Source organism: Lepisma saccharinum, chromosome 24 (genome assembly GCF_977018435.1).
Source record: "Lepisma saccharinum chromosome 24, izLepSacc3.1, whole genome shotgun sequence".
In the NCBI taxonomy this organism is placed as follows: Eukaryota; Metazoa; Arthropoda; class Insecta; order Zygentoma; family Lepismatidae; genus Lepisma; species Lepisma saccharinum.
Genome location: NC_139252.1, coordinates 57,157,801 through 57,301,979, shown reverse-complemented (window position 1 = coordinate 57,301,979; position 144,179 = coordinate 57,157,801). Strand labels below are relative to the sequence as shown.

At 37.8% G+C, this 144,179-nt stretch overlaps 3 protein-coding genes across 5 annotated transcripts; 2 read left to right on the top strand and 1 right to left on the bottom strand.

Annotated features, from left to right (window-relative positions):
- Positions 1–19,623: 19,623 nt before the first annotated feature.
- Positions 19,624–44,610, top strand: Amun (protein amun). Its single transcript, XM_083110333.1, has 6 exons — positions 19,624–20,007; positions 30,165–30,261; positions 31,068–31,227; positions 33,660–33,815; positions 37,969–38,135; positions 41,914–44,610. The coding sequence occupies exons 1-6, from the start codon at positions 19,859–19,861 to the stop codon at positions 42,190–42,192; spliced, it is 1,008 nt and encodes a 335-aa protein (XP_082966459.1). The 5' UTR covers positions 19,624–19,858; the 3' UTR covers positions 42,193–44,610.
- An 18,016-nt stretch (positions 44,611–62,626) lies between these two features.
- On the top strand, positions 62,627–79,613 carry Cluap1 (clusterin associated protein 1). Of its 3 annotated transcripts, none has more exons than XM_083110992.1 (9): positions 62,627–62,661; positions 63,157–63,217; positions 64,985–65,181; positions 68,837–69,019; positions 71,266–71,361; positions 73,002–73,219; positions 74,107–74,257; positions 75,868–76,039; positions 78,765–79,613. In XM_083110992.1, exons 2-9 carry the CDS (start codon positions 63,196–63,198, stop codon positions 78,974–78,976), a joined length of 1,251 nt encoding a protein of 416 aa, XP_082967118.1. In that variant the 5' UTR covers positions 62,627–62,661; positions 63,157–63,195; the 3' UTR covers positions 78,977–79,613. The 3 variants fall into 3 exon arrangements, with proteins under 3 accessions (XP_082967118.1, XP_082967120.1, XP_082967119.1); XM_083110994.1 differs by lacking the exon at positions 62,627–62,661 and adding an exon at positions 62,842–62,884; XM_083110993.1 differs by lacking the exon at positions 62,627–62,661 and adding an exon at positions 62,917–62,935.
- A 1,582-nt stretch (positions 79,614–81,195) lies between these two features.
- Positions 81,196–125,333, bottom strand: LOC145977984 (uncharacterized). Its single transcript, XM_083110338.1, has 4 exons — positions 124,682–125,333; positions 99,262–99,510; positions 87,627–87,818; positions 81,196–81,570 (listed from the first exon to the last, which is right to left on the bottom strand). Exons 1-4 carry the CDS (start codon positions 125,126–125,128, stop codon positions 81,343–81,345), a joined length of 1,116 nt encoding a protein of 371 aa, XP_082966464.1. The 5' UTR covers positions 125,129–125,333; the 3' UTR covers positions 81,196–81,342.
- Positions 125,334–144,179: the final 18,846 nt, after the last annotated feature.

Here is a 144,179-nt window from a genome sequence, read left to right as displayed (position 1 = left end):
GTAGAATGTAGACTATTGTTATTTACGCGTAGACGCACATCACTGGTGAACAGGTAGAGCGGAACATCGCGCAGCTCTTGTCTGCGCATGCGCTAACGATGGGCTGCTTAGCGTCGTCTAATAATCGTGTAATGTTCGAAAATCGTGCTAAACAAATTAATTTGCAACTTATTTCTACTTGAAAATTGTTCAGAGCAGATGGGTTGCCTTTCCAAGAATAGGCTATCAAAATACTACAGAGTTTAAGCTTTTGAAGTGCATGCAACAACATTTTATGGCTCACTGTTATTACCCAATGCAATTTTTCAAAATTTCCAAAATTGCCGAAAGTCTTCAAAATTTGTGTATGTTTCCCAACTCCTACTTGTGGTGATTTTTCTCAGAAGGCACAGGGGGTTCCAAGGAATATTTTAACGCAAGAATTAGCTTTCCATGCAAAACTTCGTCTCGTTAAGGCGTAACTTTCCTATATCTACTTAAAGGACTGTTGCGTCACGGACAGGCACGTATCCAGAGGGGGGGGCTTAGGGGGCTCGACCCCCCCCCGAAAGTTTTAGGTTTACACTAGATAAAATGAGGTTTTTGGTTTCTTGTGGTGTGAAATAAAATAATGTTACAATCATTTAAGGAGAGCAATAATTATCGAGGCAAGACGGAGAATGTTCCGTAACCCTGTTATTGATAATAGCACGTATCCAAGATGGGGCACAGGGGGCTCGACCCTCTCCCAAGGAAATTTTTCAGTTTACGTTAGATAAAATTAGGTTTTTGGCTTCTTAAATAATGTGAAAATAATGTAAGGAGAGAAATAATTATCGAGGCAAGACGGAGCATGTTTTATACCCTTGTTATTGTTAATACCACGTATCCAAGGTGGGGATGAGGTGCCTCGACCCCCCCCCCCTCAGGAAATGTTTCACTTTACACTAGATAAAATTAGATTTTTGGCGTCTTGAATAATGTCAAGATAATAAATTTATAAATCTGAGAGAAATAATTATCGAGACAAGACGGAGAGTGTTCTATAACACTGTTATTGTCAATAGCATGTATCCAAGGTGGGAATCAGGAGGCTCGAGCCCCCCTTCAGGAATTTTTTCTGTTTACACTAGATAAAATTAGGATTTTGGCTTCTTGAATAACGTGATGATAATTTGGGAGAAATAATTATCGAGACAAGACGGAGAATGTTCTATAACCCTGTTATTGTTAATAGCACGTATCCAAGGTGGGGTTGAGGTGGCTCGAGCCCCCCACCCCAGGATTTTTTTTATTTTACACTAGATAAAATTAGGTTTTTGGCTTTTGAATAATGTGACGCTGATTTAAGGAGATAGACAATTATCGAGGCAAGACGAAGAATGTTCTATAACCCTGTTGTTGATAATATTGCACATAAACTTTTCTTGCGCTTTCGGTGTTGTCGCAGCGCACTTGAGCACTATGTACAGACTTGTCAGCAGGGACGGCGCCAGGGGTGGGCACGGGTGGGCAAGCGCCCACCCAAAAATTCCTGTGCCCACCCGATTGCCCACCCAAACAAATTCAATAAGTACATATACTTGGATATATATTAATAATTCGATAAATAAGTGTATTCTGGTGTTCATAACTGCCACGTCCCTCGCGTGAGCATCTGCCAGCTTAGCACAGGGGAGAGACAATGAGATACCTCTGGGCACAGACCAAGGTTACTAACGCTAAGAATATATGAAAGGAAACAACAGATTTAACCCACTACGGAGGGTACAATTCGTACTATATTCTTGAATAATTATATACAAGTATTAATATCTTTGTAAATCCTTTTATACAATATCATTCTTCTATTGTAGCTAATCTTCTTTAGGCTTCTTCTTCTTCTTGTAATCAATATGGCCTCTTCTTCTTATGGCATCTTCTTCTTATAGCCTCTTAATTAATATGGCATCTTCTTCTTATAGCCTCTTAATTAATATGGCATCTTCTTCTTATAATCAATATAGCATCTTCTTCTTATAGTGATTAAGGTGCCTTCTTCATGCAATTAATAAGGCTTCTTCTCCTTATAATCGCTAAGGCTTCTCCTTCTTGTAATCAATAATATTTTTTCTTCCTTTTCTTTGTCGATCCAAATTTACGGAAATATTAATAAAATCAATCCCCCAGACAAACAAAGAAAAAGGGGTTAGTTAAAGATCGCCGCCTGGCCGGCGCTACCTTAACTTGGAGCTACAGTGTATGCGCTTCCAAATGTGCTTGGGTGCTGCCGAGAAATGGCGCTACACCAGGGGAAAACAACCCAAAAACCACACGAAACTCTCAGTTCGTGGGAACTGTAATAGACACAGAATAGTAATTACCATTCGACTTCTTTACTTTTGTATATTAATCACTTATGCCATTACTGAATGATAATTCCCCATTTCTCCTTATTTATATCCTGTTATTATGTTAAATTTATTTATTTATTTCCTCATAATTAGTATTAATATATACAATCACTATTTCATCATATCTGCTCTTTCCGTTGTCTCTATTTACAATCCTATAAGTTCTCCTGGGTGGTGCCCTCTCTTAACCACTTTCTAAACTGCTTTATGCATCACCTCATATAACCGTTGTTCCTTTTGCATGCTGCCATCTATGGTCCTTTATTTCAAAGAATAGCAATGCAGTTTGTGTACGTGACATAACATATATATTTTACTTGTGAATATTATCTATGCTAGAAATATTCACATATTATCAACCCATAAAAAGCCAATTTTGTCATTAGAAAGTGAAAGTAAATACTAGAGCTATTGAAACAAAAACTGTGATCAAATGAATACTTCCATGATTAAAAGCAGTTAGTAGGCTTAGGAGGCTCAAAATTATGCAGGGTATGATCAAGATTATATCAGAATTTAGGTCGAACTTGAGAACTGCAGCTCCGGGCCTCCACATACGTATATAAATCCCGGCCTGGGTATGGTTAAAATAATCTCTAAATAAACAAATAAAAATCATCAGCGTTACTTCCACCGGCAACACAATACGTTATATTGACTTTTTAATTATTATTATTAGAATAATTTAATCAAGAAGACTTAGATGGGCAGGCCATGTGACACGAATGGCAGAGGGAAAAAATAGTTTACAGGATTCTTGTTGAGAAACCTGATGGTAAGAGACCAGTAGGAAGGCCAAGACGAGGATGGAGGGATAACGTTGAGATGGACATAAAAGAAATCGGCAAGGATCGAAAAGATTGGATTGCTCTTGCCCCGAATAGGGACAGATGGAAGGCTTCTGTTGCTGAAGCCATAAACCTAGAGGGTATAATATAGTTTTAATTAGCTCTGCATTAAAATTCCAGAAGTGTCCCTTTTTTATTTCATTACAATTTTTATATACTTCTTATCTTCAAATATCAATATGGTATGCGAAATATCAACTTTATATTCATTTTACTAATAAGAAGGAATCACAATAATCAGTGAATAAATTTTAATAAACCAGTTATGTATGGAAAAAGCTACAGAATTATTCAATTGCTAATGAGTGGCTTATTCTATTTAGAAATCCTCGTTCAATACATAAATTTTGCCACATGAATCAGCCGAAAATGTCAACAGAATCTGTAGATGCAGCTGAAGTAAAGAAAAAAAGTTATGTCACGAAGTATCCAGAAGACGATTTTATTAGTTTGTTTTTAAATCCACTTTTATGCTCAGATAGGCTGATCGGGACTAAACCTACAGTTTAACGTGGAACCAGTGTGCATTGTGCTTCCACCAGAGGAGGGGGGAGTCGAACACAGGACGTCTTCATTATAATGCGACAGCGTTAACCTTTGGGGAAAAATATACAGAAAGAACTCGCACCAAACGTGGCATTTTATCACCACAGAAGGTGCGTCCATTTTAGGAGGGTGATTGCCTGAGGCAAATATTTGAGACTTTGGGAAAACAACATCATTGTTCACGGAATTAGCTGCCTTGAATTGATCCACTAATGAAACACTGTGCAATTAAAACTACCATCTCAACTTTCTAAGAGGTATGAACTAATGCAACTCCATTTTTGGAACAGTAAGTTGTGGTTGATTTGTTATATTTAACCTTTAAACAGCCGAGCCGGTTTTCGAAAGTAACCCCTCTCTCGCCGCGGCCTTTGCACGCGATTTTTAAATTTTTACACTTATTTCAGAAAAACGTTATATCTCGGATACTATTTGAGCAAACTACTTCGGATAACTTTTGTTTGAAAGCAAAAAACATCAGAGCACGCAACCGTGTACAATTCAGAAAGCCCAAGTGAGAAAAACTGGGTTGGGAGGGGCCAAGTCCAAAATTTCAATGAAAAAAAATCTGGCGTTCGCACCCTCTTCTCCCGTTATTTTGGAAAAAGGGTGCAAACATTTGCATTGGTTTCAAAGAGTAGACCTTTTTCAACAAAGCGAAACTTGTTTCAAGTTCTAGTTCTCATACAAGCTGAAATATGAAGCAATATGTACAATTTGCATTTTGGCTAAAAATAGCTAATTTGCATATTAGAGAAAGGGGGAGGGGGTGGGTTTTCTTCCTCATGACATTTCAATGTCTTGTCTCAACATCTGTCAGCGTTTACAACCTCACATACAAGTATGAAGGTCCTAAAAGCACGTGAATGTTGTAATCCGCACCATGGGTCATATATGACCCATTGGCTATTTAAAGGTTAAGTCATTTTTCTGCTAATTTTGATAATGACGATGATAAGGTTCAATGGTGATTAGATTAAAGTTACGAAGGGGCGAAAACAAACACAAGCTGACACTCAAAATACAAACCCTCATAAATTATTACTTTGACAGTGGTTCCAAGCACCAGGGACTCGTTACCTGAAAAATCAAGTTTCCAGGGTGTGCTGCACAGGATAGAGGTTGACATTCTAGTGTGTTCGAAATGGTCACGCCATGCAACCCAAGTCATTATGAAAAATAGATGAATTATTACTGGCACGGTGATCAACTTCGATTAATTCCTTGTGTCCTAAATCATTTTGTTACCTCAAAAAATATGTTAATGTAACCAACCATACGTGTATTGCTTCTCCCGCATTAGTAACATGACAGTTCAGAAAATGAATAACAACTTAGCTAATAATCTCTTCAATTCTGAACAGATTTTTCGATCTTACTTGTTTGTGAGTGATATTCTGTCAAAATAGCCTATCATTAGCCTAGGAATACTTCATGGACAATGAACAAAGAATTTGATTTCCGTGAGTGTTCTAAATCATTCCTAATAAGACGTTCATTTTAATCCAAACATTCAGTGGCGGCGATTAGGAGAACCGGGAAGTGAGGGATGCGGTTCCCTCGCCAAATTTTGCCACTTTTTGCCCCTGCACTATGGCCTTTTTATGCTAAGCCTTTTCTACCAAGAAAGAGTATATTGTCCTTGCCCCTCAAATGTTGGCACCCAATCGCCGCTACTACAAACATTCAGATAGATTTCTCAGTTGTACAAACCTTGTAAGCTAAGAAAAGTGACCCCCAAGGAGTAAGAAAAGTCTTTCAGTTAAAAACTCATACGATGAAAATACTATGCTCAGGAACATGCATTTAAATTACGAGAAACTGCACGATTGTCTACCATCGCACTTTCTATTATTGTCGTCGAATACATAAAATCAAGTATGTGCCTTGTATTTGCAACACAAGCTTAAATCCAATACAAATTTATTTCACTGTATTAACATGCATACATTAGAATGTATGGCTGGGGTATGGCTGCGCATGTGTAAACACTTCCTTATGTCCATCAGAGACAAAACGAAAGGAAATGGAACAAGATGCGAGAATAGATTAAAAAAGAATAAAGAGGAACACAAGGAAAGGAAAAAGAAGTAAGAGGAAAATCGGAAGTGTAAGAGAGAGGGGGATACATACGTACACATACATGGTCTTACATTTATACTGTCCACCCTAATCTATCAATAAGGAGCTTCTGCCCACCCGGTCGAAAATTTCTGGCGCCGTCCCTGCTTGTCAGCATTTGGAAGCTACACAAGAAAGATAGCACCACACGTAGGGCGATTCAATTTCTAATCTCTGGAAGGCGGGAGAGGGTACGTTCTTGAATGAGAGAAGGAGTCAACTACTGGCAATATTAACGAATCGTTTTATCTGCGGAACGTTCTAGAATAAAATGAGGATATCAATACCCGGATTCAATTTTTCGGTTGATCTGTACAAAGAATCGGTTAATGAGATTTCAGAGGTAAGTGTGACAATTCATACAGTCGATTGGTGATCAGATCAGTCAGCGTCCTATCTGGTTGCTTTATAAGATATAGTGATTCGAAAATGAAGAATCAGCAGAAGACAGCAGAACTTCCGGGGCCTCAGTGTAATGCTAGTTCGGTTCGAGGGCCGAAGAGATCAAGGCCTCTCTCTCTCTCTCTCTCTCTCTCTCTCTCTCTAAAGTGATTATTTCAGCAATACCGGATATTGGAGTGGTTTATTAAAACAGAAATAAACTGCATAGATCAACTGAAAATCAAAGTTTTGAGTGATGATTTAGTTTTGCCAGAACAAAATTTCGTATATGCAGTCCGAGAATTTCATGGTATAAAAAAATACTTTTGTTTAAGCCTACTGGGTTCGAAACACATTCAAACACTTAACTACCATAAAGAGACTGCCGACAATTTTATGAATGACGAGAAGAGAAAGCAAGAAGATGTTGCATATGTAGACATTTTTGGAGGAAATTGCAGGCTCTACCAGGATCCAAATCAGGGCTCTACCAACTGACCCATCCTTGATTTCAACAGATTTTTCGATAAAATGTCTACATAGTACATGCCATGTGTATATCAAATCGTAAGGTGTTGCCTGTATAGTGAACAAGCACACAAAATATAGGAGAGAGAAGAAAACTGCGGAGCATTATCACCGGTTGAGGATATTTTTTTCTGTGGTCAACAAGAGCTACTACTTCGAGGTGACCATGACAGTGGCCTAATAAGGGAGATTTCACACCGTGTCGCCTGAAGATTAGGTTTGTGCGGCCTTTTGTGTAGCTATGGTGTGAAATGTTGCTGTTGATTGGCCCATTCAAATCGACATGTATCACGTGTCCCTTCGGTTTGAAACCTTAAATCTTGAAAATCCAAGTCACAAGGATGGAAAATTAGGGCCTTGTTAAGGTTAGGTGCGAAGGCAGGGAGACGACAGCATTCTAAAGGATCATATCCAAACCTGCAGGAAAAACGCATCTTACTTCAATCTCCAATACGATGATAAAAACTTCTGGTGAGTTGATTTTAAAAAATGTGTCGATAAAGAGAGGCGTGCCCAGAATTTTCGGAAGGAAGAGGGGTTACGCATACTATTTTTGGTGGTCAGTCCTGATTTTGCCATTTTTTTCCTGACTTTGACGTTCCTCTTTTTTTTCTTTTTTTTAAAAAAGGAATACTGGGTCAGATGGGGTTATTACCTCACCAACCCTCCCTTGGACACGTCACTGGAGATAAATGAGGAAGCATTTGATCATACTGGGAGACGAAAGATGTGTTGGGAAGGGTTTTCACTGTGCATTAATTGTTTCGTGATCCACCTGTATTCGAGAAGACTTCCTTTGTTTCGTGCAGATATATGACAAGACAGCGGAAGCTGTGACAGGCATTATTGAACACATGTGAGTGCTAAGGTCTGAATCTGCACAATTTGGTGGGTTTCGGCTTTTATAAGAGCTGAAAACATGGGAGGACAAGACACGTTAATGGTGTTCAGGCTCGAATCACAGAGAAATATTCGAGAGCTGCCTGCGTCCAGTTCGCAGCCCACAATTTGAATCTCGCGTTGTCGAGTGGATTGTCCATCACATGCATGTGTAACAGCTTCGTAAAAACACTCAAAGACACCATAGATGCTTTTATGCCTGATGAGAAGAAATGGACAAACACACATACTGAGATGGTTCCGGCACACAATGTTAATGCATGGAAACAGAGGAGTCGAGTGGTAAAAAATGTTCCGATTTCACGTTCTGATTAAAATGATAGCCTTACAGTGGCAACGATTTAAGGGATAGTTGCTCCCCATTTTTTATTTTTTTTGCCTCACTCAACATTATGGCCTCTTAATGTTAAGCCTTGGCTACCAAGAGAAAGTAAACTTTCCTTGCAACGCCTTCCGCACCCCCCCCCCCCCCCATCGTTTTGGAACACAATTGCCACCACTGGTCTTGAACATACAATTGTGAGGTTCTTACTATATCCCTTAAAAAAATGGTGTTGAGCCCCCCCCCCCCCCGAAAGGAATTCCTGGATACGTGCCTGGTCACGGAGTATTTTTTTGTGTGCGTTTTTAGTTTTGTCATCTCCATGTCTTGTCCCATTTGTACCGAAGTATTCGATGATAATATGAAAATAATTACCCTACTTTCCTCACATTTTTAAAAAAATTCATTTAGTTTTAATATATGGGAAATCGGAAAACTATTAGAACATGCTTTTAAACCCGAATTTAAGTAAACACACGCCACTGATCGTTCTCCCATCGCAGCCTTCTGATGCAGTGTTGCCACAATATGAGGGCACAATTTCCCTTTCCAAGGGGCAAACTTTCCCTTCACCTAAGCAAATTATATAATATTAATAATTAGTAGTAGTAGTAGTAGTAGCAGCATTATTAGAGGTGGTAATGGAATTATTCGTCAGAATAAAAAATATTTTAAAAAATTTTCACATTTCAGTTTCATCACTTCCTGATCAGATGTCCCAGGTTTGAACCCTGGTCGGGAATTTATTTAATCGTTACTCCTCACCGTTGCTATTTATCCAGAGATGCATAAAAACAACGTACAATAAACTTAAAGGAGCAGAAATAAGTAGGAACAGAAAAATAAATAACATAAAAAATGTGGATATGAAATTCGAAATTAACATAAACTGCAGTAATGTAGTCAGATGACTTTAAAATTTCCCTGCAATTGTGATAATTTTCATCGAAATTCCCTTTTCCCTTTTGGCTAAAATTTCGGTCCGAATTTCCCGGCAAAAGGGAAATTTCACTTCATGTGGCAACACTGTTCTGATGACCGGGTTTCCTCCTGTAAGCGGGAAAGTCGCCGGAACAAGAAAAGTGGGCGAGTGGCTATTTAAAAACAGGCGGCCGTCGTGGTCAGTTCCACCGTCGGCGGAAGAAATTTGCTTGTTCCTGTGTCTATGCCGCGCTTGGCAGAGGCAGTGTTGCTATATGAAGTGAAATATCTCTTTGTGAAGGGAGGGAAACTTTATGAAAAATTTGAAGTTTCGCATTCTCGTTTTTGTTTAACTTGCGTGCCTGCACTGGTGTTTTATTTCTATTTTATCTAATTCTCTCTCTCTCTCTCTCTCTCTCTCTCTCTCTCTCTATTTCTTTCTCTCTCTCTCTCTCTCTCTATTTCTTTCTCTCTCTCTCTCTCTCTCTCCCTCTCTCTCACACACACACCAGGGGCCCGTAGCTAGAGGGGGCAACTGCCCCCCCTGAGAGCCTGCTCTGCCTCCTCTGTGAAAAATACAGAACACATTCCTACCTTGAATTCTCACTAATCTTTACAATTATATCATGTGTTACTCTAGCAATATTACAAAGACACTTATTGATTTTGTGATTTGTTAGGGTGTATGGGATTCCGTATAATGTCGTATCAGGATTGGGGGGGGGGGGGATTCCCTTCCAGATTGGACTTCGGGAAATGATTTCGCAATTTTCAGTATCTAGAACAGTTGTGACATTTTGAGTAGTATTGTATTAAAGGTGCCTAATGTATTTGGATGTTTTTCTTGGATGTGTTGCTATGAACTTTGTATTGCTTAATTTTTTGTTTCCCAAGTCTATCTTTTGGTAATAGTATGGTAGAGAGAGGGAGTGGATATTTGATTTTTGTTACTTTGCGTTGCTTTCCTGCCACTTCTAGCTAATCGCAACAATGAAGGATGACGTGAAATTGATGAAGAGACACTCATAAACAGTGCCGCAACTACAGGGGGCATTGTCCCCTCCCCCTGATCTTGGACAGAACTCCTTTCTAGGGGAAGCAAACATTTAAGTAAAAAACAAGACTAGGAGAATATAAGAATAGGAGGACAAATGGATACCCATGATGGAATTAGTTTTTACGTGTTCCTTGCATTTGTCTACCAGACGGCCAAGGGCACTTGCAAGGGGCACAGAGGGGCAATTCCCATCCCCCCAATTTCAAATTTTGGACAAATAAAAAACCTTTTCGTAAAATTTTCTTGCTCGCTTCGTTCGCAATATCTGCTGTTCTTATTAAAGAGAATGCCATGGTGCCCCGTGAAATTATTGCACCCTATTAAAACAATTTCTTTCTATGAAAATTAATATGAAATATTAATGATGACACTGTAATCCAAGAAGTCATTGATCGAACAAGGGATTCCTATTTGTTTGTCAGGTGTCAAAAAATGTATTTTAACTATAACATAATACAATTCACACGATATTTTGCAAAATGGTTAACGTAGCCAATAGGCAAACGTTATCTGTAGTGATGCAAGAGTCTCCCCTTTGAGGGAAATAGAGTCCGTGGTGGACTAAGGGACCCATGTTTTAGTGTTTTAGCAAGTACAATTTTTTTTTTACACAATTCATCAAAGTGTAGGTAATATGTAACCATTATTATTTAATTAATTCTATTTTTCTTGCATAGCACAACACAATGGTGTTGTTGGATTCTCGTTAGATTCCTTTGTGCGTAAAAATCTTGCATACTGGAAACCAGAGGGAATCATTATGAAGCATGATTTATAAAGGGCTCCCTTAATCAGTTCTGCAGAGAGTCCCAAAGTTGTTGGTGCATATTAATCATCTATTAACATTGTCGACCTGTAAATATCAAGTAGATACAGTTCCTATTAACCTATTTATGTTAAACTTTATATTCTTTGGCAATCTGGAAAGGTCATTATCGAAATGTTGCTATTTCATGTTGCTCGAAGTTCTTTTGTTCGTTGCAGTTTCAAGATATCATCCCTTTTCTGTTACTTATCTCTTTTGAAGGAGGGGGCAGGTGCCTCTGAGTACCCTGTTATATCTGCCAATGCGACACAATATATTAAAAATTTGCCCCCTCTAGGATTGACTTCGTCCCCCCTACAAAAAATTCCTGGCTACGGGCCTGACACACACACACACACACACACACATACACACATATGCATACATACATGTAACGGAGCAGCGGTGGTCTCGTCGGTACGGTGTCTAACTGTCACGCGGGAGACCTGGGTTCGATTCCAGGGGTGGGTGATCTGAGGTCGGAATGTTTCCGGCCTTGCGCTCGCATAAAGCGTCTCTGGGACTCACCCAACCTCAAATATATTGTAACCTGGGGGAGGAGGGTAAAGGCGGCTGGAGCGTGGTTCTGATCACATTACTCAAAATGGCCGAGATCGAGAATGTGTGGAGCCACATCCCCTAAATGTGCCTTCATGGCACGGGGGTACTTTACCTTAATAATTCGTTTAAATGAGATGTAGGCTATAATAAATACATACAATAAATAAGAATTGTTGCGGTAAACCAGGTAAAAACTTCAGGATACAAATTTTCTCTCTCCTCCATCGTCACCCCGTCCCCCCTCTCGCAGAACAACCCCTAGCTTGGACGTTGGAAAGGGGGGCACGCACCCCCCTGGAAAATGAAGATCCACTTAAAAATTATATATTTCACACATAATTTCACTTCAGTCACAGTAATTTATGTTAATTATTATAAGGGTATTGAAGGAACATGAAAATATGCCTCCTTTGCCCCCTCTGGAAAAAATTACCTTGCTTGCCCCTCCCTGGAAGAAATTGTGTGGACGTCCATGACCCATAGAATTTTTCACAAATGCCCAAATTCATCCACTTAAATACGAACTTACACTCCATATGGAAAATTCTGCATAAGCCCTCTGCTCTCTCTGTCTCGTGTATGAACGTCCGCAGGATTTTTTTCCCAAGAAGGGTCAAACCAGGTCTGTTTGCCCCCGATAATAATGTTGCTCTACTTTGGAGTTAATTGATGCCCCTTTCGGACACACATGGTGTGTGCATGCACTCGCGCGTGTGTGTTTGTATGTAGGATATATGTTATTCTAATGAATTGTGATGTAAATTAAATAACTGTGCAAATTTATTTTTTCTGCAATTAAATTCCTTCCGTGGTCGAACTTTTGGAATGCACGACCTCACTTAAATACGTCCTTGTCAGTGCCCCCTGAATCTCTTCCCAGATTTTTGTCATTTTGACTTTAAATTTAGCTTTACGCCCTCATACGAAAAGTTCAGGATACCCCATAGGCATCGGGGTCGTCGAGAAGGGAAGGGGGTCGAACCTGTCCCTCGGCCCCTCTCCTGGAAATTGACATTGCTCATTTCAAGATTAATAAATAATCAGAACACTTTCTTTTTATTTTTAATAACAGAAATAAAGTTCTAATACATATTAATCGAATAACAAAAGAGAAAATACGTAAAGTCGAAACATTATAATTCCCTTTGTAGATAAGATTTAGCATAGTGCGAGTGCAAAAGTGGCGAAAAGTGGGGGGGAGGGCAACTGCCCCCCTTCGCCGCCACTGATGACAGGTCACACAATATAAACACTATAACTAACAATAATATCCCTCGCTTTTAAAGCTTTTTCTTGAACGAGATGTGTAAAAGTTAATAACAAAATAAAATAACAATGCATTTCACTACGCTGTGTGCGATTTAAAAAAACAGCTGTGCTGGATGTTCACTGATCTGGTGGATCGATTTGAAAAGCCTCCCCAAGGATATATTAATTATTTGATGATAAATTTGGAATTAAATTGGTTTATTTTGTTTTAATTATTTTATAATAATGAAAATACTAATTATTCAATTTTTATGAATGGCCTGACCCCTACAAAAGTTTCTGGCGACGCCCATTCTTTGTGCACTGCACAATTTTATTTCATCATCATTGATCCTCATCGTCGCGATCAGTAAAAAGTAGAACCGCGACACAAAATTAAAAGGAAACACATACACAAAACACGATTTTTTAATGTCACCCTGTATGTGCTTGATCATTTTCCCCAAGTGAAAAAAAGGAAGTCTTCGTGCGTGGCATTTATTCCCGTGAACAGGAAATAGGCTTTTGAAGCATAACACGTACAGTTTTTATACCTGCCTCGTATTCTATCGCAGAACTCAACGATTTTATTCCCGGCCCCGTCTCGTGAAACTAGCGCTAGTTTAGGTTTTCGTCATTGTCCCGTTTGCTATCTCCTGCTTCGCTCAATAGACAACAGACTGGGGCCAGCTTATTGGATCCTTCTGAAAAGGGAAACAGAACAAAAAAGCAAACGTTCCCTTTCGTTTCTTTTGAAGCACGGACCCCCTCCTCGGCCTATTCTAACGTTTCCCGAGCGAGGCGACCACCTGTTTGACCGTCATCTGTCATCGTCATTCGCAGCTTGCACCGCCAGTTGGAGCGAGCGTCGGGAGCTGGGTGAAGTGTTGCCATAACCTGATACCAAAAAATCCCTTCAATTGGTACAAAAAATTCCCTTCTCGCATGATTTTGTAAGGACAGATTACCAAAGAATACAAATGTGCAATGCATATGTAACGTATTGCTGTAAGTTGTAAGCGATCGTCCTCTCCTTCACGCAGGGATGTACCTGAGCTTGGGGTGAGGGGGCAAATTTGGAGTGATTGATTTGGTTTATTTACTTCGCTTTTCTGGCTAATCGCGACTATGAGGATGAGTGATGATATGATGAAGGGGTACAAAGAACGCCCAAGCCTGGATTCGAACCCGAGACTTGTTGCGTTGTAGCACGCTGTAATAAGCACTACGCTACGGCAGCAAAATGTTGATTATATATATATATATATATATATATATATATATATACACACACACAGTGTTGTTTTTTCTGGGTAGGAAGGTTCTGGTACTCTTCAGACCAGTGGCGTGCCCAAGGGGATGGGTTGGTGGGGGTCATAACCCCCCTTTTGGTCCAGTATTTCCAAAAAGGAACGTTAACGGCAGGAAAATATGGCAAAATGAGGGCTGATTACCTAAAAAAGTACCTATATATTTAGGAAACACGTCACACTTGCCAAAAAAAAAATGCTAAGTCATAAAAATCTTTGCCCTAATACCTTTGCGTAAATAAATGAACTTCATATTATACAATAAACAAGTATTTGATTATTTAATTTTGGCCATAGTATTTGGCGGGGATCTGGCTTCCCTGGAACTCCCCTTCCCTTGATGTGGCGGTTTGACCCCCACACATTGTCGATCTAGGCCATTTTTGGAGGTGACGTGATCAGCACCACGCTTCGGTCGGCTGTATGGTGGCACGCGACACACGCCTCTAACAGTGGGTACTTCAGTAATATGACAATCATCTGAGCATGATGTTGCATGTTGGTACATTTTTATGGAAATTTCAGAATTTGCACATGCATGTAGAGTTTATCTTAAAGTAACTGTAGCTGTAACTGATTTATTTTTAAGAACGAATAACTATAATTTTCCGAACACTGCAATGAATCTTCAACAAACCTAGCGGGATATACCAAAAGAAGTAGCCATCAAAGACGAAGGACTGTGATATATTACGGTATTATACTGATTTGTAATTTGAACACGTAATGTGAATAACTTTAGCTTGTGCCAGAATATGTCCGTACAATATTGAAATTTTCCCTAACTCTTTTCCGGTCACTAAAACAAATCCCATCTTAATTTCCCTGAAGTGAGGGAAATGTTTTTGTAGTTTGCAACACTGATACAGCTAATGGTACATTTCGCATACAACTGGTTTCCCCTGCTGCTTTGCCAGACTCGAACGCTCGTGCGAAATGCATGCTTCTTGCTTGGTTGGGAATCCCGGCGGGACTGTGCCCCTCTCGTCACCTAAAATAAATCGAGTGGAGAGGTCCCTGCCATCGTTACTGCATGTATGGAAAACTTTTCGGGCAAGCGCAGCATTGAGTAGTCAGGAATGATCTTACCGGGGGCACTGGCTTCTCCCGAAAATTTGCCAAATTATATTACTCTGTACTCTGCAATGCAATCTTTACAGAAAGAAACGCAGCTATTTTTCATAGATCTTGTGGGCGCTGAGCATCACAATTGTAAATCCCATATTTCATTCAATACTTAAAAATGACTCAATATATATTTATATATCTAACAGACTTATTAGTACTTGTATATCCGTTCTCTGATCATAATATATAGTTAATTTATATTTGTCTTATCATTGCATATTGTAATAAGCAGGAAATGATTAAGTTGCCACGGAATCTCTTAAAACTATAACTTTTGAACTAGCTAAAACTATGAGAACCTCCGAATTATTATTTTTCATTTTCCGTATATCAATGGTGGCGCTCGTTATACTGTACTTAATTTTTTAAGAACTCAAACATTTTATCATTTTGCCAACGAAAATGGATTTTAAATCACATTCGGTAAATAATTTTAACAGAATTGTCATGCGTCAGCATTTCGTTTAACGTGGAATAGACACTGAAGTAAATTTACAGTTTTTCACATAAACTTACATTTTCGCGTCCATCCTATAAATAAATGAATAGTTCACAAGAAACAAATGTAATTATAATGGAGTTTGTAAAATATTTACAGTGTGGTTATTTGTTGTTTTACTTTACATCTATATTTCCATCTGTTTTAGGACAGTTTCGTATTCTAGTGCGTTGTGTGGTCTATTCAAGATCTCGATATTGTAGGTTTCAAGTTCGAGTCCTGCCCTTGGGCGATAGCGATTTTGTGATTCCCTTACAGAACTAAATAATGTTCGCTGTATATATCGAATTTCTAATGTTTCAATTTCATCATTTAAGAAGTTACTAGGTAATATGTTGAAAACGCTTATGCGCCAATACTTTGACCAATTTAAGGGGCCCCTTAAACTCAGACCCCCTCCCTGCACCAGGGTGTCTGTGCCGTTCAATTCGCCCACACTGTTTGGATTTTTAATCTTGCGACTCGTCCTGACCCCGAGTTAACTTGAGTTGTATTGTGGCGGCTGAAAAACATCTCCCTAGCGGGAAACAGAGGTGTTCTTTCAGAATCAAATCAGCAAGATAAACTTTTATTTTTCTAGCCGCCTCATTGCTTCCAGTTCTGACCTTACGATTTTCTCCGGTCAGCCTTTAACTCTATATCTGCCATGGAGTTTGGTCTTGTCGAGCTTGTAAGTCAACCAGCTTCAGCTTCCTTCAAGTCGAAGTTCAGAAAGATTTATTTCGTGCTTCCCGTCCAGGATAAATCGAAGGAGGGGATTTATAAAATTTTGGCCCCTAGGCTATTCTTTGTTTTGGACCTTGACGACATTATTATTATTAATAGTTTTGTTATTATGGTATTTCAATTCAGTGGCGTGCCCAAGGGGGGGTTGGTGAGGGTTATAGCCCCCTTTCAGTCCAGCATTTCTAAAAAAAAAAAAAAACGTCATTATAAACTTTAGAATATAGACATACCTGATTAAAAATCATACATTAAACTTCGATACACTTAGATTTAACAAGAAAACACACGCCCACAACTGTTTCCTTCTGGCTTTCATGGCAGCAAACTGATGAATGTGAGATTAAAGTCAATCTCTTGCAGGACGTCATCATTCGCTGTGAAGGATGCCAAATGCTATCGTTGAATTTCCGAGAACAGTTTTAAGTCTTTTTAGAACACTCAACGACTGCTCTCCACTGGTATTTGATGGTAAAATATTGACAAAAATTCTCAGAGCAGTTAAGAAGTTATTTAGACGCTAGAAACATCTTCTTTCTATCTTCTTTCATGAATTAAGCAAGAAAATGGGCTTGACATGTTTTATTTTGTTATAATAACAATATTAAAGAATTTTAATAGTCTACGGTCTTTGTGACTTCTGCCCCCTCAGTGTCTCATGTTTGTACGGTTGCCCATAACTTATAGCTTAGGATAGTCTAGTGGCAACCCCCCGTTGCAGTGAACAGTTTCTGGGAAACGAGAAACCACAGATTATATCACTTGCTGTTACTCAAGGCCACGCGTAGACGCCGACGTTCAGTTATTTTGACGACAGCACAAATAATGGAAATTGAAGCATTCCACAGAATAACGCAGTATGGCATATTTCAGTCAATGCGAGAACAACGGATAAAACCTGTTGTATGTTACTGGACTACAGTAGAAACAACATAAAATCTTATGCAAACACAGTAGCAATCTTTGGGCAATATCCGACCTTATGACTGGCCCGTAGTTATAGAACTGATCTCCAGGGGAGGGGGGATTTGTAAACCAAGTCCATTTTTAAAAAAATTGAACAGCATTAAATGAAGGTAAATTGTCTGTGTGTGGGGTGGGGGGGGGATCATTAAGTTATATAAAATTCATAAATTTTAAAACTTCTCTTGAAGTGTTAATTTACTGATACTGAAATCATTCCTTACACACTCTATACTACTTTAGATGATACAGATATTTATATCACACACAAATAATGCGCAATATTCAATCACAGTGCCTACAATACATTCCACCCCCGGCCGAAGCAATGAAACTCCTCTTCGTTCCCAAAACTTGGGGAGCTGTTGACCTTTGATGCATGAGAAGGGAATTTGCATGATGACATCAAAGTCAGATTTCTGTCTAAACGGGAGGTCGCAACAGGGACAGTGAAGGTACAGATAAAGAAGCTCCCCTCTGAAAGAACTTACAAAGTCTAGAGATAGAGAATCTTCTAAATACTTGCAGCTAGACTTCAGCTCATAAACAAGATGAGCGAATGTAATAGCTGCTGTTCATGTTCTGTGGATTTATCCTTAGAATTGTGAGCTGTCTACATTTTCACTCTTCACTGCAAACAAATTATACAAAATAGTTTTACCTAATGTCAAGGGAGGCTGATGGCAGTTCCAGGATGGGCTGAGCCCCTCCCTGGCTAAGGGCCTGTCTTATAACTGTAGAAGCAGGGCCGCAGCATGATTTCACTGGTAACTCCAGCACATTCCCAAAAGTGCCATACAGCGTTATTCGCTGGAATGCTTCAATTAACAAGTCACATGGATTCCCGCTATGGGACGCGCGCAGATTCGAGTCTCCTGGGTGAAGCGTAACAACTTTTCCCCGAGATTTCGGCCTGTGTATGGGACCGGTGACCACCCACCGTCGTGAGTAAATTGGAGAACTTCGAATGAGTAGCGTAACCAGGTCATGGAAACCTATAACAACGACTGGGGGTTCGTCGTGCTGACCACACGTCACCCCGTAGCTGATGAACACCCCCTCTGGTGGTAGAAGTTGCCATTATATATGTGCCATTAAAGTCCACTTTCCGCCTTACAGTTAGGCAACACACATAACAGCTTGCTTGGAAGCGAACATTTCAGGACCTATGTGTCCCATTTTTATTGCGGGTGACTGTACATGAGCTATCTCCAAAATCTCCCTAACAGCTGCATATTGGAGAAAATCTAATATTTCTCTGAAGACATAGAGAGAAAGGGAGAGAACTATATGTAGAGAGAAATGGAGTAACAAACGGAGACAAACAAAGGTTAAGTTGAAAAGAAGAGAAATTTAGCGAGGGAGAGAAAGAGAAAGAGAGAGAGAGAGAGAGAGAGAGAGAGAGTTGGAGAAAGAACGATGTGTAAAGAGTGAGAAAAATAAATAGTAGCGAGGGAGCGAGAAAGAAAGGAAATTGAAGCGACAGAGACAAATAGAAAGGTAAAAGAAAGAAGGAAATTAAACGAAAGACAGAGAAAGAAGCACAAGTGAGAAGAGGACAGAAATGAAAGTAAGAAATATAGGTATAAATAAAGCGAAAAGAGAGAGAGAGAGAAAGGGACGATTTGTGGAAGAAATGGAGTGAGGAAGAAGCAGAAGCAGAAGTGAGTTAGAAATAATGAAAGAAACCGAGAGAGAGAGAGAGAGAGAGAGAGAGAGAGAGAGAGATATTAACGATTGTATAAAGAGAAATAGTGTCAAAAAAGATAGGGAGTTCCATTGGCAGCTGTTACGTGAAATTTCTTTCTTTCCTTTCATTTCCGTTTCTGTTTCTCACCTTGTTTCCTTCTTGTATCTTTACACATCGATTCTCTCATTTCTTTCTCTCTCTCACTTCTATTTCTTTTCCCTCACATTGTTTCTTACATACTCTCTCTCTCTCTCTTCCCCCCTTTATTTCTGTCTCCGTTTCTCACTTAGGCTTGTCACTTGTGGCTAATAGCGAAAATTAGGATGAAAGGACATTCACAAAGGACGCCCAAGCCATACCATGTTATTATCTTTAACCTCCGGATAAAAACGATTTACATAAGCAAATTACAAAATCTTTACATGTACGTTACGTTCGCAGTGAAAGAAAATACAGTCCTATACGCGGCATTGAAAGTAAGCCGAAAAAAATCGATTGATTCAATGAAACCTGCTTACCGGAGTAGCACATTTTATTATTATTATTTATTTAGAAAGCATTGGTGTGATGTATGTTGTTGTAAAGGAAAATAGTAGCCAACAAGTTGACGCTCCTCCTGCTTTGTAATATTCGAATTCTCACCCTCCGGCATTTAGGCGATAAGCGTTGTGCTTGCGCCTCGTGCTGAAAGCTGTATTTGTCAGCCTACGCAAGAGAACCACAAACGCTGGTTGATGTTTCAGAGCATAATTTCCTCTATATTTCAGCACCCAGTCATATGTTGTAATTGTTAAATTTCGTTTTGGTGGATTTTGTGCAAGGACCCTACAAAACACTGCTGGGGTTTATGCCGGGTTTATACACGCATGGAAAACTACTACAGCGAAGTGCTGCGCTCTTGCGTTCTTCTTGTGCATTAGAATAAAGGTATCACAATGGCTTCCGTAAAGGACACGGCTACGTTCTTCGCTAAAGGTACATCAAGTCAGTTTGAACATGTTTTAAATTTATATCCTGAAGCTCTCAAAGTCAAAGCTGAAAGGAAGACTAAGAAACCAGAGGAACTTATAAAATTGGATAATTGGTGAGTACTAAACTGTAGGAGAAGTAGGTAAGATAGGAAACAATGTCATTGAACCTTGCTTTGTATTTCGAGTGCCGTAGCAGACAACTGCCCAGTTAGATAAGTCGCCTGACCGTTTTGAACCTTAGCGCAGTCATTAATTGTTTCCAATGTCACGTGGTGATCGGTGTCAAGCCGTGGGAATCTGTATTTGGAATCGTAAGAATTCCACTTTGAGTACGGTGCCTTTTTAGAGTGCGGATTGATAGCGTCATGTCGGCTGCTGATGTGACATTCGCATGCACTCGCTAGGCGTAATTTACTTCCCTGGATCGCGTAGTTATGCAGATTGTACACAACCCTGAAGTCGCACACATGTGATACTTTGATTAACTTCGCTGTGTATGTAAAACCATTGTCGAGAGCCCGGTTTCCTATAATTTTGAGCAGGGATCTTAACAGAACCCGGAGCGAAACAAGATGGTGACGACGAACAAAGAGTTCGTGCAGGAAAAAGGAAATGCATAATTTTAATAAAAACTTTTCTTATATATCAAATAAATGATTGTGATCAAAGTAGTGAACAGTAATATATATTATTAAACATCAATTGATGTTTCGTTTTTACGGAGCTTTCGGCGTATTTAAATAATTCCAAATTAGAACGTGAAACCTGCTGATCCATGACTGCAAGGTTTTTGTAGTTTGGTTTTATGAAAATAAATGCGAATGAATTAAATGCTACTATGACTAAATTACTATATATGATAGTTAATGTTGCCTTTTATAGTCCGTATTTCCTAGAATTGTTCCAAGTGTGGAACATTTTCAGCGATAACTATGAATTTTTAATTGGTTTCTCGGGAATTTTTTATTAGTCTCGAGAAACCAAGAGGACGTTTTTTGTAGAAGCGTTTCACATACACTTTTGCGTTCATGGTTTTATATAGCAAATCTTGATGTAATTATTGTTTTTTGTGATATTGGTAATTATTAAATCTAGCATTGTTTTAGTATTTCGGATTTGAAGTAATCTCTGCATTAGGAACCGGATGAAGCATTGTCTGTATTTTGTATATAATCTTGTTTTTCGAAGAATATGAAAAATGCATATTAGTGATAGTCCAGGGTTAAACAAATATTCAGCAATTACCGTAACTTGAAATGGTTCCAGATGTTCCATCTAGGATAGTTTTTTTGTTCAATAACTTTGTTCTCTGAATCCCCTGCTTTACAATCTAAGGAACGACTTTAGATGACCGGACCCCTCTCCGATTTTCTTCATATTTGGCATACTCACTAATTGAGGCTTCCTAATCACGAATCTGAAGTTAAAATTTGTCTGAAACATCTAGAAATTGCAAAATAAGCGAAAATAAGGCGTTAGTTTTCGGAATGGAAACCGTCGATTTTCGCGAATTTTTTTGTTTCACCAGCAAATATATATATTCCTGATATTACCACGACACCAAATTTTAACTGTTTGCCTAACGTGCCAATGGTTCGTGGGGCTAGCGTCAATGGTTCGTGGGGCTAGCGTCAATGGTTCGCAATTATTTGCAATTTCTAGATCCTGATACTACCACGACACGAAATTTTAACTATGTTTGCCGAAACTAACCTAACCACGTGCCAATGGTTCGTGGGGCTAGCGCCAATGGTTCGCAATTTCTAGACGTTTCCGACAAATTTTAACTTCAGATTCGTGATTAGGAGGCCTCAATTAGTGACTGTCAAATATGAAGAAAATCGGAGAGGGGTCCGGTCATCTCAAGTCATACCCAATCTAAATAGTGAATAAGAATGTGAAACCCCAAGGCAAGAAATTCCGCTCAGGCACTGAACAGTGACATCATCAGTGTGGCCCCAGAACTTTGTTCATTCATTGCTTCTGTTTTTCGTCTAGCAGAAACTTTTATTTTCTTTTTGAGCAATGACTGGATCCAGGCAAATTTCAATATTGAATTTGGGAGTGCAGTCAATAGACTTGTAACTTGCATGATTTCTCTTTGGTTAACTGAAACCTGTATTTTCCTAATTAATATATTATGTGATGCTCAAGATGACGTTTATGATATTTTTCAAATTTCTCCTAGACACCGGGCATAAGGCTAAAATGTAGGACATGTCCGGGAGACATCTGGTAACCCTACTATTTCACTAACCATGTTATAGTGTGTGATATCGTGTAAAGAAAGAAACTATTAACAACTGGGAAAATAAAACCCTGTATTATAGAATTATTCTTTAACAAACCAACTTAATGGTAATACACTGCAAGTTTTTAGTGGTTTTTGTTCTGATAATGTTATTTGTTGTTGACCATTTTTTATAAAAACAATAGCTTTAATGGACTGATTTGTCCTGTCATGTTTTGTTACATTTCCTCAGGTTAAAATCAAATTAAAGTGTAAATTGAGGCTGCGTCCCGAAATTCTACACCCTTGATTTCTACCACATTTCAAATCTTTTCATCCAAAATGAAGTTTCTTCTAAGAAAGGGTGTTCTTAACTAGCTGGGAAGGAAATTTTTAGAGATCAACGTGCTACGAAATTTACATTTTTGTAATATGAAAATTTCTTACCTATGTAACGTGATTACGGTTTTTCAGGGCTTCCATCATGGATTCCTGTCACAGGCGCACATCTACACATTTTCTTTTTCTTCTTATGAATGAATTGTGGATTGTGAATGTTTAATTTTTTGGTACCTTCCTAATGTTTGAGTGAATTGTCAAAAAATAGTGTTGGGCAGGTTCTAATATGCCTTTAAAGGGACTCTCTAGAAAAGGCAGGTAGCCGAGGCAGAGCCGCGGTAGCGACAGGGGGGTGGTAGGTCAAACACCCCAGGGGCGGAGCCCGGAATTGGGGGGCTATTTGGTTCAATATTATGAATTTTTTTGTTTACCCCTGAAAAAGCAACTGTTATCCATCGGTATGGGTGTGGGTGGCTGCTACGAAACTGACATAGCCGGAAGTAGACCTCCACCTCGCAACTTTAAACGGCTGTACACTCGTAAATATTTGTTTCTGCGCTCCAGAATTTTGTTTTTCACAATTTGCAACACTCATTCTACCTAAGAAAAAATTTTCACTACCGAAATCGAGCGTGTAGTATTTCAGGATGGACCCTAAATTGATTAAATAGCACATCCTACTTCAAACTCCCTATGCATTTAAATGAGAGAACTGTTGCTTGTCTGAAGGGCAAGGACAAAACTATCTTGTCTATCATCTGCAATTATTTTTTCCTGGTCAACTCAATCAGAAACTGATAATTTTTTAGAGAGGTCGAATCCTAATTTCCTAACACAGTCACATGTGTTCTCCTTCTCCAGTATTTTTTACAGAAGTCATCAAATGTAACTGCCTAACACATTAAAGAGCACAAAAATATTATGTAAAGTCCATAGACATCCGAAATTAAGAAAACTAGGGCTGATTTGAAGCTTATGTATTGGTATAAGAAACAATCAGTTGGATTTCATTTACTAATACTGGCCAATACTTTTCCAGCGTTAATTTGATGCTTATAGTTTAACTGGAATACTCGCCCACTAACATTAATCAATATGATGAACAATTTGAAATTGGTACAATTTTCAAACATCAGTATCAGCTCAGACCTAGAGAAAAACCCTTTTTTGTAGCAAAATTGATGAAAGTAGACTGCACACTGTGCTGTTGCCGTCGATGATTAATTATTAGTGTACTGTTATCTTTCACAATTCGTGAAGGGGAAGAAAAACTATTGTAGGCTGATTACATATCTAAATTACCTGAATATTAGCATAAATGGAGGAACGACTTGAGATGACCGGACCCCTCTCAGATTTCCTTCATATTTAGCATACTCACTAATTGAGGCCTCCTAATCACGAATCTGAAGTTAAAATTTGTCGGAAACGTCTAGAAATTGCAAAATAAGCTAAAATAAGGCATTAGTTTTCGGAATGGAAACTGTCGATTTTCGCGATTTTTTTTTGTTTCATAACCAAATATATACAGGGAGGTTATTTCAGGCGTTCACCGTCACAGCGTCGGCCGCCGAGCGGTACCTTCATGCAACAGGTCCCGGCAAATTGACTTACAGGAAGTCCGTAACAGACACCGCTTGTTTTGTAATATTTCCACTGTTCACAATTACAGTTACAATTACAATTGAAATAAGCACGTAGCTTGTCGCAAGGATGCTGGAAAAGGTGTCCTCCCAAATACAAATATTTCTGGCACCTTATTTCTGACATCTAATCTTAGATTAGACATCGCTACTTTATCACAGAAAGGGAAGACAGCATCACGGCGCATAAAGCAAACCGAAAGCGTAAAATGATATTTAAAAGTAATAATAAGGATGATCACTAACCTCCTGTGTTATAAGAGATGTTGAAAATGACCTCCTTCAACAGCAATACAACACGTTTCTTAGGTTCAAGAGATCCTGTCTCTCGTAATTGCCTGACCAATTTTCTGCAAGAATTCGTTTTCACGTAATTATCGTACATAAAAACTCTTTGTTCAAAAGTATATTTGTTTAGCGGCATAACTAATGAATGAATAACAACACACAATAAAGCACTAGAACTGAATAGCACACCAAATCAATAACAGTATAAAAAACACGCGTACTGATAAACGCAAACAGAAGTGAGCATGAGGAGGGTACGGTACACTCACTACGTCTGGTAGCCGACAGTGTTGCTAACCATTTTTCGGCAATGTCCCTACGCCAAGTAAAGCGACTAAAGAATACAACACCTCATGAGCATGCAAAACAGAAGATAAAATATACACATTTACTTACCAAATCTTTCTGCTCGGTGCTTCCACAATTAACGAAGGAGCGAGTTTACAATACAGGGCCCCTCCCAGTTTTTTTGTAATATTTCGCATACTCACTAATTGAGGCCTCCTAATCACGAATTTGAAGTTAAAATTTATGGGTCACGTGTAGAAATTGCAAAATAAGTTAAATTGAGTGGTCCGCGATCGGCACGATTGCTCATTATTTACCAGAAGATTTTGTGTTTCAAATACTTAAAAAACAAAATATACATTCGTGATATTACTACGACCCCAAATTTTAACTACGTTTGCCTATCCTAACCTAACCTAACCTTACCTGAATGGTTTGTGGGGCTACCCGTGCATGGTTTTTCTACCCCAAATTTTAACTATGTTTGCCTTGCCAAACCTAACTTAACCTAACCTTAGCGAGAATGGTCAGTGGGGCTATCCGTGAATGGTTTTGAGCTAATTGTGATTACGAACCGATAAAAAATCTTATTTTCGTAGCACTTTAACGGCAAACGTTCATCATCGAAGACGCCATTTTTCGTATCCTGCAATTTTACGATCGATGCACTGTTGCCAAACTTACCTGTAATCAAATCAGTCCACACTCCACATGTTCTTCTACATCGTGATTGTCGCTGTCACATGTAAGCACCTTCTTTGGGCAATATACCGAAATCCATAAGTTTATTAATTAGCCCACGGCAATCCTCCTGCACACTCCACCTAAAAATCTGTGCAACATTAACAAGGTTTTTACTGTTCTTTTCCGCCATTCTTGCACGATCCATGCTCTCCAAGTATGAAATCAACAGTGTGGCAACGCTGTAGACAGCGTAACTAATTGCGAACGTCGTCAATTGTTCATATCAACAAATATAGCTACCATAATTGTATACTGAGAATCATTGCGAGGATTGAAAAGCTTATTTTACAACTTCTACACGTTGATGAACAATTTTTTCACGTCACCCCAACATGTTAACTTGAGATAAATCATCACGACTAATTATTTCGTGAGTATAAGACGTAGCATAGAAATTACAGAAGGGTCCGGTATTGTAAATTCTTGCGTTAATGAATAATAGGGGTGTGCGGGACAGAATTTTTTGGGTCGGGACGGGAATTTTTATTAAATCCCGACATTCGGGACGAAAAAATTTGCAACGGGAAATGTTCGAAATTTCCCGAAGCTCTGGAAATCTCGAATTCTACACGTCATTTTCACTTTAAGTGATTGTTTTTGCATTTCTAGAATGAAAACTTACAATTTCCGATAAGTTCCAGAAACTTGCAATGCAGAAAACGTCGAGAATTAACGACTTTTTAAAGTGACCATTCGGTATTTCCCGACTGCTTGGGATCCCGAAAAGTCGGTAAGTCATTTCCCGAAGTCGGGATCGGGACGGGAATTTTTTTTCCCGATCCCGGTCCCGACTTTTCGGGATCCCGCACATCCCTAATGAGTAACGTTGAGTCGTTTACTGTTGATTATGTTATTTGAAGTCATACATGTTGCTGTTGTGAAGTAATAAAGGTTGGTTGGTGATGCTGTATTTCCTGCAGTCTTGAACAATTCTGGTCCCATTTTATTTCTCTTTTTTGTTTTTGTATCACTTAACGTTGAAAATATTCTTTCAGTTTCCGCGTTAGAATGTGGCAATGTTAGCACTATTTTCGCGAGAGGGGAAATGTTTTCAAAAAAGAACTTGCCTTCAAAGTTCTTGGTAACCGATAACATGTTCCAAAATTCTGATGGAGATTTGTTGGTTAGTTCTTTTTTCTCCTCCTCGCTAAAGTATGCAGATAAACTAATCCATTCATTCCAAACCGAGCACGAAGAAAGTGCAACTGACTGGCGAGTAAGCTTTGCACAATAAAATGTTATTTTCCAAGATTGAAAAAAGTCCCTACGTTTTCCCTTATTTGGTAAAATCTGAAACTACGCGGGCGAAATATAGTGAAAAGTCCCTATGCGTAGGGACATGTCCCTACGGTTGGCAGTGTCGCATTCGTTCAGTATGAAGCGCCCTCTCGCGGCTGACAACTCCCACCAACCCCGATAAGCTGCCGGCGCTCTCGTGACAACTGAGGATAAAATAACGATGTCTAATCTAAGATTAAATGTCAGAAACAAGGTGCCAGAAATATTTGTATTTGGGAGGACACATTTTCCAGCATCCTTGCGACAAGGTACGAGCTTATTTCAATTGTAATTGTAACTGTAATTGTGAAAAGTGGAAATATTACAAAACAAGCTGTTTTTGTTACGGACTTCCTGTAAGTCAATTTGCCGGGACCTGTTGCATGAAGGTACCGCTCGGCGGCCGACGCTGTGACGGTGAACGCCTGAAATAACCTCCCTGTATATTCCTGATACTACCATGACACCAAATTTTAACTATGTTTGTCTAACCTAACCGAACTAACCTAACCACGCACCAATGGTTCAGTGGTTCGCAATTTCTAGATGTGACCGACAAATTTTAACTTCAGATTCGTGGTTAGGAGGCCTCAATTAGTGAGCATGTCAAATATAAAGAAAATCGGAGAGGGGTCCGGTCATCTCAAGTCATACCTAAATGAAAACTCAGCAAATCAATTTTTGGTAGAAACTTTTATCACAAAACTTCACAACTAAAAGTTTCAGCTTGGTGACTGATGTTTTGCTGTAATATTGCTGTTTTATAAGTTTGCATGTACGGAATTTTGAAGATTCTAAATTCAAATTGCAGTACAGCATAAGTTAGCAAGTGATTTTTTTGTCAACGTTGTGAACATTCCATACAGTCAGTAACAATTTCTTACTCTTTGTTCTCAAGCCCCCCATTTTCCACTTTCTCACATGATTTAGCGATGTTTTGAATACAGTGATGCTCAGCTTCTTATAGATTGATTGACTTACTTTATTTTACTTTTGTGCCACTTTTGGCTAATTTGCGAAGATGGTGATAAATTATGATATGATTAACTTGATGAAAAGCACACTCGCAAACATCCATACCCAGGCTGGGATTCAAACCCGGGACACCTGGCATTGTAGCTTGATGTGCTTACCACTCCTCAATGGGGGCCAGCTCAGCTTCTTGTATAAACCACAAGGGAAAAAACCTTTGGTGAAAATTCTGGATCGGGAAAAAAAAATTCCCGTCCCGATTCAGACTTCCTGACTTTTCGGGATCCCGAGTAGTCAGGAAATACCGAATGGTCATTTTAAAAAGTTGTTCATTCTCGACGTTTTCTACATTGTAAATGTCTGGAACTTATCGGAAATTGTTAATTTTTGTACCAGAAACAAAAAAATAATCAGTTAAGGTGAAAATGACGTGTAGAATTAGAGATTTCCAGAGATTCGGGAAATTTCAAACATTTCCCGTTCCGAAAATTTCCCGACTTTGTCGGGAATTGGCAAATTTTTCCCATCCAGACCCAAAAAATTCTGTCCCGCACACCTCTAGCGAAAAGTCTCCATGCAACTTCCCTTCCTTCCTTTCAATTCGGGCCATAAGGAAGCATGGTCCACTCTGCTTCTCCCCTCCACGTGGGAGTGCGGTGCACAGGAGTTGCGGGTCTGCGCAGGCTTTTTTGCTTGTGGTTCCACTATAGTATGCACAATTGCTAGTGGCAGGTGGCAGTGGCAGGTGGTTTCCTGGCACCTGATTTTCAGAGCTGGCGCCTAGCTCTGAAGAAGATTTTTCGAGCACTGGTACCAGGTATAAATTCCTTAAAAAATAATGTTAAAGCAGGGGCAATTCTTCCATGTAGGAAGTGAGGAACTTCCTACAGTTCATTTATACTTGCTTCCAGTTCTCTACTTTTTAGAAGTTTAATAATAAGGCACATTATAAAATTATGAGCTCAATGTACGTACAATTGACTAGGTTAGCTACTGTCAAGAGTTGACTGGTGGCGCTCCTTCCAGCCGCAGCCAAGAGATGATGGACACACGCTTTGCTGCCCTGCCTGAGGAACCTCGCTGGTATCACTACAAACAGATGGGTGAGGAGTGGAAAAGGGGCAGGGGGAAGGTTGCGGTTTTAGAGCATCCAGCGAGGAATCATGAGGGGTGCCAACCCCATCAAAATGGTACTAAACGTAGCACAGTTTGATCTTCGTTGGCCCCTAGCATCCTGCTTTTGGCATAATGGTCAAATCTAGTATAATCCGCAAACGCGAGTCCCTGGGAGAGGGAAATCGAATTCAAAGGAATAGGTTTGCAGGAAATTTAAATAAAATTACGTTCAAATCTTATTTATACTTCATCAGCGGACTTGTTTCAAATAAAAGGGAGTATGCACACACAGCGACACGCTTTTTGTTACAACCATGCGACGATCCATCATCCTCTATCTTTATCCTGTCGACTTTGTTCCGGGGGAGATTTTACGGCAGTAAATCGATAGAAGGTTGGCGGTAAAGAAACCATTTTCTCAAACCGTTTCAAGTTCTAATCGAAATTCTTGCAAAATCTGAAATATCGTCATGTATTTTCGTTGGTTTTTATAGGTTCACATTAAAAAATTTCATAGTTCAAAGGGGCAAGGGCCCCTTGCCCTACCTTGTGCATGGGCCTGCAGGTAACATTCTAAATGCAATGGATAGTACGAGCGATTTGTGCGACTGTAATTGAACGCATTTTTCAAACTTTCCTCAGTTGACTTGTTCCTACACTTCAAAAAAGCAAAAAGTCGCCACTGTGTTAATGGCAGGAAAAGATTGCAGGGATTTTTAAAAAAATAATGTGCATACCTCCCTTCCCCCCCCCCCCCTCTTTTTGAAAATCGTAGTCACACCACTAAGCATTGCAGTGACAATATTTGCAAATTAACTTACTTTCTTAGCCAACTTACTTAGTCAAAAGTGGCAGAAATGCAAAGAAAAATAAACACGTTAATAATTAATTAAGCAGAATTGATTAGTCTAATATGCATATCATCTTATTGATGAAAGTGCTTGTTGTTTTACTGATCCAATGTTCTTGGCAATATCCTTTGTCTTTCTGAAGAATTCTGCCATTTTGTTATTCTATGAAAAGATCGTCTACACTAAAATTTGTTTTTGTGAAGCAAATTTGCAGTTTGTTTTTCTGTGGCAAAACCAATTACCTTAATTAAAGAGGTGAATGAACCATTCAGGTTCTTTATTGAATCTATACAGTAGTGTTCGTTAGCATTAGTAAATTTTGTCAAAATATTTATTGGCAAAAAAAAAAATTATATTGGTCCATATCCAAGTAACATTTCTTTATGTTACAAAATTGTTTTATGTATTTAAAAAAAATATATTTCACTTTTCACTGTGTTAACACTGCAATTGTGTTATACATTTAGTGTAGTGCCTTTTTTGTATATTTACAAGTATTGATAAATGATCGTCTCTTTCAGGTACCAGAATGAACTTCCGTTAAAAATAAAATCCCGAGGGAAAGATGCACATCTTATCCACGAGGAACTAGTGCAAACTATGAAATGGAAATTAGCTGTAAGTAATGATAATGATATCTCCAGCGTAACACTCAGTCAAATTATAAGATTAACGCTATGCAGATTGTTTATTGATACATTCTCTCAACCATTGTTTATATGGCCATGACAAAATTTGTAATTAATTATGAAATTAGTATTTGAAAAAAATGGCACTCCTAATATTCTTTTATTTTATAATGCTAGTCATGTGTGGTGTGAGTGGTAAATTAATATGTACCCTGGTGAATCAGTTCAGAGAAACCCTTCAATTACCTTGTCCACTTCTTGTCTAGCAACTTTTTCTAGCGGGTTCATTTAAAAAATTTTATCTACATGTGTTTAATTTTTTTTCTTTTGTAGTTTATGGCTGTTACAAGGATACAAACATTTTTTGTTGTAATGTTTCGGGAGAAATTAATGTCTGAAGAGAGTGGCTGTTCTCCCAAAATGTTACGACAAACATTGTTTCTATGCTTGTAACAGCCATAAACTGCAAGAGAAGTAATTCTACAATGCAAGCAATACATACATACAAGAAAAAATGTTGAATTTTGTAGTTGTAAATGGTTCAATCATTACACATACATCACATGACATGTACAAGTTCCAAATGATCATATGAATTGGGAAGAATCTGTTAGCATAAATTAACCCAGAATTGAATAAGCTAACTTTTGGTTTTCTGTAGGTCTTTTGGTTAATTTTTAATTGCAATCTAAACTCGAGTATCTATAATTTTTAATCTGATAGGAGTAATTTCATTAAATGTGAAAGTTCTATGCTATTCATGTGTAATTGGATATGTGTGTTATCCTTTTTCAGCGAGGGAAGTTCTACCCTCAGCTATCTTACCTGGTGAAAGTGAACACACCGAAGGCCGTAGTTACAGAAACCAAGCGAGCTTTTCGCAAATTACCAAATTTGGAGCAAGCGATCACTGCACTAAGTAACTTAAAAGGTGTCGGAACAACAATGGCTTCAGGTAAGTTCAGTTCTTTAGTTCATTAAATGTAAAGGTAAAAGATAAAGTTCCCCATGCACATTGCACTGTGCCATGTAGGCACATAGAGGGGATGTGGAGGTGATGGAATCAGCACCACACTCTGGCCACCTTATTCTCCCTCCAGGTACTTAGTTATTTCAGTCTGGGCAAAACCAAAAGCTGTTTCCTGCAGCAGGGTCTCTTCCAGTCATGAAAGTCAATAAATTATACTTGTGGTGGTCAAGAATATTTGCTACCACAAAGACTGATTGATTGAATTAGTTTATTTTACTTCACTTTTCTGTCGCTTTTGGCTAATTGTGAAGATGAGGATGAATAGCGTTAAGATAGATGGATGAAGGGACAATCACAAATACGAGGGGAAGTCAAAAATTATCTACACTTTGGCCACAACTTTTCTCAGGTTGGCCACACTGCCTTCAGGGCTTGTGTGCAATAAGGTTGTACTTTTGTGGTCATGTGGCCGAGGTTTGATCTTAATCGCTCCATTTTTCTTTCTTTTGTTACAGATTAAACATGGCCACTCCCCGACTGCTCAGGATCCCGAAAAGTTGGGAATTTTTTTTTACCGATCCCGACTTTTCAGGATCCTGCACACCCCCAGTTAAAATTCAGTGACATATGAAATCAGCATTTCTCTGTTTGGGAAAACTATTTTAATTCCCGATCAGTTATGTTTAACTGCAACACTTAGATGCAAGTAACATCTTGTGAACAAGCCCACAATCTAGTATTAGAAGGTGGTCATGATTTGAAGTGCATCAGAAACTAAACTTTATCTTAATGATGACTGAGTGAAATATGATAAAGAAATCAAAATTAGCAGAGATAGTTAATATCATAAATTTTGAGATTTTGATTGGAAATTGAGACTGTACTGGAGTACTGCTCACTATTGCATCTGAACAGGTGCCCAATACATTTCAAGATATTGAACAGAAAACTGATTTTCCCTGTGTTTAAAATACTGCTGCTACAGTAGAACTCCAATTTTGCATTCCCTGATTTGCATTATGCATGTCATAACATAGGAAAATGCAATAAAATTTCTCAGATTTTGCATTTTCCCACATTTCAATTTTTTTCTCTGCATGGTCCCTTGAAAAACATAAAATCGGGGTTTTACTATGGATATTTTCCGTTGTTAATTTTGGCATTGGAACTGTAGAAAATGTGCCAACCCCTTGAAATTTGGAGCAAATAGGAAAATTAAATAATGTTTGAGCAAATATTTTTTTCTGAAATCTTTAGTAGTGCAAACGAGGAAATTTTAATAATTATGTGTTGGTTTGAAAAACAAAATTGTATTGTAATTTTTGTAATCCTCCTTTCTTTTTCAGTTTTTAAACATTCTTAATTCCTTTCTCCCATTATTATCCCTCCCTGGTCTTTACTAATGACAATGGAATTATCAGAAAAGTATTCTTTGACAAACAACCAATGTAACATTTTACTGTGTATTTACAAGGTGGCTACTCTCGGGAATTACGCATGAATTATTGGCTCTGGGAATTATGTGTGCATTCTGCATGAATTTTTCTCCGTAGACGTGAAAAACTGCTACTTTTTTTAATTAATACAAATCGCATTAAATTTATATACACATTTATAAATTCCTACGAGAAGTTTTTCACAGTTTAGCATTTATTTAAAAAAACTAAATATGCTGAGCAAGGCAGTAATTTATTTTATTAAAACATAAACGTAACGTTTCAACCTTCTAGCAAGGTCTTCTTCAGACTCTGTATCAACAAAAGTATGTTTTTAATAAAATAAATTACTGCCTTGGTCAGCATATTTAGTTTTTCATAATCATGGAAATGAGGCTTAATGGTGTTATAGCATTTATTTGTATCGTGGAAGGAACAGAAGATTATTGCAAGATAATCTTGAAGTTGGTTAGTTAGATTTGAGTTTGAAATCCTTATATATTAACAATTTTTCGTAGATTAGCATGTTCCGTAACAATTATGACTTGTGTTTGTTGAGGTATTTTGAGCGTGAATATGTGAAATGGCAAATGTAACTTACTTAAACACTCCTTACCTTAAATTAAATATATATATACATATATTTATACCGTTTAATTGAATTATTAGAATTTTTTGATAGAATTGGAATCGCACAGATTCTTTATATTAGAGGCGAGGCTGGAATAGAGAAGATATCTGCTTCAAGCCTTGAATATTTGGAAAATTTGCCTTGAAAACCGGGAATTATACTTGAATTCTATCATGGTCCTAGAGTAGCCACCCAATTTTTTTTTTTTTATGGTATGCATGTTCTTTCTTATATTGCAGTGTTGTGTATTGCCTTAGCTGTTATCAGCACTACAGTGTTATGTTGTGTCCAAGTATTGACATTTACTTGTCTAATTCTCATTATTGATGTGACTGTGATCTCTTGTACAGCTCTGCTTGCGGCTGCTGCCCCTGAAAAAGCACCGTTCATGGCGGATGAGTGCCTTATGGCCATTCCTGAAATTGAAGGTATTGACTACACGACAAAGGAATACCTCAACTTTGTTAATCACATCCAGTCTGTTGTTGATAGGCTCAATAAGGAAGGTAAGTAAATGCCATTCTCTGCTGATGACATGCATTTGCCTTTTTTTTTATACTAAGGCAGGTAGAAAGTTTATAGTACGTACAATCAAACATAGTATGTGGTCTAGTTAAATCAAAGATGATAAACTTTACACTAAATATTGCATCTAAGCACACTGTATTCTTAAAATGTTTACAGATCATATAATCACATGGTTTTCGGTTTTGTTTAACATATCTTCTCTGAACATCTCTTTTTGCAGTCAGATCGACAATTTACTGACTCTTAACCTTTTGCCCCCCAAGGCCTTTTTCACATGTAAGCCTCTCTGTCCCGAGCCGATTTTGAGCAAAATGCAGAGTTTCAATTAAGTGAGTGTAGATCGGAGGCTAATTGCCCTAGAGAGATGAGTGATATACCGTTGTACGCAGAATGAACCAGAGATTCAGACTATATGAAATTTCTGCAAATTCGGCGTATATGTGGCGGGGGAGAGGGGGCTAACTCTCAAAATTCCAAAATTTCGGGGAAAAAAAACTTGTTCCCGCACCCTCCCCTCAATCAAAAAGTACATGACAGTGTCGACATGCACATGGAAATGATCGTTAACATGTAAGGAACACAAAAATATTTGCATTATTATCATATGACCAATGTAACTTGAGTTATACCCCCAAAAGAAATTGTCGGCACGCCACTGATTCAAGCTTCAAAATGCAGTGGTACCTTGAAATGACTTTAGCTCAGAGACTAAATGCCCTAGAGATATGAAAGATATACCGTTGTACGCAGAATGAATCACAGTTTCAGACTATATATAATTTATGCACATTCGGCATACATATGGGGGGAAAGGGGGAAATCCCCTAAAAAATACTTTTCTTTAAAAAAATGGTTTCCCCCCACCCCAAAAAAAATGTCAAAATGCAAAATTTTTTCTCCCCCTGTCCCCCCCAAAAAGATATGAAAAGTTCAAAATGCACATAGAAATTATCGCTGACATGTAAGGAACACAAAAATATTTGCATTATTATCATATGATCAATGTAACTTGAGTTATACCCCCAAAAGGAATTGTCGGCACGCCACTGATTCAAGCTTCAAAATGCAGAGTTACATTGAAATGACTATAGCTCAGAAACTAAATGCCCTAGAGATATGAAAGATATACCGTTGTACGCAGAATGAATCACAGTTTCAGACGATATATAATTTATGCACATTCGGCGTACATATGGGGGGGAAAGGGGGAAATCCCCTAAAAAATACTTTTCTTTAAAAAAATGGTGTTTCCCCCCACCCCTCCACCCCGAAAAAAATGTCAAAAGCAAAATTTATGCAATTTTGGCATATATATATGGAAGGGGAAGGGAGAAAACCCCCAAAAATTATTTTAAAAAATTGTCACCACTCAAAAAATGTCCTTGCACTTGGGCACAAAACGACACCTACGCACAACATTCACGGACGAAAAGCTAGAACGTAGTGAAAAATGAGCGCCAATTCTTGCAGCTGCTTGAAATTCTATTTTTAGACAATGCTGGGTAACCCCTGTTGGCACTTGTGGACACTTGTGCTAAAAAAAACAAAGGTTTCCTTCAGTGCGCTTCGAAATTCCATTCTCACAACGCAGATTCAACAACCAGTCTTCCCCCTCCCCCATCCCCTGCTTGCACCCTCGCGGAAAACTTTTATTTTGACATCGGATACTGATAAACAAGCTTCCTTCGAATGCATTTAGCAGGAGGGAGTGAAAAGCATTGCTTTAGAACAACAAAGCCGGTCTTCCTTTGTCGGCAAAAAGTTAACGTTGAAAAGAGACTCAAAAGAGAAGTACCTTTTCCCGCCTTTTCCCTTCCATTTTCATGAAGACAAAAAAAAATGCAAAAAAACATTTCTGTTAAATACATGTGTTAGGAACAATATAAAAAAATAAAATCGAAATTCTAGCCAAAAATAGAAAAGTTATAACGTAAAAACTACGACCTTGACACAGCGTCTCAATCGAGATGCTTGGGACAGTGAGGGTTACATTTGGGTATCTCGTTCCAGACGCTTGGGCGGCAAAAGGTTAAGTGTCAGACATATTCCTAAGAATACATTATTTATTCAATAAATTTGACTGATTGATTTGGTGTTTTAAGTCCACTTTATGCACAGTAAGACTAAATGGAACTGGACCTACAGTTTAAAGTGGGATCCGAACCATTATATGCCTCCACCGGGTATCGAACCTGGGAACCCTTGATTACAAGGCAACGATGCTACCACTGCGCCATCGAGGATGCCTCCTGTAAATTTGAAAAATTGGAATCATGTTCATATGGTTCTCACACTGTGACATTATTTTTTGAATTATGAGTGCATTGAGCATATTCACTTGATGGTGATGCATACCACTGCATTTGTGTTTGGTTACAAGTATCTGTAAACTCTTATGTATGTCTTTGGAATTGTGCAAAAGGATTGCTAATGGTATATGTAGTGTTTGTGAATTTATCTAACACACTTTTTTTTTTACGCAACATCCATGTAGATAAAAAGTAATCAACCATACACACACCGAAGTACACTATTTGTGTTACTGTTTCTAATTCCACATTATCAGCAGTTGCATCAATAGCATTTTAGCGCCTATGTCACATTTCACATGAGGATTTTTATTATTCAGAAGTCATTTAACGTTGACCATTGTGGAGTTTTGCCAAGAAAAGTAGTATATTCTAAAAGTTGCTTAATTTTGGTGTTGTTGCATATTTAGCTGAGCAAGACGTACGACTTGTTATAAATGTTTTTTAAGATAATATCGTAAATACGGAGAAACTAGTACTCACTTTTATCCGCGAAGCTGTTTTTTTCTTTTTTGATTAATTGGCAACTTCCACCATCCTCGGAACTTGCTGTACAGCAAGTGGTGGTAGTGGCCACTGAAACTAATCGAAAAAGAAAATACAGCTTCTCGGATAAAAGTGAGTACTAGTTTCTCCATATTTATATACTACCACGTCTTTCTTTTCCAAATTATGAATAATACCGTATTTATTCAAATCCAAGATGCCATCAAATGTAAGGTGCACCTTAAATATTGCTTCAGCTTTTGAGGGGGAAAAAACCTTCCAATGGGAGGTGGACAGATATACATACTGGTAATACTGGTGATTTTTAGCAGTACCATGGTAAAACATGTAAGAAGGAACTTTATTATTAAAATTGGCAAATACTCCATTCTACAGAGCGTTTGAAAAGTCCCTGCACTCAAAGTTTGAGAATTTTGTGCTCATAATTTATTGAACTTGTCAATGTAATGAATACATACATTTGTTAACTATATCTTGGAATACACAAAAAAAAAAAAAAAAAAAAAAAAAAAAAAATTGGAACACTATGTGAATAATACTGCAATCTCGGAGGTAAATTACACACTAACAAGATGGCAAACCACTTTCCACATGTTTTTGTAGAGTTCCAGTTCACAGGAGGTGCTGAAAATGGTTGCCATTTTCTTGTAAACACAAGTCCAAACGCTTACACATGTTCTGTATCACTTTCCTCAATGTTTTCGTGAAGATCTAACCATTCGCTGCTGAACGTTATGAAGGAATTCCTGTGTGACTACCTTGGGTCCATATCATGAAAAGGGCACACAAGTCATACACTGCGGTTTTACCTGGTGCCGGATCATCGGGAAATAGACTTCTCCGTTTCTCCACACATCTTTCATGTGATGTAAACTCAAAATATGCTTCCAACAAAACGATTCCCTGTGCACACGTAAAAGGCATTGCTGACAAACTGTGATGGTACATATCACACTGAGGACTGTAATATTGGCACTTCTGTAAGCATAACATAAACTCGTTCTTCAAGGTCATACCAATCCCTACTGACAGGCTTGCCAACTCATCCAAATGAATGCCTTAGTAGCTGTTTTTAAAAGTACGAGTTCAGGGACTTTTGGAATGCTCTGTATATTACACTAGTGCCGTGGTATATTCATGCATATATACTTGAATTCAAGAAGCCATCAAATCCAAAATGCATCTAAAATTTCAACATCCAAAACCTGGATCAAGAAATGTTGCACCGTAGATTCGAAGAAGTATGGTATATATCAAGATATGCTCCTTTTTTGATTTCATCAATAGTTAATGTTTGTATTCCTGTTCCCATTAGTAAGCAATGGCAAGTGGAATCCTCACAGCGTGGAGTTGGCTTTGTGGACTCACTACGTGGCTGCTGAACTGAAACCCTCGATGCTCGATTCTATCCCCAGCCCAACAGAAAACGGAGACTCTCACCCGGAGGAAACCAAGAATGGAAGCACAGCAGACAAGGCAGAGGTAATTTTCACTTTCCCAGCATTGCTTGATTTAGCAAAACTACTGCTGGTGGAAAATATCTGTAATTTAATCGAAAACTATATGATATTGTTATGCATGTAGAAATTCGCAAGGCTTGCTCTCCAAGACTAATCTCTCTTGTGGTATTTGAGTATCTGCAGATTTCAGTAAGGGTATGGTGGCATGTTTTGGGAGTGTTTGCCCTCCCCTCCCTTCTCTGTAAAAAAAAATTCAAGTAGTAGTAGTATAAAGTATGAAAAATTAGCTTTCATTACCCATTACTTTTCTATTGCAATATTAAATTGAATATTGAAGTCCCCTTAATTTTTGCCTACAGATTGATTACAATTTGTATGTAAAATAATTGATAGCATTGTGTTAAATGCAAAGTGAGTACCGAGTTTGGATATATATACACAAGTTTTGGTTGATAAAAATACATTCAACGTGTATTGCATTTTAACATGGTGTGATGATATGTTTTGGGGAATGAAGTTACTAATTTTTTCCATGAAATTTATTTATAAGGGTTTAATTTCGGTGGCCCATGCCACCATTCACTTGGGCTACCAAAATTAATAGAATCTTTACAAGTAAGTTGCATGGGAAACAGTAATTTTCTTCTTTGTATTTACAATGCTTTCTGAAGTCTGAATTGTGAGTTTGGTAAAATCCAGGAAAATTGATTCCGTTGTAAAAAATTGAGAAGTAAAAATGAACTCTTTTACACAGGAATAGACTTAATACTCTGTATGTGAGAGAAGAGATTATTTTTATTTTTCCTAACCTATAGGCTGGAGAGTTTATCCTGAAACAAGACAGTTCCTGTCCCTCGGTACTCTTGTCATCTGCAGACTACTATTGTTGCCAAACATGTTTTGTGCATCAATAGCAATTGACTGTGCTGTTGTACGAGTTATTCAGAAAGGCAAGAAAATAATGTCACAAAGTTATTCAAACCCTTAGGGAACAAAATTTTACCAGTTTGCCATCAGAAATACCTGCTTCCTATGTGTCGGTTGCTTTCCCCTTCCCTCTGATGTGAATGTGGAAGTGTACAAATTCTCCTTGTAAAGGAAACAGCTCTGGTATGCAGAGAACAAAGCACATGATAGCTGGCAAGTTCTTCCCCTTGGAACACTGTATGTCAGGAACTGTTTCAGTAGAATAATGAAAATTGTGTCCTATCTTCATAAAAAATATTAGTTTTGTGTTCAGTATAAAAATGTATCGGAACTTGCTGTGGGGATGCCAGACAATAATTTTTAGAACTACACATTATAAATTCAATTTTCATGGTCCCAATAGAGCAAAATGTTATACAATTTTCCCAGATTTTACATTTTCATGTATTTTAACCCATCCGCTTACCTAGTCGTCGAATCGATGGCCTGACTGGACGTTCGCTTCCCATACCTAGTCGTCAAATTGACGGGTTCCCGATTTTCATCACGTAGTTCCTTTTTCATTCAATAGATGGCAGAGGTTGTATGACCTTTTAAATCTATGACGTGTATGTTTGTGCTGCTAAGTTTTTCATACCATTTCAAGCGTGTTTTGTTCAGTAATTTCTCATGTAAACAAACCTTCATTTGTTACGTCTTGCAAACATGTTGCATAGGAATGTTGTAGATGATTCTGCGATTGAAAAGTTGCTTTTCGATAGCGATGAATAGGAAAATGTGGATTTTGGAAGGGGAGATGAACACGGGGGTTCATTTTATGTTAGTGAAATTGAAGAATGTAGTGAAAGTGAGGAAGAGGTGGCTGTGGCAGGAAAGATATAAAAGGTTGAGGAATGGAAATGGAATGCAAAGATGTGTGTGATCAAATTTATTAGGTGAGTTTCTAATTATCTTTCAAGTAAACTGCATATGTGCATACTTATTACTATCCTTCCACTTCAATATATAAAATTTTCACGTAAATTGCTTGGATAGTTTAAACAATATTTGACATCTTGTCTTGCTGTGCAACCTTCACGGGAGATAGCCAAATTTAAATGGTATTTAATGGCAAAAAAATTGGCATTTAAATGGTAAGCGGATGGGTTAAGTTTTTTCGCCTTGCTTCCCTGAAAAAAGTATAATCGAGGTTCTGCTGTATTTGCCATCCCAGGTTCAGATCTCAGCCTGGGCTGAGTGTCCCTTCAACATATCGTCACTCATCCTCATCATTGCGATTAGCCAAAAGTGGCAGAAAAGCAATGCTAAATAACTTAAATCAATCATAAAATCTTAATGAAGTTAGTGAATTTGTAGTTTTCACCCTTGACTGGTTTCCACCCCCTGCTGAACTAGTACACACAATTAGCAAATAAATTCCAGTAGGGATGTGACGAAGCTGAAAATTTACCAATGCCGATGTGCTTACCAATAATTTTTGGAACCAATTCCGATACATATGATTATTTAACATAAATGGAATGTTATTTTCAGCATGACAAAAATAAATTTGCTATGTACCTTTCTATTGCATATCATGTGAATATACATATATATTGCATCTAAAAAAAATGGTTATGTGAACCTTTAAGGAGAACATATTTTCTGAAGAGATTTAACATTAGTACACAAGCAGTTCTTTGAAATGCAAAATGAATTCCTGTTCTTAATGTTGTAAATTTAATGCTGGCAGATTCAACTTCAGAAACACGAGTTTTTGAAGCACTTCTGGAAGTAACCTACTTCTTCTCTTATTGCAAATCTGTCCAGCAACACTGAATACTGATGCAGCAGGTATGCACAAGTATTTTCTTATCACTTGCTTCAGGTTTGGATACTCACTTTTGAATTTCCAATACAACAGCAGATCCTGGTCACATGAAATAGTTGGCTCAGCAGTGTACTGTTTTATTTCTGATTTTGAGGTAGTTGATCCTCAATAATTTTATTACAAATGTTGACTAATCATAACCTGATTTTCAATAAATCTTACAAAATTAAAATATAAAACTTATTATAGATTGTTTTTCTTGTATGTACGCATTACTTGCATTGTAGAATTATTTTCCTGTAGTTTACGGTTATTGCAGAAGAACACTGGAATAAATTAAATAATGAAAATGGTAACATAGATCCAGTATGGAGTTTTCTTTTTCACAAATGGAGTAAGCCACCATCTTTAAAATTTAATGTAACAGAAAACATCAAGAGACTTTGTGAAAACAATGATGAATTTGAATTACCTGATAATTTAAAAAAAAAAATCAAATAAAAATAAAACAGACTGCTTCTTTTCACAGTTAAGTTGCTATATTACAACAATCTAACATTGACAGCATCCATTATATAATGGATCCTTTTTGTTTAAAAAAAATACTAACCATTGTTATAACTGTATCTTTAGTCAAAATGAAAATAAATGTCTGATGAAAGGAGCGTGTGTTCTCCTGAACGTCACAAAGAAAAACTGTTTTCTTATGCTTGTAATAACCGTAAACTACAGGAAAATAATTATTATAGATCGACCACAAGGAAAAAAACCTTGGGACGAAAAGTCCCCGCTCAGCTTTCCCTTCTTCCCTCCACCTCGGGCCATAAGGAAGCATGGTCCACTATCCCCCTCTCCTACTTGCGGGAGTACGGTGCACAGGAGTCGCGGGTCTACGCAGGCAGGTTGTTTTGCTCGTGGTTCCACTATAGAAGGTAAACTCTACTATAATCTGTACCGGTTTAAATATCGGATTTTTGCCGATTTTCATTCATCTGCAATCGGCTTCGGCACATCCCTGAATTCCAGTGAATGAACTTTAACATATTCCATGTTTTCATTTTAGAATGACAATTCTGACGAGAGTTTGGATAGGAGCGAAAAACACACAACGGATAACGCTGACTCGGCCACTGAAGATGGTGACTCACTACATAAGTTCCCGGCTGAAAATGTCCCTCCCAGTGAAGATACCAATGACTCAGTTGCCACTTCAGAATCCACCAATGATTCCACAACCAACCAGTCCGAGACTAAGAACGACCGCACCAGTCCATTCACCAAAAGTTCAGAGGAGACAAATAACGAGGAACCAGCAACAAAGAAGATACGAGTAGATGAATAGTGGCTCTGGGCTTCATCTTTGCAAATCAAGTTTTCATATACAGAGACGTCAACAGTTTCTATTCATTATGTGTAACATTGTTGAAAGAGGAAAAAAAACTGCATTGTTAGGTTTTTTTATTAACATTCCATGGTAGACGAGTGAAGTGAGACTGTCTGCTGAACTATTACGTGTGAAGTTGATTGGTATGCATTTTGTGTACTCTGGTAATTTTTGTAATTTTATCTGAGTGAAGTAGTGGAAAAGAAGAAATGCCTTAAATAATAAATTATTACTGCCAAAGCGAAATAAAACATTGAAGGCTTGTGTTTGTGATGACAGTGATGGTGGACAAAAAAAGTGCAGGACAGGAGGTTTACACGTATATCCTTCAAGCAAGGGTAGTAGGTTGTACATTTCAAGTGCAGTTTTCTGGTAGTACTGTGACCTGCCAGTTTGGCAGTTCTGTGAACATTTCTCAGGTTTTTTAGAAATACATTTCAGCAGTGTTACACAACAAACACACACATTACGACACATCAGAGTTAAAAAATGGAAAAAAAAAAAGTTTTCACATCACTCATTGCAGCATGTGAAAGAAATATATACCTCTTCCAAGATTAATGAAAGATGAATTTTAAAAAGGTGAAAACTGCTAAGGGGAATAGCAAGACAAGAAAATTAATATTTTGTAATTAAAGAATGAAATCTCGGCATTTTTCCCCCTCGTTTGCATAGCCTTGTCATGAAAGATGCATGTTTCGACTCCAAGACATCTCAAGATCGATTGTTGGTGATATTTTTATTTATATACTTGACGCGTAATATGTATGTGTATATATATATACATAGAGAAAGCATGAATTTGAGAACAGGGTTATGCAAAAGTTGTGTTTGTTGTTTTATGATGACATAATGAGAGAGAAAAAAATCTTGCAGTGACGTTAGAGATTGAATCAAATCACTATGCCTTCACGTCATACCTCTTATTAAAAGGAAAAGGTGTTTTAAAGAGAGGGAATTGAGGGGGTCGTTACGATTGCACATGTTTGACTGAAGCATTACTTGATGTATCAGGTGATGTATGACCAGTGTATTTTTTTCTTTTTAATATTTTGTGGTAATATTCTTTCTCATTCAGTAAATTGTCATTGTATCGGTAATAGGAGATGGAAGAAAGTATAAGAAATGTCACATAAAAGGCCTTATACAAAGTGGTATGGTGATTTTGGTCAACTTTGTGTTCAGTCTTTTGTGATAGTGAAATATAGTCCGAATCAATATCAAGAAATTTGTCTGATCTCTGCGTTCAAAACAATTCCCAAAGATTTCCTCTGAGTGTGTGTACTTTTTGCTATCACCTGCATAATTTCATAACCACAAGGGTCCATGACAAATCTTCCTGTTCATGCTTTTCATTAAGAACACTCAAATGTATGTTATTTATTGTACTGCTGAAATTGTCCCTTTTATTTTATAGTATTTGTGTGCTCAGGTACAGTACGGTTTCTTTTGCAAAATCCTGTTCACTACCGGCATGTCAAAACAAGCTTGATTCAGTATTAATGTTACACTAGGAAAAATACTATGGTTTTCATTTACTGCAGACACTTTTTTTTCTTTCCTTTTTCTCGTAGAATGAACTTTTCATGTGAATTACAGAATATATGTGACTAGAAGGGCATACACAGACTGGTATGTGGATCTAGCAAAGGTGGAGGTGACAGATATAGCATGTAGATATTTCTGGGAGTATGATAATGTGAATGCTGTATTAGCTTTTACACACTACACACACACACACAAATTGTGTTGCATAAACAAGCATAATTATATTTCAATGAAATACTTTGTTTTGGAGTAAGATGGAATGGGTGGTCTTAATTTAGCTAGAAAATTTTTTGCAAGCACGAAAACTTTCTAGCACAGTATTTTTTAGCAAAGAAAAATGGACTGATGAAAAACTTTCTAACAGGCTTTGTAAATAGTGGTATACGTATGTACTTCTCTCCACAATTTTTTGAAACGTTTTGTCCATGCTCTTAAAAGAAAATAGGAGGATAAGCGTATCGGAAAAAGTAATTTATACTGCTAGGAATATGTGATTGGCATCAAATAACTTGTGGAAACATTTTTTCCATGTAATTGATGATTCAATATATTCTTTTTATACTTATTCACATTTATTGTAGACTTGAAATATTACATGTTTTTTTTTATGATGTTTTGTTCTGTTAGGGTGTCTGATTCTTAGTGAACTTATTAAATTGGAGTGAAAGATTTCGTAAGAAAGAGATTATATTTCTTTTGAGCATTTTCTTCTTCCTTTAAACATTCGATTTAAATTATGTACCATGTTACCATACATGCTCGTGTAATTTCAATCTGTAAGACCAGCTACAAACTTTAATAAAAATATCATATGCATTTTTCCAATAACTTAAATATTTGCAATAGTATGAAAGGCTGATGTGCATGCTTTTGTTTGATGTACTTTTTATCCTTTTGACCTGACTGGGCTACAGAAACACCCAAAGTTAGGTATGATGTGTTACACAAGTAAAGTTTCATGTTTCCACTTGCAAATTGAATTGTTTGGTACTATTATCGTATGAGGGAAACACCTACGAATCATATATTTCGGACTTCTTTACATTGCTAACGTAATATTTTGGAATGCGGAACATTTCTTAAGGTGAAATAATGCATTTCTAACTAAGATAATGTCTATTTCTTCTATTTACGAGTACTTACTGTTACTTGTTGTTTCGAATCTGTAACAGATTATGGCCGTGAAAGCGTACTGGTTTAGGGGGCGTTCTGAGAGTGTTTTGTTGATTTATGCAGTGTTGCAACCTCGTTCACTGGAAAATATCTAGTTCCGTGCCTGGATTTGAAATTATGCTAATACGTCGCAAACCATTGACGTTAGCCCCAAAAACCATTCACGTTAGCCCCAAAAACCATTTTCTGTAAGGTTAAGTTAGGTTAGGCAAGCATAGATAAAAGAAAAATACTAGAAGTCATATTCTAGTGAAAACATGGCGAGGCTGAAACACTGGCTACGGGGTTGCATCATCTTAACACATGGAACATTGCACTCTCCTGCAGAAAGCAAATGGTGGGAGCAGAAACAGCGTGTCGGACAGAGATTTTCGCAGAAAACAACACGCATTCACATTAAAATGGATCAAATTTACATTCAGGAACTTCGACAATGCTAAAGAAAATGATTTCCTTAAGTACTTTCTCCTGTCAATTTGAAGGAATCCGTTTCCCTCATACGATAATGTTACCGATTGTTTTAATTTCGAAAGACCACTGTCTTCATTAGCTAAGATTACGGCATCTGGCACGGAGGATGTCATAACTTCAGTTAATGAGGGCAGTGAAAAAAAAAATCATTTTCCAAGGTGGAAACAATACTTGTGCAATATTAAAACCAGTTTTACTGCATGCATCATGAATAGGTATGACGTTTCTGAAAGAGTGAAATATTCTCATGTAGAGCTCATTTGATCAGTAAGGGAAAAAAACCAAACAAGGGTTATTCACTTTACATAATTATACTAAGAGGATAATAGAGATGAGGGATAAAACAAATGAGTGGATGGCTTGCTGCCAACGTACTTGAGCATGGGCTTCAAAGTGTTTTCCAAAGTTTAGGAAAGCTTGGAACATGTTTAATCTCTTTAATTGAGAATCCACTGCTGCATTATCATGTGATAATCGATGTATGACTTGTATTTAGGTGCCTTTAGGAAGTAGAATAACAATGAAGAGTGCGTTTGGCATAAATAAAAAAACTCTGTTTTAAGCTTTGGTAATGCTTCATTCCGATAACAAGTATTACCAGTACAACATCGACAACTTTCACAATGTGTAGATTACATCAAGGCCAACAACTTTCCTTAACTGCTTGTTGAGGCTTCGTTTTGATGCTGCGTTCTGCCAAAAAGGTAATTTTCTATCCTGTACATATGCAACCCCATGGAAGAGCTTGTGGATTCCACTGGCATTTGTTTTTCTGTCAGGAAACTATGGAAACACTGAAATGAAAAAAAGACGTAAAGAAAACTCGTTCACCTTTACATCATCTACATGCTCTGGAAGTTTGTTGGTGTATGGCAACATCTTGTAATCACCCTCCAGAAAACAAAAATCCTGGATGTGCCTGTTAAGGGAAATTTCTTTTACGTTGGCATAATCTTGATCAAGTTACCACCACTTCAAAAAAACACACACAACTGTTTGTTCCTTTTATGTAGCCTGGAAATTAAACAAATACCTTTTTTTCCCACTACTCCATATGCACCCTAAAACAGACCCCCTCCCCCTAAGTCACAAATTACTGCAATCTGCAAGATCATCGATAATGATAACTGCTGACTAAAGCCATGGATATTAAGCCCCCAGGTGGTGGAATTCTCCCCTCATCCCTCCTTATAAATACCACCCTGACCATTCATCATTTTACAATGTTAATTGTGAGTAATACTATTAAGGATCCTCTGTATGCTGTAACAAATTGCACTTATCCTACACAGTCATGGTGGTATTTGAAGGATACAGGGAATTGACTCTGAAAATTCTCCTCCTCTGGTCAATGGATATTTTTCAAATACCACACTATACACAGTGCCCCATAAAGTACAACCACAGAGGAAGGAAATAGTAATTTCAAACTTTTTCTGTCAAAAAATTTTCTCAATGAATTTTGCTACAGTTCAGAGAGAAAACAAGTTTTATTGTAAATGCTGGCACAGACAAAACTGCTAAGGATTCGGTTTGGATTCCATACATGGGTGAAAGAGCTGTTCCTTGCGTTTGAATAATGAAAGTGTGAATAACGGCATTTGTTCCAAGCAGCATATGAAGGAGAAGGGGGGGAGGTGTCGAATTTGTTTCAGGGAGGACCAAATTCTCTCCCCAGGATAGAAATATCTGGTTATACTGGGTATGTAAAACTAATTCAGTAGAGTCGATTGCCACAACTTTGTAAAAGTTAGAGATACAAAGATACTCTGGGGTCCATCGTCAGGCACATCCAGCTCCTAACACTGTGAAAATCTGTTGCAACAAAGTAGGCAATATTAGAATTGTAATTGTAAAAATAATGTATGTTAGTTGGTTAAGTTTGCTGTCAGTATGTTTTAGCAACCAATTACCACAATGTGTTAGTAGCTGGATGTGCCTACCAACAGATCCCTGTAGGAGAGCTGTCAGACTGAAGTGGAAAGCGATAAGCAACATTTCAGGGGTTCAGAGCTGCACATGTGGCAAGTGACACATGCAGTTTGTTGTGTCCCCAATATGAAAGGTTGCATTTATTTCTGTAAATTTGTTTCCAATTACAAGCTGCACACACAGTATAAAAGAAGCATTCACAGTGTATGCATGACCAAGAGACTAACAAGATATGATGCAAATTACTGGTTGTTAGCAAAGATGCAACTGTTCAGATTTGAGTGTTAAAATCTACGAGCACCAGAATTTCATTCTAAAAATTTACATCTCATATGTTTTTAAAAGCACATTATTGTTTTCAAGCAGGTCCAGGTTTAGTCTGGTCCCAGCATGCCCCACAGGTCTCCGGTAGGGATCCCAAAGTCAGGATCGGAAAGGGACTATTTTTTCTCCCAAACCAGGTACCGACTTGTCATGGTCCTGCAAAGCCCTACAAATTTTACTCTGTCCTAGGGGCTGTGACACTTTCGATTTGACCCTGGCTACATCAAAGTGAAAATAGTTTTCAATCAACTAATCAAGTACTTTTCTAGGCATGAGTTTACAATACCGGACCACTCTCCAATTTCTATGAAATTTCGCATACTCACTAATTGAGACGACCTAATCACGAATCTGCATCTAATAATTGGCGGTCAAGCATGGAAATTGTAAAATAGCATGTAGAAGTTGACACGCACAACAGTTTTCCTACCTTGTGTTCGGGGAATGCCTACGAGGTTAGGTTAGGTTCCATTAGCATAAATACAATGAAAAATTATTATTTAGGAATGTGGACTCGTTTGATTAGATACATTTGGCAACTGTGTAATGCATGCTGATTTTTTCATGTTGGGAAAATTGCATCTTCCGTGGACCTGCTGTTCTTACGGTAGGGTTACGTTACATTAGGAAAACATAGTTTATTTCGTTTTCCTCTACATTTCCATACTTCACCACCAATTATATTACATGGAGATTCGTGATTAGGAGTTCTCATTTAGTGAGTAGGCGAAATTTCATAGCAATTGGAGAGTGGTCCGGTATTGTAAACTCGTTCCCTTTTCTATTGCGGTGTTCATTTTAGAAAGTAAATATACATGTATGCAGTATGGTATTTTAAAAAGAAATTAAAAATGCAGTTCCGACTAGAGGGAGTTTAAATTGAGTACCACCATGCACATACACATTCTATTCTCTTTTAGTACAGCGCCTTGAATAACATAGTGTGGAAAACGACCCAAGAAACTGGTTCCCCAGACGGATGAGAAACATAGATGGCAGTGCGATGAATGTCGGCGCTAATTTTCTTATGAAAGTAATGCGGCTTTGTTAGTTTTTGGAATATATTATGTAGATTTGTTTGTCTTGAAAGGCGGTACGTGAATTGATGGAAACAGTTATATTTGTGGAGTGATTTGCAGTCATGAAATGGCATTAATTTGGAAAGAAAAGTAAAATAAAATTAATAAATAGCATGCGTAACACAAGAAGAAACATCGCAATGTGATTCCGGACGTCAGGTCTTGGACTGTGTATTAGAGTTTATTTTTCTATGTTATTAGAATATAAATAGTATCCTGAGAGATATTTCATACCGAGGCGACAAACCACAAATGTAGCTTGAAAGCTAGAAGTCGGAAATCAATGCAGCCTTTCGAACCGTAGGGACAAAAGCTCTGACTGCACCGTTTCCTCAAGGATATTTTAGACCAAAGCGACATGCGACAAATGATATGAGGATTTCACACCAAAGCGACACGGGTCATTCAGTCCAACGCAACTTTCATACCGAAGCGACACATGTTGCTTGGAAAGGAGCCAATCAAGAGCAACATTTTACATCGTAGCGGCATGACGGGAAGCACAGGCCAGCGTTCGGTTGGTGAAATCCTCAAGCTATAAGTGTCGCGTGCCGCTTGTCGCTTTGGTGCGCAATCTCACTAAAGCAAGACACTCATTGCATCGCGTATACGCGAACAACAAACCACGGCAACATGTTGCAAGCTATTGAGGAAATGGCCCAGTTTGAGCGACAAAGCGACACGTGTGGCTTATCGTGTCGCCTAGATCTGTTGTTGTAATGTGCGGTTTATCGTGTCACCTATCTGTTGTTCGCAAGCAACACTTGCTAATAGACTGAAGGCACCATGTCGCTTGTCACTTAGTTGGAAACTCCCCTTCGGTCTCAGCACCCTTCCTTTAAGGAGCTTTCCGACCGAAGTAACAAGTAGCACGCAAATACGCCATATGAACGTGTCGTTTGCTGTTTGGACCCTCATGGGCAATGAATGCTGTTTTACAGTCTGGAAGTGTGTGTCACTAGTGTAACAGTGTGAACATCCCGTGTCGCTTGTCCCATTGGTTTGAAAGTTGCCTTACACTCATGTCGATGGCACTAAGAAAGTTTTGTGGGGTTCCCCTTGTTGTTTCATGCAATCATCATTATCATCATCGCCGCGATTAGTTTAAAGCGGAAGAAAAGAGACAGTAAATATCAAAAATACAAATGCTTCAGTGTGTATATCTTTAAAAGAAATGATGATGATAATAATAATAATGAACCTAATTCATACACAAAAATTTAGTTGCCAAGAGCATTCCACGCGCATTTTTTCTCCCGTTATGTTAACGAAAGTATGACGATAACAGGACGATGTCGACTGTCTAGAATGTTCGTTAATATCTTCGCGACCACTGTACCAAATATCATAGCAATTATCACATTCATAGAAATGCTTCAAGTAAAAGAATCAGACGTTGCAGCGAAAACTCCATTTACTTCCATTATAAGCAGTCGAACACCAAGCACCGGGGTCAACACCAGCGCCTCTAGCGGATCATTTTCGAGTGGAACCAGCCGGAGAGCGCAGAACGTGCGCGTTTTCCGCACTACGTTATTCAAGGCGCTGTATCTTTTAGCTTCGGCGGCGCACATCGTATGCGCAGTTGTCCGTGGATACATGACGTCATCATCGAGAAGCTCGGCGCGGAAAAGGCTGGTTCCTTATGCAAATATTGAGATATTTGACAACGAATATCTTCTAAAATATAGTAACAGGGGAAAAGTTACAACTTTTACTGTTAAGATTCATCCTTTCTAATCAATTTATCATAAAGTTGATTCAAATGTGTAAAATGGTTTTCAAGAAATCGTGTTACGAAGGAACCCCTGTTTTGTTCTCTCCAGGCTTCCAATATAAGGGAGTTTTAACTTAAGCGCGTTGGATTTCTTTTTGCTCTATGTTTTAAAATAAGATTATTTTGTTCTTGTCAACTGAATTCATGCCTAAATGCTATGGGAAGCTGTGAAAACTATTATCAGAAAACTAACGGAAGAAATCTAAAATATCACAGCCTTTCCAGTCGGTAATTGTGTAAGTAAACGAAAAGACAAGATTGTTATAAAAAATGCGGGATTGCCCATTTTTGTGAAAAAGGCATTGTGCGAGATCTAAAAGCAGAACATTTTAATATTGTATGTAAATGTAAGGGTGTAATAAACGTGACTACTTCCCGTAAAATATCACTGCACTCTCCACGTTTCTCTTCTGTATTTTCTTTGGCGCCGTCAATAGCTTCAACACGTTGTTTTTTTTATATATATTTGTCACATATTTGTTTTAATTAGTATTCTGCTCGTTCCGCCACCTGAACGCAGCAGCTAGGGCTCAAAGGGCAGTGCAGTTACACCGGAAGAAGACTCGGAAATGGCAGGCTTCAGAAGTTAACTCATCCAAATTAAATTAAATAGGTATGTGCTCTCTCTAAATTTAAACATAGTTCACAAATAATTTGATTAAAAGTTTTAAAAGTATCTGTTTTATTTAATAACGTATTAATTGGTGCAATCTTCTCCAGCATAGCTATAGACAGTGACCACACTACAAGGGGGGGGGGGGCAGGAGAATTTCTCTCTCTCTCTCTCTCTCTCTCTCTCTCTCTCTCTTATCTGCCCCCAGTATAACGACAAAAATAAATAAATGAATGAATGCTCTTTTAGCCAAAATATGCATTTTTGTGTCGTATGTAACGGAATAATAAACATGATTGCCCGGGAAAATATGATTTACCCCTCCATCTTTTCTATTGCGCAGTCACTAGCTACAACATATTTTGATTTCTATTGTTCCCACATATTTATTTTAATTTTAGTATTGTGAATCATATTCCACTGTGTTATCTCACGTAGCCACCCCCCCCCCCACACACACACACACACACACACGCGTATGTACGATTTCAGTTGTAAGTTTTTGTCAAATGTCCACTTATATCTTTGTATTCTTGAGCCATTTAAAAAGAATCATTTCGCCCCTTCTTCTGGACGATGTTTTCCCACTGGAAGCCCCTTTGCAGTTCGAGATCCGGGGCTATAGCCTTCCCAAGCCACAGTCTCCTCCAAATACTGTCCTGGCCTCATGAAAGAAAAATATATGTATTGATACGAAATATTAATTTGACTTGGCAGTTTCTTTTTTCGAACAGGAATAAGTTTTAAATTTTAATAGCTTATAAATTTACACTAGCAATTTTGAGTAAAGGTTTTCCGTAACCCTAAAAGTACATTTAGAGACTGCAAGGTCAACTCTCGATATTTCAGATATATTAATAATTTTCATCACAACGTCTAGTAATAATTATTTGTTACTTCAATAACCTCCTCGCAAATGTTTCTCGCATATTAAAACGTAGATGCCATATGATCGTCATTTTCTGTTTATTTCCTTGTAATGCTGACCTCCGTGGCGAAGTGGTTAGCACAACACTTTACGATGCCAAGGGCCCCCAGGTTCGAATCCCCGCTAGGGCATGGGTCTACTTTCCTTTCTTCAATTTCATCATATCATCACGCATCCTCATCTTTGCGATTAGCCATATGTGACAGATAAGCGAAGTAAAATAAACTAAGTCAATTAATCAATTATTTTTTAAAACTCTTTCATTCTTCTTTAGCATGTCACGTTTTTGTTAAAATTATATTACGATTTGTAAAATGAAAATTCTAAAGGAGAACACGCAACTTTCTTTGTAGCGCATCGGTCAGAAAGTTTCAGGAATATGGATTTTCAAAATACACTTTTTCACATGTAATTTGTCCCCTTTTAAAAGTAGCGCGTTTTCAATTATGTTACTAATCATTAAAAGGATGCCTCAATACCATCTTGGAGGATGACAATTAATAATTTTCCCCTCCTAAAAGTAATAATATACTTTCGGTCTCTGAATCTCCCATATAAATGCTAGGGGCCGTCTGCTTGAGCCGAGCTCACTCCCTCTCTGATGACGTCACGCGTTCGTGCAAGATCGGCAATCTTCGGATGGCTTTACCTAATCTCTATCTACCTTGAATCTTTCCCACTTACATTTACTACATCTGTGGAGCACATAGTGGTAGAGAAGGGGAAATCGAGTGGGCATGGCGAAGCATTACAAGCTGCTGCGAAGGCTGGTAACAGCAGTCGCTTTCCCCCCTTCCAGGCAATCCCGCCCCCCCCCCTCTCGTGTTCATTGGTGGAGCCATCTTGCGCCACTACTTGTGTAGAGACTTGTTTTCGTTTCCTTGCGCCAGAGATACCCGAGACAAAGTATAGTTTACTTGAAACGACGAGTTGATAATATATATAAGAAAGAACCAGTTGTGTGACAAGGTTACATATACTTTCTTTAGTAGCTGGCCTCATTTTGCCAACTTTTTTTTTTTAAAACTGGGCCAAAGGGGGGAGGTCATGACCCTCACCAAACCCCTCTTGGACACGCCACTTGAACTACCAAAGAAATATTTTCAGTGGGGCAAAGCCGAGCATAACGGTAGAGATATGGAAAGCGAGTGAACATAACATAGTAGTGCGCGCTGCTGCAAACGGTTGGTAGCTGTGGCCGCATTTTCCTCTCTCACGCGTTCATTGGTCGAGATCTTTCGTGTCCCATTTGCGAAGAGGACTTGTTGTCGTTCGCTTGCTCCAGAGATTCCCGTTACAGTTCTTCTTCTTCTTTTTCTGACCCTATCAACTGGCAGTCGATTTTAGTCATCTTCCTGAGTTTTTTTTTATTTTTTTTTTATATTTTTTTATTTAGTTCGCTATTCACTTATATTTCACAAGAATGAAAAAAAAAAACATCTATTGATATTTATTTATACTGTTTGTTAGATCGTCAAATTACATCTTCTTGCATATCCATAAAGAAGCCATATGGTAGGAGGAGTAGGGTCCGTGAGCAGGGCAGTAAGAGATGTAGGGAATGGAATTCTATTTCGACGTAAACCACTATATAATTTATCTCGTTCTCTGTCATAATTGGGACATTGTAAAAAGAGATGTGTAGCATCTTGATTATCTTCTCCACATGCGCAGGCTTGTTTTGTTGTAATATGTAGTCGTGATAAATGATCATTAGTGCGAACATGACCTGTACGTAGACGTATTATAAAAGTAATAACTGATCTTGGAAAATTATAAGGGTAGTACCAAGGTTTGTTTTGTGAATGTTCTGCAAACCATTTATATGTGTTGCCCGTGGATTGAAATTGTTCTATACACCACTGTTTCCATTTATCTTGAAGTTTAAATTTAACTCTTGGAAGAAGGTCCGTGTATGGAAGTCTCGCAAGTGAGGTAGTTTCCGATGATCGAGCGGCTTTGGCATATGTGTCCACACGTTCATTTCCCGTGTTTACTTGGTGAGCCTTTACGTAACTAAACTGGACGTTGATATTTCTTCCATTAGCATACTGAGTTTGTTGGATTATAAGTATGATGAATAAAGGATGTTTACAAATCTGAGGATATGAGGAACTCAGCGCCATTAATACGCTTAAAGCATCTGTTATGATGAGAATTTTTGTGTAATTATTATGGATAGCGTAAGTGAGAGCTTTATATATTGCATAACTTTCTGCAGTGAAAATAGAAGTGTCAGGTGGTAAACGGAATTGTTTGTTTATATTTTGATCTGGAATGAAATAAGCACAACCCACACCTAGGCGGTCTTTGGATCCATCAGTATAAATGATTAGGTGTGTTGGCCATTTCTCTTTATACATGATATGTCTTCCTAAATCCCTGAAATGGATATTGCATTGGGTATATAAGGGTATGTCTAATTCATAAATTAAAGGATGTTGGAAGGTAAAAGACTTTGCACGTGATTCCAGGTCTATGTATTGGCAATATACAAAATAAAAGAATGTGTGTTTAGGATCTATGGCTTTATTTTCTGTCCATTGTTTTTGTATTTCAAATAATTTATTGAATGGGTGCGTATGATTTTCCCAGGTTTTGAGCAGAAATTTTATTGTTAATTGGATCCGTCTATGTGTCAAACTAGTTTCTCTGCTTTCCATATATACACTGACATTAGGACAGGACTGCATGAGACCTAAGCAGGTCCTCAAAGCTTTTCTCTGTAGTATGTCTATTTTGTCTAAAAGACTTAATTTTGCACCCCCATAACTAAAGGCTGCATACTCAAAGTTTGATCGAAAACAATTCCTATAAAATAGCAGTAAGATTTTGGGGTGGCCACCCCATTTAATTGTTGTGATACTACGGAGTATATTTATTATTTTACGGCCTTTATTGATTAAATGCGTGATGTGTGTATTCCATGTGAATCGCCTGTCAAAATGTATACCTAAATATTTATGTGTTTCTATTACTGGGATATTAGAAATGTGTGGTATATTGTTAGGATGAGTATCCAATCGTTTATTATTAAAACAAATAATTTTTGATTTTGTTTCGCTGATGGATAATCCTTCTTTGAAAAACCACGCTCTTATGATGGCGATTAAATTCTGCATTGCTATTATACCTTGAGTAGCATCATCTGTAATGTTATAGAAACAGAAATCATCTGCATACTGAAGGGGATGAAATGGTAGAATTGGTAATGCATGTATCTCATTCGTATAGATATTAAATAAGAGAGGGCTCAGAGGTGAGCCTTGAGGTATGCCGATTGAAGTGGAACGGGGATCGCTTAGTTTGTCGCCGAACCATCCGAATATAATCCTGTTGGAATATAGATTCCACACAATTGTTGAAAGTTTTGGGTGTATATGAAGATTCTCTAATTTATGACAAAGATTATTTAAATTTATAGAATCATAAGCTTTTTCAATATCTATAAACAAACTGAAACAGTAGGAACGTGTAATTTTACTATTTTGAATTGCTGCTGTTAGAGTGGCTATAGCATCTTGACTACTAAGATTAGTTCGAAATCCAAATTGTGTGGAATGAAAAAAATTTTCACGTTCTAATAACCAGGATAGTCTATTTTTCATTGTGCGCTCAAATATTTTTTCCAAAACTGAAATTAGTACTATTGGTCTGTATGAGGATGCATGGTCCGGAGATTTGTTTGCTTTTAAAATTGGAACAACTACATGATTTTTCCATTCTAACGGAACTATGCCGGTTAGATATATATTGTTGTAATGTGAAACAAGAATATCTGTTCCGGTATTCGGTAAATGTGTTATGGCCTGGTACGGAATACCATCAAGACCTGGTGCTGTGTTTTTCACATTTTTAAGAATTGTTGTTAATTCCTCTCGGGTTACAGGTGGAAAATCTTTTGTAAATTTTGAAGGAAGATTCTCGTTAATATCATAATGTAGGTGAACAGATGGTGGAGTTAATTGGGAGAGAAATTGATGTTGCCAACTGTCATCTATCGGTCTTTTTTGAGGAGAACGTGGTTTGCGTAAAGAATTGAATTTATGCCAAATATTTCGGGATGATTCCTGCATGTCTATCGAATTGCAGTAGTTAATCCATGCTTGTCGTTTGGTTTGTAAGTATATTTTTCTTGCTTGAGCTACGGACTTTTTCCATGATATGAGGTTTTCAGGATTGGGACATGAGGCATATTGTTTTTCTATTTGATTTTGCCTCTTCACATTCTGTCGTCCACCAATGTATCTTTGGAAACATTGTTTCACAATGAGTATTTTTACGCGAGGTTAGTATATCTAAAGCTTTAGTAATATATTGAAGTAGCAGTGAATAAGATATAGGCTGGGAGGAAGTAAGATGTTTTCTTAAAATAAAGGAATCTATTAATATTTTATATAATTCCCATTTTACATTGTTAGTTTTCAAAAAAATCTTTCCCGTTACAGACAACGAAAGCAATCTACGCTGACGTCAGAGACGAAGGTGCTCAAAGTGGCGTGCGATGAGAGACTGGGACAATTATGAAGGGTATGACTAGATACACGCATAAGCAACTCAAGTTATATAACAACAATAATAATAAGTTTGAAAACGCACGTCCAGTTTCTGTATGACTACTTTAGTACACATATTTGGTGTTCTTAGCATCCTGTTTTGTAACAGTGACATAATTAATGTAAGTGCTGGTTGAAAGATAATTTTTACGTAATGAATGGTGAGTTGCATCCGTGTGTGTCTACCCACAATTCACAAAAATGAATGACGCTTCCCGTCTGTCACCTTTTTGTAAATACCACAGGGAAAGAGACTTACTACTTAGGATGAAAAAAAAAAATGGCGTTGAGCTTGTGTTCGGCTACGAGGTTTTTCGGATCGTGATTGTGTTATCCGGTTTTTATTTCGTAGTTATTACGTGTTTGACTATAAAATACCTCTTGTGAGGTATTCGAAGTGAAAATTAATTTGGATTTATTAACTTAGTGTGTGTATTTGTGTAAATAAGAGTATAGTAGTGGTAACGATAAACTGACTCACCTGAACGCTATTAATCAATGTAATGGGGGAAGAAGCAACCCTATGTGCTGCTGATACCCTATTAGCATTAAGCGGTGGTGAAACTCCCGTCTTTCTACAGACTAACATATCAAGAGTGAATGACGAGGATGCTATCATGAAAGGGGTGGAAGAAAAACATCGTGCACAAAAGAGATCGGCGGATTCAGAATCATCTGCCCAACCAGATAAAATCATCCGATCGAACGAGAATGAAAATTCTCCATCACGACAGTACACATATGACAATGCAAAATCAGGTCCATATATAGTACTGTTAGAGGGAACAGGAAAAAATATAGGAAAACTGTCCGGTGGCAGTTTAGGGAATAAATTTCGAAAGGCAGGACTAGACATAGAATTGATCGAACAGTGTGGTAAAAATAGAGTCCGTGTGACTTTTCCAAATGCAAAAGCTGCAAATGCTTTCACACAAAACGAAATGTATCATAAGGATTTACAGGTTCGAGCTAGAATTCCTCAAGCTCTTGTACAGCGAGATGGTCTTATTTTCGGAGTTGGCATAGATATCAGTGTACAAGACATTATGGATGGAGTGCAATCGGCGATCCCAGTCATCAGTGCGAGGCGTATGCAGAAGAAAGTATGGAATAATACGGGTTCTTTCGATCTGAGAGACACAAAATTAATATGCCTAACCTTTCAGGGTAATGTCTTACCAGAAAGAATACTAGTAAACAGCGAAATTTTCGAGGTCCGGCCTAGAACGAGGTCTGTATTACAATGTCAAAACTGTTTCCGTTATGCGCACCAAAGTAAGAACTGCCGTTCAAAAGCAATCTGCGTCAACTGTGGAAAAGAAAAACATGGAGATTCCTGCACAGAAGTTCCTACTTGTGTCATATGTCGAGGTAATCATAGAGCTACATCCCCAGATTGTCCTCAACGACAAATAGAACAGCAAATACAGACGCGGATGGCGGAGGAAAACTTATCTTATTTTGAAGCTAAGGCAAAAATATTGGGGACATATAAACCACCTCTAACCAGAAGAGACATTTTGGCACCTCCATTAACTGCTAAACAATTTCCACCGCTCCCCTCTCACGCTGAGGTCATCCAAAGTACAATGACACGTCCATTAATATCTGTGACAACTAGAGAGTCAATAACTCCTAAAATAGTTACATCCTCGCAACCCTCAATGCGAAAACAGAAAAATCACACGAGTGTGAGCAAAGATGGGCTGCACTCACGTAAAAGTAATACGCGGACACGAGAAACTCCAAAACCACCTAAAGAGCTATTTTATGAATCTTCATCACTTGACAGTTTATCCGAAGACGAGGAGAATACGCCATCACCCCCAATTGGACGAAATGCGCAACCCCAGTCTGGATCCAATCACATTGAGCAACATCCACATGAGCATAGATCATCAAATAGACAGATCATTTCAAATCCTCCGGCGGACAATCTTCAGGCACTGTATAAATCGTTAATGCAAACTTTGCCAGAGCTGTGGTCGGCACTAATAAATATATCAGAACTTAGAAGACAACAACCACTACTTAAACATATTCATGAGCTAACAGGGAATCTCTTGACTGTTTTACAAAACTTAATTTCATAAATCCAGGAATCAAAGGGGGAAAAAATTAATAGTATATTGTACGGAATGGAATTTTTAATTCAGTGGAATATAAATAGTTTTTCCGCACGTAAAATCGAATTAAATAAATTAATTGAGGAATCCCATCCTTTAATTCTCTGTTTACAAGAGACTAAAGGAAAGCAATACGAGAATTACAATCTAAAATATTATAATACTATAGGTCCGCCATTTCAACACAATGAAAGAGGTGTGAGCATACACATTCATGAGAGTGTGGCCAACCAAACTCTTTTTTTATACCCAAAAATTAATATAGTAAACAGATATCATGTAGAAATCATAGCAGTGCGCATAAAAATACAAAAATTTTATTTCAGTATTATTAATGTTTACATACCTTCGAATTCGTTATCTCAAAAAATACAACTACAAGATTTTCAAGGTATTCTGGACAATATTCCAGGCCCTTATATTTGTGTAGGAGATTTTAACGGCCATCATCCAATGTGGGGCGGTTCACGATCAGATCATTTAGGCCAGATTTTAGTGGACTGGATAGAACATAATAATTTTATCATACTTAATGATGGTTCGATAACACATATTCCTCGATCCGGAAATAATCCTTCTGTGATAGATCTAACCATAGTGTCTGATGAAATTTTCCCCCAACTTACCTGGTTAGTGGATGAGGATATGCGTGGAAGTGATCACTTACCCATACATGTTCAAGGAAGATTTATGTATAATGTACAGATCCCGCGAAATGCACCTCTCCTTAGACGCTGGAAAACTAACCTTATTGATTGGTCACTGTATTCCACAACAATTGACTCCTTGATATTATCAGAAAATTTACGATCTAATACTGATATCTCGTATTCTCAATTTATACAACTAATTACAAAAACTCTGGATATCGTAGGTATACGTTCAAAAGGGCAAGATACACATAGATTCCCACAATTATATTGGTGGACACCAGAATGCGAGACTGCTAAACAGAATCGTAAACGTGATGAGAAAACATTTGCTAGCAGACCCACAATTACCCACAAGATTGCCTGGAAGAGAAGTCAGGCTCTTGCTAAAAAAGCTTTCAAAAAAGCCAAAAAAATAGCCTGGTTAAATTATTGTAACTCTCTAGGAAATGCTGAACCTATAAAACTCGTCTGGAAAAAATTTAATTCTTTAAGACACCCGAAACTAAGCAGGAAACAGACAATTGATGTAACCTGGCAAACTGAATTTCTCTCCATGATTGCGCCTCCTTCAGTAAATATAGAATATCAACCTCCTCTGGTTCCACAACAAATTTTTACAAGAGAGTTTCCAGCTGTGACTGTCATAGAATTACATAATATACTACATAGAGTTAAAAATTCAGCACCAGGAATGGATGGAATTCCATACCAAGCTATAAAGAGCTTACCTAAAAGGGGATTTGATATTTTACCGGGGGTAGTATACCTTCAGAATGGAAAACACATGTAGTAATTCCTATATTAAAGTCGAACAAACCACCATCAAATGCCCGTTCCTACAGACCAATAGTTCTAATTTCAGTATTGGAAAAAATATTCGAACGCACGCTACAAAAACGTCTTATGTGGACTTTAGAAAAACAACGATTCTTTCCCCCTACGCAAATTGGTTTCAGATTACAACATAGTAGTCAAGATGCCATTGCAATTCTCAACGCTGTAATTCAAAATAACATTGTTATGAATTCCTATTGTTATAGTTTATTTATCGATGTGGAAACAGCCTATGATGCTGTACCACTGATGCAACTTTGTCAATTACTAGAAAGAATAGATATATCTTCTATGATTCCCAGATTAATTTGGAATTTATATGCTGATCGAAAATTTTTTGTCTGGTTTCAAAATTCTATCCAGGGGCCTAGATTCACAACTACAGGAATTCCACAAGGAGCTCCACTCAGTCCTATACTATTTAATATATATACACAGTCTCTACACAATGAACAATTGGAGGATTTTGAACTTATTCAGTATGCAGATGATTTCTGTTTTTACAGAATTACTCCACAAACAACACAGGGATTAATAGACATGACACGTTTAATACATAAACTTCAAGCATGGTTTTATGAAGTAGGTTTATCTTTCAACCTTAATAAATCTCAAATTATGATTTTTAATTCTCGTAACCAAAATGTATTTCCTAATAATATTAATCATATTTCTGACATCCCAGTGGTATCTACATGTAAATATTTAGGAATTCATTTCGATCGTAAAAATAATTGGAAAATGCATATAGATTATTTAATAAATAGAGGGAAATCTGTCCTAAACATTCTTCGTGGATTGGCAACTACTAAGTGGGGTAGTCAACCCACAATTATGTTACTATTTTACAGAAACTGCTTTCGCTCCTTATTTGAGTATGCGGCTTTCAGTTACGGTGGTGCGTCCTCAAAACAGTTACAAAAAATTGATGTACTACAACGCAAAGCATTACGAATTTGCTCTGGATTGATGAATTCTAGTCCAAACGTAAGTGTTTATATGGAAAATAGAGAAATGGCTCTATCCCATCGCCGCAAACAATTAACAAATAAATTTCTTTTTCAAACCTGGGAGAATCATAATCACCCATTTAATTTGCTATTTGAAACACAAAAACAGTGGGCATTTATGAATGTTATAGATCCGATGAACCCGAAATTTTATTTTCTTCATTGTTATTGTATGGATCCTGACGCGTACCAAAATTCTTTCACATATCATTCACCTCCAGTATATAAATTAGATTTGCCTCTTTATGCTCAGGCTAACGTCCAATTTTTAGATCATGGTCAGCACGGTCGGTATAGAGAATTATGGCCAGATTTAATTTTCATATATACTGATGGCTCCAAAAAATTTCAGGATGTAGGTTGTGCGTTTTATATTCCTGAAATGAATCAACACGAAATATTTAGGTTACCAGCAGACACTACAATTTTTACAGCAGAATGTTATGCTATTTACCGTGCATTAAATTATTCCATACAAAATAACTATAAAAAAATACTCATTCTAACAGATGCGTTAAGTGTCTTACAGGCACTAACATCATCATATCCTCAACTATGTCGTCAATCTATTTTCATTATATTGATTATACAATTAACTCAACAAGCACAATCCAAAAATATTACTGTTCAGTTTACATATGTCAAGGCACATCACATTAACCAGAGTAATATTATGGCAGATATGTACGCTAAGAGAGCAAGGGATTTACCACAAATATCTTTCATCAGACTCCCTTATACAGATCTATTACCTAGAGTTAAAATTAAAGTAAAAAATCACTGGAAAATTTGGTGCAAGGAACAATTGACGATGGTAGGTCATACATATAGATGGCTAGCGGAATTTGATGCAAGCCAACCATGGTTCCACAGATGTCCTCTTCCAAGACAGGTTATAGTTTTTATTAATAGATTGCGAACTGGTCACGTACGTACACCAGCACATTTAGCGAAAATAGGTATTATACATCAACAAAATTGTACATGTGGTAAAGATAATCCAGATGCCCAACATTTATTTTTGGAATGTGATCAATTCTCTCAACAACGAAATATATTATATAAAAATCTGATAAGATTAAAAATTCCATTCCCTATATCTTTACTTTCTCTTTTATCTGATTTATCAATACCAATTATTTGGATTTTATATGGATACGCTCGAAAATGTCAAATCGAATTATAAACAGAACATAGAATGTAAAAGTGTAAAAATTGAAAATTGATTAGTGTCATCAGTTGTGTATTGTAAGGAAAAGTTGTGTAACAAAAATCCCATACCACAGACTACTGCTGTTCCATAGTACAAATACAGAAACGTTGGCCAAAGTCGACAGTGTTTTGTCTGACAGGGTCAGAAGAAGAAGAAGAAGAACTACTTAGGATACTATAAATTGGATCGAGTAAGTAAACTAAACAATTTGGTGCAGTGAACGCAATATTATTAAATTACCATCGGAAGGTTTAATAATTTGTAGGTTAACGGTGCCGTTTGCATCTGTATTAATAATAGAAGAGACCTTTGAATAAAGGGGCTTGCAGATTTTGCTGTAATATTTTTAGTGTTACGTTCTCACTTTAATCACGAACAGTTGTCACATAAAATTACAGTTTGTAAAAGTGCTGGTACGTCCGTGTCTGCGTTATGTGAAATCAAGACATATTGGTGGTAGAAAAGTAAGGCATGGGTGACTGGAATTTACAATTATTTTTTGGAATGAATGTCAACTTTGAAGTTCAAAAATATTTTCTGATGCATATATATTACAGATTCATTCCTGTATTTCTGTTTATTTTAAAGTAAGTTTAGAATAATAATATAAACTGACTCCTTTTTATTAAAATAAGCGTCATACATAGAACAGTGACAATTTATTGATTTAGTTTGTTCATTTCAGAAGCTCCATTTAAAGCCAGGAGGAATTTGATGGACCAAGATGTCATACAGAGATTTGCGGAGTAAGTAGTAACAGTAGCAGTTGACGAGAGTGTGAATGTGGTTTTGTTTCATGGCTGCAGCATACAGGAATCTAATTTTAATTTGAAGAATCACTTGATGTATTCGGTAACACTTTACTATACCTGAGACAGATTTCTTCAAATTTACAGGAGAAAGTACTTAAGCAAATCATTTTCTGTAGCGTTGTTGATGTTCGGGAATGTAATTTTGATTCATTTTAATGCGATTGCATGTGGTTTTGTACGAAAATATATTTTCTGCATGAGAGCACAATACGCTCTCGTATTGTCCGTATATGCTAAATTGAACGAAAGGAGTGCTAATGGAACCAAACCTAACAGGCCTAACCTAACCTAGTAGACATACCTCGTCCCCGTGATGGTTTGTGGGGCTATCGTGAGTTTTTGGGCTAACGTCAATGGTTTTTCTGGCTCAAGGAACAATCAACGGTAAGCTATCGCCATGTTGTGTGTGGAAATAAACAAGAACAGTAAGTACTCGTAAATGTAAGAAATATACATTACTTTCCTAACAAATTAAATTATTTCACCTAAATAAGTGTTCCGGAATGCAGAATAGTACTTTAGCAATGTAAAAAAGTGCGAAAGAAATGATTCCCAGGTGTCTCAGGTATAGTAAAGTAGTACCATGCATTCTTTTCCTACTATAGGTGTTTCACTAGTTTTATCAGAGAAAGAGGGAAATTGTGCTGTATTCATGTGCCTAGCCTACATATATGTAACTTCTACCTCTTTAAGTTGAGTGCAACAAAGAGGATGCACGATGATGAGTTGAAATTGATTTGGCATGAGCCTGTTTTTTATATTACCTTTTAAAGAATTTTAATGGTGAAATTTCCGAACTTCCTTGAAGAAGGAATGGAAGTTGGGAAGGAAGATCTGGAATTCAGATTCATCTTTCCCTCTGAAAAAAAATGGTAAATTTCTTGTATCGGACAAACAGATTTCTTCAAATTTACAGGAGAAATTACTTACCGAATGCAGTTCCTTTATACTTGTGGAAGTTGGGGGAAGTGTTTTCTCGCATCGTTCATTGAATTTTGCCGGTAAATCATCTATTTTTTTATATAAATGTGTGACCAATGCACGAGAGCTCTTGAATCCATTTACTTCCAGATGGATGTAGCCTGTGTGTGATGACGTAATCCCGGTCAATCCCAGTCAGTGTTTCCAAACACCAAACACATGTTTTTGTAACTGAAGATGGTACATTTCTGCAAATGGTTCGTGGGGCTGTGTGTCAATGGTTCGTGGGGCTATGCGAGAATGGCTACTCATATTTTTTTCTAAACCAATTTTTAACTATTGTAACCTAAACGTGACCCTACCTAACCTAACCTTACTGGAAATGGTTCATGGGACTATGCATCAATGGTTTGTGGGGCTACGTAGGTATTTTTGGGTGCAGTGGGTAGGAAACACTGCATGCCGAGTACAGCAGTGAAACTGTGACCGCCATTTTGCGTGCTACCGAAAGCAAACAGAAACGAAGAAAACTTACTCGATATGTCAAAAATAGATCTTATTTCCGTGAAATAAGCGAAATGCCACCTTCAGCAATGTTTCTCAATGCAGAATACGTAAGTACGAATATCCAAATTAAATGAACTGGCAAATTTCAGCCGTTTGTCCGATAGGAGAAATTTACCAAAAAAAATATCTAAAGATATTCCTGCATGTAATTGTAAATTTAGTTTTTAGTACTTTGTATAATTTTAATATGTTGTAAATTTCTTCTTCCCTTAGATTTTACAGAGATGATGAGGGCATTAGGTTACCCTCGTCTGATTTCTATGGAAAATTTTCGGAATCCCAATTTTCCTTTGGTGGCCGAAATTCTGATATGGCTGATACATCGATTTGATCCAAATGCTGATATTCCAACTGAGTTTGATACCGAACAGGATCGTGTGATGCTGGTTCGCTCTGCAGCACAGTTCATGGTATGTTGTTATTAATATTATTGTAACATTGTTGTTTACCAAGTAGATGGGAATGGAGCGATTTTACAATACCGGACACCTGTATGTATAAGAGTAGACTTGAAGGAAAAGTCAACATTCTGTGCAAGACAGTTTTTTCTTTGAATTCTATTAGTGTATTTAGTGCTGCTGTGGTTCAGCCGTTAGGACACCCGACTGCCGTGAGAGAGACTCATGCCCGGTTCGCTCAACCATCTTTAAAACATTCTTAACGAGTTGATAGTTAATGCATCACTAAAATCTTAGCAGCCTGTTAAACTTTTAATGTTCGCTCAAGTGATTTTATAGGCCCGTTAACTAACGACATGTTAGAGACGTTTTGCTTTGATTCCTTGCTATTCTCATACTTTGACACGAGAAATGCAACGTTTTCATTGGTTGCACCGTGGACAGTAGACTGTGCGTAAGCGGATTTTTTTTTTTTTTTGTATGAAATCCCAGGAACAAAAATAAATAAAGTAATGTGTAACACATAAATATATGTTTAAGAAATGAATGTTAGTTAGGTATTTACGTACGCCCACCGAAAATGTTATGTATTAGGATTAACAGTTGCATTGTAATTTCGTAAGTTAGATTTAAATGAGTGCCTACCGACTGCCAATACAAGATCATAAATATATAAATAAATCTACTGTTCTTGGTTAGGTTAATCTGTTTCAAGTTTGATAAATTTAATTATATTAAAATGGCATTGCAAAAGAGGCCTAAAGGTGGAAATGAACGTGTGTTTGATATAATAATTTTCCTCAACAAAAGAGAACATTTCACGAAATGTACACCATGCATAACTTAACTTACTGTCCATGGCAATTAAATAATATGTACATATTGCAAGTCACTTCTATTGGAATTGATGTGAATGTGGCATTGCAAACAAGAAATCTACTGTTTCCAAATAATCAGTGACAAAAAAAGAAGGCACGTAAAATGTTTACCAGTATGATTACCGTTCGTGCATATGTACAAGGGACGTTTCTGAATGGTTGTGTTTTTGTTTCGTACAAATATTTTTCAAAGAAAATATATATATAATACAATACGATATTTTATATTTGATTTATCATAAATGGTAAAAAGGAAAAGTACACTGTTAGACAGTATCCTCACCACTTGTACGAACGTACCATGCAAAAATATTTTCCGAATGCGTGGTAGTGTGTTTTACAAACAAATATGCATACTTTTACAATGTCCGTGCACGAAACTACATTACCAGAAACAGCTTAGGATTAAGCTTTTTTCTTAATGAAACATACATGTGTAGTACGGTACTTTACATTATATTTGGTTATTCATTATGTGATGAAATTGTAGTCATTCAGAAAATGTACCTTGTACATGGAACGGTTGATTAATATGATATTTTAAATTTGATTTATCATAACTGGTTAAAAAAAAACAAGTGCACTGTTAGACAGTACCATTACCACTTGTACATAAGTACAAGGAAAAATTTCCGAATGGATGGTAGTGTATTCTTCAAACAAATATGTATACTCTTACAATTTCCATGCACGAAACGACAACACCTTTAAACTGCTTAGGACCTGAAGCTTAACATACATATGTAGTACGGTTCTTTACAATATGTTTGGCTTTTCATTATGTAATGAAATTGTAGTCATTCAGAAAATGTACCTTGTACATGGAACGGTTGATTAATATGATATTTTACATTTAATTTATCATAACTGGTAAAAAATATAACAAGTGCACTCAGACAATATCATTACCACTTGTACGTATGTACAAGGAATATAATTTCCGAATGGATGGTAGTGTCTTTTATGTCACTGCACAATGTCCATGCACGAAACTATATACCTGAAACTGCTTAGGACCTCAAGCTTTTTTTTTTTAATGAAACAACATATGTAAGCTATATTACGTGATGAGATGGTAGTCGTTCGTAAATGTACCTTGTACATGTAACGGTTGATTATTTTTTTTTAATTTTTAAGTGCTCTTTCAGTTTGGTATGAATACGATTTAATTTCCATTTGCACCGTTATATGTCAGCCCATTTTAAATATACTGCATAATAATTGTTTTGATTTTGTGATTATATTAAGACTCACGTTATATTAAACAACATGTTTTATTCTACAGTACTTACGTACAGCTACGAGCTAAAAATAGTAAATAGGTTAGGCAGGTTTTCTTTATTTCTGTACTTGGTTAGGTTAGGCAGGTCAGGTTTGGTGCTTTTAGCATCTCCAGTTTCCTACAGCTGTCCCTAGCCGCTTGTGATTCAGAATATAGAATGATGAACATTTTTGTCGAGCATTCTCGTCACTGCAAAATTATTTTTTTCCATTATGTTAATTGGAGTAGGTGGATAATAATTTGAAAAGTTCGAAAGAACAATTCCCTACTACTTTGAAAGATTGCAGGCTACATTGTGTAATGTCACAGATTTATTTTACATTAAATGAGAGTACAGGACGGGTATTGCCTATTTGTAGGACAGTTGCTTCATTTTAATTTTATTTCTTACGTTTTCTGTCATTTTTCAGTTGAAAAAACAACAAAAAATTGGAATGGTAGTTATAAGCAGACATAAGCATAAACACAAGAAACCACGACTTTCTCCAGTTTCTATGTGATCCACTGGAAACGGCGTGGACGACGACACCGAATATTTTGGTGAATAACTTTATCTTATACAAATTGAAATATGTAAAAGGAGGTTACATTATTTTAAAAAGTCATACGATATTTTGTGTTTATGGTTACAGTGCATTCAAGGTCGAAGCCCAATATTCATTTTAAAAACATCAAGTTCGTATAATTAACTATAAGCATATATTTTTGGCTCGACAGGCAAAATTAATAAAATTTGAATAATGTGTGATGATCACGATGCCATTATTGACAAAACTTTAAAAAGTACATTGATACAATATTTCTCATTTAACTTACATGTGATTTCTGATTTGCAGTACGAATTTATAATATGAAATACGAAATGGGAAAATTATTTTTGCTGTAGAAAGAAATCGAACTAGTGTACGTTTTGCGATGGTATGAAATAATGTGTTCAAATCGGTTTGGGATAACCTTTCAACACAACAGCTGTCATACGCAATTTCGCCATCTTATTTCCGACCCAACACATCGCGCTGTTAAGCACGTTAATGAAGCAAAAGAGTGCCTTTAGATTTAACGACGACATTAGAGGTCTGTTAGCCTTAACGAAGGTTGGAGAAATGCCTCGATGTGCTAATGTAGCGTTAACTTTTTTTAACGCTTCTTTAAAATTTAACGCGCATTGAGCGAACCGGGCATCAGACTTGATTCCCTGGATGGTTAATTTCAACAGAATTATTCCAGCAATTGTCCCTTAATGTAGCAGGTTCACTCTGCCTCCAATAAATTGGTGGTGGTGAGATTGCGAGTGTGTGGGGGCCCTATTATCCATATGCAATCACATCATGTTGCAGTGAGCAGGGGACACCTTTACCTCTTTATTAGTTAATTTGGTATCATGCCTTTCATTCCCTGAAATATAAATATAATTGTGAGTTTGAAAACTACCCTTCTTCACAGTTTAAGTTATATCCAACTTTAAGTATTTATTTATATAAGTAATGTCATATTTCTCTTCCGCCAGGCAAGCAAAGGACACATCAAACTGAACACTAAGCGACTGTACCAAGCTGACGGTTATGCTGTGAGGGAGCTACTGAAGGTCACCACTATCCTTTATAGTGCCCTGAAAATTAACAGCAAGCAAGATGCTAATGCTGACAATGATGAGCCCTCAGCCCTGGCTATGCTAGATGTTTCTTCAAAGGTTTGTAACTAAATCCTAGTAACTAAATAAGAAAGTACTTCGATCAGAATTCAGTCCATATACCAATACCCTAGATTTAAGTCTCGGCTGAACCTTTGCCTGATGCCAGCAAAGCAATTTTCAAAAGTTCCTCTCCTTTTGAAAAAACACTGTAATATTCCACTTTCTGAAAAATATCATCTGATTAGAATTTCTTGTAGAGCATCCATGCCAATCTTCAACAGCACTAGCAAACGACATAAAAATTCACGTGAATGCTCTAGATGAAATTATAAGCAGGTGTAATTTTTCAGATCTTGGAATATCATAGCAGTTTTTTTAAAGGAGAGGATATTTTGAAAACGATTTTGCTGGCATCAGCCAGGGCTTAAGATTACCTGGAGCAGTTCAATGTTTCAATCTTCTGAATAAAGGCCGTCATCAGGAACATTGTAAATGACTCTGATGGTCTCCAAGGTTTCCAGCTTAGCCTTTTAACACCCCTTCAACCCCTTCCTCCCCAACTGGGTGGATGGCCTTTGATTTTGCCATTCAAGTTTATGGCTCAAGTTCCAGCCTGGATATTGGTGTTCTTTGTAAGTGTCCCTTCATCAATTTCATCATCATCATTAGTGGCAGAGAAGTAGCGGCCGTGCCAGGATTAATCATGTACGGGTGCTGATGGTGTGCGGAATGAAATTTAGGGGGTGCGATATTAATAATAGAAAACTTGAAGCATGCATGTTTTAGCCAGTAGGCTAAATCAAATACCAATAAACTTTAAGTAGGAATCTATGATAATATGCTAATGAGAGTGAAGAATAGTAGCAACTTGCTTTATTTTTACATGATTTTAGCACAAGAATGACATGTTTGAAAATTTGAAAGGAACAGCTCTTTCAAGGGAACCGATGACATGCATCGACAACCAGAGGTTGTTTTCTTCAAAAAGAGTCCACAAGGTATTTTCCCCCTAATAGTGTTAATAGTCGTCCTCCGTGATCGTGCAGTCTAAGGCTCCGACTGCGGTGGCATGGGTTCTCGGCCTGTGATAGGACTGGTGGCCACTCACCATTGTGAGGAAATTGGAGAGCTACGAGTGGGTAGGGTAACCCGGTCTCGGAAACCTCCTATAACGGCTGAGAGTTCGACGTGCTGACCCCATGTGGCCCTATTACTGTTTGAAGATCTCCACACCTCTAGGTAGAATTCTGGGAGGGAGACTGGCAGTCGGAAGATAGGCCAAGGCCCTTCGAGGGCTATCGAGCCAAGGGTTATTATTTATTATTATTATTAATAGTGTTGATCTCTAAAAAAAACACTCCTTCAGTTTGAAGTTATCATGTTCCTGCAACGCTCTTAATAATAATTAACATAAATTACTGTGAAATTATTATACATGTGTGAAATATATAATTTTAGATTAACATCCATTTTCTAAGGAAGGTTGTGCTTCCCTTGGCCGCTCCCCTTCTGGATTTCGATATTACATCTGAATTACGTCTTACACTCCAAGAAAGTGCTCATAGAATGTAAACATTCAGACATACGTTGCAGTCTTATTGAACTACGTAGTGAAATACAAAATAAGTTCTCCTTGCCTTTAAGAGACGTGTTTTGAACCTTTGCAATAACTTCTATCACTATAAGAGTTAGTGTTTTTGGTTGAACATAGGTTTTGAAAAGGGGGTGCAGACGAAAATTCTACGCACACTCCTGCAGAGATGCAATGCTAAATAATAAAGAAAAACCACTGTATATGCAATGTCCCTGATGAAGACCATCGTTTAGAAGACTGTAACATCGAACTTTGTCTTTTTAATTACTGCTTCATATTCTGTTTACTATTTATTATAACAATTGTCAAGAATTTTATTGACCAGTTGTGACAACTGTTTTCTATTATTTTTATGAGAATCTAGGATGTACTGCAGTCTGCAATCATCATAACATTTTTTTATTTTTTTAAGTTCTTCGTCTGAGGAAGACCCTGATACAGGGTCGAAACGTTACGTGTTAAGTGTTTTTATCTTAATAAACTGCCTTCGTCAGCAACTTATTGGTTATCATAACATTGTATCAACAAAACACATTTCTACTAACAATTTCAAATACTGACTGGATAGGTTTGAAATCAATAGAGACAATGTTTTTTAAAGAAAACATGGGATGTTTATTTTCTTGTGTGTGGGTAATTGTCAACCATGGTCCTCTTTACTCACAAATATTTGTTTCTTTCAGTTATGTTTTATTTCTTAACTTTTCAGATAAATGAATTGAAACAGAGTAGACAACTTGCTTCAGAAATTACAAGGAAAGGAGCAGCGTTGTTTGACTTACTTGGTAAAGAAGTAGAGCTAAGGGTAAGTATATGAATCTAAAAATATATTTTTTAATTATAGTTTTCCTTCCTATGTTATGTAGCCGTTGACCCAATAGATGATTTGGTTTTTATGGGGTTCTTTTCAAGTGATTTGGGTTTCTAATGGGACTTCAGATTTCATGATGTGTGCTGAGGTTTGGTATAACACTTAAAAGTTTACTGGATGAGGTGAAAATAGTACTTTTTCCTTTATTCTATACATCTTTGTACTGTACATACATACGTGGGTCGTACCGAAAGTAATGCAAAAGTGGTTATAACCTCTTCATTAACTGATGTAGATCGTTAAAATTGCACATGTAGTTGGAGTGACTCTTCCTCTATACAAACCAGCTACTCAACATAGTCTCTATTTAAAGTGATACATTTGCGCCATCGTTGAACCCAACTCTAGAATCCTGTTTGAAAAAAGTCCGGTGTGCTCTGTCAGACTTCCACTTCTTCACAGCCATTTTCACCTTGTCTGTGTCATCAAATCGTTGTCCCCGAAGACTGTCCTTCATTGGACCAAACAAGTAGAAGTGTGAGGTTGCCAGATCTGGCTGTATGGTGGATGGGGGACCACGTACCAGCCCATTTTGCCGATCACCTGATTTGTTCCCAAAGTGGTGTGTGGTCGTGCATTGTCATGGTGAATGTGGATTGCTTTCAGATTCTTCCTCCTAATGGCTTCTCTAAGCTTATGGAGTGTGTCAATGTACCGCTCGCTGTTGATGGTACGGCCGCATTCAAGGAAATCAAGGAGAATGACGCGCAATCAACTTGTCCACTTGCTGACGATTCGTGTCAGTGGTCGCAGTTGATGGTCTCCCACTGCGTGGTTTGTCTTCAATGCTGGTTTCCCCTTCTGTAATCTTCTTCATCGTCTGTCTACATTGCTCTTGTCGATGGTGTCATCTCCGTACACATTCCTTCTGTGGATGTCGGACAGTGCACACTGGACTGTTTTCAAAGAGGATTCTAGAGTTGGGTTCAATGATGGCGTAAATGCATCACTTTAAATGGAGACTATGTTGAGTAGCTGGTTTGTATAGAGGAAGAGTCACTCCAACTACATGTGCATTTTGAACAATCTACATCAGTTAATGAAGAGGTTATAACCACTTTTGCATTACTTTAGGTACGGCCCTTGTACTATTGGATATGCTAGAGGTGAAAGTAATTAATTGGCTGATTGTGAATCATCCAAAAGGTTTAAGTTTTTATATTTTTTATAACAGTCTCTACTGAAGTTATAATGATGCTGGTTGTGTTACTATGATGATAGAAAAAGTAAAGTTTATGAACTAGCAATCATGCATAAAATTTGCATATTTAATCAAAAACCATGCATTAGTTTAAAAGAATCATGTGCGGGAATTTACTTCAACATTACACTTTGTACTTCAAGAGAGTCAGAACTAGCTTTCTAGAATAAGAATTTACCTATTTAGGATAAGAATATAACCAAATATTAATATAGATATTTTGTGTCCATAAACAAAATGACATAATACAGTGGATCCCAGATTTTACATTTTCCTGCATTTTAAGTTATTTTTCACCTTGAGCCCCGGAAGAACGTGAAATCAAGAACATACTAACGTATGTGTTTACTAATGTCCCTCTTCATACTTTCAGGAATTGCGGAACATCAGGGTGAATCATCAAGTGGAGATGACGGAAGCAGAGGGAGCATTGAGGCTTGCAATGGAAACTGTGAGAACGGAAATCCAGAAAACAAACCAGCTCATAGAAAACGTGGCTGCCAGTGAAGCTAGTTTAGATTCAAAAATTGAAAAGAAGAAAGTGGAGCTGGAGAGGAATCAGAAGCGCCTTCAGACACTGAGAAAAGTGAGGTATGCTACTAGATTATCATCATAAACTCTTTTTCTGGTAGTTGGCAATACTGTAGTATGCCACACTGGCACCTTTTTTCCTATGGTTGAGAATAAAAACTCATTATGTCTCTTCCCCAGGTGTTAAGAAAATGAGGAATACCGGTATACACATACCTAAATATGAACAAATATACAATCATTTATCAATGTACCTCAACTCAGTATATACAGTTGAACCTAGATTTTATGCTTTCAGGGGACCAAGTTGAAAAAAAATTTAAATGTCCAAAAAATGCGAAATCAAGGAAATTTTTTTAACATTTTCCTGTGTTGGGACCATGAAGATTGAATGTATAATGCAGGAAAATATAAAATCGAGGTTTCACTTTATTTATATTTTTTACTCTACTGCCAACCTCCATAGTGCAGTGGTGTGTATGGTGTGTTACCATGCCAGCGATCCTGGGTTTGAATTGTTGATTGGAGGAGGTTCTGAAGGGCCTCCCCAGATGTCCCAGAGGTTCATCAATGACAGAGTCAGAAATATCTGGTATCGCACAATGCAAGAGATACAAGCAGCTGTGAAAGATGTCTTCACATGTGTGACCGGATTATTTCCACAAAACATCTGCCAGAACATGGTGCAGAATTCAGTTGTGCTACAAAGACAACGGTCTCCATACTAATGTTTGGGACTCAAACTATCAGGTGTGTGTACACATCAAGCACGACCATAACCACCATAGGGTCTAGAATAAAGTACGCCCACTTTGTGACCACTCTGTACAATATTTGTACTTATGTTATTAATTCTTGTTTTGAGATCTTTGTGATTACATATTTTTTTCCAGCTTCATTGGTAAGCTGGTGGTATATAACTGTGCCCACCTGCTCTTGTTTTCCAGACCCGCCTTTTCAGAAGAGTTTGAACGTCTGGAGGAAGAATTGCGGCAGCTGTATTGTGATTATGTTGTTCGTTTCCGTTGCCTTGCGTACTTGGAGCAGCTGCAGGACGATGCAGAGAATGCAGAAAGGAAGAGAATGGAAGAGCGGCAGGTGAGAATAAATTGCGTGCAATAAGATATTACTTCACAGTGTCTGTAATGAGACCACCAAAGCATGGTAAGGGCTAACATTTACATAATGTTTTTACCACCAAGATTCTACCAAGCTTACTCTGCATGAGTGTTTATTTTTTTTGTTTTTCTTATCCAGTATCCATGATTAAATTTAGCTGTAAGTGTCTACATTGGCTCAAACCTAAAAATAACCAAATGCAATAGACTTGATGTGGACGTAACACTTACATATACAGGGTTATTACAAATGATCTTTCCAATTACAAACGTGAATAACTCACGTTTAATAACACTCAGATACATGAAAGTGGTATCAATGGAAAGGGAAACTCAAAAGGTTTTGTATTACATTTGGTTCACAACATCACATCACATGTGCTCAATGTGAGCTCCATGTGTCACGCGACACACATCTATTCTGTAGTCCAATTCCTGCCATACTCGTTGTAACATTGGACGATCCACTAATGCAATGGCCTCTGTGATGCGAACACGAAGATCATAGATGGTAGGTGGTAAAGGTGGCCGATACACTTGTTGTTTGACAAAACCCCAAAAACCTCTCACACGCTCCACAGTTACTGGTGGACGGCCGATTGACTTTCACTTGCAGATGCATCCCCTTGCTTTAAAGTCGGAATACCACTTACGGACATCTTCACCAAACCTCCTTCTAAAATTACATTGCACAGTGATGACAGACTGGCAGACATGAAAATCCAGCACACAAAAAGCCTTCCTGTCTTCGTTGGCAGCCATTTTCTCTCCTATCGCCCCTAGCGACGAAATCAATAACTACGCGACAGTTGTACCAACCACTGAAACTTTTTGAGTTTCCCTTTCCATTGATACAACTTTCATGTATCTGAGTGTTATAAAACGTGAGTTATTCAAGTTTGTAATCGGAAAGATCATTTGTAATAACACTGTATTGTATTTGAAAGAGAGAGAAAAAAAGGACTGTTACCATTTACAGAAGGCTGCTGATTGACATTCTAATAATTTTACAATAGTCCAAGTGTCATAATTAGGGCTCGGAAGTTGAGGAAAAATCCTTTTTTCTCAGTCTATCAGTATAAACCCCAAGGCAAGAAATTTCGCTCAGGCACCAAACAGTGACTCATCAGAATGTGGCCCCAAAATTTATTCACAAATTGCTTCCATTTTTGCTATAGCAGAACAAACTTTTATTATCTCTGTGGGCAATGACTGAATCAAAATAAATTTCAATGTTAAGTTTGGAAGTGCAGTCCATAGACTTGTATTATAACTTGCATGATTTTCTTTGTTGAACTGAAGCATGCATTTTCCTAATTCATATTTTGTGAAGCTCAAAATGTAGGACATTTGTGATATTTTTCAAATTCCGCCCGGAGGCCGGACATGTAAATGTAGGACATGTCCGGGAAAAACCGGACGTCTGGTAACCCAATACATTGCACACTCCATACCAGCAAACCAATCAAACCATGGTTGCACATGATCAAGAGCAGTGACTTCGGTTCTGCTTCTGGTGCGATCCTATATTTCTTTGAGCTTCATTGATTGGAATTGAGACAGAGGTCTAATCGAAAATGTTTGTTTCAGACTGCAACAAGACGTCTACTGGAAGAGTTGAAGCAAGAAGACGGCTCCTTCAGGTCGCTTGAAGCATCAGGAGACCTGTTCTCGGCAGTCGATGAGAATGAGTCTGATGAAGATGGCTTACCGATGGCTAGAGACAAAACTAGCAAAGTTAAAATTAAATCGACTCCAGAAGGTATGCATGTTCAATTTTGTATATTTTTCTTATTTACCTGAAGTGACTAGAAATTGATTTAGAATACTAATGAAAGAAGAAATAGTACCTCATGCTTTCATTGTATATTCTGTTGGTCCCATAAAGACACACAGACAAATTTTTGGTGGACTCTTAGACCTGCCTATAAAGCTAATGCTTTTCTCAATGTCAGTGACAATTTTTCTTTATTGACATACAATGTTAATTAGTAGAGGCATGCATATTTTGTTTTTGACAAAAACGTGAAATAACATATTGCAATGTTAATTTTTCATGTTTCTGAAAGGTGTGAGCTGCATTTTCCCACCCTGTTTTGTCAAGAAATGATGCGAAATAGACTCTTAAACACAAAATTTAGAGTTTATTTACAGACATGACACTTTGTGAAGTTTGAATTATCCTGTGGGTTATGCAATTCTCAGAAAATTGATTATTTCTGCTGTTAATATTTGAGAAGCAAAAATGGACTCAGTTATCTTTATATAGGAATAAACTTAATACTCTGTAACTACATAAATGTGCTATTAGAAGGAATATGTTTATTTTGCGTAATAAACGCAGTTTTGAAATCAAATTTAGGATTCGATTCACAATTTTGAAACCAAAGTGTCATTTTATATACCGCTTTTGATACAGTTTTTCATCACTATAATGCCATTTTATTTACTGCTTTTGAACCAAAAATTGACTGTTTTTGTACCATTTTTTTTTCTATCAAAAATATGTGCCTCTATTAATTAGACATTATCCATTATCTGGTGCTTCTGCTTTTACATATACAGTAGAGCGTCGATTATCCGAAGTAATTGGGGGACATGGGTGTTCGGAAAACTGGTTTGTTCGGATAATCGAACTGTACATGTTTATTTGCCAAAAAGAAGTACTGTACAGTAAATTTATTCATAAAAACAGGCATCTCTTTAAGTATTACAAAGTAACGTACAAAGGCAACTTTAGTAGGAATATATAGTATGTGGTACAGTTTATTAAACAAAAATATGTACATATTACATACGCATTTTGCATGAACAATACATACACCGACAGAAGTGTGCTGATTGTTGAAACACAGCGACTGGCGGCTTGGCCGGTCAGCAGCGCCTTATGAAGGCCCCATTAGAAGCAATGTTTTGCCAGCGGTGGCTCAGTGCGGCGACTACTGTGGGAAACTTGGTTTGGGAGTGAGGGGGATGATGGACGGTAGGGTGGGAGAGTAACAGGTGCGAGCGAGTACACAGTTCGGTTAAGCGGTCGTTCGGTTGACCGACGTTCGGATAATCGACGCTCTACTGTACCAACATTAAGTTTCAAGAGACCACCTCTTCTCTCATTTGCCGGCATCCGTGGCAGAGTGGTTAGCACAGCAAGCTATGATACCAGGAGTCCCAGCTGGAATGGGTTTTCTTTGTGAGAGTCCCTTCATTGTCATTTTTATCATTAGCCAAAAGTGACAGAAGAGCAAAGTAAAATAAACCAAATCAATCATTCAATTGATCTCTCATTACAAGGTGAATGTTCATCATAGCCTAGTGGTTAAGGCCACTGCATAGAAGTGGTAGAAATCCATTTTCAACCTTCAAACTGGGATTTTAATGTCCATTTGATTTTTTTTTCTTGCCATGTATCATTTCAACCCTGTGTTGTTTCATTGTGGAAAGATAGTGGTTCCCGTAAAAGCATCTCTTGTTAAAACAGACACTCACCTCTGTGGGTGAGTGTTTAGAACAGCATGCTACGATGCCAGGATTCCCAGGTTAGAATCCTGGCCTTGTCACATGTGTTTTTTGTGAATGTTCCTTCATCATGTCATCATCTTTGCAATTAGCCAAAACTGACAGAATAGCAAATTAAAATAAATCAAATCAGTCAATCATTCAATATTGGCTTCTTCACCATGCAAAATATTGAGTCTCTTCTGTAATAATTTTTTATCACTTCTGCATTGAAGAACAATAAGCTTTTTTTTCTTTTTAACTCTCACCCTTCTATACATGAATTATTTTGCATCTAAAAATGTCTTTCAATGTGACATTTTACTGACTTCTAAGTCACTGACACAGCTTGTGATGGAAATTTGTAAATATTGATGAGCAAGTAGTTATTCTGTTTCCATGTAGATGTCAGTAAAGCTCAAAGATGTCAACAGGTTCCGACAGTTCATCCATTTCGTCAACAGAAGGGTCTGAGTGAATTCATATGTGAGCAATGCATCGGATGCACGCCATAAGAATACAATTTTTCTAAGGCATATATGTATGTGATCTACCCCCACAGCCCCTATACAGTATGTGCCTTCATGGCAAGGTGCTTACCTTACTTTATACATGTACACCCAACGGCAAAAGAAACAGTAGGCGAATTGTCCATCGCCATTTTCATTCGGTCTGTATTACACATTGTGATGAAAATAATTGAAATAATGACGTCAGGAAGGAGAGGGCAATGCCTGCTTCGAATTAACATAGTTTCATTCCTTAAAACAACACAGGATGTAGAATAAAAAAGTATTGAAAATAGCGGTGGACAATTTGCTTACCATTATCTTTGCCGTTGACTGTACGTTATCTCAGCTAGAGAGGAATTTTTAAGTGTAATCCGGTACCAGTCTGCTTACATATGCAAAAAAAGATAGACTATAGAACAAATGTTGTCAAACTTTGCATACAGTGTGTAAATGAAGTTTATTCTCCATGCAAAATCACAGTTGTTGGTGGCAACCAGAATCCAGCAACCCAGCGCCGCGTGTTTGGGAGCATGACTGGAACAGAGGATGACACGGGAAGCCTGGATTCAGATTCCGATTTGCTGCTGGACGGGGATGGAGAGGGCACGGACCTTGGGAGCGAGGAAGAACTGGATGTTGAAAAACTGGGAGTTGTAGCCCCGAAGCAGGATCAGAGTGATGATGACTTTTAAAAGTCTGTACTTTATTGCATGCACTAGTCAGAATGAAGCTACTTCATACACCCAACACTCAGGATGAACATTACTTTTTGCACTTTTCTAGTATTGATGGTTAAGTGTATTGTTATTGAACATACAATTGCATATTAATTTATTATTATAAACTTGTCTCAGGTTGTGAATTAAATATTTACTTAAAGGTATGGCAATGTACATGAGAATTTTTTCCATCCACAAATCTTGTTTTGTGTCGTGACACTGTGTGATATTTCAGACATTGTTGTTGTTAATAGAATGGGCACAATATTTTGCTGTGTAATAAGTAGTAAAAAAATATAATTTTTTCGTGGGTTTCTCTTTTTTCCCTTCAAAAGATCATTTGGTAATAAAGAAGGGCATACAGTGGCCTTTATGTAACTTTCTAGAATGGTATTTGCCATAAATATGATAGTTTTCAAAGCTTAATTTTTCATTTACATTTTAGTAGTTGTAGTGAAACTTTATAAAGGAATCTGTTTTTTTTATTTCCATTTACGGTATAAATGATGCATATTACTAACACCTTCAACCTATGTAAGAAACAAAAATGAAGGTTATGCTGTTTCCAGTATGGAGTTAGAATATTTTTCAAATCAGCACTCTTGTCAATGTCATGTATGAAAAAAAAAGTTATGTTGGTATTATATGCGATACTTTAAAATGCCACGTATGTATGATATCAATAGCAACATAATTAATGTCGCCTTCAATGAACTTCTGCCAACATGATGGAAGGCCATTACTAGAAACTCTGAATTAATTCTCAAAAAAACCGTCTGTCTTACTTCCTAAAGTTACATTCTGTCAGTTACAGTATCCCCATGTGAGTATTTACAACAGGAAGCAAAGAATCTATCCAGCATGGCTTTGACATTTGCAAAGTTTCAAAACTGTCAGCTTTCATATTTGAGAAATATGATGGGTATATCAAAATTTTTGAACCAAGTCAATGTAATGCTCGCATGAGTCACCTTAGCCATGTATACTGACATGCAAAAACAATGTCCTTGTGATTTACAAGTACAGGTGCCTTAGTTTTTTGGATTTCTTTCTTTTTTTGGAATTCACTGTTCGCTTCTTATAAGTAATAAATTGATTGATTGAGTTGGTGTTTTAAGTTTACTTTATACACAGTAAGGCTAATCGGGACCGGGTATCGAACCTGGGTCTCCTTGATTACAAGGTGATGACGCTACCACTGTGCCATCAGGGAGACCCTTTATAAATAATAAAGGCCTGGCATATTTTCTGTGCCACACTTCTCTGAATGTACGTGTTGTACTGACAGAAAGGACCTGTTTTCATTGTGTACACCTTTGATGGAAATGTGTGGTTCAACTACAGCAGAAAAACCAATAGAACTTTCTTTGTTACCTGATATATCTGCTCTTATGATTCCTTTTTGTGCACAAAGGACATGTATACTCTGTCTCAAGAATCTGTAGACCAACCGTGCATAACGGGAGAGAAGGGGGGAAAAGCGAGTGGGTGGGACAAAGCAATGTCCGCAACAGAAAAAAAATGTGCTGCTCGTAGCTGCACTCACTTCCACAAGTTCATTGGTCGAGCCCTCTTGAACCACTCCTTGTGCCGAGATTTATTTTTGTTCGTTTGTTCCAGAGATTTCTGGAAAAGAGTGTAGTAGCTAATCTTCTATCTTCTTCTTGTATCTATATGTATAAATGTGTGTTTGTTCAGGAATAACTCTCGAACGCCTGGAGCGATTTCAACCAAACTTGGTACACGTATCACTTGCAATCTAAAAAAATATACTGTGGGAGTAAGACACCCATGGCACCCATTGGGTGGGAAGGGGGTGACATGTAAAACGACCGATATTAGTGTGGAATCCATAGTTTTTAGAGCTGCAGAGATGAATAATGACACTCCTAATGCCGTTCAACTCTAAGTTCATTTAAACACTATAGTTAGAATTCATTATATTCCTGTCTAATAGAAGATTGGGATAAATAAAGACCCGGGCAACACTGGGCAATCAACTAGTTTTAATTATATAACAGAAGAGCACAAACTCATCGAAGCAAAGTTGAATTTAAATAATAAAGATGCTAAACTTTTACTTTTAACTGACAAGAAAACTTAGTTTGACCCGTCTGTGAACTAGTGTAAAAAGCCTGCAGAGAAGGAGTAATTTACCAATATTTGGTATCGTCCAATCAAACTAAAATATTGTTAAAAAATATACATATTTATTGGTAAGATTGTTCTATTTTACATGGATACTGATATAAACAATGAACGAAACACTAGAAATGTTTCCTTGTGTAGCTTTCCGTCTTGGGAGAAAATGGCACGGTGTTCAGTAAAACTTTCAGATCTCACCACGAGATCTTACGATGACTTCCTTCCGATGGAGTTCGACACTGGCGTCCAGGTTCCATTGAATTGGCTATGAATTCTTCTGCGATTTCTCTGTCGAGGCCTGTGTACGTCTTCGCTACATCTTCCTCCGTCACTTCCCTCTTCTCTTGCTTCTCCCTCCGTGCGGCTTTTCTCTCTCTCCGTCTCTTCCTTTCTTCATGCGACTTTCTTCTCTCGTCGTAATGCTAAAACGAATTTGGAGCTGATTATTATGTGCTAAAAATATATAAATACAGGGTGGCTACTCACCGGGAATTCTGCGTGAATTTTTCTCCATAGATGTGAAAAATTGCAACTTTTATTAATCCAAATCATATTGTTTACTTTATTTATAAATGCCCTGAGATACATTTTTGACAGTTTAGCTTTTATATTTATTGAGGAAGGGAGAGAAAAGAAAGCCGCGTGGAAAATAAATCAAAATTCTCCAATCTGTTTGCATCGTTAGTGTACTTTGCAGAACAATAATCTATCCGACAGACGGAAGATTATTGCAAGATAAGATATCTTGAATTTGATTACGTAAATTTGACTTTGAAATTCTTATACAATTGACATTTTCATAAATTAGTATCTCCTGTAATATTTGTGACTTGTGTTTGTTTCGAGTCTGAGTTTGAGTATGTGAAATGACAAATGTAAACTCTGCATCTTAAATTAATTATTTTATACATATATACAGGGTGTCCCATGTAACTTGACAAATCGAAATAACGCGAGAAATATGCATCGGCTGAAAAAAATGTTCAATATGAAAGTATTATAGTATTGTGGGGGCAAGTCACCTACGCTACAATTAACCTACCCCTTGGGGGAGGGGGATGGGTGAGCAGGGGCAACCTTGAAATGCTAAAAGGGAACCCCTATATTTTTATTGCAGATTCGAATTTGACGTCCGAAAATAGGTTTTGTCCGACACATTTTGTTCCATTCGTGATAGATACGAGGGTAATCCCAAAAGTAAGGTCTCCATTTTTTTTTAAATACAAAGAAACTTTTATTGTCAATAATGTTTACATCATTTTAAAGCTTGAACATTTATCTATTTTTCTATATAATTGCCATTTTGGTTGATGCATTTTTGTAAGTGCTGCATCAGGTTTCGTATGCCCATGTCATACCAGCTTGCTGCCATGTCGTTGAGGAAGCATCAAACCTCTTCCTTCACCTCGTCGTCATTGCTGAAGCACGTTCCGGCCAAATGTTCTTTCAACTTGGGAAACAGGTGGTAGTCACTGGGTTCCAAGTCCGACTATAGGGAGGATGGGTGATGTCCCATCCAAACTATTGCAGGAGAGCGACTGGCGACGTGGGGTCGAGCGTTGTCGTGGAGAATGCTTACGCCATTGCTCAACATTCTTCTTCTCTGGTTGTGAATCGCCCATCTGAGTTTTTTCAAGTGTCTCACAATAACTGTCAGCGTTTATTGTGGTCCCAGAAGCCATGAAGTCGACCAACAATACCCACTTTCGATCCCAAAACACAGTTGCCATGACTTTACCGGCAGACTGTGTTTGTTTGAATTTTCGCAGCTTTGGCGAAGAGGAATGCCGCCACTCATGTGATTGTTGTTTGGTCTCAGGTGTGAAGTGGAACGTCCAGGTTTCGTCGCCCAAGACAATCGAATCCAAAAAATTGTCCTTTTCGTCTGCAGAGCAGCGAAGAAATTTCCGGGAAGAGTCAACTCATTGCCGTTTGCATTCTTGAGTAAGCATTCGCGGGACCCATCATGCGCACACCTTCCGATATTTCAACTTTTCCATCAAAATCCTATGAATGGTGCTTCGGGAGACCTCAGGAACTAACGTCCACAGATCATCCAGAGTGACCCACCGATCTTCACGCATGGTTTGCTCAACCTTCGTGACTGCCTCATCGGAAATTGACGTCTCCCGCTTCTTTCTTAGTTGTGAATTTCAGTACGACCAGCTGTAAAATCCCTACACCACTTGCTAACATTTTTTACATCCATGCACGACTCACCATACACTTGTGTCGAGAGCTCCATTACAAACGGCTGCCAAGCCAACGCTGAGCGTACCAGCGAGGTGCGAATGGGCTTGTTTGGGAGTGGGGGAAGCAACCAACACAACAGTGTTGCCAACTGCCAAATCAAAAATGTCTTTGTATTTAAAAAAAATAGGAGACCTTACTTTTGGGATTACCCTCGTATCTATCACTAATGGACCAAAATGTGTCGGACAAAACCTACGTATTTTCGGACGTCGAATTCGAATCTGCAATAAAAAATAGGGGTTCCCTTTTAACATTTCAAGGTTGCCCCCCTTAAGGGATGGCTGGGTGGGTAAATTGTAGCATAGGTGACTTGCCCCCACAATACTATAATACTTTCATATGGAACATTTTTTTTTTGTTCGATGCATATTTCTTGCGATATTTCGATTTGTCAAGTTACATGGGACATGTATATACCGTTTAATTGAATTGAATCAGAATTTTTTGATACGTTGGAATCGCAAAGACCCTTTATATTGTTAATATACTGTATTTGTGTGTGTGTGGGGGGGGGGGGTGAGAGGTAATGGGAAAGGCTGAAATAGAGAAAACATCTTGTACCCTTGAATTTTTGGAAAGTTCACCTTGAAAACCGGGAATTAAACTTGAATTTTATCTTGGTCCTAGGGTTGCCACCCTAAAATATGAATTTTCTTGCATATACATAATGAGATTAAAGAATAGTAATAATTTCTTGATGGACTTTAATATTAACTGCCTGTTTGGAATTTATTTTGAAAAAAACGAACATACATTTACAAGAACAGTGACAAAATGTACTCAATTACAGACTAATAGAAGTTTAGGGCAGAAAAGAGCAAACAACGCAGTCCACTATGAAAGTGTAGGCACACTATCAAATTAATACTGTTTGCAAATGTATAAATTTAGTAAAAGTTTTCTTCGTCACTTCATTCACAGACTGATAAATATACTGGATCCCCGATTTTACATTTTTCTGCATTATACATTCAATCTTGATGGGTCCAACAGAGCAAAATGTAGTAAAATTTTCCTCTGTTCTACATTTTCTTGCATTTTAATTTTTTTTTTAGCTTGGACTCCTGAAAAACGTAAAATCGAGGTTCCACTGTAATAATATTCATCTTTAGCACAATTGTTAATGATGGTGTGTTATAAAAAATGCCCAAAATAGTAACAATGGTCTGTATAAGGGTGTTTTGAAAATAGGAAACGGTCATATTATAAAATACCTTATTTAGGTGTTTTGTATGTGTTTTTCCGGCACTTTTGTTTATGATGACGATGCATTTTGACTAGATAATATTGTTAGGGGACATTCACAGAGGAACATGCATGCCTAAGCTAGGATTCAAACCTGGAGATCGTGAGCCGAGGTGCCTTCACAGTTTTGTGAATTTGAAGGTGTATACTGCAAATTTTTTATGGATTAATAATGTCAATAATGAAATAATAATACTCTGTTCTGGGGAGATATTATAAGCACATGCACCATTCTTTCTATGTGATAACAAATTGTTATAAAATAAAAAATTGTTAGTGAAATGTTATTTTGTTAATAATTCACAGTATGTTGTTAGAAAAGCAGTTAAATTCTCCAGTAGAATAGAGATAAAAAGAACAAATGTGCATTTTTTGGTCATGGGACCTTTAGAGTTTGGTTGGTTTCAAATAAAACCACCCAAACTATACACTTCGGAATGATTGGTTTCAATAGAAACCACCACGGCATGGCAGGAATAAACACATCATTTCTAGATAATTACAACTGGTAATTATTTAGTCTTTTCATATATGGTATGGTGTGGCATACTGGAATGACAAAACAATATATTCAATGTTACTATTTTTAACAAACTAATTTTGATTGATTGATTTGGTTTATTTTAAATTGCTTTTCTGCCACATTTGGCTAATCATGAAGATCAGGGTGAGTGATAATTTGATGAAGAGAAACTTAAAAAAGAACACCCATGCCCAAGCTGGGATTCGAACCCAGGATCCCTGGTGTTGGGGCACTCTGTGATAACCACTCTGCCATGGAGATTGGCAAACAAATTAATTCAGCATTTTGAAAATGTTTATTTTCCCCCAAAATTATGCAATGTAACACATGTATGGGGTACTCCACAATGCATTTCTTGTTAACTTTGGTCTATTGTGGTGGTCATAGGGTGGTGCCAAATAAGGATTTCGATGTAAAATTAAGATGTTCTTAATTTCAACAATGTTTTTTTGCTGATATGATTTACTTGTAATAATGACAATAATAATAATGCAATAATTAAGGGTGTAGCAGGAGACCTCCAATTTTCAAAATGACTTGAAAATTACTATTTTCTAAATCAGTTGCACATTTACCTTTTTCCCCCCAAAAAATCAGGGATAGGGATTACGTCTTTGAAAAGTGGGCTTTTGTCATGTTCCTTGCAATTTGACCCGTTCAGGGTACCCTTGACCCTTTGTACACCCTGGAGAAAGTGAAATATTTTGCATGGTTTATGAAGATTTTGTTGTTTATGAACGTTTTCAATTGATTTTTGCTCTCTGAAATGTGTTATTGTGAAGTAAAGTACGTCTGTTACCTTAGCATGTTAACTTTACTGTGAAGCAGAACAGACCGAAGGCTTTGCCCAAGTGAATATAGCACCCAAAATGACTTTCCACAACAACAGAAAAAAGATCATCATTTGAGTGTGGATTTGACCCAAAATCCTCAGCGCGAATTCCATTCTCTATAAAATTCTTTCTAATTGCAGTAATTTTTCTAATTTTTGATGTAGAAATTGTATTACTATTACCAATAACAGTTATTATTACTAATTAAAAACTCCAACATTGCAGGTTTTAACTTACGGGGGCCATTCTTTGGGATAAAATATCTCGGTTATTTGTGCTTTCCTAATGCTGGAACCACTTTTACATTACGCAAAATTGAAATCTGTCGATTAAAAAAAAATCGACGTAATTCTCAAGGGGGTACAGTGGGTAAACGGCACCCAATTCAGCATCCATAAGGCCAATGGTAGAAGCGATTTAACTGAAACTTTTTCTGGAAGATGGCAACACTGTTTCTCTTACTTTGTCATATTTTTCACCAAGAAGTATCACCTATTTTCAACATGACTTTGCCTGGTTGTATGAATATCTCACTACTGCATACTGCATTTTTCGTTAGCTTGGGTCTATTGTGGGTGTCATGTGGTGCAGAATTCAAATTTTGGTGTAAAATTGTGATTTTCTTATTTTTTAACTTTTATTTTTCAAACAAACTATTTCATCTCTGTACAACAAGTACTTCTCTTGCTATAAGAAGAATGTCATTATTTTTATTTTTCCCAAATGGCACCTTGAAAAGTTTCTGTTAAAATTTAAGAAGTGAACTTTTTTTTTTTTTGCATGCAAATATTAAAAAAGAACATCATCATTTGCATCATCTTTTGAGGTGAGTGAAAGTTTTGCAAGACTGAATTCTTCGGAACTCTAAAAAACATCCACAAATCAAGATACATAAAATTAGTAATTCCATACAGACACATCATCAGTAAGTATTTTTAATCAGTTTATTATCCTCCTTGATTAGAATACAGCCATGTAAGGCATAATATTACCACCGTGTATAGATTTAAGACAGTACAGGTAGCAAGCAACACTAGCATGAAAGAAAATTAGCTTCATGCATTGAGTAACCATGTTCAATTTCGTCGCTACAAAGGTTTTTCTTCTGCATACTTGACTGCCCACTTCGCGAATCTAAGGTACATAGTTTGCCTTCTCAATGATTGTAATCGGTTTAGTTCATAACTATATTATTGAATGCATTATTTTGTCTGCATATTACAAATTTAGTAAGTGATATGTTGCTTGCAAGTACAAAGCTGTATCTGAATACAACCTGTCTCAGTTGGACAATTTTTGCACGTATATTTGGTCTCAGCCAGCCTCCATGTTGAAGTGATTAGCAAAGCATGCTGTGATGCCAGAGATCTCGGTCTGTCATGGGTGTTCTTTGTGAGTGTCACTTCATCATATCATCAATCATCCTCATCTTCGCAATTAGTCTAAAAGTGCAGAAGTGTGAAGTAAAATGAACCAAATCAATCAATCAGTTTGGGTTTCCACATGAGAAAATTTGCTGCAAACATAAGAGTTTAGCAGTATAGGCTGACACTGGAAGAATACCAATCTATTAATTCTATGTATGCTCTAACTATCGATGCGTACATTTTCGAAAATGACTTACCAAGCTTCTACGAACATTTGGAGGCATACTTCTAAGATGCTGGTATCTCTCGGGTAACATTGGGTTTCTGAAGTACCCATGATGTGGCAGCATTGGTGCAGCATACTGCAAGGGTGGTGTTGGCCGTGGCAGTGGTGCTGGGATGAGATGTGGCACCCGTGGTGCAAGGACAGGAGCACCATTGCCGTGAACCTGGAAAAAGGAATTGCCATTTTATTATTAACAAAGTAGTAATTTGCACAATATAATTCATGTTGATGAAAATGAGAACTTTCTATGAATATTCTCTCTGAAAAATAACATTAGTATTACATAGCAAAGAAGTTTTGGGCATAAAATCTGGGTTTCTAATATTTCATCACTTTCGCTAATTAATTATTGTCATTCAGATCCTCTATATAAAAAGAGGTAATTTTTTGATACATTTTAATGCTAAAATCTGAGGAAAAGGGAGGGAGTTGTCGAAGTGAACAGTAATACAAAAAAAAAAGGCTACCAAATAATGTAAATCATACAATTTGCAATTTGGACGTAATTTTTATTTTTGTGTTATTATTTGGTGTTTTTCATTATTGACGATTTCAGTGTAAAATGGCCAGTATGTGGTATTTGTAATGCAATTAGAGCTCATTTGCGAAAGTTATGTATAGTTAAGGAAAATTTATCTTATCTTTCAAAAATTCTCGCATTGACTCTATAACCCTACACAACCTCAATTTCAAGATCAACAACCACCATGGATTTTTTCCAGTGAGGGGCAAATGAGACATATTTCCCCCCATGATAGTGTTCTCTTTTAAAAAAACACTTTTTCGGATTGAAGTTATAAAGTATAAAGTTCCTGCAGCACCCTTCCGATAATTAACAAAATTACTGTGACTGAAATGAAATATGTGTGTTTAATATATGTTTAGGATAACATCCATTTTCCTGGGGGGGGGGGCAACCTTGGACGTCCTGACAACACTGTTCCTCCACTCAAAACCTGGGACTTCACTATTGCCGTCCATACCAAGCATCACAAAATTCCTTTCAATGACTGCTTTGGGTAGCAATCATCACCCCTTACCCCAGTCTGTCAACACCTCAGTGTGAAATAGATGGGAGAGGGCACACATCAGCTATGATGAGTGCAACCACATCCCTTGTCCTGAACAAGGCCACCCAGTAACTTTCCCAACAAAACCCATCTCCACTCCAACCCTGCTTCCCTCTTTACAACACCCTACCACTCTCGGTTATTGAGGAGTCTGATGCTTTTCTGTGCTACTAAATCTTGGATCTAGACCTGGCAACTCTTCAGGTCGAATACTTGCTTCTGTTTTCGATTCCCCCCCCTTTTTTCTCTCATCTCATGATACGTCTCGCGGTCGCGAAAATTTAAAATTTGTCCAACATCTGGTGAGTATTTCCTTCTTATTTGTTAATACATTCATATATTATTCAGTGTGGTATGCTGTAAGAAATAAATAAAAAGAGTAGAGTCAACCTGCTTAAATTCGTTCATGATAATACGTGGGCATCATAAAAGTCAAGGTCATAGGAGGACTAGGTAGCATCAGGATTTCCGATTCATGTCACATTTATGAATAATTTTTCAGGCCTAACTGCAGCTTTAATCTGAAGTCCTTTTCTAAAATAACACATGAAAACATTTCGTAAGCATCTTAACATCTGTGCTCTTGTATGTTCACATCAATAGACTATAAATTATTTCACTCCATTGTTTTAAGTAGGTTTACACTGAGCCCGAAAGGAAGATGTGTGAAAACTGAAAAGTACCATACTTTCCCCACCACGATTTTCTCACATTTGCTTGGTATAAATTAAATCTGAACTTATGCGTATGTGTAGACTAAACTAAACTTCTGATCGCCCGCTTCTTCACTGACGTGCAATGGCGCCGCCAATAAAAAGGAAATATGAGAGGAGGAGAACAATTTCGGAGTAGCACTTGCATAATCATGAGCGTCTGGGAAGCGGGGACACAGCCCGCCCCCAGAAAAAAAACAAAAATTATATATTTCGTACGTAAAAAAAATTGTCACAGTAATTTATGTTAATTATTACGTACACCGGCGTCGAGGGAACATGATAACTTCAAGTTAAATGAGTGTGCTTTGAGGGGCAACAGCCCTATGGGGGAAATATGCCTGGTCCCCCGCCCTGGAAAAAATCCTTAGACGTCCATATATAACTAAGTGACATACAACAAAAGAAGTAAGTATTTGGGTTCAGGCCAGGAGCTAGCAACATCGTGAGGTCCCTATATGAAATTTCGGTTACAACTTTTAGGCAAGTTAGGTGAGACAAGTTGCATTTCTTATATTTGTACATTTCAAATATCTCACTTTACCATTTTCTTCCACAAGAATGCAGCCCCTCTAAATCCTCGATCAATTCGGGCCTGTTTCGACTAAAGGAGCATTTTTTTTCGTATGTGCTTAGTAAGTGGAAGAACTGGTCGACATGTACAATTCGAGCTCTCGCCCCATGGATGTGTAAAACTAAACGAAACGATCGCCACCCTTTTGAAGTCTAAAATGAAGAAGTCTCCTCCGAAACTTCTAAAAATAACACCAAATGATCATGATCTTTGTCAGTTTTCACATATATCAGATTTTACTCATGTGTCTGTTTTTCTCATTGCTGACAAACGCAAACATCTATGTCTTAACTGGGCTGATTTTTCGCTCTTGCTGTTTTACCCGTGTGGAATACACATTGACATTGCGTAACAGATCTTACATTCCTAAAACAATTAAAACTAATAATAAATCGACAATTCTCAATAGTGAACACCCTTCATTCGTGTCTAAAATTAGCGATCCCTTCGCAGACGACGTCCAAAATTATTAATACACGTTCAATGAAATAGGAACAGCATCTAAATAAGGGCCATCGTTCCCCATGAGGTGTCGCTGCCATTGGCTGCACCAGTTGAAACGGTTCAAACCTCGTGCATCACACAATTGCACCTTAACTCGAGCAAGGCTAAACACAACACCTACTTGAACCACTTCGATGTTTACCACCTCCACCTTGTTTACGAAATTACGAGAGGAAATTTTTATTTTTCCCACAATAAAAGTTATTAATTACCAGTTTCTGAATTCTTAGTTTCTCCTTTCAAACATTCCTGTCACGAACATTGTCTTAAACACATATAATAACACGCTTCAGAGGCAACAACAAGTAATGACTTGAAAGAATCAAACGTCAGTCATATGTGTTGCCTGAAGGCAAACGCTACTATTGTCAGAATTTCTTATACTTTCATGCTTTTATTTTTCAGAGGCGTTTGGTAATAACGAGAAAGACTTTTTTGAAGAAGACATTCCACTTTTTGCATATCATCGTGGGCCTCCCGGATGGCGTAGTGGTAACGTCGTCGCCTTGTAATCAAGGATTCCCTGGTTGGATACCCGGTGGTGGAGGCACGTATAGTGGAACCACGAGCAAAACAACCTGCGCAGACCCGCGATTCCTGTGCACCGTACCCCCGCGAGTAGGGGAAGGGGAGAGTGGACAATGCTTCCTTATGGCTCGAGGTGGAGGGAAAAAGGGAAAGCTGCGCGGGGACTTCTCATCCCAAGGTGGTTCGGATCCCACTTTAAACTGTAGATGCAGACCCAGTCTCGATTACCATATCTGTGCGTAAAGCGGACTTAAAACAATTCAATATCAGCATGGGCATAAGCGCATCTTTCACCAAAAATCAGTGTAACGATCACACGTGATGAGGTCTGGTCATACCCTGTGAGGCCATTTCATTAGGTATCACAGATATGACACTTTGTTCCTCACATACGTCATTAATATCTTCTATGAACGTAGTTGCTGTATTTGACATGAATATCAATTAAGTGATTCGCACACCGTGGCCGTGCCGTCATGCTTTGGGCTTGGGCTACGGGACGAGTGCTGCTCGAGTCTCCTGAGATTTAAGACAGTGTATATGACCGGTGGCCGGCCACTCATCATCATGAGGAAATTGGGGAGCTACGAATGAGTAGCGTAACCCGGTCATGGAAACCTATAACAACAACTGGAGGTTCGTCGTGCTGACCACAAGTCAGCCAGTCCAACCCCGTAACTGATTGGACAATCTCCCACCTCTGCTGAGGCATGTGGGAGTGAGACCGACTGTCAGTAGGACTCTGTCCCTCAAGGGCTGTTGCGCCACTGGTTATTATTATTATTACTAGGGCCGAGGACTTTATGTTAAACATATTTTTCATTTGGCTTCGGATCTAATATTGGGGTGAGATCTTTACATATCTGATGGAAATCAGCCGAAATAGACAAACTTGACAAAGCATATTTTGACATATTTCACCAATTTCGCGTTTTTACAACATATTTCTTCAATTTTGTTGTAAAAAGACATATTTCTGTATAATTTGGTAATTCTCTCGTACATAATCGGTTATTTCATATTGTTTTCTTCGTAGATTTAGCACAACGGATAGTTCATATTGTCGATGGCAGGATATGGAAGTTACGGAGGAAGAAAGGTGCCGTCTTTTCTTAGTACAGAAAAAATAATACCCCACTTTTTTTATCCCGCCGACAATTCATAGCCATTGAGGAAAAATGTTCTCTCTCATTGTTGCACGGGAAGTAAAGAAGTTTCGTTCTCATTTCTTTGCCTTTTTCGCTTTTCACAAAAATCAGTCAAAAGTAAAAATAACATTCGGTACATTACAGCCCCTACCCTACTCTATCGGGTATCGGAGAAATTCGAGAGTACTGTTGTGCATATTTTTGGCTTTACTGGGAATATTTCTGCATTTTTCTGACATATTTGTAATTTTTCATGACATATTTTCCAATTTATATGACATAATTACATACATATTTTACAGTTTTATAGGACATAAAGTCCCGGGCCCTTACCAATTACATGAATATGCAAATAAGGCATTCATGATTTCTCGCAGTTATTCAGCATTTTGTGTAATGATTATTAAGTAAATTAATTAGGTTTGCAATACTTGCTAGGCTTTGTACACTTAACGGCAAAAGTAATGGTAGAGGCGCATTGCCCAGCACCACTGTCATTCAGTCCATTTCCCACAATTGAAATAATATCGTCAATGAGCAGAACATCTGCTTCACAGCAACAGCGTTCCATTCTTAAAAACAAAACAGGATGTAAAATAAATCAATGAAAATAGTAATGGTCAATTTGCCTGTAGTTATGTTTGCCGTTGGCTGTATTCACTGGTATATTACTACGATCCTGGGCGGATTAAAGGATGACGAATTCCCTCTTGAGACAAAGAAAAAAAATCCTTGAAGTGGCGGAATAATGACGGGCGACCTTTTCATTAGCTGTTACTCACAGAGGAGGACAGGGGATGCGTGTAATGTGAGACACTTATGGGAAGAGAGGTCCCCTCGAAGCAGAACGGTTAGCGCTCTCTCCCTTGGTGCGTGCGGTACTGGCTTTGATCCCCGTTAAGAGCTCCAAAATTTCTTTGTTGACCAGCATCGTGAGCTACTTGAAAATAAAGAGCGGTGGTCCAGTAGGGAGGGCACCTTCTACCACACGAGAAATTAGATTTCGATTCTCGAGTTGGGTGTCTCCAGTAGTCTCCTTGCACGGAGCGGTTCTGGGGTTCACTTAGGATGCGAAATCGTTGCAGATTAGTGGGGGGAAGGAGCAGACACACACACTATATATATATATATATATATATATATATATATATATATATATATATATATATATATATATATATATATCAATTATTAAATAATCAAATTATTTTATAAAACATACAATATATTATATAGAATGCCCATTTAAAATTCGATTGCAAATTTTAGATTATAATATACTACCAATGCAATGAACAATGCTTTGCGTGACTAAGGGGCAAAAATTAAGATACATTAAGAAGATAACTGTTTCCTGTATAAAATTCACATCTAAATTCTATTACGTGTTTTATTAATACATTTATATACAGTACTTTGTGGTAGCTGACGAAAGGCGATGAGAAATGGAGAAGAAATAACAAGTCGGATTAATTTCGGTGTTCCAGGAATTGCTGGGTTTAGAAGTGCCTTTAGAGATGACGCTCTTTGTTCTCCTTTCTTTATGTGTTTTAGATATTTTTCCAGTACAGTATATTCGACTCCCAAACTAATTGTTTATGTTTGTTGTTACAACCAAAACTCTCTCACCCCCCGGAAAAGTTTGGTGTGGGGAAATTTTCAGGACAAGATTGTTGGTGGGGGGGAATTCCCACCAGGAATTCGCACCCTGGGTTCACCCAGCTTTTAATAAAGGAAAACTTGGAGGCAAAGGGGGTGGGAGCGTGGTGTTGATCACATCACTTCCACAATGACCGAGGGTCTCAATGTGTGGGAATCTACCTCCGAAACCCCCCCCTATATGCCTTCACAGCTTGTTAAGCTGTACCCTTATATTTTTACTTGAAAAGAAGTAGTAGCAGGCTTCGGTCCAGAAAGCCAGAAAACAGCGGCGATGGAACTTCGATCCACTGACCCAATAATTCGTTGCTGCTGGTTTTGCACTTGCACAAATTGATAAGGCTTGTCTTCGTAGAATCTCGCACAGAACATGGAGACAAATTAACATATGTGAAAGTCATGATGACATTCTAACTTCGTAATTTGTTCTTCAGGGGGTAACAAGACATTCGATTCACTCTGTAGAACAATCTGGTGCAACTAATGAAACCATTTAAATTATTACTTAAGTTTAGTTATTTTTCCTCGCGCGTTACTAGAAAAAAAATATCCATTATGATGAAACAGTAGCAATTCTCTTCACCGAACAGTGACATTAAACCAAATAAGCTGAATATAGTTGAAACGTTAATTTCAGTGCATGCTCGTTCCCATGTCGTTACCTTTTCTTTCACATCATTATTAAAAGAAACGAATTTTATGGCTGTCCTGGCACATGGGACAGAAGCTCACTCGATTGTCTCGAAGGAAGAACAAAAGCTGTACCACTTGCAAGAGAATGAACGAGTTAAAAAGTGTACATGCCAGTACTTGCACTAGCTCGCAAGAGTGTATGTATACTTTTTAGTTGACATCATACAGCACAAAAAATGTTAGTGTACAGAATTGTTTTTATGTAGTGAGATTACGTGTGAAATAAACATGTGCAGAAATATAAGTGTGTAATGAGTAAACAAGCATTGTCAGAGCTAATGTTCAATGTTTAGATTTATTAGAGGATAGAAAAGATGTTTATTTTCCGTGTGCTTATTATTTATAGGTGGGTTTCGTGTGACGTCAGGATGCGCACAGCCGCCATGTTTGCGGACAATTTACCACAGTGCAACAGTTTGTGACGTAGGTGAAAGACACCTATACTCAGTGGCGGCGATTGGGTTCCAAAACCGGGAGGTGCAAGGTGCCAAAACTGGGGGACAAAAACAGTATATTTCCCTTTGTATGTAAGTTTTAGCTAGGGTGACCAGACATACTCTTTTTAAGAGTATTATACTCTTTTAGAGGTTCATATACTCTATACTCTTTTCAATTTGAAAAAATTCCCAAATATACTCTTTTCCTTGCTATTTAATTTCATTCATTATTTTACGCGTAAAAATGCCTTAAAATCCACAGAACGGAAAACGTCAAGATGTCAACAAACTGAAGTATTTACTCCTTGACTCAAGAATTTCCTATGAACAATTTCAAGTGTCATTTTCATATTCCATCAACAAGCAAAACATATTTCAAATTCATTGGAATTTAATGATAATGATTCGGGCTGAGCCGATTCCACTTTGAACCGATACCGATACTCTTACCGATTCCCACCGATACCGATACTTGAAAATTGCAATAATTAAAATTTGTTCAAAATACTGATCAATATTGTTGTATTGGTGTGTAAATATTCTCCTCCAATTATATGCATCAACATACCAAGAAATTACTCTAGAATATTCAAGAATTGCATCAGAATATTAAAATAGATATTATGTAGTCGCAAAATATAGTTTTTTGTGCAAAATTAGTGTAAAATAAAAAGGAAGTTTTAATTTTGCATAATTTCCAGGATAATTAGACTGTCAAGAAGTCGCGCGGGATTTTTGCGGACCCCGTGAAAGAGCAAAATGCATGCGCACCTTCAACCTATAGACTATACTCTTTTTGGTCAACAAATATCTGGTCACCCTATTTTAGCATAGTGCGGGGTCAAAATTGGCGCCACTGCCTATACTTCTTTAATTGATTGTTCAAAATAAGAACAATGTATCTCATAATTAGAAATAATATTATTCATAAGAACTTATATTTGTTAGTGGCTAAAATTATATCGACAGCACTAAACGTTTATAGTAATAGATGTTCATATTCTAATGAAAATTAGTGTCAAATGAAAGCTTATATATATATATATATATATAATCCTTTGCGCAACAGCCCATCCGAAAATATATTTACGAACAATGTGTACCGTACACATGGCAAAGGTGATAGTCAATTTCAGTCAATGTTTCTCAGCATCTCAAATCGGCTTGCTCTCGGGTTCAAATCGTGGCCCCTTCATCAGGTTCATCATATCAGTCATCCTCATCTCCCCGATTAGCAAAATTGGCAGAAAAGCGAAGTAAAATAAACCAAATCAATTAAATTGACTTGTGTGATGGTTTCAGTCATTCGTTCTCCGTTATAGCAGGGAGGGGTGATACAAAATGTCTTTCGCAAAACCTCAAAGGAAGAAATTAACCGCACTAACGTAAGATGGAGTGATCTTCCTAAGTGACCAGTCATAGAGAAGCTTTAATTACTTCTCCGCTATGTTTTCGGGTTGTCCTTGAATAACCATGTAAAATGATACCAGTTACAAAAAATAATAGCAATAAGTCTACAAGACAATTGTGGCTACATGGACCGTTTGCAGAGATTGAATGCCTTCAGTAAAGAAGTTCGTTTTACATTTTCCTCTTAACGTTTTTAATACCTTAGTTTTAATAAAGCAATAGTACATGATGGTTAATATTACTCTAACTCTCTTTCGAATGTCCTCATTTATGCCAGATGAAGATCCCCAACCAGCCAAAATTTCCTAAGCTTTTCTGCTCCTTTTGGCTAATCCAAAGATGATGATGAATAATGATAAGATATGGACAACAGAACGCAAGCCCCGCAGGAAATTATACTGGCTGCGAGTCCAGACGCCAGAGTCTCGCTAGTCTGCAAAATGTAGTCCAGGGTGTGCTGGAGGTAGTGGCGTACCCAATGGGGGGTGTGGGTCATAACCCTTCCCCTTTGGCCCAGTATTCACAAAAAAAGAACGTCAAAGGCAGGAAAAGATGGCAAAATGAGGGCTGATTACTAAAAAAAAATATATACGTAAACCCCCTTTCGAAAATCCTTGGCACGCCACTGATTAGGGGCAAGAGCGATTGGCATTTGGGTGTCAAGAGAAAGGGTCACTCCGAGACGCGAAACGATATCGAGACTTCCCGGAACGAGAACGAGGCAAGAGCCGAGACATTCTGTACACTAACGCCCCCTTAGTATGTTCTAAGTGCACTTAGTGCCTGTTAGTAGGCCAGAGCCGATTGGACGCGGAGTCGGGTTTCGCCTCGGTCCTCCCTGTTCTGCTCCATCGGCTGGAGCGTCGTGAGTCGTGATCTGTGAAAGTAGCCCCGGGAATTACGAAGACCGCATTCCTTCCTCTCTCGTCGAAAGTTTCAATCATTTTTTTTTTTCCTGACATGGTTCTTCTTCCAGTGTCCTCGTAGTTTCTGCCATTATTTTGCTCCTCAGATTTCGGCATCGGATGTTGGTGCGTCTCTGAAGCTTTCTCTCTTCGGCACGGAGGCAAATGCCAGGCAACCTTTTATGGCGATGGATCTCGCCGCCGAAGGTCTCGGAGTCAAACCCTAGCCACTTTGTGAGTGCTTTCATAATTTCCATATAATCATTCATTCTTGGCCTCCCTGATAGCATGGTGACTAGCACTAGTTGTGAAAGAGATGAAAATGATTTTACTTTATTTTTGTCATTTAGCGTCGCTTTTCTGCCACTTTTGGCTAATCGCGACGATGAGGATGACTGCTGGTATTCAAGGGCGTATGCAGGGGGTCCTGACCCCCCCTTAAAAATTCCTTTCTTCTTTTTGAAAATACTATGGTAGATTCAGCATACCTTGCGATGAGACACTTGATGTGTCAGATATAGAAAATTATGTCTGGATTTGGTTTGTGGATTCTGAAAATAACCAAAATAACTGGTTTGGTACAGTAAGTGAAGTTTGTGTATTTTTTTAGAAACAATACTTGCAGAAGTGAAATACTAAAAACAAATATTTTGCATTATTTACCAGACAGTAAAAACAAACTATTATCAGTATGAAACTCGATTTGTAGAAAAATATGATTCACCTCATGTTTTTGTTAAATGTATTTAACCTTGCCAGTTAAATGGAGCTGTCCGAGTGAACCATCCCAAACAAGTAATCTTCTAGCCGCAGTTGAAAAGGGGACTTCCTTATCTGTGAAAAGTTTTTCAGTTTTACTGTACAGTTGTCAAAGTATCTAGAGCTCTCATCACAATTTAGCCTCTGCTCTTTCTTACCCAAGAGACTTCGGGACATTTCAGATGAAGAGTTGAGCGCTTCTGAAAAGTATCAATAGACATAATTCTGAAATTACGATTCCAAGAATAACAAAAAGACAATAAAAAAACTAGATAACTATTCCCGTACTATTATAGAGGGGGGGATGCGCCATTGGCCTTGGGGTATGGGCACTGCAGGCTGGACCCCCAATTTTCTTTATGGATACGCCCCTGCTGGTATTCTGAAATTGATGAAGGGACACTAGCAAAGGACTCCCGTGCCCAGGGAGGGACCCCTTGCGTAGTAGTAACCAACCCGCCACTGAAGTCAGAATTGTCTCCCCCCCAAACAAACAGACGCAAGATGCTGCCTTTAAAAGAATATATTTTGTCGGACTTGAACCTGGATGCAAAAAAAAAAAAATCTATATTATCTTCCCTATCCAAAAGAATTCAAACCACCATGAACCTATTATATAATATTGTGGTACTAGTTACCTCACGTGATCTGTGCTCTCGGAAAACTTTATAAGGAAGTAAAAGCTGCTTAAAATGTGTGCAAAACAATGGAATGAGGCCCAAAACTTAATATGTTCCGAAACGGCGTATGTTTTACAAATTATCCTAAAATGTGTTGATAAGGCGTTAGGCGACAGCGATTTTCTTCAGCTCAAGTTGAGAGAGAGAGAGAGAGAAAGAGAGAGATATCACATCACAAAACCATAATTTGTATTGCATGTAATCAAGTCAAAATTGAAAACTTCATTAGTTTAAACCATCAAATATTCGATTGTGTGGTTATATAGGTATACTTTCACGAATACGCCTACTGTGCTGTCTTGTCATTTAAGAAGAAAATCAAGCTTATGATGTCAAAATGTCCTCAACACTACCTAAATTTTTCCACAAAGACCTAATTTATTGCCATTTTGGCTCTAAATGTACCCTTACACTCCCCCCCCCCTCGATGGAAAATTCTGGATAAATTTCTGATTACCAAACGAGTTATGATATTTTTTTTACCGTTTGAGGTAGTTGTCCAAGAAGGTTATTGTGAATCGCTTACCTGTCTGACAACAAGTATCTGACTCTGTTGCCCAAGCCATTTCATGAGGCGGTCCTTCTTCGTCTGCGGGTCCTCTGCCGGCTCCGGAAGTCGTCGATGTCCTCCGCACGGACAGACTTCTTTGTAGCAGACCACGGCGGCCGCCAGCGACACGAAGCACTCTAGCGCCGCCACCAGCAGAAGGCCGGAGTTGGCCAGGAGAGGGCCCCACGTGGAACTCACCAGGGACAGCTCCGAACTAGAGACCTCCTGGAATTAACAAATAAAAGCAAATGAAACATAATCATTAGATTATTAAGTAAACACAATAATATTGTCTCGAATGGAATTGATTTAGATTTTGCTTTTAATATTAAGAACTTTTTATATAGTTTAAATAACATTTTAGATATAATATACAAATAAAACAGACCCAATTTTGATGTGATACATTTATAGTCTCAAATATAATTTGTAGCTTTTATCTCATATATCTGTAATCAAAATTGTATACATATAAATTAATTCAAATTTGAATCTTGCTTTGTATTGATTATTGCTGTTCCTCATTTAAATAGTGGTATTTGTATAATTTGTATAATTTCCTTATTATTCTCAAGCTTTTATAGCTTGTTACATTTCCTTCTTTGTTTATTTTTTGTTTCTTCTGTTCTTTAGTTTTCTCCTCTGTCTAAAATTTGTAATATATATATATATATATATATATATATATAGCCTATATGTATTTTTTTGTATTTGTGTAACTTTTGTATTTGTATAACTTTTTGTATTCGTATCTATCTAAGGTTTTGTGTAATAACTACTATGTTTTTGTATTTATGTATTTGTATTTATGTAAATTATATTTGTATATAGCAAATTGTAATGCCTATTGTAATTGGAGCATTCGCTCTGTCATAGGCGATTGGTTAATAAATAAACAACAATGTCAATTTTCATGGGCACTAAGGAATAAAATATTTAATTTAAATAACAAAATAAACTTGCAGGTCTTTGAGTTTTCTATCAAACTCGGTTTGATTTCACTAATGCTGGAAGACATGCGCTGCGTAAATATATAACCCACAAGCAAAATTGATTCTTTAAGTTCGAATTATAATTTTTAAAGCATATAAATAACAATATATTGATTGATTAGAATGATTTTATCAATTTTAAACATTTTTATTGTGTTGCGCAATTGACGAAAACGAAAAAATGAAGAATGTGAAATACCAAACTGAAACGTATGAGCGCGCGTGTGGAAAAGTTTGAGTTTTGGTTTTAAGTCCACTTTATGCACAGGAAGGCTAACTGGGACTGGACCTACAGTATAAAGTGAGATCCGAACCACTATGTGCCTCCACCGGGTATCGAAACCGGGACCCCTTGGTTACAAGGCGAGTGCGTGTGGAAGAAATTACTTAGGCGCTGTTCCTCGGGCTCTGCGTGCAGAACTAATGAAGTCTCACAGCTGATTTAAGTTCCTGGCAGTCGAGAGGGTCCCATGGAAAGGCACTCATTGGAAATGATCAAAAATATTAGGGATGGGCCGATATGAAATTTTGGCCGATACCGATAAAGTACCTATATAACATTTACCGATACCGATAACCGATATTTTACCGATCCGATATAAAATTCCAAATGGTCCTTGAAGAACCTGATTGGTTCGTTGACCTCCTTAATAAAAGTTTGTTTGGAGATGACTGCAGTGCAAAAGAAATTGCATATTTAGACATTTACTTTTTTTAAATGTAGGGCATGAATATTATCCATAAAAATTATAACAAACTGACAGAATTTTGCACTAAATTATAAGATATTTATAGATATATCGGATCGTTAAAATAATCGTTAATTTTACCGGTAAACCGATATGCCTATATTGGCTGATACCGATAGAGTACCGATTAATCTGTCTCATCCCTAAAGTATATATTTCAAAATTGCCTGGGTAATTTCTACACATACGCGCGTCCTTGTAGGTTAATGATACACACCATCCCAGTTTTTATCTAGGGAGATTTTGTAATGGAGTCATATTGTGACGATTGGTAGGGGAATCGTAAGGTCAGTGACATCGAATTTCACTGGCGTTATCACTCATTTTGGTCCGATATCAAGAGTTCCGTCATTGCGATGGTATTTACGTCCCATTGCGGAAGGAAAACCGGAAATAGATATCTGAGCGATAAAATTGATGGTGAACCGCCATTGCTGATTTGTATCATCGAAATGAGGGCTGTCAGCAGGCAATAGCTCCTCAAATGAGTTAAAGTTCCAAAGATTTTACTTAACTTCGTGTTGAGTCATTAATTTGTCATTTAGCGTCGATAAGAATGAATGCTAATATGAAACTATGAAAGGACACTTGTAAATAACACCCATGCACAGGTCGGGACTCGAACCCTGGAACTTCGGTGGTGTGATCGAGAATCGAACACTTAACCGCTAGGCCACCGAGCTGCCTTCATCATTCCCTTTCCGAAGCGCAGACCGTGTCATAAAAATTCCGGGGGAGATTTTTACTTAAAATAATAGAAAGTTCAACATGTATATATATTTTTCTAAAATGTATGTAAAAAAAAAAAGTTTACACTTTGACACCAGGGAAGGGGGCTCCCTGAAGGCATAGTGGTAATGTCATCGCCTTGTAATCAAGGAGGGCCAGGTTCGATACCTAGTGGAGGTAATGTTTCGGATCTTACTTTAAAATATATAGATCCAGTCCCGACTAGCCTATCTGTGCATAAAATGGACTTTAAAAACTCAAATCTTACTGCAATATATGCGATGAGGTGGGGAGAAGGGGAATCATGGTATGTTTTCTTTGCTTAGTAATTCATTTACATTAGCTGGTTTCTAGCCCTTTTCCCGCTAGGTGTGCACTAATTTTAATCCGGTAGATGAAGAAAAGGGAGAATTTAAAGAGGGGAGATCAAGTAAAGTGTTGGATAGAGATAAAAAAAAGTGACTTTCAGAAATAGGATAATAGCAGACACGCTGTTGTAATTAAATACGGCGGTCCTTCAATAATCCGGCAGTTCACCAATCCGGTTCCTCCAGTAGTCCGGCGTTGAGTGAGTGGGGATCGTGAAAGGGAAAAAAAGTTACTGCATGTCAGTGTCAGAGTCCTTGGCACGAGGTAAACACTAGGCTCAGTATAGCGATCTGTACGCGTCATTGTTGCACTAATTGTTACACTAATTTCCATTTTAATATATGTACATACGTACATATTTTGTGCAATTAACATAGGTTTTGCTATTAAAATACGTTTTTTAAATGAACCTCCACTAATCCGACAGTCCTCTGGTCTGATATCTGCCGGATTACTGACGGATTACTGTACTTCATGAGAATTATGACATGAACTGGTAGGACGCGCCTTGGGAGGGAGGGAAAGGGGGAGGCACTCCTGCTGTAAATGTATTGTTCACCGTTTTTGCATTCCTGCACTTTCAATAATAGTGACCTTCGTATCACAACGTGGGCACAACATGTTACAAGATTTCTGACACTTCAGTATCAAGATATATCTCCGCATGCGAAGAAAACGCACTGCAAAAAAAAAAAAAAAAATCCACTTAGAACAACAAAGGATCTCATTGTGTGCACATGCGCATGTGTGTAACAGTTCTCCTTTCTGACACCAGCTGAAACGAATCCCAGGCAAATCTCGACCATTGTCTTAGCCAAGCAAGCACTCGTTTGTAACGTAAATGGAACATTCTGTAACCCACGGTAACCGAATTGCTTAAATTGCATGCTTTTTCCCAACGCACCGGAAAATGTGTTCCAACTGTTATCATTGTCCGAGAGCATGTTCCCACGTCTCTCTTCCTGCTCGCACGTCAAGCAGTTTCGACTACTGCACGATTGCTGTACGGTTCTCTCTGGCACTGGGCTTTCAGCAAGACGTCGAGGTCTTGAGGCACAATGCACCCGCAATCTGGCTCTTCCTTGAATGTCAATTATGCCATCATTCTCCCCTTCACTTTTCATTTCATCCTGCTCATCTTTAGTTACGCAAGCCATTACTCTGTACGTCTTCATTTGCTTTAATTCAATTGTCTTTTCTGATCCAACGTGGTGAAATCGTATATTCCCGTTTCGCCTAACGTAATATCCTTCTTTGGCTAGAATGAAGGATTGATGCAGGGATAATCCCAAAGAAATACCTTGCCCATATATGGATTCGGGCCTTCGGTGGAAAAATCCTGAGTCGACCGCTCAACGCACTCGAGATCGAGGTGCCTGTCGAGTGGAGACAGATGAGTTTCTGAACAGAAATATTTTGTCAATTATAACGGTTTTAAAGCGGCTCACGTACGTGTCAGCTTACGTTGAAAGAAACTTTCATTTAGAAAAAGAGTACTCCAGAAATATCGTTTCGTTGAAATATGTAAGTGTGACCAATCGGGGCCTCCGAGATACTTATATACACGAAGTATACGTATCTCGGAAGCTCCGGACCAATCCACATCACAAGGCTTCTCCGTGACGTAGTGGAAACGCCGTCGCCTTGTAATCAAGGAGTCCCGGGCTTGATACTCGGTGGAGACACATAGCGGTTCGGATTCTACTTCGAACTGTAAGCAAAGTCCCGACATAAAGCGCCGCAACCGAATTGCGCACACTTTAGATCCAGGATTGCGCACAAATCTCACTAACCTGCTTTGCGCACAGATTTTGATCGAATGTTGCCACTTTGATAGCTTTAAAGTCTGTGCGCAAAACTGTTTTTTTTTCTTTAGACAAGAAGAGAGAGAGAAATTAGAAATAAAATAGTAAATCATACCAATTTACTCAAACTCAAAAGTTAGGTTAGGTTAATGACTGCAAAAACACGTGTAAGTCCAAGCACACAAACAAACACAACAGAAGTGAGAACGGCTTGAGAACATTTTACATCTGACAACATCGCCTCATTTTTTTGTGCGCAATTCTGTACATTGTGACAGCTTGTCAACGGCTTATCAGATACCACTGATAAAACCGGAAAAGTGTGCGCAATCCGGCTGTAGCCACATAAAGTGGACTTATTAATTGATTTAGTTTATTTTACTTCGCGTTTTGGGCCTCTTGGCTAATTTGCGAAGATGGGGATGAGGGATGAAATGATGAATGGACATTCACAAACAACCAAGCCCGAGCGGGATTCAAACCCGGGACCCTTGGCGTCGCAGAGCGATGTGCTAACCACTCGGCCACACGGTCCGGCTAAAGTGGACTTATAAATCGAACAATTTACATCACAAACTAATATGGCGAAAATTTCCGAGGAAAAAAACAACAACTGAAGGATCCACCTCTATAAATTCTACCTTAATTTTATCTGAATTTACCTAGTCCAAGATGAATACGTACAGATGGATTCGTCGAACACTATTTTTGTGTTCCGGAGTTTTTGTCACGTAGCCTGGAGCTGTCAATAATAGGCCCATAGTGACAGTTCTGAATGCCTTTTTTCCGTCACATATTTCAAAGTCAACTGAACGTAATTAATGCACTAGCGCGAGGCATAAAATTTAAAGTTGTATTTTTTCGTCTTTGGAATATCAAGGACCTCCTCCACGTGACGACATCTGTATTAGTTGAAGATCAAAGATAGATTCACATAATATAAATGCCCTACTTGACTTAGTCAGTATGCTAACGCTATTCATTGAGAGCGTGCATGAAGAAACTAATCTTCGAATCTCACAGTTCGCTCTTATCTCTTGAATATCTGAAACAGTTCCATGGACCTGTGCACACATACTTTTACGTAGTTGTTTTCCTTTTTTATTTGATGGTGTGCATTAGAGATCAACTTCCTTTCTACGTACAATGGCCAAAATATTACTGCGCAGTTCAGGCCAAACAGAAAGCGAATATATGCAAATTAACCTACGCTCTACTTGCACTGGGCTCAGATCAGAGGCAAATGGGTTGCCACGGAAGGGGGGGCAAGCTTCAGCGGGTATCTCAAGTGAAGACAGATGCTGAAAGAGGCGTGAACAGAGATAAACCAATCTAATTAGTCTTGGAATCTTCATGTCTGCAACACTGTTTTACTCGAAGGTTGGAGACTGCCAACTTCCACATCAAACCAAGCTCACTCCTGAGTAGATTTTAAAAAATTCATCTTTTGCGTCGCTTTTCTGTCTCTTTGTTCTACTAGCGACGATGAGGATGAAATTGATGACGGGATAGTCACACAGGAACTGAACACTCATACTCAGGCGAGGACAGACCTGAAAACTTAGTGACTTGACTACCCAACGAGGTCGGGCACCGCTGAGCATGTTGTAGCGTGGAGGACACTTAAACACACACAGTCACCAGTGGCGGCGATTTGGAAGGGGGGGCAGTTGCACCCCAATTTTTTGACAGTTTTGCTCCCGCACTTTGCTAAACCTTATAGGGAAAGTAAACTATCCTTGCCCCTCCCCCCCTAGTTTTGGAAACCAATAGCCGCCTCTGATGACAGTCACTATACACCCAAAGCGAGTTCTTTCGAGGGGACAAGAGGGGTAGTGTCTCTGGGCACGAATATGATATACAGGATGGTCCATAAGTATAGAAACACCCATTTAAAGAAAACATGGATGGTGAAACATGAATAAACATACCGATAATGGTACAGAGAATGAGAGAAACCAAATAGGGTATGTGATCAACCCTTTTTTGAGGAAGGGGGCAGATCTGAAAATGTGGAACAAAGAGAAATTCGAAATTCTGTTTAGTATTAGATGTGACCCAGTGGCGACTCGAGGCTTTTTTTAAGTGTAGGAAGAAGTTATGGTAAACTCAGGAAGATTTGAAAAATGCGTTCAATTACCGTCGCACAAATCGCTCGTACTATCCATTGTATTTAGAATGTTACCTGCAGGCCCACGTACAAGGTAGGGCAAGGGGCCCTTGCCCCCTTGTGAACCTATAAAAACCAACGAAAATACATGACGATATTTCATATTTTGCAAAAATTTCGATTTTGTCCCCTCTCCCTGTCGTGTGGATTGAGGATAATAAAAAATGCTGCTTAAACTCTGAAATTATGATAAATGCTTCTAAATTGTGCTAGGATTTATTATTAGTTATTGTTTTTCGGATAACTACAGTTTTAAGTTCAATTATGCATATATTTTTCGAGTTTTGAACTTGCGTTACTTATTATTCACTACACAAAATTTTGTAAAATGGCTCAACAAACGAGATGGGTTCAGCATAGAACTTGAAACGGTTTGAGAAAATGGTTTCTTTACCTCAACCTTCTTTAGATTTACTGCCGTAAAATCTCCTCAGGAACAAAATCGACAGGATTAAGAAAAGATAGAGGATGATGGATCATTGCATGGTTGTAAAAAAAGCGTGTCGCTGTATATGCATACTCGACTCCCTTTTATTTGAAACGAGTCCGCTGGTGAATTAGAAATAAGATTTGAACGTAATTTTATTTCAATTTCCTGAAAACCTATTCCTTTGAATTCGATTTCCCTCTCCCAGGGACTCGCGTTTGCAGATTATGCTAGATTTAACCATTATGCCAAAAGCAGGATGCTAGGGGCCAACGAAGATCAAACTGTGCTACATTTAGTACCATTTCGATGAGGTTGGCACCACTGATGTAGGAACCCCTCGATGCTTCCTCGCTGGATCTTTAAAAACCTCACCCATCTGTCTTTAGGATGACCGCTGATGTTCCTCGCGAGCGGCAGTCAAGCCTGTGTGTCCATCGTCTTTGGGCGCGGCTGGAAGGAGCCGAGCGTCACCAGTCAACTCTTGACAGTAACTAACGTAGTCAATTGATACGTACATTGCGCTCATAATTTTATAACGCGCATTATTATTAAACTCCTAAAAAGTAGAGAACTGGAAGCAAGTCTAAATGAACTGTAGGAAGTTCCTCACTTCCTACGTGGAGGAATCGCCCCTGATGTGACCACCAACGCTTTGATGGTATTGCAGCCAGACGTACAATTACAGAATTGTAATATTATGGTCCAGGGTAACAGAGAAAGTTCAACGCCGTGATAGGCCCCCGTCCCCTGACTCACAAACAATTGTCAACACAGTCCCTTACAATTACAAAGGCTGTCACACGGCGTAGAGCTTGATCCTTATTGTTCACACTCAATTCCCAGAAGTATTCGAATAGTACTGTATTCCGCAAATTAACAATGTTTTCAAATTTCCTTTAATTTTCTTCTACCAGTATGAATAGCCATGATAATGCTAGGATATAATGTGTATTAGTAATGATTCTTACAATGAAGACCGTATCTGAATGTGAGTTAACCAAAAACAATGAACTGTACCGACTAAATCAGGACGTCTGGTAGCCTTAAATCAATAGTTATAGAACTAAAATTACCAAATATTGCGGACTGCAGACTTGTGGAGCCTGCCTCTCACCACAAACAATCCATTAATTAATGCAAGAATAAAATTAAAACTCTTGCAAAATATGAACCAAAACTGAAAAGGCAACTGCCCCACCCCCCTTGCCGCCCGTGATCACCGCCACTGGTCCTAGGCCCACACACGCACACAATATTATTTTTTTAAAACATATTTGGTCAGGGTAATGATGATAGCTATGCCCCGGATTTTGCGTAAACAAAAATTGGTTGCCTTAAATTTTGTGCACACCTTCATTGGCTGACAACTTTCAGACCATGACCTTATGTAATTGCAAAACCTTCCTTTTCTCTGCATACAACACCCTGTCGACGAATTATCTTCGGTCCTGAGCACGTTACTTGTCCCGAGACGTGAGAATGGCCACCGTCGTGTACGCAACAATCGCAGACAAGATGCACGCACGCATGGATACGGGTCAGTGCGTGAAGGATGTCGCAGCGAGTGACATGCAGGAAATACGAAGCCCCAGCGTGCCTGCTAATGGACGATTAGCATGAGGGCAGCTGCTTTGTGTCGGATTTCAAGTTTATGGGCTCTGCTGGTGAAAGCGTTGCCGAGAGAAAAGTCGTTTCATTTTCTTCTCTCTTTTATGATCTTTACTGAATAAGTGTTTATTTGTATGGTTTCTTTACTTCTCAAAGCACAAAAAAATAAATGTGATCCAAACTGTAAAGAAAAATACGATTCATTTATTATCATTACGTTTTATGAACATTTCTCTTTCTATTGCCCCTGGCTCCAAGATTCCAAGTTTAATAGCAATGGTTTTATTATAGTGTATAAAAGAGCAGATGTAGTTTGCCTCCCCCCATATTTAAATCCAGTGCTGTATCGAATTTTCAGGGACGAAGCCAGAAAAAAATAATGGTGAGGCAGAAGGAAGGCGAGAATTTTTCTGTGTGGGGCAGAAATACTATACGAAAAAGACTGGGTGTAAGGTGTGAATACCCGCACCTCCTGCCCCCTTTTGGTGCAGTAACTGTCCTGATCTGATTTCCATCAATTTCCAGATTACAACTTATGTTTCAATGGCTGATCCAACTTTCTTGACTGAAGCAACTGCGCTTATACTAAAAATACTGCAATACAATTAACAGATATGACGAAAACGTGACGTCAAGTTGGCCGCTAAAGATGAGAACTGTCAATCTGATACAAGATATCTGTGTAAATCAGTGTCTCACTATCTTCGACGTGAAACAAAAGTAAGTCTTTATCATCTGTCAGTGTGGTGCAACTGAAGGAACACCTAATCATATTTTATTTGAATGTCGTCACAACAAAACTACGCGTGATTATTTCTTAAGATAACTAAAAGAAGCAGAATATAATGCGGCATACGCCTTGTCAACACTTTTGAGGAATCCCATTAAGAAAATAATATATATATACTTACCATTAGAAGGGAAAATATTGTATTATAAAATTATGAAATGTAAAACAAATGTAACTGGTGCATAGCTGAAAAGCTAAAACCAAATATATATTTATACAAAAGAAAGCCTTTATCACAGACACTCATTCGTCGAGTTCATTTTTATTATTGCATAAAGTTCAATTGATTCGATGCAAGATGCATTTCAAATTTGCATGACCTGTAACCATGATATCTCCACTGCCGTAAGTGTTCACAGAGGAGAAAATAAAATATATACTTACACCTATACTGAAATTAATATATTGGCATCTTCAATCGCACATTACGAAACACGAATATCAAGAGGATTACATCATGATTTGCACCGAAATTGGTCGGTGCGTGGTTGGAGAGACGAACGCGACTTGTAAATTTCTATTATTTGGTTTTATACAACATTGAAAGAGAAAGTGCTTTATAAATTTGTGTTCATTGCTTCTAAAATATTCCGATATGCTGATGAATTAGACCAGGGGTTCCCAAACCTTTTCGTTTCACAGCATCATTAGTATTTCAAGATGATTTTTCCGCGACGCCCAAGTCAGAATATACGCCTACCTAACACTTGTAACGCTGAGTTACTGCGGTTAGGTTGCTTGACTTAAGTTACAAAATGAACACATATTTCAAATTCAGAAACATTTTATTTGTAAAAAGTACCAACAATGGTCCGATTCTAAAACCATGTCTAGACTACTAACAAGTAACTATCATATCAGTGAAAATATTGGAACGTTTCGTGGAGTCCCTATATGCCAGCCACGGCATCCTAGGGCACCGCGGCTCACACTGTGGGAACCACTGAATTAGACGAAAAATAGCTATTTCTAAAGTTTAAGTCCACCTTATGTCCAGATAGGATAATCAAGACTGAACATACATTTCAAAGTTGTTAATTTAGTTTAATTTACACAACGTTTGTTCCACTTTTGGCTAATCGCAACTGTAGTGATGAATGAGGATAAGGTGAAATGGATGAAGGGATCATCAAAAATACATATGGACGATACAACGCAAACCCCAGGCGCCATAGCTTCGTTAGCCTGCAAGGATGCAGCCCAAGGTGTACTACGTGAAAGAGGTGACATTTGAGTGCCGCCAGAGTGTCACTCCTTGTTACACCCCAGTTCCAGGTGGGATCTGAACCGCTCTGCAAACTGGTCAAAAGGAGGGTTGCACATCAAACTCTATGAGCACACTTACGTTTTTCCTGATGCAACGTGACCACCAAATCGCCAGAACTTCCATCAGTCGAACTCAGCAGTGTAAAAGTTCAACAGAAACCGGATCCAATGTGATCATAAGGTACATAAACATTGCGTTGGACAATTTGCGTACTCTTACAGCGAAAAGTGGTGAAACCGTAATATTATGCACTCTCGTATTTCCTCACACCGCATCCTTTGTTTTTGTTGATTTTCAGTACCATTCAACCACAGACATCATCCCTACCTGAAAAAGTGAAGTTAAGCAAACAAGTTCCCTTCCTTCTTGGTAAAAAAATCGTACATTGAAAAAGATGGTTCAATGTACCAAGCTGAGTTTCGTCATCCGGATCTACTAGTTCCTTCGCTCAACACATATACAGGTTAGTTTTTCTTTCATTGCAGTCGAAGAACAAGCTTTGCTTAACTCGCGTGCGTAACGTGGAGACATTTTTGTTTTATTTCTTGACTGGTCGGCAAAATGTTACGTGCAGAAATCGTGCGAGATTTGGCCAAGGTTCTCATTGCTGCAGACACTGTCCTACTTGTCGCCGAATCAACCTGCACCCGGCGGCTTTCTAGGCAGTCTCGTTTCTGTGAAGTAAGAGTTTTAAAAGAAGCCAAGGAATGCCAGCACCGTACTTTACGAGAAGAGGAAGGGTGAGACAAGAAATAAGTGAGTTACGTGAAGGGACGGTTCCTAAAATATTCTGCACATACCAAGTAGACAGAATATATGCATAGAGGGTGGAACGCGTTTCCCTGGATTTTGGTTGTTTGAGGCACATTCATGGCGGAATTGTTTTATCAACTGAATCCATTGGGACTTTGAGGACCTTAAAATTGCCAAAAAATGCATTTATGACCTAATACATGCAAGAAAATACCCTGAAGAATTTGTAGAACAAATTTTTAAACTACCAAGAGTAATTCAAATTACAAATTAACGTTACAGTATCTATCACATGTTCATTGCGTATGGTAGTACAAGTAAGAAAGTTCACTTTTTGTCATCTTTTACACTTTAAGTACTGAGTTGCAGTACACAATGAAAATCATATGCAAATTTTCAAAAATGAATAATTGTCGGTTGTCGGACTACAGAGCCTTGTACATAGAAGAACTTCTCTCGATTTCCAATGAACTTGACTTGAAATGAACAGTATCACTTGCTGTTAAGTCACTTTCAATTCCATGGAGTGCAAATTGTTTCTCTGACAAAATGTCCGATACAGAGCACAAAACTTTGTACCCCTTGCTTTTGAACAATAATACGTTCGGCGACAATGTATTTGCTGATAGAGGGGGAAATCACAGTGTTTGAGCTGAATTGTTACACAACAGCTTATATCAACAATACTGCACATAATTTCTTCGTTTCTTTGAACACAGTCGTTCAGAACTGCGCTGAAGGCAATGAGACGAGAGTCGGTAATCTCTCTCCTTCAAAGGGTTACATTTGCATGTAAAATGAACCTTCTTTCACCAAAATGTAGAAAAATGCATAAGATTACTTTTAAAAGGCCGTAAAATGACTTAAACGGTTTAAAAAGTTTATAAAAATGACCTTTACTCCAAAAAGGGCCAAAAAATGTCCTAACAAAGGCACCCCAATTTATTCACTTACGTGTTTATACACGTTCCTATCTACTTATGCAACGTTTCTACCTTACAAAAAAAATGCATTTGCATTAAAATCCTAGTCCTAGTTATTACAGTGGCAGCTGTGCGTAGGAATATAACGTATGCGATAAAGCACCGACCCCCGTGGCGGAGTGGTTAGCACAGCAGTCTACGACGCCAGCGGTCCCGGGTTCGAATCCAAGTCTCAACATAGGTGTTGTTTACGAGTGTCCCTTCATCAATTTCAACATATCATCATCACCAATCCTCACCGTTGCGATCAGTCAAACGTGACAGAAAAAACGAAGTAAAATAGCTAAATTAAAATAAAAATGAGAGAGAGAGAGAGAGATTATGAAAGGGAGACTAAGGCAGAATAAGAGTTTGAAGGGTGCATAAAATTAGCTTGCGTTTTCAAAATTATGTGGTACTTTCTTAACGTTACAAACCACCCCGTAAAATCTCAAATCTTGACGACGTCTAGATTCGCAAGCATATTTAACATGTAACCAGTCTTTTTCTTATAGATGGGAACTTTTGAGCTGATCTTAATGAAATCTGAGCCGAAGCAGAACGACGCTATCGATAGTTCTGGTGGGAAGAGAAGTCAAAAGGCACAGAAAGACCTAACAAGGTCGGTTCTCGCAGATAAATTTTATCTCCTGAAGTTTTTCCCAACAGACTCTGACATTAACATCTGTATATTTCGATCTTCGACTTGCAAACACAAAGGTTTGAATAAGTCGCGGATATTAACTTTGAGATATTTATTTCGATAATCTACACGGATTCGTTTCCCACGGAACACATCATTGTATAATGGTTTTGAATACTTACTTCACCATAAACATATGACTGATGTGGTAATTCAATACTTTAGCTTCTCAACTTTTTTTCCCCCCGCTCTGGGCGTGTGACAAATTGCTTCTTACTTAAATCGTTATAACATTTATTTAAGAGATATACGTCGAATGGCGAATTAAGGGCCTTCTCCCGTGGGTGACTTTTTTCTAAATGCCGTCCGCAAGTTTATACTATACTATCGTTGGTTTTACAAGCCGTTTCTAAGGGTGATTACTTGAATTTAGACGTCAAAGAGGGTGCCGTATACGGGACGATAAGTTTCAGACATCTCAGTGAGGGGAGCTCTCCCTAATTGTAGACTTCAATGTTGGTGATGGCTTTTTTACAATTCAAAGAAGGGAAATCCAAAGTAAGTATATAATATAGTTGAGGGAAATCGCCTATTTAGATATCATAGAGAGGTTCCATGGTCTCTTTAAACGTCTAATTAATCATGTGTTAATTGGCGATAGGGTAATCATAATATTGAAAGTCTATGGATTGTCACAACCAATGGCGGATACAGAAGTTACAGTTGGGAGAGATGAATTCGGTCGAGTACCTCACTTCACCGTGAATCAATTCTAACCTACCCTTGAACTGTTTTACGTAAACAAGATATAGTACTGTAAACATTAACCAACCTGATATACGTGGATTTGTGAAAATAGGAGCCCGGCGCTGGGCAAGATGGTTATTAATTTATGTCTCTCATTGCCAAGGTAAAAACTGTAGGTCCAATGCCGATAAACCTATATTCTCGAGCCTGTTGATCTTGGTGATAAAATACAGAATATTAGAGTCTTCAATAGGCATAATAATATTATACAAAAGCGTGACAATTGGTAGGGGCAATCGCCCCTATCGCCCTCCCCGTGGATCCACGCCTGGTCACAACCCAAAAGTGCAATTTGCCTTTCACCCGAAACTTTCCTTTCAAAATTTCGTTTCCAGGAAATAATCTCATACGAGCACGACAGTCATACCTTCATTCCATATGCACATGTGACATGGAAGCCCACGACTTCCGTAATTTACCTTTTGTTTCGATGTCACCGACGAGATAACACAAGCATTGTTGCTAATTGCTCCAATTTGCATTGTCATGGACTGCTTGCTCCATGTTAATGAGAGAAATGACAACGAGCAACTTCAAAAACCAAGATAGGGTTGCGCAAGTATCTATGTTGAACCCATTGTTACCTTCATTTCCTGCATTGTAATATAAACTCGGCAAAGGGTTGCCCTAAAAGCTTGTTCAATGAAGAAGTATCTAGGCAGAACTTTGTCGGTGGACAACTTGACTTGTTTGCGTAGTCTTCAAGCTATTATCCACCACGTGCAGCTAACACTTGGTTTAAAGTTATGAGTGGCTACTTACGATATTATATTTACATCTGCCCTATAACACAACACAGGGCGAGATGCAGCAGGTGTTCGACCATGGACTGGTTAAAAGGACGCCTAAACTTACATTAGATCCTCAATTAGCATAAAAATATTTACATAGGAGCACTCATTCAAATACATTTCAGCAGTTGACTACCTCTTTTAGAAAATCTGGATTGTCTTATGAATATAAAAGGCATCTAAAATATGAACATATTGAACATCAACTGAAAAAATAATGATCTGCTCAACCTCCCAGAGAAATACTATGCCTGTCAAATAAATGACTTGTATTCAAATTCATGACTATACTCAGTGGTGTCGGAGTCGTCAAATTGGAGCGTCCAACTTGAGTAGCGCCAAAACCTTATTTCGGATTATATAAGCATTTTTAAGCTATTTGTTTTTAAAAGAGTTGAATTTATGTGAACAATAATTAATTGAAGTAACTGCTGCATAAAATAATTAATATATTGCAAAATCATGTAGCAATATAAGCTAAGAGATTGCTGTTATTTTGATATCATTATGTAGGTATTAAATAAATATATGCCTACAATAATCATGTTCTTTAACAGTAGCACTTGACGTATTTAAAAAGAAAACAAGTCTATTAATTTTTCTCGTTAAAACTGTAAATATATAACATGGTTATATTTTATATTGAGGGGTGGTGGAAAGTAGGGGCACCAGGATGAAAAGTTAAGAGGGCGGCAATGTAGAAATTAGTAGACGCCCGTGTAAAACATTGATCTGCTGCCGCCCCTGTCTATACTATAATTGATGTTACAGAAACTTCTATATCACAATAATTAAATTACCCTTGTCGCAGACCGAAAAAGCTTGTCCCTTCACCACAAATTACAAAAACTAGGTAGGGTGCCCCGAACATGGATACCGAGAACACACTTCTAGTAAGTTTTCTGAAGTTTCTATGGTTTTACATCAATGATTTTTGAACGCACAACACAGCTATCACACTAGGCATACACAAAATATGCGGCTTCAACTTTGAATCAATGTTTTCCTGTATTGTACAGGGTCGCCCGTAAGTCCCTACCCATTCACATATTTTATGTGTCCAGTGTATCTGTGTGCTGTCCTTCATTCTCGCTGCATAATATTATGCTACGCCATGTTCTGTGAGACATATTTTGCAAAATAGCAGGGGTTATTGTTCCAAATGCCGCTGTAACAGCTGCCCTCAACTGGAATTATAACGATGTTTCGACACAATGTCCTTTATGTATCCCCAAAGAGAGTTATCGCACGTTGTCAAGTCCGGACTTCTTGCGGGTCATTTCATAGGCGCCGGGTATGATAATATGCGCAACAGCACACAGAAAACTCTATACACTAAGGTGTAAATCAAAAACCCTGAGACCTTCTGTAAACAAACGGTCTCACCGATTCGATGTATCACTCCGCGTCAGCTGATTCATGACCGCAATCATCTGCTGTTACACTCATAGTTCGCCGCACTTATTCATTTTATATAAGAGCCTCTGAATGTGAGAACCCGCTCTCAAAACATCAGACGAATATGCAGCCGCATACAATGTTACTCTCCCGGTCATTCTCTCTTTCATAACCCTTAAAACTGCAGACACTGACACACCACTGCACTGGGATACGAACTTAACCACTTCATTTACTGGTTTCTCAGGATACCACTGATAGAACGTTACATAAATATTAAGTAGAATCTGTTTCTCACCCCTTTTCAAAGGCTGTCCTTGCTGGTGTTTTGAAAACAAGCTCGGAGAACACGGAGACTTTCCCTCACGCATAGAACTCGGCATGTTATTTTTCTAAGGCTAAGTCAGGCAATATTACTAAGTGGCACTACTTCCTTGCTGTTCACATGATTATTTTTAGAAAATAACCAATGTTATAAAATATCATTATGTACACAAATCTCTAAGCTCATTGAAAGTTATATTACTACAAAATGTTCACACTTATCTTGCCTGGCCATGCCACCAAGTTATTTTACGAAGTGCACTATATTTGGCGGAACAAAAATCGTTATTAGGATGCTTGTCAAAGTTTCCAACCGCAATAAATTTCTTTGTCTTGTGTTGATCATCATCATCAATATATTTATTGGACTTACAGCATTGCATATGGCTGTTTATGCCCATTATATATTTTATTTACATAAGATACAATTTACATAAAATCTACAAACAAATTTCAAATACACTCCTATCTATATCATCATTAGAAATATACATTACCATGTTATATCATTTTGTCTAAAAAAATGCAAGTAAAATATATTCAATTCACATGCAAGAAAGAAGCCAAATTTATGGGAAATGATTACTGGTGCAAAGAGTTAACCATAAAGGTGAAGCAATAAGTAAAAAAATAATGAGCATTGGGTTTAAAGTGAGATGTTATTTGCGGCAGCGTATCCCATACTACAAATTGGCCATTGTTTTACCTTACGTAATGAATCCTGTAACAACGCTGGATTTTCGTGTGGATTATTTTACTTCTATGAGTTTGCAATGCTTTCTGCATGCAGGTGGTTTTGTTTACAGAAGGTCTCAGGGTTTGTGACTTGACATATAGATACATAAGATATATGAATGGGTAGGAACTTACGGGCCACCCTGTACAGTGGGATCCATGCGTATTGCCGTGCAAATTGTCCATCACCATGTTCGAGCACTTTATTTGACCCAACAAGATCATCAATAATAAAAAGAAAACTCAGAACAAGCTATTGACAACTTCTGCAGCAGCATATATAATCCATAGCTTAAAAACACAAAGGATGAAAAAAAAATTAAAATTGTCATGGACAATTTGCACGGTATTACTAATGAATCCCACTGTACTATAGTGTAAATCACCAACGCTGAGACCTTCTGTAAACAAACCGTCTAACCGATTCGATGTATCACTCCGCGTCAGCTAAACACGGAGACCTTCCCGCACGCATAGAATTGGCCATGTTGAAAGTGGCACTACTTCCTTGCTGTTCACATGATTATTTTTAGAAAATAACCAATGTTATAAAATATCATTATGTACACAAATCTCTAAGCTCATTGAAAGTTACAATGCATATTCCTACAAAATGTTCACACTTATCTTGCCTTGTCATGTCACCAAGTTAATTTACGAAGTGCACTATATTTGGCGGAACAAAAATCGTTATTAGGATGCTTGTCAAAGTTTCCAACCGCAATAAATTTACGAGCTTTCTTTGTCTTGTTTTCATAATCATCATCAATATATTTATTGGACTTAAAGCATTGCATATGGCTGTTTATGCCCATAATATATTTTATTTACATAAGATACATTTTACATAAAATCTACAAACAAATTTCAAATACACTCCTATCTATATCAAATCTTAGAAATATACATTACCATGTTATATCATTTTGTCTAAAAAAAATGCAAGTAAAATATATTCCATTCGCATGCAAGAAAGAAGCCAAACTTATGGGAAGTGATTACTGGTGCAAAGAGTTAACCATAAAGGTGAAGCAATAAGTACAAAAGAAAGAGCATTGGGTTTAAAGTGGGACGTCATTTGCTTCAGCGTATCCCATACTACGAATTGGCCGTTGTTTTACCTTACGTAATGAATCCTGTAACAACGTTGGATTTTCGTGTGGATTATTTTACGTCTATGAGTTTGCAATACTTTCTGCATGCACATGGTTTTGTTTACAGAAGGTCTCAGGGTTGGTGATTTGAATTTTAGATATATGTGATGTTCTGTACAAAATTCACATGCATCATGATGTTTCTTATTATTCAGTTGAGTCAATCAGTGTTAGTGAACGGTCATTGGTTGGCTCGAAATGACGTGACGTGGAAGAATCTTGAAACAAGATAAATAGAGAGGAAACAACAAAACATTAACAAAGAAGAGAAGTAATAGACGACCACAACTAGATGTTCAGGGAAATGAAGTAAGTATAAAATTCCATTTCCTGTTCAAATAATGATGTTTATCGTTCTTGTTGATTGTTTGGTACAAAAAATTAATTATACGAGTATATTATTTTTTAACAGTTTTATGCAATATGTTTTTAAAGATCCGTTAACCAACATTGTTATCCTTCGATATCTGGCAATTAAAATCAATTGAACCGGTGAGACCAAGAAGGGAAAGATTCCACTTTTTGAACAAACTGGACTGAATACTTTGAATACATATCAGAGCTAAAATAAAGGTTTTAAAAACAAACCACTTATGGAATATTGTTACTATGGTTATGATGAATAAGTTTGTAATTGTAAGTTTCTTCATTCGGCTTTTAGTTTTGATTGCTATGAGGTTGTTTTTTTTTATTTCCCGAAAGTAAGGTCGAGTGGAATCTTTCCCTTCTTGGTCTCACCGATTCAATTAAATAGATCGTTTTTTCATAATTGTAAAACGCTTCCATTCTACTTCAAAACGAATTCAGCACAAAATTTCACATACTAGGAAGTGCATCACCTTGTATAGTGACTCCGCATTAAATAATGTTAACTTGCAAAACATTTCACCTTGCAATAGCGTAAAGATCTTTATAATATATATATATAATAATTCAAGACCACGGTAAAACGATAAGGAAAAAGTTCACAGCCATTCTCCATTTAGGCGAGAAGTCAATGCAAGCTTAATCGTGGCTTAAGGAGATTGTAATCTGCATGCCATGTGAACTTCCGGGCTCGAAAGCTCACACATACGCATAATTCACGCGCAAATACGAGAATATCTGGGAAAATAACGTATTTGTGCTTCAAACCGTAGGAACTGTGGCAGTAAAGAACAAAAAGATATTTCGCATATCGTAAAAAAAATGGAATAAGCTCACAGTAGGAAGCAATTTGACAAAGGCTGCCAATCAAAATTAGGGCGAGTTAAATGTTTGGTTTGTTACGTAGGTAGTAGTTATTTTTTTCTGTGAATAGAATTATAATGTATATGGAATGTAAGGACAATAAACATATTCATTATTCCTCACTCACCAATCGTGAAATGTGGTTTGGTGAAGAGAGAAGATGAATCTTAACTAGTGTTGGGCGATAGACGATATATCGCAATGTTGAAAAAATATCTTCCAGGCGATATCAACTATCGTCAATATCGTCACGATATTTTGGCGTTATATGTATATCGTGTCAGTGATATATCGGCACGATATTTTAGCAATAAAAATCGTGTCAGATATATCTTCACGATATTTTAGCGATATATATCGTGTCAGCGATATATCGTCACGATATTTTAGCGATATATCTTCACGATATTTTAGCGATAAAAATCGTGTCAGACATATCGTCACGATATTTGGCGATATAGCTATATCGTGTTGGAGATATATCTTCACGATATTTTAGCGATATATATCGTGTCAGCGATATATCGTCACGATATTTTAGCGATATATCTTCACGATATTTTGGCGATATATATCGTGATAGCGATATATCTTCTCGATATTCTATCGATATATATCGTATCAGTGATATATCGTCACGATATTTTAGCGATATAAATCGTGTCAGATATATCGTCACGATATTTTTCGATATATATCGTGTTGGAGATATATCGTCACGATATTTTAGCAATATATATCGTGTCAGAGATATATCGCCACGATATTTTAGCGATATATATCGTGTCAGCGATATTTTTGCGATATATATATATCGTGTCAGCGATATATGTTCACGATATTTTGGCGATATATATCGTATCAGTGATATATCGTCACGATTTTTTAGCGATATAAATCGTCAGATATATCGTCACGATATTTTTCGATATATATCGTGTTGGAGATATATCTTCACGATATTGTAGCGATATATATCGTGTCAGCGATATATCGTCACGATATTTTAGCGATATATATCGTGTCGGCAATATATCTTCATGATATTTTAGCGATATATATCGTGCCAGTGATATATCATCACGATATTTGGCGATATCTATCGTGGAGACGACATATCGCCGATATCACGATACGGAAAAAATATCGTATCGTATCATCTGTGACGATATTTTCTTGACGATATATCGTGATATCAAATTTCCGATATCGTCCATCCCTAATCTTAACTTTGAATAAGACTTTATAGAAGTTGATAATTTGATTTTTGTTATTAACATCGCTTTGCTGCCACTTTTGGCTAATCAGGACGATGAGGATGAGGATGAGTGATGATATGATGAAATTGTTGAAGGGACATTGACAAAGAACGCCCATGTCCAAGTCGGGATTCGAACCCGGGACTCCTGCGCCGCGTAGCTCGGCACGAAATAAGTCTTGAATCTTTCCTGGAGACTAATGATGAATAAATTCTCTCGGGCTTTCGACCAGGCGAGTTCTGGAAAACTTTCCAAGCTTTTGAGAGCTAACGACACTTTGTTTTCCATGTTAGAAAAAGTGTGACTTCTACCCTGAAGATCAGAGCGACGTTAGCTCTCGAAATTGGAAACGTTTCCAGAACTCACCTGGTCGATAGCCAGAGAGAATCTATTAATCAGTTTCCGAAGTGTTAAGATATACGATACGCGTCAGTGAGAAGAGAAAAGAATACTTTACATAAATTATGATTTTTGTTGATTTTGTTCCTTGATATGTAGCCTAAAAAATGTGGAGTGCTTCTCGAAATCACGGTTCGGACCTTGACGTTCTGCTATAATAGTCGACAAATTGTTCCTAAATATCTAAGTCTAGTTTCGAGTCTGTGGCGTATGCTTATATTTTGAAGCAATAAAACTCCCAATAATGAAGATGATACCCAGGGTGCAAAATCATTGAAGACTGGTGGGGGGGAAGAAGATCTTAATACACCCCATATACGTATATGTATATATATACGCACACACACACACACACACACACACACACACACACATTTATACATACTTAAATTATTATGATATGGATATTTATAATGTTATTAAATATAAAAGTCAATTAATTACTAAATATTTTAAACAACATTATTATTAAATACACATAAAGTAATTAATTAGTTACTTTTATATACAGTGGCCGCGGTGGCTCAGTCGGTAACGCGTCTGACTACTATGCTAAAGGTCCCGGGTTCGATCCCCGGCCGGTTCAAATCCGGGAACTTTTCTAACGTTGGAAGCGGCCCCGGCGTCCACCCAGCGTCGAATAACATGGGTACCCGGGGGAAACCCTGGGGGGTAAAGGCGGTCAGGGGCGTGGTGCTGATCACATCACCTCCACTCACGACCGGATCAAGAAAGTGTGGGGCGTTACCCCCACACCCCCTATACGCCTTCATGGCGTGGTGCTAAGCACAGGGGAACACTTTACCTTTTTTACCTTTTTACTTTTATATACATCAGATATGCGTAGCAAATTAATTCCTTTACTAACTGGTTAAGATATCAATAAATTACGAAATAGTTTTGTTATATACAAGCTTTTGTTTAGTTTTTGTGTATAATTTATAATTATGTTTGATTTGCATTTTTTTATTGCACGCATATTGTTATTGGTGTAGACAGAGTAATACTCTCTTGAGAAAGCATTCTGCACTCACTATTTTGTGCGTTTTCGATATTATCCTTAGTAAAGTACATAAGAAGTAAATACTAATTATATTTTGTTGTTACAAGAAAAACTCTCCCCCCCCCGGGAAATTTTTGGTGGAGGGATTTTTGAAGTCAAGATTGTTGGTGGGGGGAAATCTCCCCTGTCCCCCCAGGATTTCGCACCCTGATGATACCAATTACCACAAGAACGGATTCAGATGTGCATACGTACATGCCATATAACCAAAGATAACTAATTATAACGCACGTATGGACACTTAATTGCACAATACTATTTAAAGTATAATACAATTAACTACCCATACGACTTAGGGATGCAAGGCCGCAGGAAAGTCCCTCGAAATTAAAGAACACGTCAGACGATGAAATGCACAGAGTGAATGTAGGAAAACACGGCATTCGTTTACGGCTGAAGTTCGTTTGAAAAACGATGAGACCACATACTTCACGGATGGAAAATGTCAGAACACAATCTCACAATAAAATGATCCAAACTCCTCCGCCATTGTTTATTTCCTTTAGTTCAGATTTTCCATGCGACAAGGGAAAGTTCACAACAGTTTTCAACTTTTAACCAACACTTAGGCAAGGTAGGTTTTCAAGCCACTGCGAAGAATATCAATGACAGAAATATCTCTTCTGCTCATGGTGTTTTGTTTTGATGACGTCAAGCTACCATAATTCTCGGTGGGTTTGTGTGTTGTGTCTTGTCTATAGGTTTTTAATTTGCTCTTGATGAGGAGTTCATCTCCATTATTCTATTAAAATTATTTGTTTCTTTAATTCACCAAATTAAATTAGTTCCCAAGTGGCTTATGTCCCCGTATTGCGATACGGGTGCAAATTGCATCAGTGCTCACGAACCTATTTTTCAATGATCAATCAATCATTTACTATCATAGTCGTTGACTGCAATGAAAAGTTGGTCTTTGCGACGAAATGTTACATACTAGTGTTCTATTTCATCATTCATCCTCATCGTGAGCATGAATGTTTCTTTGTGAGTGTTCCTCCATCACTTGAATCTAATCATCATTCATCCTGGTGTTCGCGATTAGCTTACAGAGAGAGAGACGAGACGCAAAATAAGGAAAATTCAAAACAAATAAGAATTTTAGGCAAAAGGCGTCATAAAATAATAATGATCGATTGATTTGGTTTACTTTGCTTTTCTGCCACGTTTGGCTAATCGCGAAGCTGATGAATGATGATATGATGAAACTGATGAAGGAACACTCACAATGAACACCCATGCCCAGGCCAGGATTCGAACCTGGGACTCCTTGTGTCGTAACGTGCTGTGCTAACCACTCCGACACATAAAATAATCTAAATAGAGTAGTGTGCAAGAGTATCAAGTGTTATAAATAAACTTTGCTATTTAAACAGTGCCTTTTGTTCTAGCACATCGCGCTACGACTTCAGGGGTCCCGGGTTCGAATCCTGGCCTGGGCATGTATATTTGTGATTGTCCATGCATCAATCATCCCCATCTACGCAAATTAGCCAAAAGTGGCACAAGAAGCGAAGTAAAATCAATCACTCAATCAATCAATCAATCAACCTTTTGTTCTATGTGACAACACCGATGTCTTTCTCAGTAAGGACTCCTCGCGGATCTTTTTTTCTTTTAAGGATTCCATTTCACAGTTTTTATAGTCATTTTCTTTGTAAGCACATTCAGAATTACTTCCAAAATGTACTCAAATATCAACATACAAGCGTTTTTCTTCACGTCTCTCAGTATTTTTTGTCAACTCATCAATGGCAGTTGACATTTTTGCACAGAGCCGTAGCTAGAATTTCCGAGCCCGAGGCAAGAATAGAATTTGCGCCTGATTTCGCCTCTTCTATAATCTATATAAATATGTTAATTTTAATAGGATGCCAATATTTTCACGAGGTGTCACGATGTTTTCTCCTTTCTAACCTTTTCCCTTCTTTGCTAGGGCTCGGCATTTGCATTACCAATTATTTCCTAATTGTACCACGTAATAATATCATGTGACATGAACTAGTGTCGGGAAACGATGAATTATGGAAATCGAGCATTTGACAATATTCTTTTTTGCAAAAAATATTCAACTATATAGACCGTGCGTAACCTCTTTTTAAGAAACTCAAAATGAATTTCAGTATTAAATTATAGACTTCTCTTTGACCGCAGTAGCATACATTTTGAAGCAGTTGTCATCCCAACTTGCAATTTCCAAGTTGTTCACGTGAATAACAGAAGTACATCCACAGTTGTTTACGTAATGCAGTAAACAGTTAAGCATTCGAGGAAATTTATGTAATAGTCAAACAGCAAAACTGTTGATTGTGTACACATTTTCTTCTTTAAGTGGATACTAGACTTTGCATTGTCACTTCCATATTTTCGTTGTTGAGTCGAGTTTGTTTTTAACTCCACTTTATGCACCGAAAGGTTAATCGAGATTGGACCCTACAGTTTAAAGTGGGATCCGAACCACTGTATACCTTCATTGGGTAATAACCCCGTGACCCCTTGACAAAGTTACCACTACGTCATCGGGAGCTACCACTTCCCCCACGACCGATTTTATTGAAAGGGATTTCTTCAAGATTTTAATCTCAAACCTTGCAACTTCATTATGAAATATCTTAGAATACGTAAAGGCTAACCATTTTTATTTGTTTTTGGGTTTGCAGGTTTTCTTCTTTTAATGTCCAACGTAGCAGTTCAATAGTGTTTTTGATTATTCGGTTAAATTCGAAGATGTGTGCTCAAATGGTCCATTACAATGTTCCTTCGTGTTGTTTTGCGAAATTGAGGTTCAAAAATTAGCATAAAACAGTGAACAAAATAGAGAATGCTCTTTCTAACATTAATGCTGAATCATCATCTTTAATTGAAAGGAAAGTTAAAAAAAGAAAAGTGATGGTGACAATTTGCGTCCACACACCCCTGAACTTGACTATACCTTACGGAACTATAAGTTTTGTCATGGAAACTATGCTCACCTGATGAAGTAGAACGATGTCCGGCCTTTGCCCATCTCGAACAAGTCCTGTCACAGTAAGCACTAGCACCAAATTGGTTCCTGCCAAAGACACCAAAGACGTAGCAAGGAACACAGCCAGGGGAACATGTGAGGGATAACGTAACCCCGCTAGCACCCCTGTCCCCCCTGTCCCGAGCACCAAGATTCCACCCCACAAGCCACCACCAAGAGTCGACAACGCCGCATCGTGGGTCAGAGCGAGTGCACCAAATACGACCAGCAGAACACCGAGAATTAAATGAGATATGCTCAGAGCCAACACCAGCCGACTGCGATCAGGTGGATCTGCAGTCCCTGCGCTTCCCGAAGAAGCAGTTTTGACAGTCAATGATCCCTTGGCATCTGACTTGACGATAAGAATATCCCCGGTGGATCCGGAGAGATTCGAACCCGAACCTTCAACCATGTTCAGTCCTCACTACGCTCTCGCCATCACTTTCTTGGCTTCTAGATGAACACTGGACACTTCATGTTTTCATCAATCCATGGTTAAAAGAGACCCACAGTCACCTGATCACCAAACATTTCACTGCACCTTCCAGTAGGTCAACTCTCCCGCCAAAGGACCGCGACCGACTGGGTATATTATTCCCTTCACGTAAGATTCATGAGAGAAGATGAAATTGCGGATCTCGCCGTACGTGCCGCTGCAGTCGCTGCTGACACAGGATCTGGAGCGACGGCACACTTTCGGCGAATGCTGTTGGTTTTTTTTTGTTTACCTGAGAGCAGCGCCTCCTCTGGAGGGAAATGTAGGTCGATGGGAGGTCAATCTCCTTTCATCGACAACGCTCACTCGATGCACAATTTTTTTTATAAACGTGCGCGCGTGCATACATACAATATAACCGAGAGTTCTCAAGAATGTTGCTCACGAAAAGAAAAAAAGCAGGTTTTACAGGAAAGGCATGGGCAGGTGAATCACAAAGCTTTCAGCATCAATCAAAAGATAAGTCATGGGCTTGGTTTTGTCCACGATTATAAAAAGCATACATAACTTACACCCAAAGTGAAATTTGTAGAGGTAGGGTAGTCCATATGACGTCATGTGGAGGCCCTTGGATATCTGAAGAATACTAAAATAAAATTCTTAATTGGAAGAAAGTACTTTAGAAGTGTTCTTTCGTACAAATATATGAGGACATCCAACCTACATGTTACAAATGAAAACGATGGAAATTTCTGTACACAGAAAGTTGCCGTCAGATCTGTAACGACGCTGCGTGGTCGCCACATTTAACGACCCTGCGCGGTCGCAATATTATATTTTGTTAAGAAGGTTTGGATAAAGAGTGCATGCTAAAAGTCCCTCCGAAGCGTACGCTTTTAGTTTAAATGTGTTAACGGATCCACCTCTACGTATTATTTGACCCCGCGTGGTCTCTGTATTCTGTAAAAGCTAACGGATCCACCTCTACGTTTATTAGCTTCGACCCCGCGTGGTCACTGTATTCGGTGAATGTTATCATTTATTGTCATTTATACTGTTCAATTCGTTGAAGAGTCCTGCGAGGCTCAATATCAATTGTATTGTCTGAATGCACACAGTTTTAGTTTATATTGACACGTGCAACTAGTGATTTTCCCACTAGTGTTTTCTTAATGTTACTTCTTGGATGTTTCTCAGTACGAAGTTTGCTATATGTAAAAAAATGAGTTAGCAACGTTGCAGATCCAACTCTTCTTCTCTTAGGTCATATTCAGCAGAGGGCAATTTATATGTTCGTTCTTTTCAACACATTCATTCCAGCAATTCCATAACTTTTACACAAGATGCACAACGGAAGCAAGAGTTCCTACATGGTGTTAAACAAATTGAAGTAGATTTTGCTAATAGAATTCTTGTCTGCAACTACATACTAACGCGTAAGTATATGCAAATTTTACTAATAGCTAAAACTAGTGGCGAAGAAAGAAACAATTATATAAAGGACGCCAAGAGGTTGCACATTTTATTGTCTTTTCTCAAGACTGTCATGTCATGAATGAGGCCCGGGTTTCATTTTAGGAATGGGTGATTCCTCTGGGTACAGGCGACCGAAGCGTGATGCTGTTCACATCACCTCCACAATTGACTGGGATCATGAATGTGCGAGGCCACATTCTCCACATCCCCCATATGCCTCAATAGAGTGGTTCTCAACCTTTGTGAGCCCGCGGCCAGATAAATTCGTTTTATAAAAGTCGATACTCCGATTCCAACTATTTGCAGTAGATAGATTGTGAAGCATCTATAATGTTATAATATCTTTGAATATAGATGATCACTTGTTTTGTTGATTTGATTGTCAAGCATGGAGTTAGCCATATTGTAATATTCTTGAGTTATGGTTTAAATTATTATTTTATATAAGATCGAACCCACATGAGTTATTATATAACCGTGGTTGGTAACGAAGCACCATTTTACTGTTAAATATCTTTCTATTTTTTTTAAAAAAAATTATGTGTTAATTAATAGATATCCTTGAAATTTAATATTTAATAAACTATGGCATTATCATAGAGGGTATCAGTTCGATTATGTCTAGGCTTGTTGACAAATATAACATTTGGTTAAATTAGTTAACAACATGGAATATTTTACTTTCTTCTGGCACAAATCATTAAATTAGTTTGGTAAGTGTTGATTTTCATAGGCATGTCCCATCTCTGACGCCGACAAATTCAAATTAATCAGAATATTTCCACTTCAATATAGTATTTGTTAATGAAAATTACTGTGCAAACTAAATTGACCGCGGTCCCCGTCCGTCAACCTCCACCAAATTTGGAGGCGGGAAGCAACCCCCCCCCCATGCCGGTTAGATAGTTTGATCGCTCACCGCCACTGTCGCGAAAGCATTTCCTATTATCGCAGTCGAACTTGAAGCAGGGTTGTTAAAAGGTCCAGGAATTTTAAATAAATTCAATTCCGGTCCAGGAGAGAAAATCAAGCGTAAATGGGTTCTGGACCGTAAAGAACCTTTTTATCTGTAAAGTACAATATTTCAATTCGGTCCAGGAACCTTTTTTCGGAATGAATTTCAATTTGGTTCAAGTACCTTTTTTTCCGGAAGAATTTAAATTCGGTCCAGGAACCTTTTTTCAGGAACAATTAAAATACGGTCCAGGAACATTTGTTCAATAAAACAATACGCAACTTGGACCGAATTTAAATTGTGCGAGAAAAGAAAGGTTCCGGTCCTGCAGCGGAACCCAATAGAACCCATTAGAATTTATGGATTCCTGGCATTTTTCCAGGTAGTTACCAGCTTGGGCTGCAAGTCGCATCACCCTTGCGGCCCTGATTCGAGAACGTTTGATGACTGGGCCATTAATGGACACCAATGATTTGTCCAATTGTGTTTGTTGCATAGTTAGAAAATGGCATAGCCTACTGTATTCTTTCAATTCCATTTTCTATGAGGGAGATAAAAGCATCTCTGGCAAAGATAAAATTAATTGTCTTTTGTCGGGGATATTTATTTTGTGTGGGGCATCCCCGGCATCCCCCCCCCCCCCCGTTAATTCGCACACTGTACACTCAGAGAACTAAATGCATCATATCTAGGGATGTGACGAAGCTGAAAATTTACCGATGCCGATGTACTCACCGATAATTTTTGAACGATACCGATGCCGATATTTAACCGATTCCAATACATAAGATTATTAAACAGAAATGGGATGTTATTTTCAGCATGACAAAAAAAATAATTGCTATGTACATTTCTATTGCATATCATAATGTATGTGGTTATGTGAACCTTTCAGAACAACACAGATTCTCAAGAGATTTAACATTAGTACACATGCAGTTCTTTGAAATGCAAAATGAATTCCTGTTCTTAATGTTGGAAATTTACTGCTGCCAGATTCAACTTCAGAAACACGAGCTTTAGAAGTACTTCTGGAAGTGATATACGTACTTCTTCTCTTATCACAAATCTGTTCAGCAGCACTGAACTCTCATTCACTGAATACTGATGCAGCAGGTATGCCCAAGTATTTTCTTGACACTTGCTTCAGGTTTGAATACTAATTTTTGAATTTCCAACACAACAGCATATGCTGGTCACGTGGACTAGTTGGTTCAGCAATGTACTGTTTTTTCTGATTTTGAGTTAGGTTGATCCTCTGAATGAGAGTTTGCAATAATTTTATTACAAAAACTCTACAATAATGACGAATCGTAACCTAATTTTCAATAAATCTTACAAAACTAGAATATAAAACTTATTATAATCTGTACCGGTTTAAATATCGGATATTTGACAATTCTGATACCGATGCCGATATGTCAATTTCTGCCGATTTTCAGACATCTGTAATCAGCTTCGGCACATCCCTAATCATATCGATTGATGCACCAGAATGCATGGATTGATGCACTAAAGTATGTTTTATGGCTTCTTCAAAGCATCAGATTAGCATTTGATGCATTTGGGTGTATGTCGTGAAAGAAACACCAAAGTGCATAATTTGATTCAAGTGAGGACTTATTGCAGTCGAGATGCACTTCAATGCATCAGTTGATGCACCTTGATGCATCAGAATGCATCTTTTTCGATGATGCACTTAAACGTTTCGTCTGAGCTACATAATCTCTGTAGCTCAAACCAAACGTTTAAGTGCATCATCCAAAAAGATGCAGGAAGGTGCATCAAGGAATATCAACTGATGCATTGAAGTACATCTCGACTGAAATAAATCCTCACTTGAATCAAACGATGCACTTTGGTGTTTCTTTCACGACATACAAAAATGCACCCAAATGCATCAAATGCTAATCTGATTATTTAAAGAAGCCATAAAATACACTTTAGTGAATCAATCCATGCATTCTGGTGCATCAATCGATATGATGCATTTAGTTTTCTGTGTGTGGATTCCAAATTCGTTCCTTCGTTTCAACCAATGAACTTCAAATGGGAACCGATCAACCAATCCCGTCTACAACTGCAGCTCCTGGCGGATGAAGTAAGGATGTAATTTGCTATTCATCGAAGACATTTACGTTTTCCTTACTTTACGGAAAAATTGTGAGAAATTAACTTTCCTTTCTGGTTGAGAAGCGGCCAGCGAAAGCGTCCCCAACGCAACCACGATCTTTCCGGAAAGAGGAAAGAAAAAAGGACGATATCAAATTCCTGATTGATTGAGCGTAAATTTTCCCAAAGAGTTAAAAAGATGATACGTGAAATTTTGTGAACATTTTCTACATCGTCTGTAATGCATAAAATTCGTAAAAACTTATGTTTCTTTTATCACCGATAAATACCCACAGAGGCCATCTTTATGGGAATTATTGAAAGCGACTCCATAGCTGTTTTTAATCCATGTTTCTTTTTACTTCGTACAGAATCTGTTTTATATGTTAGTAACTTTTATTCCATACTGAATGTTCATGTAGAGAATAATTTTCTACCTTAATGTTTAAATAACATCCACATAGACATAGCAAATACCCAGTGAAAGGTTCATGTCTCTATTGCTTTTGTAAACTTCTAAATTTAGTAACCTGAAAATCATGGGTGGACAAGTGCCCCCTTTGCCCCGCCTATGGTTTTAATACATGCACTAGGTTCTTATGCTTAACATTCCTACACACAAACCATTCGAGCAATCAGTGTATTTGCTTTCATTGACTTCGTTCTTGCTGCGTACAGAGATACTATCTCATTAAGAAGTGACCTTCTGCGAATGCATTCAAGTGTCAATCTCACCTGGACTACACTGTTGCAGACTAACAAGTCTCTGACGTCTGGACTCGCAGCTAGTGTAATCCTCTGTGGGCCTCGTGTTGTGTCCTGGCCGTGTGTTTGTATGTGACTGTCCTTTTATCAGTTTTATCTTATCACTCTTCATCCTCATCGTCGCGAGTAGCCAAAAGTGGCAGAAAAGCGACGCAAAAGAACCAAATCAAAATAACTAACATGGCTTGTAGAGATCAAGGCTAAGGAAGCTGACCAGTGATCAAACATAGAAAAGCGTATTTAGACAATAATAAACCGCCCCCCGTAGCAGAGTGGTTAGCAGATCGTGCTACGACGTCAGGGGTTACGGGTTCGAATCCTGACCTGGGCATGGATGTTTGTGAGTGTCCATCAATTTCATCATATCATCACTCATCCTCATCTTCGCAAATTAGCCAAAAGTGGCACAAGAAGCGAAGTAAAATAAAGCAATTCAATCAATCAATCAATTAGACACTAATAAATAGGGCCCGGGACTTTTGTTATAACATATTTTTCAATTGGCTTCGGATCTATTATTGGGGTGAGATCTTTACATATCTGATGAAAATCAGCCGAAATAGACAAATTTGACAAAGCCTATTTTGACATAATCCACCAATTTCGCGTTTTTACAACATATTTCTTCAATTTTGTTGTAAGAAGACATATTTCTGTATAATTTCGTAATTCTCTCGCACATAATCGGTTATTTCATCATTTTTTTCTTCGTAGCTTTAGCACAACGGATAGTTCATATTGTCGATGGCAGGATATGGAAGTTACGGAGGAAGAAAGGTGCCATCTTTTCTTAGTACAGAACAATAATACCCCACTTTTTATCCCGCCGACAATTGATAGCCATGCAAACATTATTGAGGCAAAATGTTCTCTCTCATTGTTGCACGGGAAGTAAAGAAGTTTCGTTCTCATTTCTTTGTCTTTTTCGCTTTTCACAAAAATCAGTCAAAAGTAAAAATAACATTCGGTACATTACAGCCCCTACTCTACTCTATCGAGTATGGGAGAAATTCGCGAGTACTGTTGTGCATATTTTTGGCTTTACTGGGAATATTTCTGCATTTTTCTGACATATTTGTAATTTTTCATGACATATTTTCCAATTTATATGACATAATTACATACATATTTTATAGTTTTATAGGACATAAAGGCCCTACTAATAAGCAAAAAATGAAAACCTTTGTGATGCCTTTCCGAATATTACAAAATGTTTCGTAGCTTTAGCAGGTCCATGGCGATGAATAAAAGAAACTACAAGGCTTCTTTCAATGTCATCGACACAGCGCCAACAGAAGGAATGTCCATGAGAACTTCTTCTTCTCTTGAGGCTCGTTTTCGAGGCTTTGATAGAACACTCGCCACTCATGTTGTACAAGTTACGCTGACGTAATCGTTCATCACAACACGCAAAAAGAGGAAGTTGGCAAAATCGGCTGTTCTTGAAACCAGCTCTTGGCTAAGTATCACAGCAGAAGCAACAAAAACTCGCGTGTGTACATATATCTTGAGAACTGCTGCGGCGGACGTTAGAGTAGGCCTATGTGTACAGCCAAGCGGTCTCATAAAATATGTAGGATTCTATGCTATGGTAAGACGTGATGTTTTCCCCTTGAAATTGTCAGTACCTAGGTATATGCAGGGCAGGACCGTACCCAGGATTTTTTTTGAGGGAGGGGCCAGAACCGAAAATATGTGTGTGTGTGTGGGGGGGGGGGGAAATCAGGAAAAAGGAAATCAGGTTGCCAACTCATAGGAAAACAGATTGCCAACTCATAGGAAATCAGGTTGCCAACTCACAAGAAATCAGGTTGCCAACTCATGAGAAATGAGGTTGCCAACTCATAAGAAATCAGGTTGCCAACTCATGAGAAATCAGGTTGCCAACTCATAAGAAATCAGGTTGCCAACTCTCAGGAAATCAGGTTGCCAACTCATAGGAAATCAGGTTCCCAACTCATAGGAAATCAGGTTGCCAACTCATAGTAAATCATGTTACCAACTTACAAGAAATCAGGTTGCCAACTCTAGAATCACCATCATCATTTCACTGATATGAATAATTTTATTTGCAATTTCTGATCGATTTTCCTCCTGTATTTTAATCTATAGACTTCAGGCTTCGCAGATATCATAGATAGCCTAGAATATACGCTCCTGGTATATATATATATATATATATATATATATATATATACCGTGCGTTCATTTCGATCTGCAGCCGAGAGATCGGGAGAAGCGTGGCGGGCGGCGCTGACGGAGATGCCGACATTTGCGGCCTGTAATGCCCGCTTATTTTTATAGACATATGCAGACATTTATATAAATATTGCAAAACGATCACTAACCTGTGTTATAACACGCAAAAGTTCTTCTGTAATTCATCCAAGTTCTGCTCTTATATACACAAAAAAATACGCTTTAGAAACGATGTTAAGAGCCACAGATAATAAAACATTTTAATCATAGTTTTGACCAGTAACGTCCTGCTTAAGTTTATATCCTTGAAAGAGTTTTGTGCCGATGAGGATCGTTTGGAGGTTTTGAATGTGCAACACTGTATCAAGATTACGCTGTAGAAGAAACCGTTAAAAGTCAATAGTGTTCGTGAGCTTCATTGCAATCCGAAATCTCCGAGCTCGAGTTTTTTGTTCCTTCGCGACTAGATGAAGACAGAGTTGTAAATATAGTGGCGAGCAATGTAAACCAAGAGCGTGTTAATTTCGTACTGTGCGCAAGAGTGTTATTCTTGGTTACTTGCAGTTACTTGTTTGTGTTATTGTAGTGTGTATGTGTGACGTGTCAGTGAGACGATTGGAATGCCAGCCGCAAGATTCACGTTAGAACAAAGATTTTTTATGTATGACACGTACCTACGTGAAAACAAACTCGTGTCGAGACGTGTGTAGGTAATTTGTACAGAAATTCCCATGCGTTTCAACTCCACACAGAGATACGGTTAGACATCTTGTCCTTAAATTACGAGAAACTGTATCGTTAAATTTTGAAACACCTAAGCAAAAACGACGGATTCTAACCGAAGCATAACTCGATGATATTGGTGCAGCGTTAGAACGTTCTCCAAACAAACCTCTACGCCGTGTTTCACAAGAGGTGGGCGTGTCAAAATCATCGGCACATACAGTCACTAAGCTACTAAAATTAAAACCATACTCTTATAACACAGGTTAGTGCTCGTTTTGCAATATTTATATACATGTCTGCATATGTCCATAAAAATAAGCGGGCATTTCAGGCCGCAAATGTCGGCATCTCCGTCAGCGCCGCCCGCCACGCTTCTCCCGATCTCTCGGCTGCAGATCGAAATGGACGCACGGTATATATATATATATATATATATATATATATATATATATATATATATATATATATATATATATATAGAGAGAGAGAGAGAGAGAGAGAGAGAGAGAGAGAGAGAGATATATTAGAAAATAGTTCAAATAGTTACGTGTTCCGCAAATTAACAGTGTTTTGAAATTTCCTTTAATTTTCTTATACACAGCGACATTTAAAAGTTATGCTAATTCTATGTTTAGAAAATAATATATTATTTATAAATTAAATGTTACATATTAGCAATTATTATTATTACAATAAAGAACATATCTAAATGCGAGTTAACGAAAAAAAAATACATTTTTCGGATCACGACTGCAGGACGAAGGAAGTCGAGACAGAGATTAAAAGAAATGGACTGTTCTGACTAAATCGGTGAATCGGACGTCTGGTAGCCTTGCATCAATAAATCTAAAACTACCCAATATTGCTTCCCTCTCTACACAACAAACACATTCAATTGTGCAAGAACAAAAGTTAAATTTTTACAAATTTGAAAAATTATGTTATTTCCGTAGGTTTTTATAGGTTCACATTTCATGGTTCGAGGGGGAAGGGCATGGCCCCTCCCCTGGGTACGGACCTGATGCAGGGCACGAATTAACAGGGTGGATGCCAGGAATTTTCCCCTTTGCAATAGACCCATGTATCCAAATAAATTGTCATCCCTGTCAGCTCCAAGGGACAATCTTACCCCCTCCCTCAAAAATAAGTCACGCCCATATGTAACAAAAATATTTCCAAACCGTAAACTTCACCAATCATTTCATTCTTACATTTTTTTCAGTGCAATTCTTAACTGCAAGTTCTTCTACCCACGTCTCTAAACACGCTTCATCCTTCAGCCGGTGGACTGGTTAGCACAGCGCGCTACAACACCAAAAGTCCCGGGTTCGAATCCCGGCCTGAATGGGTGTTCTTTGTGAGTGTCATCAATTTCATGTTATCACTCGTCGTCGCGATTATTCAAAAGAGGCAGAAAAGCGACTCTAAATAACAACAACAACAAATCAAAAAGCTTCATCATTCATTGGTATCGATAGACTGGGGTTCTCCCCCCCATCCATCTTCCGAAAGAGGACTTGCTGAAGTAATTGCAAACAAAGAACTAAATGCCGTCTTCATTTAAATACTTGTGTATTGTGACATTAGAGCACGATGAAAGCAAAAGATGAACAGATGAATAGGACAAACATAATGATACACCCACGCCTTGACCAGAGTTCGAACCTCTGGCTTGGCAGCGGGTGTCAGTGACCACAGATTCGAAATTGGTATGTATGGATCACTACTTGCTATGTGTCAACAAGGTGCGTTCACGTCATGTTATAATGGGAAGTGGCAAATTTCATCTTTCTCCAGAAAATAGTTTTCTCAAGGATTACTTTCCCGTGTAAGCCGTAGTTTCAAAATTCTATAAAACTTTACCCGTTTTCTTTCTTGCAAGAAAGCACAATCGACAAAAAGGAGAGATTCAAGACTGAAAAACATTAATAGGTTCAGTTTGCTTGACCTCAAGAATTAGAAAAATCTTCGTTAAAATCAGAAAGTCGCCCATAATCGTTATCAGACAACTGAGGAACTTCAAGAAGCTGTTCGCAGTGCGTTTGCTTCCTTCACGTCAGCCAAGTTACGGAGGATTTCACATCGCATCGCACCTGGAGGCGAATAATATTGTGCCATGAAAATGGCGGTGTTCACACAGAGTAAATGGTTGCCATTGGTCTGATTTAATGGTGTACCATCCTCTCATCATACACATCCAGTTAAAATAACTTTTTGCAGGTTTGTCTACAATTCAAAAGGGGGTAATGGGACTTTTGGTACACCCTGTACATCATTCCTTCAATCCTCTAAACCGTCTTCTCTGTAGTAATCACTCCTCGCGATTAACACAAGAGATAAAAATCGGCGTAGAATATAGAAATAGTTGCAGTAAATTAATTGAGCGTTGGGCTTTGTAGGGGAATGGCTGTTCTTGTTCATCTGTATTATTGATTGATATATTGATTGATTTACTTTATTTTACTCTGCTTTCCTGCCAATTTTGGCTAATCGAGAAGATAGGGAAGAATGGTGATAATATTAAAGAGATTGTCGCATTTCTATTTTTTCTAGGTAGGTAGGTGGTGAAGATGAATAGTAAATGGGTAAAACCTAGGAAGCCTGACTTCGTAACCTTTACGATAACTACGGACGCACGTCTGAATGTACGAATTCCACTTTTAACCTAACATTTCCAGTCTGATACTAAATACCTGTGTTCTCCTTCTGAGTGAACAGTTTATTGAAAGATAGAATGTCCGTTCCTAGTGCTTTCGTTATGCAAAACTGCAATTGCTTACTCATAAAAATAATTTATTAAAATGGAGAAAGGCAGTTGTTGTTTTTTTCTCGCTCTGTGTTCGTTGAGAAAGAAAAGTGAATAATTAGTACCTTATTTAATTATTCAACGTTTATGAAAGTTAGAAAGCGGGCTGTTTCGAAATATGTTAGTATGACAGCTTTAAATCTGTTACGTACCCAATAGGACCAAGTAATGTGAATAGTTTGCCAAAGACGAATAGAGATGGCAGCACCAGGCGTGCATGGTTAAGAATTGGCATAATATATGTGAATAATTTTATAATAAGAACAAAGCAAATTGGAAAGATGAAAAACAATAGAATATATTATAAGAAGACAAAGAATAAATATGAAAGAAGTAAATTAATATATATATTTTATAAATCAAATCAGTGATCACATGTAAGTTAATATGAAAATTAAGGAAGTCAAAGCACTGATACAAGTTTGTGTCTTTGAACAGATATCGCATCTGTATGATTGATTTACCATTCCTATAGGGGAAATTTTGTTTACATCAGTGGCGAGCGCGTTCTGATCGACGCCCCACAGCACTTTTTGGTTGCGCAGTTTAACTGTAGCACCTACTTGGATGCGCATGTCAATCGGCTGCACCAAGTATACACTCTGTTGTACCTAGTTAGCGGTGGCGCATTCCAATTGCAGCCCCAAGGGAGGATATTAGTATTATTCCCAAAGCTTGGAGGAAAAAGTTAGAAAAGGATAAAGAAATTCGTTAAATAGTCAAAATCGAAATAAATTGAAATCTAGAGGGAAGTCCAGATCCTCCATATTGAGAAGGAAGTCCCGATCCAGACCGTCCATTGAGAAGGAAGTCCCGATCCAGACTGTCCATTGAGAAGGAAGTCCCGATCCAGACTGTCCATTAAGAAGGAAGTCCATATCCAGACCTGTCCATTGAGAAGGAAGTCCAGATCCAGAAGGAAGTCCCGATCCAGACCGTCCAGGGAGAAGGAAGTCCTGATCCAGATCTGTCCATTACGAAAGAAGTACAAAGAGAAGAATATCCGAATAGAAAAAATAAATAATAAAAAACCTTTTTAAGATGAAAGTTAATTGTAAACGAGAAAATTATAGAAGAAAGTAGCTTACCATGTAAATATTCTTACTCCATGTATCCTGTGTTTAAATAATATATTCGTTTAAACGTCTCCATTGGAAGGCATCCTGTCTGGTTTCGTTGTCTACAAAGAACCCTACCCTGTAGATAAGATAGCTGAGTTTTAAGTTTAAGGTTTATGTACCTTTGCACCAAATGAAGGTAGCATAAATAAATGGCGACCAACTTTTGGGGCTAGAGAATTAGGAACCAGACAGCGAAGAGAGAAAGAATAATTGAAAATGGAGGAAAAGGATAAAGATGGAAAGGAGAATGGAGAAGCTACAATGAAGGAAAAACAAGAGAAAATAGAAGAAATGACCGTGATGGAAATGTGCCAGAAGTTATTGATGATGATGGAAAAGTACAATAAAACATGCGAGGAGTTGAATATAATTAGGCACAGAAGGATCTTGAGAGAAGAAAATGAACGAAGAAATGAAAGTCCGGAAAGTAAAATTGGGGAAAGCGATTCTCACACAGAAATAGCTGTCTCAAGAACAGAAGAAAATGACAGCAAGACAGAAGTAGATGTTTCCAGAATAGCAGAAAACGAAGATAAGATAGAAGTAGCTGTTTCAAGAACAGAAGAAAATGAAAGCAAGAAAGAAGTAGATGTTTCCAGAATAGAAGAAAACGAAGACAAGATAGAAGAAGCGAAGGTCCTGATAGAAGATAGAAGTTGGAATATGAAAGAAGAAAGGTCCAATGACGAGCATGACAGCAAGACAGAAGAAGTAGCTATAAAGTTACGAGAAGAAAACACTCAGGAACTTAAAGAGGTCAAACAAGAGGAAGATGAGAAAATAGAAGAAGAAGAAAGAGGAATAGAAAGAGATGAAAAATTTAGTTGTCAATATAATGATGAAGAAATCCATGTCAAAATGAAGATGAAAGAAGAAATTTCCAGTGACGAGTCTCTGACGGAGGAAGAAAAGAAGCATACACATAACCGAAGATGTAAACAAAGAAGAAAGAAAAGTAAAATGAAATTTAGATATATTCACGTAAAGACATGGAAGAAGAAGAAGAGAAAGAAATTAAAAATAGAAAGGAACCTGAAGAAAGTTAAGAACATGCAAAGAAGGGTCGACATAGATCAAATGGATTCTGATACTACTTCGCCAAAGAGAAGGAAGAAGAAGACGAGACGGAAAAGACAAGGAGAGCATGCATTTGATGAAGATGTAGAACAGAAGAAGTCTTGGCAGAAACCAGATTGGAATAAGAGAGAAATGAAAGTAATTTCTTTACTGGAAGAAAGTTGGAAGAGGAGGAAGAAGGATCTTGAGAAGAATAGAAAAGAAAATAGAAGAAAGAAAAGAAAAGGAGGAAGAAGAGAAGAAAACAAGATAGTGACAAGCAGCGAGTATTTGAAAGAATTGGAAGAAACAAATAAGACTGACTAGTGCAAAGGAAGGAGATGTTATGATTTACAGACTAACAAGCAGACGTTTCTAGAATTAATAAAGTGCATGAAAAGGTTCCAGTTCACCAGAAGAAAAATTCGTGGAATTATTGGTTTGGGCAAATATTAATGATCTATTTGAAAGAAGAAAATTTTAGTTCTTTAATGTTAGTTCATGTAAAAGGATATATAATACCCATCCTTTAAGGAAAATCTATTCTGCAAGTGATATCTTAAGAAAGAATGATAACTGCTAATTTATGTCACCACTCGATTGAACAATGAGACTGATAGTGAAAGATCAAACCTGTAAAAGAAGAGATGCCAAAGAAAGTAATATGGAATTGTACGAACAGAAGAACGAAGAAGATAGAACAGTTAGGCATAGAAGGAAGTTAATTACGAAGAAAACTCTCAGGAAAAGGAGAAGAAAATATGAAAGAAGATCGAATAGTATCAGTAAAATATATTCTTTGTAAGCTTAGACGATTAAAAGTCATCGTGTATTTAGAAAAGTGCAAATGAAACGGGTTTTAATCCCAGAAGATAATGAAAATCGGTTGTATTCCGAGAATGGGTTGTAATCCAAGAAAATAAATATATCTAGATACATGCTGATATGAAACTAAGGCTGATGTGAAGAATCATTGTAGCTGATAGAAACACTTAGATGGTCAACTTAGAGAAGAGAGAGAGTTCTTTGAAACGGAAAAATCTGAGCTAACTGATAATCTGTAGAGAGATTGCTGAAAGAAGAAAAGGGTGAAATGAAAATTACTTTATGGCAAGACATCGTCAGGTAAAACCTATCTTGGATAAATTAGATGAGCAGACTTGCAGGAGATGAACTATTGAAGAATTATATTTTGTATCTAGAAATAACTTAAGATGTCACGAATATTTCCGGAACGGTGAAAAGATATCTAGGAACGAAAATAGAAAGAAGAGATAAATCGAGAGATGAGGAAAAATGCTGCATGCCAGGAGATATAATTTCACAGTGAAAGCAAAAAGCTATTTTTCATATATGAAGGCCCATATGAAGTGATAAGTACTTTTAGAAATACAGTTCTTCTAAAGCACATAAAAACAGACGTAGAAAGGAGAGAGAATTTAGATAACATTAGAAGATATAATTGTACAGAAGAGAAGAAAGAAAGCGTCAAGAAGAAATAATAGACTTGTACATATATAATCTGAAAAAAAAAATGTATCTGCATATATTATATATTATTATTATATATATATATATATTACGACAAATTTTTTTTATGGCCAACTGGGGGAATATTGTGTTACGTACCCAATAGGACCAAGTAATGTGAATAGTTTGCCAAAGACGAATAGAGATGGCAGCACCAGGCGTGCATGGTTAAGAATTGGCATAATATATGTGAATAATTTTATAATAAGAACAAAGCAAATTGGAAAGATGAAAAACAATAGAATATATTATAAGAAGACAAAGAATAAATATGAAAGAAGTAAATTAATATATATATTTTATAAATCAAATCAGTGATCACATGTAAGTTAATATGAAAATTAAGGAAGTCAAAGCACAGATACAAGTTTGTGTCTTTGAACAGATATCGCATCTGTATGATTGATTTACCATTCCTATAGGGGAAATTTTGTTTACATCAGTGGCGAGCGCGTTCTGATCGACGCCCCACAGCACTTTTTGGTTGCGCAGTTTAACTGTAGCACCTACTTGGATGCGCATGTCAATCGGCTGCACCAAGTATACACTCTGTTGTACCTAGTTAGCGGTGGCGCATTCCAATTGCAGCCCCAAGGGAGGATATTAGTATTATTCCCAAAGCTTGGAGGAAAAAGTTAGAAAAGGATAAAGAAATTCGTTAAATAGTCAAAATCGAAATAAATTGAAATCTAGAGGGAAGTCCAGATCCTCCATATTGAGAAGGAAGTCCCGATCCAGACCGTCCATTGAGAAGGAAGTCCCGATCCAGACTGTCCATTGAGAAGGAAGTCCCGATCCAGACTGTCCATTAAGAAGGAAGTCCAGATCCAGATCTGTCCATTGAGAAGGAAGTCCAGATCCAGAAGGAAGTCCCGATCCAGACCGTCCAGGGAGAAGGAAGTCCTGATCCAGATCTGTCCATTACGAAAGAAGTACAAAGAGAAGAATATCCGAATAGAAAAAATAAATAATAAAAAACCTTTTTAAGATGAAAGTTAATTGTAAACGAGAAAATTATAGAAGAAAGTAGCTTACCATGTAAATATTCTTACTCCATGTATCCTGTGTTTAAATAATATATTCGTTTAAACGTCTCCATTGGAAGGCATCCTGTCTGGTTTCGTTGTCTACAAAGAACCCTACCCTGTAGATAAGATAGCTGAGTTTTAAGTTTAAGGTTTATGTACCTTTGCACCAAATGAAGGTAGCAAATCTCTCTACTAAAGATTGTCCATGTCCAATCACTTAGAGGGTAATTAACAGATGAAGGGAGACATCTTCGAACCTGTTTGACAAGTTAATTTAATTGAATGGATTCCGATTCAAACGTTTCAGCACGAAAAACTAACAAGAATGTTCTTGTCACGTGGACTTCGGATTATTGAAAAGAGAAAACATTGATGGACTTCCATCTTGGACATTGAAGAAGATTTTTCTCGCGAAACATCAAGTTCTTTTAAAAGAGTATTTCGAAATTTCCAGTGGAGGAGAAATTCCGTAGCTTCTTTCGAAGCATCGAGATACTATCTAGTACTCGGAGGGGAGAAGTCCCCTTCATCCCCCTACAAATACCGCCTCGTTTAAAAATAAGTTTTGTCATTATAAACGACTTCATAAAAAAGCCAATTCTTTGTTTCATAATACAGACTTTAACGGAAAATTATAAATAAAAATACAATCGCACACGCGAGTATCTTTACGTTAAATAGGTATTTGCTTGTAGAATTTATTATAGCCTTTTAGCACTAAGACCATACTAAATAAAATATGACGCTAAGGAAACACCTTATAAGCACCCTTTACAAGGACACCCAAATGTCAGCCTCACTTCCGCGTAGTACACCCTGGACTGTATTTTGGAGGCTATTGAGACTCTGGCGTCTTGACCCATGGCCAGTGTAATCCATGTCTTTATGGTTGTCCTTTCATCTCTTTAATCTTATCACAATTCTTCCCTATCTTCTCGATTAGCCAAAATTGCAGAAAAGCAAAGTAAAATAAAGTAAATCAATCAATATATCAATCAATAATACAGAAGAACAAGAACAACCATTCCCCTACAAAGCTCAACGCTCAATTAATTTACTGCAACTATTTCTATATTCTACGCCGATTTTTATCTCTTGTGTTAATCGCGAGGAGTGATTACTACAGAGAAGACGGTTTAGAGGATTGAAGGAATGATGTACAGGGTGTACCAAAAGTCCCATTACCCCCTTTTGAATTGTAGACAAACCTGCAAAAAGTTATTTTAACTGGATGTGTATGATGAGAGGATGGTACACCATTAAATCAGACCAATGGCAACCATTTACTCTGTGTGAACACCGCCATTTTCATGGCACAATATTATTCGCCTCCAGGTGCGATGCGATGTGAAATCCTCCGTAACTTGGCTGACGTGAAGGAAGCAAACGCACTGCGAACAGCTTCTTGAAGTTCCTCAGTTGTCTGATAACGATTATGTGTGACTTTCTGTTTGATGTTTCCCCATAGCGCATTATCACAAGATGTCAGATTTGAACTTCGGGGTGGCCATTTTAAAGGTGCTGGTAAATTTGGCGATCCTCGTCCAATTCGTTTGTCTCTAAACACATCATTGAGGAATTCTCTTAAAATGGCCACCCCGAAATCCAGATCTGACATCTTATGTTACGGAGGATTTCACATCGCAACTGGAGGCAAATAATACTGTGCCATGAAAATGGCGGTGTGCACACAGATCCTCTGGAGAAAATAGTGGTCATTGGTCTGATTTAATGGTATACCATCCTCTCATCATACGCATGCTGTTAAAATAACATTTTGCAGGTTTGTCTACAATTCAAAGGTGGGGAGGGGGGGTACACGCTGTATGGTTGGTTTTGGAGAGATCAGGTTTATTTTCTGATGATAAGAACTTAAACTGGTTCTAGAACGGACAGAATGAAAATAAATAAACGAACAAAGTGTAGGGGAAGAGTGAAGGGGACAGAGCAAGGAAGAATGAGGAACGGACAGAGAAACAAAGAGAATAAAGAGCGAGAGAATGGGAAAATAATGAGAGAGATAAGTGTGAACGAAGAGAGGGAGATAAAGAGAAATAAAGAGTAAGAAAGAATGAGAAATGAACAAGGAAACAAATAAGGAGAAAGAAGCAAAAGAATGACAAATAAACAGAAAAATAGAGAAAGAGAAATAGGGAAAAAAGCGAAACAGAAAGAGCAAGATAAACGGGTAAACAGAGAAAAAGGTGAGAGGAGATGGCGAAAGACAGAAATAGACAGAAGCAAGAAGAAGAAAAGAAAGAAATAGGGAAAGAAGTGCAACAGTGAGAGAGAGAGAGAGAGTGAAAGAATCAGAAACAGAGAATATGTGTGACAGAAAGACTGAAAGAGAGATAAGTGAACCACAAACTAAACAATGCGAGGGATTTAATCTGGCAGCAACATTTGAAAAGATATTTCTGAGAATATAAATTGCAAAAGCTCTTTCTGGCTTCAACATAAACGCTGCAACATTCTACAGCTAAACTCATAATTAATTCTTGCTTAAACCCTCTTACGTTCCAGAGAAGAGATTTAGTACGGAACCTGTATGTTGATTGGTAATTACAATGCAATCACCGAGAGGGCACCTTGAAGCTCCCTTGCGTAACCTGCAACGGGGATCAAGAATTGTATGGTAATGAGTGTCGCAAGATCAGATTTATTTTATCGTGTAACGTAAACAATTGTCTTTAAATGAGAAACTTCATTAGGAAAGAAGTCAGTGGTAGTTCGTAAGTGTCAAGGTTCTCGAAAGTTAGGGAAACTTCATTAACATATAGTCACCGAAAATATATCACAGTATACAGTAGCGGCGATTATGGATGGGGTGTGGGCAGTTAAATTTTAATCCCGAGATTATGATCAGGTGATTCACCCAGAGGCGTCTCGTGAACGCATGCGGTGCATGAAAAGAAATAATAATTATTTTCCCACAATTGATGCATGCGTCACTTCAGATCCAAGAAATGTAATATAAGCTTAGTTCAGCGATCTCGTGTAAAATAAATACTTCTCCTATATGAAGAAATGAGAATGTAGAAATGCTCATGAATGTCGTCGCAGAGCAAGCTGTCCTTTTTCCCCATAATTGACGCATGCGCAGCATGCACCGCATGCGTTCAGGGGACGCCTCTGGATTCACCTACATGCAAATGCAAACTATCCCAGCCTGGGCGTGGGTGATCTTTATGGTCTCCCTTATCGCACAACGCTTGAGCAACCTTGCGTTCTGACGTCACGGGAGAATGCTTTT

Coding starts and splice junctions, on each gene's coding strand:
- LOC145977984 (XM_083110338.1), bottom strand. CDS start 125,128: ATGGTTGAAGGTTCGGGTTCGAATCTCTCCGGATCCACCGGGGATATT. Junction 99,511..124,681: donor ACATCGTTCTACTTCATCAG/GTGAGCATAGTT, acceptor TGTTAATTCCAG/GAGGTCTCTAGTTCGGAGCT. Junction 87,819..99,261: donor AGATACTTGTTGTCAGACAG/GTAAGCGATTCA, acceptor TCCTTTTTCCAG/GTTCACGGCAATGGTGCTCC.
- Amun (XM_083110333.1), top strand. CDS start 19,859: ATGGCTTCCGTAAAGGACACGGCTACGTTCTTCGCTAAAGGTACATCA. Junction 20,008..30,164: donor CTTATAAAATTGGATAATTG/GTGAGTACTAAA, acceptor CGTCTCTTTCAG/GTACCAGAATGAACTTCCGT. Junction 38,136..41,913: donor GCACAGCAGACAAGGCAGAG/GTAATTTTCACT, acceptor TTTTCATTTTAG/AATGACAATTCTGACGAGAG.
- Cluap1 (XM_083110992.1), top strand. CDS start 63,196: ATGTCATACAGAGATTTGCGGA. Junction 74,258..75,867: donor AGAGAATGGAAGAGCGGCAG/GTGAGAATAAAT, acceptor TGTTTGTTTCAG/ACTGCAACAAGACGTCTACT. Junction 76,040..78,764: donor AATTAAATCGACTCCAGAAG/GTATGCATGTTC, acceptor GCAAAATCACAG/TTGTTGGTGGCAACCAGAAT.